The 116,483-nt window shown below is 40.5% G+C and overlaps 6 protein-coding genes across 20 annotated transcripts; 3 read left to right on the forward strand and 3 right to left on the reverse strand.

The window, feature by feature from the left end:
• The first annotated feature begins 8,043 nt into the window (after positions 1-8,043).
• On the forward strand, positions 8,044-44,989 carry mark1 (MAP/microtubule affinity-regulating kinase 1). Of its 4 annotated transcripts, none has more exons than XM_026189485.1 (19): positions 8,044-8,439; positions 10,961-11,161; positions 19,044-19,097; positions 29,268-29,316; positions 30,288-30,353; positions 30,618-30,688; positions 32,031-32,087; positions 32,194-32,430; positions 33,673-33,792; positions 35,729-35,828; positions 35,918-36,030; positions 36,116-36,323; positions 36,993-37,174; positions 37,321-37,412; positions 38,380-38,520; positions 39,965-40,216; positions 41,735-41,761; positions 42,407-42,451; positions 42,555-44,989. In XM_026189485.1, exons 1-19 carry the CDS (start codon positions 8,389-8,391, stop codon positions 42,898-42,900), a joined length of 2,412 nt encoding a protein of 803 aa, XP_026045270.1. In that variant the 5' UTR covers positions 8,044-8,388; the 3' UTR covers positions 42,901-44,989. The 4 variants fall into 4 exon arrangements, with proteins under 4 accessions (XP_026045270.1, XP_026045272.1, XP_026045271.1 ...); XM_026189487.1 differs by having other exon boundaries at positions 36,116-36,269; XM_026189486.1 differs by lacking the exon at positions 41,735-41,761 and having other exon boundaries at positions 42,555-44,988.
• Positions 44,990-45,100: 111 nt separating this feature from the next.
• Positions 45,101-50,560, reverse strand: LOC113034674 (leucine-rich glioma-inactivated protein 1-like). Its single transcript, XM_026189490.1, has 8 exons — positions 49,784-50,560; positions 49,501-49,572; positions 48,879-48,950; positions 48,678-48,749; positions 47,832-47,903; positions 47,227-47,396; positions 46,969-47,133; positions 45,101-46,837 (listed from the first exon to the last, which is right to left on the reverse strand). Exons 1-8 carry the CDS (start codon positions 49,978-49,980, stop codon positions 46,020-46,022), a joined length of 1,638 nt encoding a protein of 545 aa, XP_026045275.1. The 5' UTR covers positions 49,981-50,560; the 3' UTR covers positions 45,101-46,019.
• A 3,845-nt stretch (positions 50,561-54,405) lies between these two features.
• Positions 54,406-56,205, reverse strand: LOC113035389 (free fatty acid receptor 4). Its single transcript, XM_026190931.1, has 3 exons — positions 55,666-56,205; positions 55,461-55,592; positions 54,406-54,828 (listed from the first exon to the last, which is right to left on the reverse strand). The coding sequence occupies exons 1-3, from the start codon at positions 56,203-56,205 to the stop codon at positions 54,466-54,468; spliced, it is 1,035 nt and encodes a 344-aa protein (XP_026046716.1). The 3' UTR covers positions 54,406-54,465.
• Positions 56,206-56,857: 652 nt separating this feature from the next.
• Positions 56,858-63,071, reverse strand: LOC113034782 (centrosomal protein of 55 kDa-like). Of its 11 annotated transcripts, XM_026189792.1 has the most exons (11): positions 63,012-63,071; positions 62,744-62,809; positions 61,856-62,017; positions 61,527-61,754; positions 60,091-60,162; positions 59,722-59,872; positions 59,360-59,486; positions 58,770-58,956; positions 58,615-58,689; positions 58,225-58,347; positions 56,858-57,504 (listed from the first exon to the last, which is right to left on the reverse strand). In XM_026189792.1, exons 3-11 carry the CDS (start codon positions 62,006-62,008, stop codon positions 57,313-57,315), a joined length of 1,308 nt encoding a protein of 435 aa, XP_026045577.1. In that variant the 5' UTR covers positions 62,009-62,017; positions 62,744-62,809; positions 63,012-63,071; the 3' UTR covers positions 56,858-57,312. The 11 variants fall into 11 exon arrangements, with proteins under 11 accessions (XP_026045577.1, XP_026045582.1, XP_026045578.1 ...); XM_026189797.1 differs by lacking the exon at positions 62,744-62,809 and having other exon boundaries at positions 63,012-63,069; XM_026189793.1 differs by lacking the exon at positions 63,012-63,071 and having other exon boundaries at positions 62,725-62,937.
• A 104-nt stretch (positions 63,072-63,175) lies between these two features.
• myofl (myoferlin like) lies at positions 63,176-84,907 on the forward strand. Its single transcript, XM_026189790.1, has 54 exons — positions 63,176-63,335; positions 63,771-63,826; positions 63,941-64,032; positions 66,880-66,988; positions 67,110-67,206; positions 68,742-68,905; positions 69,223-69,351; positions 69,775-69,837; positions 69,977-70,027; positions 70,123-70,153; positions 70,251-70,366; positions 70,467-70,593; positions 70,683-70,786; positions 70,871-70,939; positions 71,027-71,070; positions 71,149-71,231; positions 71,332-71,367; positions 71,514-71,629; positions 71,722-71,835; positions 72,058-72,235; positions 72,476-72,600; positions 72,686-72,795; positions 72,953-73,145; positions 73,270-73,425; positions 73,517-73,648; positions 73,774-73,937; positions 75,585-75,699; positions 76,182-76,284; positions 77,131-77,270; positions 77,360-77,524; positions 77,707-77,794; positions 78,011-78,088; positions 78,211-78,392; positions 78,529-78,687; positions 78,776-78,877; positions 78,971-79,132; positions 79,231-79,396; positions 79,522-79,592; positions 79,684-79,698; positions 79,794-79,892; positions 80,147-80,275; positions 81,765-81,920; positions 82,044-82,135; positions 82,235-82,405; positions 82,541-82,689; positions 82,836-82,978; positions 83,065-83,153; positions 83,234-83,329; positions 83,432-83,573; positions 83,678-83,777; positions 83,888-84,063; positions 84,162-84,271; positions 84,364-84,511; positions 84,654-84,907. The coding sequence occupies exons 1-54, from the start codon at positions 63,248-63,250 to the stop codon at positions 84,690-84,692; spliced, it is 6,132 nt and encodes a 2,043-aa protein (XP_026045575.1). The 5' UTR covers positions 63,176-63,247; the 3' UTR covers positions 84,693-84,907.
• Positions 84,908-86,448: 1,541 nt separating this feature from the next.
• Positions 86,449-114,891, forward strand: parga (poly (ADP-ribose) glycohydrolase a). Of its 2 annotated transcripts, none has more exons than XM_026189990.1 (18): positions 86,449-86,605; positions 87,840-87,902; positions 88,042-88,713; positions 88,842-88,974; positions 91,255-91,377; positions 91,502-91,582; positions 91,953-92,027; positions 96,313-96,405; positions 97,637-97,791; positions 103,163-103,242; positions 103,338-103,398; positions 103,859-103,934; positions 107,009-107,156; positions 110,909-110,987; positions 111,080-111,188; positions 111,731-111,836; positions 112,935-113,063; positions 113,660-114,891. In XM_026189990.1, exons 2-18 carry the CDS (start codon positions 87,886-87,888, stop codon positions 113,839-113,841), a joined length of 2,319 nt encoding a protein of 772 aa, XP_026045775.1. In that variant the 5' UTR covers positions 86,449-86,605; positions 87,840-87,885; the 3' UTR covers positions 113,842-114,891. The 2 variants fall into 2 exon arrangements, with proteins under 2 accessions (XP_026045775.1, XP_026045776.1); XM_026189991.1 differs by having other exon boundaries at positions 88,045-88,713.
• Positions 114,892-116,483: the final 1,592 nt, after the last annotated feature.

Below are 116,483 nucleotides of genomic sequence, written 5' to 3' on the forward strand. Positions count from 1 at the left end.
TCTCAGCAGAGCGCACAACACGCTGCAGTCTCTGTTTGTCCCTGATAGTGGCTCCAGCGTACCACACGGTGATGGAGGAGGTGAGGATGGACTCGATGATTGCAGTGTAGAATTGCATCATCGTCCGTGTTGGCAGGTTGAATTTCTTCAGCTGCCTCAGGAAGTACATCCTCTGCTGGGCTTTCTTAATGACGGAGGTGATGGTGGGCTCCCACTTCAGGTCCTGGGTGATGGTGGTACCCAGGAAGCGGAATGAGTCCACAGAGGTGATGGGGGTGTCAGTCAGGATGATGGGGGGGAGTGGAGCTGTGTGCTTCCTGAAGTCCACAATAATCTCCACTGTCTTCTGGGCATTCAGCACCAGGTTGTTGTGGCTGCACCAGGACACCAAACGTTCAACCTCCCTCCTGTAGGCAGACTCATCCCCGTCCGAGATGAGTCCAATAATGGTGGTGTCATCTGCAAACTTGATTAGCTTGACAGACTGGTGGGTGGAGGTGCAGCAGTTAGTATACAGGGAGAAGAGCAGGGGAGAAAGAACACAGCCCTGAGGGGAGCCGGTGCTGATGGTCCGGGAGTCCGAGACATTCTTTCCCAGCCTCACATGCTGCTTCCTGTCCGTCAGGAAGTCAGTGATCCACCGGCAGATGGGATCAGGCACATTCATCTGGGAAAGCTTGCCTCGGAGATGGTCTGGAAGACTATAGACTTTATATAAAAAGTCATATAGACTTTATATAAAAGATGGATACAGCCACATGGTCACTGCCATCTTGATGTTTTTAAATCAGACTAAACTGGACCCCTCAGCAGTGTTTTGTGGGTGATGTTGTATAGTAACTAATATAGATATGTGTGGCATAAAGCTAGGGATGTGGCTGTTTTGAATGACAGGTGGGCTGACACTGGCTGCTGAAGTCAGTTTCTGTCAGTCTGCTAGAATTCACCTTTACTGATTCTAGCCACCTACTGGTGTTACTGAGCATAAATTAGCAGACATGTGTTGCATCGGTACAGTTTATGTTTCTGACCATGCTTGCTTTGGTAATTTAGTACCTAAATAAACTCACTTTTGGCTCCAAAAGGAATAAATAAACAAATATTTTTTAAAATGCCAAAACTGGGGCTTCAAAATATGAAGATTTCTTTTATACATACTCTATGGTTACAATACCAAATTTCATCCAAAAAATAATTACAGCGCTGTGCGCATTTTTTTTTTTTTTTAACATTTTAATGAACTGATGTTCATGTTAGTAGGCACTAATAATTATGCATCTATTTCTCAGTGTTGCATTCATACATCCACTTTCTCATTAAAATATAATTCCAAAAAGCAAAGACATCAATGGACAAACTGCTAAAATCAGTGCTTTAGAAAAGGACTTTACTTTGTGTGAATGCCACTTTTTCTATGTCCCTTAAAAGAAAAAGAAAAGAAAGTACAGCTTAGGCTGACTGTATCGTCTCTTGTTTTGCAGGTATTCTGTCGTTAACAAATATTTCAGTCCAAGTCACTGAAGCCATGGCACTAGTGAGGCCATAAAGAACCAAATACAACTAAACCCCTAACTGCACAAATGGTGTGTGTGAAGCAGCACTACACAAATTTTGGTATTCCCTAGCTTCACAACGGGAAAAAATGCAGTTGAACCTCAATAATTTATCGCATATTACTGGGAAATCACGCAAAGTCACTCCATATGGTGCTGTCACTTTATGTTCTCCCCGGCCTGTTTTGGGTGTCAGGGAGAGAGGTAAGAGGTGTTTTGATGGTGAAAGCGAGTGCATGAAGAGGTGAGAAATGAGTAGTTTATTGGATGGCTTTGAGATTGGAAACGCATAATAGGATGAGGTCAGTTGTTAACACTGGCAAAAGGTGCCACGGGAGAGTGGCACAACCACACAAGGGCATTCATATAATATAGACGCATGCCACTCAAGAAACCACTCATCCAACAAGAATGTACACACTCAAACTAATTAGCAGAACCGCCCATCCAATGTGTGCATATCTGTTTATGTAAATTGTGCTGGTGTGGTATGCTGCTTAGTGCCACTGCATGTGGCTGTTGAAAACGTGCCAGGCCATAAACACTCCTTGCCTGGTACCCAACCACAGATGTCGTTTCAATAAGCCTTCAGTCGGGCTGAAAAATAAATCCTGGAGGTCCATACCTGTGTGATTACATTCTCTAATTATAGTTTGGAGCAGTAACTCCGAGATGACTGAATGAAACGGGCCCTCGGGGTGTTGTGAATGTAATTATATCCTGACAATTAATAGGCCCAGTCCTCAGAGAAGAGTTTGTTATATGATGACGCACCTGACCGTTTTTAGCTCACCAGGGAAGCCTTTGAATTATGACATAATTACAAGGGAAAACATGATATGCAAGGATGATAATTATCCCCAAGTACAGTAACAGTGAATGGCACTACCTTTTAGAATACGAGTTCATAACAGGGGAAAAGTTTAGATTTCTCCTCGGCACAGTGTTTAACATTAGCTGTTGGGCCAAAAGAGGAAATATCTTGGACCTGGAATGCATCATTTGTGGCCACAGATAATTTCATGAAAATGTTTCTTTATCCGGAGGAGTTTTGATATGTTGCTAATGCTCTGAGTATACACGCACACTGGCCAAGCACACATATTTAAATTGCTGGCAGGAGAGAAAAAGCTAAAAAAGCTACCAGGTCATGCACGGAAATAGAAAGATTAAGAGACAAACATTTGAAAAATGACATGCTGCAATAAAATATATGACTTGTTATGTTTTCTGAGAATGTGCGGAGAAACTGAAGACGTTTTCTGGAGGAAGATGTACACTTTGTCATTCCGCAGCCCTTACCACACTGTGGAGAAGGAGTAGCTCCCCTGATGTTTGTTCTGTATAGTATAAATGCTCAAATAAACTCCCTGTTCTCCATCTACACCGGTGTTTTCACTTCCACTGCCTTAACAGACTTCTGCAGACTGTGTGGGCATGTGCAGACTATCCTTGATTGGCACGTCTTTCATTTTCCAGTAAGTGCTGTTGCAATCTTTAGGACAGCACATCATTTTACACCTATCTCTATCACAATAAACAGCACATTAACACCCACTTCATTAGGTATGCCTTGCTAGTACTGGGTTGGTCCCACTTTTTGTCTTCAGAACTGCCTTAATTCTTTGTGGTGCTGATTCAACAAAATGCTGGAAACATTCCTCAGAGATTTTGGTCCATACTGACATGATAGCATCACACAGTTGCTGCAGATTTGTAGGCTGCACATCCACATTTAAATACCCTGTTCCACCACATCCCAAAGGTGCTCTACTGCACTAACATCTGATGACTACCGAAGTCATTTAAGTACAGCAAACACACTGCCATGCTCAAGAAACCAGTTTGAGATGATTTGAGCTTTGTGACATAGCACATTATCATTCTCGAAGCAACCATCAGAAGATGTGATCATAAATGGATGGGCATGATCAGCAAAAATACTCAGGAAGGCTGTGGTGTTTAAATGATACTCTATTGGTACTAAGGAGCCCAAAGTGTTCCTAGAAAATATATATCACACAATTACAACAACACCAACAGTCTGAACTTTAGACAAAAAGCACGATGGATCCATGCTTTCATGTTGTTTATGCCTCGATTTCTTGTTCTTAGCAACCAGGAGTGGCACCCAGTTTGGTCTTCTGCTGCTGTGGCTCATCTGCTTACGGTTCAACATGTTGCTTTTCTGCATCACTTTCAGCTTTCCTATCAGCTCAAAACAGTCTGGCCATTTTCCTCTGACCACTGGAATCAACAAGGCACCCAGAAAAATTCTCTTTTTCTGAAAAAGTCAGACCAGCAACAACCAAAGTGACTTAAATCACCTTTCTTCCCCCTTTTGATGCTCACTTTGAACTTAACCAGGTTATCTGTCCATGTCTACGTGGTGAAATGCATGGAGCTGCTGCCATGTGATTGGCTGAATATTAGGTACACCTGTTCAACGTGGAGCAGTTGAACAGGTATACTTAATAAAGTGGCTAGTGATGTAGACTGGTGACCACATATTATTATTTACACTAACCTGAGCAGTGTAATTATCTAAAGTATAACTGTACGAATGAGCCTGTAAAACAGACCTGCAGGAAAATTTATAGAAAACTGCTCACCATGATTGTGAAAATTCACAACTTTGCATATTTGTCTTGAGCTTGCACTCACTTACACCCAATTTCATCCATCCTACTGTGTTGCTTGACATCTGCCCTGGATTTTCAACTGTTTTCATAATTTCTACTTCCCTGCCAGCCTTCCCAGGGCGTGAACACATGCTTGTGTGACAGCCACAAAGACAGGCAGGTGAGGGTAGGCCAAGGGTGGGCATGAGCTCTTGGTGTGCCAGTCAGTAATACTTTTCCTCAGGTCGAGGTGTACTCACCTGGAGGGTGTGTTACTGCTGGAAATCTCTGTAATGAACAGAAGGATGGATCCCTGCCTGATCAAATTCCACTGCAGCCCCATATCTTTGTTGCCTTCCAAAAATGTTCAGCATACCAGTGGGTTTTATTGACTTGTCAGAGCAGACAGCAGGAGTGCAAGCTCTGCCTTGTAAGGTGTGCAGTTAACAGGTTTTAAAGCAGGAATGTCTGCAGATCACTTTTTTTCATTTGTAATACGTTTGCGTGTTTTAGGTAAACGCAGTGATTAGAGCTACTGTAGAGCACACACTGGGAGAAAAGCAATTTAGAAGATAAAGTTATTATGTAAAGTTTTTACAGGACTCTATGCATTCCTGTGAAAAACTTACACCGCATGATTCAGTAGCTTGTAGAACCACCTTTAGCAAGAGTAACTTGAAGTAAACTGTTTTCTGTATGGCTTTCAAATAGATAAAGAGTGAGCCAAAATTCCTCCACAATGTGGAGGAATTTTGGCTCACTCTTCTTTACAACATTGCTTCAGTTCATTGAGGTTTGCAGGCATTTGTTATGCACGGCTCTTTTAAGCATTTCAGTTGAGCTGAGGACTTCGGGTCACCGCAGCACATTGATTCTAAACATTATCTTGTAGATTTGTTCTTATGCTTGAGATCATTGTCCTGTTGCCTCAGCCAGTTTTGGCCAAGCTGTTAGACAGATGGCCTCACACTTACAATACAGAGAAGTTCACAGTCGACTCAGTGACTGCAAGGTGGGCAGGTGCTTTATAACTCATATGCCATTTTCGGTTTTCACCAGCAGTGGCGTTGTGCATTATGGTCAAACATCTCCACTTTGGTCTCGTCTGTCCAAAGACATCTTATAGTTTGTTCAGATGCAAATTTGCAAATATAAGCTATGCTGCTATTTTCCTTTTAGAAAGAAGAGGCTTTCTCTTGACAGCTTTTCCAAACAACCCATACTTGTTCAGTATTTGTCGACTTGTTAACATTTAACATGCTAGCCGAGGTCTGTAGAGTCTAAAATGTAGCTCTTGGGTTTTTTGCAGTTGCTTGAATTGTTGCACACTCTGACCTTGAGGAGAATTTCCTGGGATGTCCATTCCTGGTAAGAATGTGGCATTGTGTTTACACACACTTGAATGCTCTGGACCAGCAAACTGCCAAAACTTTTGCTTTTGTGGACACAGTCACACTTGCTGATGATCAATTAATCAAGTGCATTTGGTGAGCAGGATATGACTCCTACTTATTCTCTTAATTCCTATAGAAGCAGTAATATATAACTGTGTTACACATGAAAATCTTGGGGAATAGAACTGCATATACTGAAGGAAAAAAAGTTTAAAACCTCTTGTTGTTGACACAGGACAAGACCTGACACAGGTTGAACCGTGTCAAGTCTACCAGTTTCAATAACCTAGATATTTGGAAGGCCTTTAAGGATTTAAAAAAAAATGCTGTTGATTTTTTTTTTACATCACATAATAGCAGTGCATGAGAGGCACATACTGGGGCGCATGCAAAACTTTATAAAACATCTTCTTTTTTGAAAAGCAGTTCCTGTTATTTCCCACACTTCTGCAGGATGTGTGGCAAACATTTTTACTGACTGGAGAGGCTGCATGGCTTGACTCTCACTGGTGAGACTGAGTCAGGGAAAAGGAGATATGGTAAACTGCCAGTGATGACAGATGCTATTCCACTATCGCTCTTATAATGAGTTTAGCCTCTCTCCCCCTCTTTCTCTGTCTTCCTACTCTTTCCTCTCACCCCCTGTCCTGCAAATACAGTTAGCTGCATGACCATCCGCGATGAATGGCTGTTAACAGCTGCCTCTTTTTTGATAGTTGCCTGTGAGAGCATGTAATTGCATTTGGCCTTGGGTGTACATGCACTCATTAAACCGGTGTCAGTGCCCATTACATTCCTCAGGAGTGCAACTCAGGTAGAATGCAAATCCCAGGCAGGAACGGAGCGTGCTCCCAGGATGTTTCAGCGCAGAGAAGAAAAACACTTTGGAGCTCAGATCAAAAAGAAAACCATGAATTATTATCGGTTTGGGTGTTTTCCTGTTTAAACTCTCCAGGGGAACTGTTCAGTCATTCTGATGAACATAAATACAAATTGAATTCAACACAAATAAAATTCAATAATTGTATCTAAAATAGATCCCAGAATAACCCTGCCAAAAATCTCACTATCAGTAGTAAGAGGATGTGTTCGGCTGAAATAATTGAGCTGGTCCAAGTTGTTAAGGCTCAGAGGGGATAAGATCTGCTATGCTGGGATTGGATCCATGCTGGGATAAGATGCAGAATTCCAAAAATGCCCATCTACATGCCAAGATTCTGTGTTAGACCCATTTGGTTACACTGAACCGCCTTATCTCTTTGCATATTATTTGGATACTGCTAACAAAACACATACATAAATATATTAAAGGCAAAGCATGTTTCAGTGACATTTATCTGAACATTCTAATGTGACTACAGAGGAAGGCGTTTTGAACTGTTATGGAAGTGGCAAACACTAAAACTAACAACCTACAGATTCCTCAAAACCTCCAAAACAGGCTTAATGTTCTCGACGGCTTTCATGTTCTGTATCTATCAGTTATTGTGACACACTGTGTGAGACAAATCATCAATCGTGTAACATCCAGTGAGATGCGATTGTCTGCCTGAATTCCACAATATTACTGCAGAGACAAAGAAGCCACGACATCTCATACAAGAGACTCATTAATGGACTTTAACGCCTGCCGCCCTGCTTATTCCCCAATCACATTATGACATGTTAATGTACTCGGAGGATGAAAGCAAATCAACGAGCAACGGCATGGCGTTTGTTTGGGGTTGCACGAAGGAAATATGAAGGATACTGCAGGCGTATAATGACCCCTAGTGGAAGAACTCCGCACGCACATCTGCGTGCGCACTGTCACAACCACACCCCTAAAAAACAAACAAAAAAAAGGTAAAAGCATGAAAAATTCAAAATATGTCTCTAGGAATCTAAAGGTTGTTCATATATTTGCTCTCTGATCACTCAAAAAAAAAAAATTAAAATAAAAAATAGCTGTTGCAATTTTAGGATTAAGTAGAACAATGACGGGTGCAGTGCTGTAACTCTCCGACAGATGGCAAAGTCTGCCCAGTTCATACCGTGACACGGGCGTTATCCTTAAACTAGGCCTCTCCAACTCATTGTCTTCTTCAAACCCATCATGGAGTAAGCACTAAATTAAAACCCATAGCATAAAATAACAGAAATAAGCCATTTAATTTATATTGTTCCAGCCACATTTGAGCCACTTATTTAGTGAGTCTACCTCAACATCTCTACGATACTGCGTGATAAAATACGTCTGTACAGCCACTGTCAGGTTTTAGGGCATTGTTCAGTAGCAGTGTAGACCTGTTTGGCAGGCAGCACACTCCCTGTAGCTGGATTTGGTCTAAATCTGCCGGTGACTGTTCCAACTGTGCCCTTAACTGCTTTCTGGTGACTTGAATGATGAGCTCTGGAGCAGACAAAGAGAGTGTATGTGCACGAGAGAGAGAGAGAGAGAGAGGGCGAGAGATCCCATCATCCTTCCTGGTGGGAGGTTTGAGATGAGCTGCGCAGACCCGTCCGCTACCGACGCATCTTCCTGGCCTGCCCCCCTCTCTCTCTCTCCCTCCCGCTCGCTCCCTCTCCCAGTCTCTCTCTTTCCTCCTTTTCTGTCTGCCACTAGCCTACCTGAAGGGAAGTGTACAAAGCCGATAAGAAAATCTGGCGTGCCGGCGGGGCCCTGTGTGCGCTATGCTGCGGTAAAAGGGCCGCTATTTGCGGTGTTCACAGGGGATGTAGAGAAGAACAGAGGCGCCGCTCTCCCTCACGGACCGCGCCGTGTCTGCTTTTGCTCTACCCAGCCCGCCGCATCGCTGAGCGGCCTATGAAGCACACAAGATGTCGACCAGAACGCCATTGCCCACAGTGAACGAGCGTGACACCGAGAACGTAAGTGCAGCTGTCCGGAGACACCTGAGCGATACCGGGCGTGGGGACGGAGTGGTAACGACCCGGGGATGTGGTTATTTTGCGCACTGGCCGGTGCAGGTTAATGGCAGCTCTTCGTGAGGCTACAGTGTTGCAGAGTGACTCGACCAATGAGCACAGCAGCTTTTTTTCACCCCCCCTCCCTTCTGATGGGAATGAAAGCATGGAGCGTAGAAATAGCTTAGAATAAAAGTGCGGCCCGGCTGTGACTGCCTCGCTCTCTCTACACAACAAGGCTACCCTGAACAACGCACTGCGTCAGTATTATGCCGCTTTTAATGGCACAAGCGAGGCTTGAATGTTAACACTGAGAATGAGGTGTCTGTGTGGCCTGTGAGAAAATGGTGTTGCTCCACTCGTGCAGCTGGGGGGGGTATTTTCTAGTCCACGACGTCAATATATAGGGTGTGTGTGAGAGGGGGGGATGTTGCCCTACTTTTCAATTGCAAGGCTCGGTAGCATCGCAATGTAACATCCATAACCTATCGGGCCCTGCTGTAGGAGCACGCTCGGTGCTGCTGAGGAGGAGGCAGCGTGTTGTTGTTCAGCGAACCAACACGCAGACAACAGGGCGAAGAACGACTTGAATTAATCACAGGAGATTTCTCATGCGCCGTGTGGAGGAATGTTTATGAACGACCACCCACTCCCAATTATGGCGCGCACATCCACAATAATGTAGCTCTTCAGAGATCAGAAAAGATGAGGGCTGCTCCTCTGTGTGTGTGTCTGTGTGTGAGTGTGCTGACAGGCTGTGACATATCTGGGTTCGTCTGATTTTTTTCTTTCTTTCCTGGAAACAGAAGCCTCCTTTAAGGCTGCAGGCAGTCTTTTTTGTTTTTTTTAATGGTTGACCTATTCATAGACTTACAGAGAGGGCTTTTATTTTGCCTCTATATTTCTGAGCACGTGTTTGCCCGGGTTGTCATGTTGAGGTGGTTAAAATTCAAGTGAAAAAAGGCATTTCCTCTTCAGCAAAGTTGCATAACTTAACAAACCCTATTGTTAACTTTTACATGAAGACATCGGTCCTCTCTTGCTCTCATTGTCCGATACATTACTGAACAATGATCTGCCAGTGTTCAGTAATGCATCAGCTCATAGGAGTGCTAATGTAACTGTCTGTCTAATGCTGCACTCTCAGACACAGACACAGACTTCTGGGTGGCTATTAAAGCACTGCCTCAGCATCACTGGCAGTAGCCAGCCAGCCCAGGCTCCCTCTGTTCGACTCCAGCACGCAGCCCCAGGGCCCACTTGCAGCTGAACTGCATTGCATAACAGCTTATTACTCAGAAAGACAAGTGGCTTTAAGTGCAGCAAAACAGAAGTAGCTCTCTTCTGGCTTTCTTCTTCATCTTTTTTTATTAATGTGTGTGTGTATGTGCACAGGTGTGTTATGCCTCATGTTTGCCCCCCTGAAGACATCATCTCAGTGTCTGGGATCAATGGATGGACAAGTGAAACAAATTTTGTGCATTAATCAATCACAAGAGCCCAGAGTCATTTGCCTGTCCAAATATTCCACTGCTGATTTAGAGAACCTAAGCCAAGTGTGTGTGTGTGTGTGTGTGTGTGTGTGTGTACACAGTTGTGTGGCTGAAGGTCAAACTGGCCTCATTACAGGTGCGATCTAAAATTGACTTGAAAGGCACTAGTGTGGCATTTACCCGCTGCAAAAACAACACATGCACATTTCTCTGATCTAAAAGAGGCATTACAAACAAAACCATCTGACTTTGTCGGGATTTAATATAAATTTATGCTGTGAAATGTACACATGCATCATAGCACTCCCTCAGTGAGGCTAGCTGAGGTGTTGCGCACACAGCAGGGTGTAGCGTTTCCCCAGTGAAATGGGAGCAGGGGAGCCCGGGTAACCAGACCAAGGCTTTATTCTCTGGCTGGGTGTGGTGCTCAGGAGCAGAGGATCATGGGATCTCTGACCTGGACTGACATTAGCAGCTGTTGTAGAGGAGAGGACCAGAGGAGACTGCATATAGCCTGTGCCAGCATAGTACTTATAGCAAGCTGTTCCTAATTCACCTTCACATGCTGTATCACAGAGACGCTTGTTATTGGTTTTGACTGTGGAACCAGCAACATTGTTATCACAAAATGTGCCTGTGTGTTACACGTTTTTTGCTGGTTTTGTCAAAGACACACAGTCTGAAGTTCAGTTTCTTCTGATATTGACTCTTACACTGTGAATGATAGGGTCATTAGGTTTAAGGCGTTAAAGCACCGAGATTTTGATTCTCCCCCAAATACTTCTGTATAGATCCTCATTGTGAAACCAACTCTGGAATTGGGGCAAAGCTACTCTTTCAAAGTTCAGCTTTAACAGTACTGCATTGCTTCTGTATGTTTTGCCTGTATAGCAAAATGATCAGTTTGGAAATGTGCCACAAAACTACTTAAATAATATTGGTGTCTGTGTAAATCAAAGGATGTTGCTGATCTCCACTTTTTTTCCCTGCAGCACTCTTCGGTGGACGGCTTTGTTGAACCCCAAGCCCCCCCAACAAAGTCCGCGAGTCGTCACAGCCTGCCACGATGCCGCAACTCTTTCACCTCCACAGAGGAGCACCCTCACATTGGCAATTACCGCCTCCTCAAAACCATTGGGAAGGGGAATTTTGCCAAAGTGAAGCTGGCACGACATGTCCTGACTGGACGAGAGGTGCGACAAATTTTTAATCTTTGCTTTATAACGTTTATACTGTGCGTTTTATTTGTGTTATATAATATAGTGATGCACTGATCCAATATTTATATGGAATATTGATCAGCAGCAGTGCATTATTTGCTAAAAGGACAGCTAACAGCAAAGGATCAGCAGTTTAAGGTATTTTAAATCTGCTACACCAACAACTTCTCTGTTTTAAGTAGTTTGTGACTAAGCTGTGCTCACTAAGTTGACTGAAAAGCTCAGTCGGTGATTCTTTCTCTGCAAGACTCTGTGCAGTAGGTTTGTAGTTCATGAGTTGTCATCGACTCAGATTTTTGTTATCATGACCTCCACCTGCCTTTTTTCTGTTTTGTTGCGGTGCATGAACGGTAAAGGTGAGAACGGAAAAAGGACAAACTACCACAACAATAAACAGATGCTAAGCTGGAATAAAATGAGTAATAATATTATTAGTTATTTAACACAAATTGCTACTGCTGGGTCATTTGAGCTGCAGTCTAATCAGGGACACTCAGACTTCCCTCTCTCAGGCCACCTCCTCCAGCTGTTCTGGGGGGACACCAAGGTGTTCCCAAGTCAGCCAAAATGTGTAATCTCTCCAGCACGTCCTGAAACTGCACCAGGGAATCCTCCCAGTAAGATATGCCCATCCTGGTCAGAAGCCTGAAGCTTCAACCCGCTGCTTTTTTCTCAGAGCAACTGTACTTTGAGTTCCTTCCAAATGACCGAGCTCCTCACCCTGTCTCTAAGGTGAGCCCAGCCACCCTTCATGGAGGAGGCCCATTTCACTTCTATTCACAGTCTCATTTGTTCCATCACCACCCAGAGCTTGTTCCCACAGGTGAAGGCAGGAACGTAGATCAACGGCTCCACTTTCACATTCAGCTCTCTCTTCAACATGACACACCAGTATAGCGTGCACATCCAAGTGGGCACAGTACCAACACCTGTTAATCTCCCGCTCTGCTCACCCTTATTATTGAACAAGACCCCCCCAAGATACTTAAAATCCTCCACTTTTGGCCAGCAACTCATTCCCAATCTAGAGTGGGCACCCTTTTCTGACTGTGACTCATGGTCTTACACTTGAACTATAACTTGGAACCCAGGGCAAGCTGGAGGTCGTTGTATGACGAACCCAACCTATCTGCAAAATGCAGAAACATGATCTAGAAGCCACCAAACTCGACCCCCTCTAACACTTTTAAAGTTTGTGCATAAAAAATGTTGAACAAAATCAAAAGTTAGGATTAAGGAGTCAGCGTTAGCTCCTGGCACAAACTGTTTGTGCTGATATTAATGTCACAGGGGGTTTGAAGCTCTGCAGTCACCGAGTCAGCAAATCTTTGGTAACTTTTACACACCATGTGCATCAGCACTCGGCAACCACGCTCTGTAACTTTAAATGAGCGGTTCCTCAACCCCTTGCAATAGTACCACTCTGAGTTAAATGTTGAATATCTTGGAGGTAAGAAGGTTCATGAACTGACTTGTTCCAACAGTGGTATCCTATTACAATATTACGATCAAATTCAGTGAGCTCTTTGGAACAACCCATTCTTTCATAAATGCTTGTAAAGGCACCTGCGGCGATGGGAAAACACCTGAATTCAAAGATTAAGAAACTCTGTGGCCCTCTGTGGCCGACTCTTTCATTGCTCCATGTTAACAATTAAGACTGCAGTTTTCTTTCATTGTTGGCTGATTTAAGTTCAGATCCCTATTTAGGAGTGTTCTTGTTTTATTCGACCTATTTAAAACATGAATATATTTAATTCACCCTCACAGGAAACCAACAAAGCCATACTGTACTAAATACTCTGAGTGACTTTTTCATTTATAGTTTCAGTTCTGGTAACAATGCAAGAAGGCTCACTTAAAAGAAAAATATTTCAGCTTCACGGCTGAATTATTTGCATCTTTTTCAAGTTATGCCTCGCCGCATAGAAACCACAACGTGACAGAATGATGGTATCGCTATTTATTTATCAACTCAAAATGATTATACATGAATTAGTTGATAAGGCATTGATCTACTTGCAGTCAGACCCAGTTTTCGGCCGTGTTCTGGCTGTCAGATGAACGAATTATCTCCTGTCATGACAATGTTGTACTTGACCATGTTAGCTTTCCCAGTGAGGACAACCTCTCGCTCCCTTTCACCCACTCACAGTCATACACTGCTGCCTTGTCAGAGTGATAGATGCCCTGCTTTGATGTGTTGTAATTAAAGCTCCTGTTTCTCTAAGGAGAAAACGATGACCTGCGATCTGCTCACTGTCTTTCACTCAGTAGGACCCGCAGGGCTCACTGACAGCCCCGATCCACCTCGGAGGTCCTTCTCATGTCTGTCTTAGCCACTTGCATCTTTTAATCCTCTGAGTTTTAAAAAGCATCAGGTCATATCGGTATTGAGTGCCCAGGGAATAAATATTCTCTCAGGTCTAACCGGTAACAGTTTGATCTGTTCTGTGTCCTTTAATGCAAGTGTAAAACAGACACATTGAGTGTGCTACCCACTGTTTGCCGAGAAGGTCAGGCGCCACTTTGTGTGCCTGAGAGCCTTTGCTGGCTCATCAGAATGCAAAGACATGGATCAGAGTAAGGGAGAAAACAGGTGGAAAGAACATGACCCACTAAAACGAATGTTATCGTAGCAGGAACCTAGAAAGACACTTACTGACATAGATTTTCCAGATGTGATAAACAGAGGTTTAACTGTGTAGAAAAACAACAAAAGGTCCTGTGAACCAAAAAGGAGGTTGCACAGACTCACTTCCACGTGACAGAGTGTCCTCTGTCTGCCCAAACGAACACGCACGTCAATTCACACGCATGCTGAGCTATACTAATGGTAACATTTGCCTCTACCATACGCCCCTATGAACTTACTCAGCGGACAACATTATTTGTAAACTTAACTGAAATTAAGACGTAGTCCTATAATGTCATGACTTTTCTATATCAGGGGTATTTAATTAAAATTTAAGGAGGTCCAGTTAAAACTCCCTCAAACAAACATTACAGTCCAGTACGTTTTATTTTTAAGTAGCTTAAAAACGTTCAACATTATTTCAACAATGTTTATTATTCTTTTTTTTTTTTTTAATGAACTGGCGTGCAGTCTAATAATATAATAATGACAGAATGTCATTTTCTCGTTTCAAGTAAAATAACTTTTGAATTCAAATGTCTTTAAATAAAGTGCTCAATTTAAAATGTTAAAAAGTGTAGTTTGACTTTCTTCTTTGCTTTGTTTTCTTTAACCACATTTTACGTGTAAACCCATCTCAGCTTTAACCCTCCGTTTCTTTCTGTGTGTTTCCTGTGTGCATAAATTGACCATCACAAAGGAAAAGGCAGCACAGATGAAAAATACCTTTACTGTAAATACGAGAGAGTAAAATAGAAACTGTCCATCAAAATCCACAGTCCACCTATTGGTGACCTGGGATTGATATAATTTATTATTAGTGTGGTTTTATCATACATATAGTGGCAATATTGGGGGAAACCAGTCAGATATAGATTGTACATAAAATATACTTGCAGCCAGTGTTGAACCCTGTCTTTTATTGTCCAAGTTTGAAGCCTTGGGTTTGTCGCTTTCTCTGTTGCAGTCTTTGAAAACTGGATGAGAGAGCAGAACTCGTTAGCGAATGTTAGCATTAGCTAGCTTGGTTAACTCATTCTGATAATTGTATTGCACACTCACAAGGTAGACATGCCTATTTCACAGTAAACAGGACAGTAAGTTACAAAATGACCAAATTTTTCTGCAATGAAGAAGATTTGAAACTATCTGTTGAGGCTATAAACTGCTTGCCTGAGGCAAAAACTTAAGTGAGAAGCAGAATTGTTTTCTCAGACTCTTGTATACCATAGATGACTTTTTCTACCACGAAGAGTCACCATCTGGCCATTAGGACTGCTTCACAGACCTGGAGGCTACATCCATCAAGTTTACATATGAGCATGAATGTCATGGTAATTTAATGCTTTTAAGGCATTAGGTTTAGAGTAAATGGTCACTTTCCATTAATTCTGAATTATGTTTACAAATAGTTTTAACGTAAATAACAAATCAATCAAATTATCTGTTGATCTGTTTATCTTTTTCAGTCTATGTTGCAGCTTTCTTGCTGACACATGGAAGGAATTTGACCCTTGTTCTTAGAAGCTCTCAATATCCTCTTAGTCTCCGCAGAGAGCAAATTTACTTGGAGAGCTAAATATAGAAACGAGGAAAACAAAGCACTGAAAATATGGACATACTCATTAGCACTTATATGGCAAGGATGGTATAAACTGTGCTTCTTGTTTTAGAGTGCATAGAAGTGTGTAGAAGCAAATATGCATACAACATTCAGAGCACTTATTTGCATAGATGTGACGTGAAAATAACTTTTGTTGTCGTACATTTCATACATCAGCCCTGCTCCCTGTATTACAGTCATGCCTTTCTTTTCATCGCATATGACCTTATACAATGCTAAAATACTTCCCTTTAGCACACAGATATCATGATTCTGTGGTTTTGATAACAGAGCCTAAAGGGAAATCAGAGTGTAGAGGAAACGCGCAAAGCACTCGAGCACACGAGCGATGCAAAGTTTCCCCTTTGTGTCCTCGCTGTCTAAATATTCACACACGATCACAAGTCCTGCATACTGTGAAGAGCATATGGCCCCTGTGTTACGACTGGGCTGAATAATTAACACTGATGCACAGTGCCCTTCTGTCACTGTGAAACTGAATTATTTACCCTCAAATCCATTAGCGTGAACACACACGCACCCACATGCACACAGAGGCCTTGTGTATGATTTTTGTGCCGTCCACTCATTCATCAAATCTCTGTCTGCTAACAAAAATGAAAATATTTTCCCGGCATTGTGTCGAGGAAATTAAATGAATCTCACTGACTCATGCAAAGGGAATAGTGGAAGTTGATGCAGCAGAGTGACACATGAGGACCGTTCCAACACCTGTAGGCGTACTGTACATCAACAGACACGCAAATACGTGCCTAAACCTGAGCTTCGTCCGTGACAGGAGGAAGCAGAGAGGAAGGGAGTCTGTCTGTGCACCTGCCCACCTAAGAAGGGCTACAAATAGACACCACCTGCATACTGTGTTTTTCTACACATAGTAGGCCTTTCTGCAGTCTTTCACTTTGCTCCATCCTCTCCCTGTTAGACTGTTTCTTGGTGTTATTATCAAGTTTGGCTTCTGGGGTTGTATCAAATTAAATTACAAAACAATTTGTGCCATAGTTCTTAGGGAAAGTGGTTTTAGATGAATAACCTGTATTCTCATCACCATGACTCAGCATCTGCTTGCTGGTTTCCCCCCTTACCAGGCTTACCAACAGCCTGCATCCACTGAAGCATGCTTATTAAGCTCTTATAAGGCCAGAGGCACAGTAATGCTTTAGAAAAAATGTATGTTTTTGTGATATTATTCATCTTTAATGTTATCAGTGTGTCTTCTACAGAGGTTACAATCTTTGTGCTAGAATGTAATTCAGCAGATGAACATAGATGATGACAAAATCTCTTCAAGATCCGCTCCTATGATACTTCTAATGTTAGACATGGTTATGATTGGAGATCATGGTTAAGGCACAGCTCCCTGGGGGTAGAGTGTGGGGGGGGACACATCCTACAATAATGTTGTATAAATCACTTGATTTGAGATGAGTCGTGCAACTCCTATACCCAACAAAATGTTAAAACCTAGGGCTTTGTCACTGTGTGATACATTCACTATATTTCCAGAAGTTATTCACTTCCATAGCCACAGGTGAATAAAATCGCCTGTCTCATGTTTGCAGGCTGCTTCTGCAAACATTTGTGAAAGAATGAATTGCTCTCAGGAGCTCAGTAAATTCCAGCATGGTACCGTGATACGATGCCACCTGTGGAAGAAGTCCAGCCATAAGATGACCTTGCTATTAAAGATAAAGTAGTTTAAGAACTGCACATGGAGATTTTTGTATGAAGAGTTTCAATGGCCCAGCAGCTGCAGCCAAGCTTTCCATCAGAATGCAAAGTTTTGGTGTGGTGTAAAGCATGCCATCACTGGACTCTAGAGCATTGGAAACCTTTTCTCTAGAGTGACAAATCATGCTTGTTCATATGACAATCAAATGGATGAGTTTGTGTTTGGGGGTTCCCAGGAGAATGGTACTGTTCTGACTGCGTTGTGCCAAGTGTTAAGTTTTGGTGGAGATGGAATTATGATGTGGGGTTGTTTCTCGTCCAACATCAGTGTTTGATCTCACAAATGCACTTCTGGAAGAATGATCAAATATTCCCAGAAACACTCCTAAACCTTGTGGAAAATCTTCCCAGAAGAGTTGAAGTTTTTATTGCTGCTAAGGGTGGGCTGAAATCACATTAAACCCTATAAGAATGGCAGACGAGCAAATACGTTTATGCATCTTTAAATTCTCCTGTATTGTTACTTAGTGTAAATCCAAGATACAGATTCTTTTGGTTAAGTCCAAACTGCAGCCATGGACAGCATTCACAGTTATAGCTGGACTCATGCTCTGTCCCCATACGTGTGATATGCTAACTTTGTGCAATGTAATAAAAAGTACGTACATTTACATGCGCCATTTGGTGCAATAAAGTTGGGCAAACAACACAGCGTTCTGTAACCTACTGGTTTATTCGATCAGGAAAGTGGAACTTTGACAGACTAAGTTAATTTTTAACTGCACAGATGTTAATTCGATATTTTTCTGTTTGCTTTATTAATGCATTTTATGAATATATTATCTTAGCACCAAAGCCAACAGCAGCTTCTCCTTTCCAGTTCTGAATTGAGACAACAGCATCCATTCAGTACAAAGTACAGTGCAAAAAGAAGGAACAAACGCATCTTTAAGAGCTTTGATACTGTCAGTTGGTTGAAGAGTCTCAAGAGACATATGGAGGCTGTAAAACGCGTGAAGGATTTCAAATATCAAGTCAGCAAACAGCTACTAGTTTGATCCTTAGACCCCTTTGCTCTCTGTAGTCAGGCTAAGAAAAGATTTTATGGTAATTACCTGTGGTTAGGCTATAAAAACTGTCATTCTAATTTATTTACGCATATAAAAAAAGCTTAGCATAGCACTTTTTTCACACATGCAGCTGTGAACTTTTCTAGACTTGTGTGTGAGCAATCAGCTCAGACATTAAATGGTGTTTAACCTGAGAATTTAGTAGTACAGGATGACTTTATGTGTGCTACAAGGGAGCTAAGGGGTGGGGGGCAACATATCAGTGTATGAAAAACTAAAACTTCTCAAGATAATATAGTGGCTCGCTTTTGACTCTGCAGTATGGCACAGATAGTCAGTGAAAGCTGCTGAGCTCTCAAAGTGAGGAGACTATGTCAGTTTCCTCAAGCACTTTGGGGTGATTATTGAGATGGATGCAAATGACTGCTGACATGGTTGCCAATTGAGAATATTTACCCAAACTTTTCTTGCTCCCTGCTTTAAGTTGCCTTTCTCAGTGTGTAAAGGCTCTTGATTCACAGTATAGTCATAGTCAAGAGGGAATTTGTATTTCTGCTTTGATCTCTGCAAATCAATGCTTCACGTCTTAATGAATTACTGAATAGAGAAGCTTTTAGGTGTGTTCAGGCTGAATGGATGATTCAGCTGTGACATGTTTTGACAAAGTCACCTCACCGCACAATAGTGAAATAATAAGAATTCATTTCAATGAAAGTTTTAACTGCACAAATACAAAACTGGAATTAGCTTTGACATCTTGGTTATCTTTTATTTTTTTCCTGTCTGCATCCCGCTCTCTCTCCCCCCTTCCCTCCCTTTCTTTTACTTCCCCTGTCTTCCTGTCTTTTCTCTCTCTAGGTGGCGGTGAAGATAATAGACAAAACCCAGCTGAATCCAACCAGCCTACAGAAGGTGAGTTTATGTTTTATGACCACATGGTAACATTGATGTCTTGGTTACAGTGTTCGTGGGCTTTTCCGATAGTCTTTCCCGAGTTCTCCCCACTCTGTTCTTTGCTCTTTGAACTCAGGATGTGCTATTTTACATAATGTAATCAGATGTACTCAGGAGAGACCACAGGGCTTGTTTAATCTCCAGCCACAACCTCCTTCACTCCTGACTCTGTTGTTTGTGGTTACGGGCAGCTAAAAATACACTTGCTGTCTGGTTTGTCACTTCCCTTGTCTAGCAGTCATAACCAATTAGAAAAAAGGCTGTGGGACTGTTTCCTGATTACTGACTCCCATTAAACACACGTGGTTATCTTTGTGCTCTTTGTCCATATATTGCATTATTAGCTCTCAAACCAGGCTAATCCAGGTTCATCTTCAAATAGGTCTTTGAATATATGTGAAAAGGGAAGGAGTGCTCAAAAGCTCCTCACTTTCCCTAAATTTCGTCACTCCAGTGGTTTTAAACTTAAGCCAGTCCTCACAAAGAAAGCTATCCAAGTAAATGCACAGACCGGTACACATACAGTCATCATCGCAGATTAGAACATGTGGAAGGAAAGCAAGAGCTGCCAACATCACCTACTGCGAGTCTAAAAATAAATCAGGTGTGCAGCTGACTGACTGGAATTCTTTTCATGAACATGACATTATCGTAGCGCGGCTCACCAGCGCTGCTGCTCTTTTACTTTCCGGTTTTTGTAAAAGATGAAAAAATTACCTAGCAACTGACTGACTCATTTTGATAATGGACAATTATAACAACCACACCTACATAAATGACACTTGATGGTGTCTTTGTAGGCCACCAGGGTGGGAAAATGTTGCCCCCTACAAGCTTCTTAATGACAAAATAATTGCGATTAGCTTCTAAATAGTGCTTCCACCTTATGTTGGTCTGAATGGAGATGAGATGAGTGAACTCGGTGAGTGAGTGAAGGCTGGCCTAATCAAGCAGAGTGTAATCATAAAGGGCTATTGTGAGACCAAATCTGGTTCACTGCCGAAGTCCTTCTTTGGCATCTGTAAAACACGGTGGTTTTTCGCCTATCAGGGCATTTCTAACACGATTATATTCCTGCAATTGTCTTGGATCTTAATGGGATCCGACGGCAATTCTTTAGCCAATCAGTGTGTAGTTGCTGTGAGAGTTTCAAGCTCTCAGTTCCACGCTCATCTAATCTGACCGAGATAATTCTCGTTGTTTGAGCTCTTTTGTGTCGCAGCCTATTGTGTGGTTTCTAATCTGTGCACAAAGTGAGGGTAATGAACATTTTGTTTTGTGCGTATGTGGTGGATTAATATTCTGCATAGAAACTGACTGGGACACTGCCAGATTGGGTCATGAGGAGTTTCATACCGGATGGGTTGGGTTGTCCGCTGTGTAGTGTTGAATGTAGCAGGACAGATGTATCACGTGACCGTGCAGCCCAGTTGATCAATTATTCAGTGGGCTTTCATATGTGAGCTGCAGCACTTATACAGCTTTTTTTAATATATAGGGGATAAAGTGTTTTTAATATTACATCATACAGTACATTGGCGTTTGCATTCACATTAGCAGATGATGTCAAATGTTCTGTATTTGTATCAACTGTAGAGTCTTGTTATGTATCCTTATTTGGAGCATATACACAGTTATATATTTTCACGCCCTCTGCTCCATACTGTAGATTCCCGTAATAGTATACAGATATGCCATCTGCAATGCAGAAGCTCGTCTTGTAATGCAGCAGCCGTCTCCTGGACTGAATCGATCGTCTCATTGACCCAGAGTGTCCTATGCTACCCTTGTAAAAGCTCCATCACGAATACATTAAAGGGAACATGTGCTTTTTATATACAGTTTTCTGCTTGGGCACTCTTTCGACCTTGGACTGATCAAATAATGCCTTGGAAAAACCAAAGAGAAGCAACATTGCAGTCATTTGCTCTGTTTCCTGTTTTTTTGGAGGTTTGTATTGCTGCTGATTATCAATTGAAAGGCTGGAAAAATAATAACAAGTGGGCATCGAGAGTGCAAAAATGAGAAATCACCACTGTGCTATAATATGTAGTGTGGATAATTTAATCTCGCATTTTATCAGAGCTTTTCATAGATCTAATTTTATTTTCAGCCATGGTTTTTGCTTTTAACGATGATGAAAACAAGATTATGGAGATTCTTTTTTTCTATGATGCGTTTGTATTGTGTCGTCTAATAAATCTAGCATTTCCCTTTATGTTTCTGTTCTATTCTCCATTAAAATCCCCCAAGTCACACCCTGGCAGGCTGACGCATTTTCAGTTAGGTTCACATTTGTTTGTTTATTTATTTTTCAGTCCAGTTATAATTAAAATTCAAGAAAACACAGTTAAGGTTTTTTTTTTTAAAAAAGAACCAAAAAAGAAAACCTTTACAATATTTAAGATTAAAATAAAACAAAACAAACCATGATCTTACCAAAGTCAGTCATGATATTTAGATTTTTCATTCACTCTTAAATGTTTCCTGGGTGTACAAAATATTCATCCTGGTCACTTTGTTGGGTACACGTTACTAGCGCTTGGCTGGACCCTCTTTTGTCTTCAGAACCATTAATTCTGCTGCTGGAAACATTCCTCAGAGATTTTAGTCTGTATTGACATGATAGCACACATCCAGGATCCATGAATCTCCTGTTCCACCACATCCCAAAGGTGCTCTATTGGATTGAGATCTGGTGACTGTGGAGACCTTTTGAGTACAGTGAACTCACGGTCATGTTCAAGAAATCTGAGCTTTGTGACATGGTGCGTTATCCCACTGGAAACGACTATCAGACCATGGCTACACTGTGGTCATAAAGGGATTGACATTGTCAGCAACAATACTCAGCTATGCTGTGGTGTTTAAATGATGCTCATTTGGTATTAAAGACCCCAAAGTGTGCCAACGAAATATCCCCCACACCATTACACCACCACTGATATGTGGCATTTGTTCATGCTAAATTTGAACTCTAGGTTCTGAACACTGCAGCAGATATCGAGATTCATCAGACCAGGAAACATTTTTCCAATCTTCTAATTGGTGAGCCTGTATAAATTGTACCCTCAGGTTCCTGCTCTTAGCTGACAGGAGTGGAACCTGCTGTGGTCTTCTGCTGTAGCCAGTTCCTTCAAGGTCTGACATGTGCGTTCAGAGATGCTCTTCTGCACAACTTGGTTGTAACGAGTGATTATTTGAATTACTGTTACATTCAGCTCAAGACAGAATGTCGCTTTTCGCCTGTCTTCTGGCCATTTAAAGTCATTTAAATCACCTTTCTTCTTCATTCTTATACTGGGTTTGAATGTCCTAAATGCTCAGAGTTGCTGCCAGTTGATTTAATGATGTCATATTTGCATTAGCGAGCAATGGAATTTGTGTCTACCTAATAAAGTGAGTATATTAAAATAAGCGATTTTGTTGAAGGCACTCTTCAAATTACAAGTCTAGACCTAATTTCACTGTAATGCTTGAGGCTGTTTGGGCTGCTCTATGACCCTTCACCAATGAGTAGATGCAAAATTTAAGCAGCTATACACAAATTCCCCCCTTTCGACATCGGTATCTTAGTAGTTTTTGTATTTTTACTACACAGCTGTCTGGACAGCAAATTGATTATCGTGTGATGTAGATTTTCATGGTTAAAATGCTGGTCTGCATAGCTAAGTAAACTATATCTGGAGGCAACACTAAATACGTGGATCGAGAAGGATTGTCCAGTGCATTTAAAAAAAAAAAAAAAAACTAATCTGGACTTGATTAGACCTTTTGTACGCAGGGCAAACATGGAGAACATTTGAGCCATTCATGCTGACTCTGTTTCAGTGTGGGTTTGAGATGCCTGATTGGGGCACATTATTCCTACACTCCCTGCCACTCTTTCATGTTAGCCTGTCAAAATGCCACTAATATTTCTTTTTATGGTCTCAGAGGAGCCAGGCTGTGGGCTCACCATCTGGCACTGTAGGCACAACCATCGCCCTGTCAGATCTTTTACTACCACACGCATGCACATACACACAAACCTGTATGACACACAGAGACATAAGCAGAAGATATTTGGTTTATGCAGAAGGCTCTAGCTGGCAGAATCTCTGGGGATTTTTTTTGTCATTTTTGGCAACATTATGCACACATTTATGCATTAGTGTAGCTAGCATCCTCTCTGATTAGAATTAGCTTTATTTCACATCAAACAGCACTTTAACACTTATTTTCTTAAGCATATCTGTGTGAGCCCACAGTGTCCCGATCACTTGATTTTAAAGAGGGGTTAGCAGAGGCCAAAATGAGTCATGAGGTTACAGCGAACCTCCCCTCTTTTTCTTTATGGCCCATTGGCCCTGATGTGACTTTGAGGTGGTTTCAGCCCCAACAGGAAATGAGGTCAGCTTAGCATCCAAAGCACCTCCTGAGATTCGCCACAGGAAATGCATCACATGTCATCTGTGGTCAGGGTTGTTGACGTTGTCATGGTTTTAGGCATTTTAGCCCTAAAATAGGCCTCTCCGCTAATCCCCTCCGAGCAAACGCTGCGCTCATCCCATCATCCCAGCGCTTTCTCTTTGTAATCTGTAAATAAGAGTTGTTTTCTTTTTCATCGCTTAAAAGACGCCAGTGAAATATGGAAGGTTGCATGATTGGCATGTGGTTCTCTTCTGTTACACATGACATGTAAAAGACTGAAGAGCATGAAGAGGGTAAATTAAACCCCAGAAACACTGGCAGCTTCTCTAGTTATTATTTTTAACATGGCTCAAAGCTGCAGTACCAACCTTTACCCTCACTCTTATATCCGAGTGTGACTGTGTGAGAAACTGCTCCGAACAATACACGGCGACTCTGTTTGTGTATTCTACAAAAAGCTCACTATGGGGTCAAGCTCTTGTAAATGGGTGTTGTTGATGTCTGTCTTGTGCCTGCCATTCTGCATTAGCCAATGAAACGCTGTTGAGCCTATGGGCTAGCGAAGCTTTGGTCTTGTTCAGATGAGCGGAAGGTGATTGGACGGGCAGCACTTGTGTTTGAGGTGAATCATAACACAACTGAAACGCTGGCTAAGATATGCACAGATTTACATGTTTGTGAATATTTTCTGTTCCATAAGACATATTATACAAGCGTTAAAATGAGTTTTGGTGTAAGTAAAGTGTGTTTTGGTTTTGTGGATTATGAATAACGAGTGGCTCATAGTTGCAGAGTGATTGAAAAAGATGTGTGCCTTTTCTTGTTGGGTTTTAGCACCTTGGGAGTCGAGGATGGGATTGTTTCCTGAATATCAGTGATGCCTGTCTGTTTGTCTTTGTCTCTCACTGTCTTTCTTGGAAAAACAGAAAGCTATGGTTATTTACTGATATGTGGTTTTTTATGTAATATTTGAGCACTTTAAACATGCACGCACGTACCCATTAGAGGGATGAGGGCTTCCAGACTACTCATCCTATCAATAATCTCCATGTTGAATGAGCAGCTGTGCTGCTGTGACTGAAATAGTCCAGCCAGTTCTTGTAAGTGTTCCCAGTCTGATATCTGCTCCTTCTGTATGGGGACTGCTGTAATTAAGGCTAGTTTGGGAGACTGGGTGCCTCTGGGTGGCTGGAAGTAGGTCACTGGCACAGACTACTGAGATTCAACCGCATTGCAAATGATGTGTGCGATGCAAATTTGTTGTTTTTGTAGCTCTTTCTGTAATCCTTGTCTACCTGAAAATCTGCTTTATGCCAGGCTGTGACCCCCCCCCCCCCCCCCCCCCTTCCTGCATCTGTAGATATTATTGATATTAATAGTAGATTGGATCAAAGACCGCTAACTCATTATCTCCTGTCAGCCTGCATGGTGGCTACATCCTTATTGAGCTTATATCGACAGACACAGTGTTTGTTGTTGTCGTTTTCCACTGCCCTTCTCAGATTTGTTCTAATTTTTGTTTCCAAGTGGCTGCACGCGTGCTTCCCATGTGAGGGGCTTTAGGGCAATGACGCAAACGAGAGAGAGAGAAAGAGAGGCGGAACAAGGCAGAGACGGGAAGAGATAAGAGACTGAGATAAAGCACTGCCTCTATAATTCATCACTCATCCAGAATATTACAGATTTTCTGTCTTGACCAATGCATCAGATATTAAAGCACGTGCATGGATGGATGTGTATCGGAGGTTCTAACTTTTTTTGGGGGGGGGTTGTTTTTTATTCTTGTGTAGTGCGGTAGATCTTCTGGTTATTGTGTCAGTGTGTTTCCACTCTAATTGACTTTGTTACCACGGGGGAACCTCTCAGGCCAACATGGCAGTTGATGAGTATGGAGCAAGGTTTGCCATGCAGAAGCCTGCTATTCTGAGGCACTTGGATCAGGAAGATTTTTGTCCCATAACAAATTCAGGCTATAAAATCTGCATGCACACATTCCTTTAAAATGTCAATCTCAAAATAGTTGCATTAATGTATAAACGTGAGTGTATATATCGTACATGTACATCGTACAAGTGAACACCATACACTCAGTCTGTAGGAACTCTATATTTGTGCCTGTTAATATGCTGTAAACTGTTTTCATATTAGTACAGAAATAGATCACACAGATTAGGTACAAAGCCATGAGAGGGATGCTAAAAGTTTTTGCACAGTGAATTTGAAATCAGTCAACATGTGATGGAAGTGCAGACTTTCAGCTTTAATGCAAAGATGTTTAACAAAAATTTCCTATTAACCATTTAATTTTCATACATAGTTGCTCACAAGTATTTGGACAAACTAACATAATTTTAAATATAAGGACTGTTTTTGATAGTTTGATGAAAATCCTTTGCAGTCAGTCACTAAAGATCACCAAACGCTGTTTCCTCCCATGAGATCCTCTGTGAGGGCCCGTCACTGCAGCCACATTCAGATGCTGCTTGTTTGTGGGTTGATCTGCATTCAGTTTCGCCTTCAGTACCTGAAAACCATGCTCTGTTGAGTTGAGATCACGCGACTGACTTGGGCATTGAAGAATATCCAATTTCTTTGCCTTGAGAAACTCTTAGGTTGTGTGCTGTTAATTCAGTTTTGCAGCATTTGGCGAAATGAGCAGAAATGAGCACACAGAGTATCGCCTTGTGCACTTGTTCAGAATTCATCCTGCTACTTCTATCAGCTGTCACATCATCAGTAAACACCGGCGACCCAACAGTGACCTCCTTCCACTAGCAGCAATACATGTTCACGGCATAACACCGCCTCCACTAGAGGTGGGAACCATACATCCCACGATACGATATTATCACAATACTTAACGCACGATACGATATTATTGCAAGTTTTTTTTAAATATTTTGCGATATTCAGATTCTGTACATAAAGGTAAACTTTATCAATATTCATTTTATCTAATATCAAAGTCTCGCACTCAGTCTTTCTCTCATTTCAGTCAGTTTTATTGTTGACAAACTGAACGGTTTGTATTACAGTCTAGCCCAGCTTAACTGAATGCAACCATCTGGTACAATTATAGCTATTTTGAACTATGAAATTTATGAAAACTATGCAGCCCATTCAGCAACTGAAGAATTTGAAAGTAAATTAAAACAAAATATCATTTTACATTAAATAAAAAAGTTTTAAACCTATCCCCACTAGTGGGGATAGGTTAATTGGATAACCCAAATTGTCACTAGGTGTGAATGTGCGAATGAAAGTGAGTGCGAATGGTTGTCTGTCCCTGTATGTTGGCCCTGCGACAGACTGGCGACCTGTCCAGGGTGTACCCCGCCTCTCGCCCTATGACAGCTGGGATAGGCTCCAGCGCCCCCCGCGACCCTGAAAAAAAAAAAAGGATAAGCGGAAGCGAATGGATGGATGGAAAAAAGTTTTAAACTTAATTAAAATAAAACATGTCTTAAATTAAAATAAGTAAACTGTCATGTTTATTGCTGCCAAAGAAAAAGTTAAACACATTTGGACAGTGAAGGAATGTCAGGATTCTTGCTCAGAAAAAGGATCAACATGCTCTGAAGTCAGAGCACAAAAACCTTTTTTGTAACAAAATATCGATTTCTGCTGTCCCTGTATCGATACATTATTAGCAAACAAAATATCACGATACTACACAGTATCAATTTTTTCCCCCCACCCCTAGCCTCCACCATGTTAGACAGGTCATGTGGTATGACCTGCCTAAGTCTAACCTGACCTTCTTGTTCTTGAGTGTAGCCAGTGGTTTGCACCTTGTAGATCCTCTACATTTGCATTCATGAAGGCGTCTCTTCATTGTAGACTTTGACAGTTATACATCTGCCTTCTCAGGAGTGTTCTTGATTTGGTTAATTGCTGAGAAGTTGTTCTTCTTAATAATGGAAATCATTCTTTTAGCATCCGGTTTAGTTGTCTTCTGTGGTCTTTCGGGCCTTTTGGTGCTGCTCAGCTGGCCAGTGCATCTCTTTTGGGCCTGATAATTAAAACGGTGAAAAGCTATAAAATGAAATTCAGATATGTCTGTATTACTGTGATCTGTCATGAAACGCCAAAGAAGCTCACTTACTTAATAGGGATGAAATATAATTACATTTTTTTGCTATTGTCAATAAATGTCATTAACATGACGATGAAAAGGACATTTTTGAAACTTTATGATGAAGATTTATTTACAAAAAAAATGTCTTGGACTGCTTATTTTGTACTGTTGAGAACATTTAGAGCAGTGGGAGGAGTGTGGGCTTGCCTCTGAATAAACTACAGTGCCCATCTACATTGTAAAGAGGGAAAATGCCACCGAGTGTGCCTTACTGATGTGGTTTTAATATTTTCCGGACAACAACGGAGCTCTGTGGCACTGGGAAACAATCTATGCTAGTCTTCAAACCACACTTGTTTGGGGGAAAAAGTGTTGTTTAGGTTTAAGAAAACTTGAGACTTTTTCTTGCATTATTCGTGTGTGGGCGTGGGTGTGTTTTTTGGATGTTATGAGAGGAAGAAAAGAAAAAGTGAGGCAGGTGAGCAAGTAGAGACAGGGACCCAAAGAAAGAATTAGAGTGAGAGTGAGTACCTGCATGTTGTTGAACCAGACTGTGGCTCAGAGGTCCCACAGAGTCAGGCCTGCTCACACTGGTGTAATAGCTGTGTTTGATGACCTAGAAACATAGACTATCCCGGCACTTATGTAAGACCTAAAAGGCCACTGAAAGAAGTCGAACAAACACGCTCATATAGACACACACACCACAATACAGTATCCATTCTCTTCGTTTAATTTGACACATTCGATAACGACATATTTTTCCTCGTTTTTAGAAAAGACCGTGGATCAAAGCGTCGCTCAGTTTTCACTGAGTCGAAGCCAGCAAATGGCAAAAATCTGTGTTCTGCCTCAGGTGTGAAATCCCAGTCGTGTTGGCGTTGAAATTTAACACTCAAACACAACCTCAGCAGAGCTCTGCTGAGAATCAGCAGAATGTAGACGATTCAACAGCACCTCTAAGTGGCTGCAGAAGCTCGTCTGACATAAACAGCCGTGCCAAGACTGAGTTTTAAATGATTCTGCTTTCTGACTCATCACTCAGATGTTGCACAGGGAGGCTCAGAGAAATTAGATTTTCCTTTAGCCTCCTGTGGCTGGGTAGAAACTTTCTCCCTCTGCAGTAGAGGAACCTTCTTCTACATTTTGTTTTCTACAGTTATGTGACTAAGGCATCAGCATCATTTCTGCATCTTTTTTGCATGCTAAGATGATTACATTAGGCAGCAGATGTCTGACTGGCTCTGAGCCTGTGTACTGCCTCTCTGCAGTGGCTGGCTGTGCGTGCGATGCTGCTGACTGGCTGTTTGGACAACCGATTGGCCGGCTTGCTGGACTGCAGCGTGTCGGTGGAGATGTAATTCTCTACCCTGTCTGTGTAGGGCAGGGTTTAGCACAATGTTGTCGCTGCGCCATGTTGCTTCACACAGTCCAGTTGTCCTGTCATCCTCAGGTTCTCTTATGGTTTCGAAGATCCGTGTAATTTATTGTGGCTGAGTTCCCTTCACTTAACTCCTCTAATCAGTGCTTAATAAGTGCTTTCCCAGCAGAGCCCGAGCTGACACTAAGTGCTCATTGATTGTAATTTCATTTGACATGTTTGTGGGTGCATTAAATGTTCCTGTCTGTCTCTACAGCTCTTCAGGGAAGTCAGAATAATGAAGATTTTGAATCATCCAAATATAGGTAAGCCCAAACAGCAACCTACAAGACCCTCAGTGAGTTTGGATTAGTATTTCCCTGTGAAAGCACACTGTGTAACAAGCGATCCCCATTAAGTTACTGCCTTATCCATGAAAACATCTCACACTTTGATAAGATTGTACTTTCCTTCTGCAAATTATTCTTTTACTTAGAATACTGTCCAAAACTCATGATCCACACCTCATTTTTTTCTTTTCTTCTTAGCTCGTCTTGAACAATAGTTCTCTAGGCTTTCTTAAGGTCTTTTAAAGTTTTTCTTGGAACATTGGCTGCAGGGAAATCTCCTCCATGCCATGCAATATCACCTGGAAAGTGTCTGATTGAAGCAAAGGTTTTCATTCGTCAGCGTGACAGTGATCCCCAAAACACTGCCAAATACAGTAAAAGCATACCTGGAATAGAAAAACACACAAAGGAACACTATCAGTCATGTTGGCCTCCCCAGAGTCTGGGTGAAAAAGCAGAGTGGGATCAACTTGAGAGTAAACAGAATAAGAGGCCGCCAACATCCAAAGAAGAGCTTTAAATGTCCATCAAGATGTCTTGAGAACTATTCCTGACAACTACTTAAACTACAGTTCAGGCTGTGTTAAAGAATGAAGGTAGTCATACCAAATATTGACTTTTAGGCTCCTTAGAGTTGCAGAAACTCTGTTTTGTCTTATCTACTGTGTGTTTGAACTTGTTTAAATAAATTGCAGAACCTGCTTCCCATTTTCCTAGAAAAATATAAAGAAATGATCACATCTTGATCTGACTGTACAAAAGTACAAGCATAGTTAGCAAATGGTTTAATGCCACTTTGTACCATGCTGGCACCATTCAGACTCTGTTAAGAGTTTTATTGCATTAGGATAGACCAGACCAGCAAGCTCAGCTTACACCAAATCACAACCTTCAATTAGCTTTTGATTTACTTCATCTCTGCCTCCTTTCCCCACTTTCTCCTGCAGTGAAATTGTTTGAGGTGATTGAAACAGAGAAGACTCTTTATTTGGTGATGGAGTATGCCAGTGGTGGTAAGTGAAGCATTAATTCATGTCCACCAAACAGGTGACATTTTGTTAATTTTTCTGAGTGTCACTCTGTTGTGTTAGTTTAACTCTAAAATTCATTGCAAAAATGCTTATTTACAAATCTGTCACTCCAGCTAGTCACCATTTCAAATTAAATATTAAACATGTTATTTGTTGGGTTACCTCAAAGCAAGCATTAGTACATGGTTATTGATGTGATTTTTATCAATATACTTATTGATAATTATATATTTCTTCTTTCTACAGGTGAAGTGTTTGACTATCTAGTGGCTCACGGCAGAATGAAGGAGAAGGAGGCCAGAGCCAAGTTCAGACAGGTGAGTCATCAGTATCGCAGCGCTCACGCCTCTGTCGTCATTCCCTTACTGTTTTTTGAGAGAAGACTGCATGCACCAAGATCAAGCTTTATCACTGACTGCAGAGGAAAGAGGGAACAACTTCCTTTTAGATGCTGCTCTGACATCTAGTGGTGCTGCAGGAGCAATAAGGCATCTACAGTAGTTTGTGAATTTACTAGTTTCCTTTCATGCTTGGCCTGAAAGTGAACAGAATTCAATTTTATTTTTATTCTTTTTCCTTCGGTGTAACGTCGACAGGGTCAAAATCCAGATGTGTTCATTTATGTCTGAGTGCATGCAGGTTTGTGGCCTCTTTTAAATAATAGCTTGATTAAAGATCATGTGCAAATACTAATAAAATGTTTTGCTTGCATGAAAGCTCTCTTTGTTTGTTTGTCTCACGTTTTGAGATAAACAATGTCACTGCAAGAATCTTATACAATATCCAGCCTTCTATTTTTCTTAACTGCTAATTCAAATATTAATTTCACTGGAGGGTCTGAAGCCTTTTCCAGCTGGCATAGCATGAGAGGCGAGGTGCACCTGATCAGGTAGCTAGTCTTTTGCAGTTATATTCACATCTGTGGCTAATTTAAGGGGTTTCCACACCTGTGGAAATCGAACTCTGATTCTGGTTAATTTTCCCCTTTCGTGCAGTTAGTTTGTGCAGGTGTGATCAGACAAAACAACCGCACCGTGACAACTGGGGGGAGGTGGTCTGGAACGGTTCATTTATGGTGTGAACGTAATCCAACCCCGATCTGAACCAACTACCCTGGTGTATGTTACAAGTTTAAGTTAAAAAACAAAAATCCCGTAGAAACGTATTTTTGTTTTGTTTTTTATTCTAACTGCAGGAAGATACTATAGATGTGCAACGGTCTGCATGGGCTAGCAACTAACTGAAATGAATGTAAATTCAGTTTTCTCACCCAACACCTTCTTCCTGTATATACCTTTGTTGCTCCCGCCCCAGCCAATGAGTGCGCTGAATGTTCTCACGTGGTTTGTTGTGATGCGTTTTGGTTCACTTGGATTTCACTTGGATTTTTGTCTGTGTGAAACCAAACCAAACCCTGGGATGAAGCTGCTAGTTTACAAACTCATCAACTGATTCAGAGTAAACAAGCTATCGGTGTGAAAGCGCCCTTAGAATCACCAGCTAGTCCTACGAAAACAGTTTGTGAACAAACACCGGTTTGATTAATCAATAAAGAAAAGGCTGCAGTTTGTGTGCATTTCTATGTAATGTACATGATATTGTACATGTATTTAACTGTCATGATGCCTGTTTTGTTTTTTGTTTTTTTTAATATTTCAGATTGTGTCTGCAGTGCAGTATTGTCACCAGAGGAGGATAGTACACAGAGATCTAAAGGTGAAAGTTTGTGAGACAATTTCTCCTCACGATTATCCACATCAGTCACTTCCTGTCGGTGTTGACAGTCCACGGTGTGCTTTGCCTCTTTTTCTCTTCACTGCAGGCAGAGAACCTGTTGTTAGATGCAGATATGAACATCAAGATAGCTGATTTCGGCTTCAGCAATGAGTTCACTGTGGGCAGCAAACTGGATACTTTCTGTGGCTCTCCGCCATACGCTGCTCCCGAACTCTTCCAGGGGAAGAAGTACGATGGTCCAGAGGTGGATGTCTGGAGTCTAGGGGTTATCCTCTACACACTGGTCAGCGGCTCACTGCCCTTTGATGGACAGAACCTAAAGGTGGGCAGCTGTTTTGTTTGTTTGTTTGTTTGTTCTAAGTAGTTCATATTGACTCAGGAACTACTTGGAAATTTTAATGTTGCAACTGGTGATAAGCTTGGAAAAGTTTTTTCTCTGTGAGCACTTTCCACCTCTGGCTGTCCACATGTCGATAAAGTGCTCTGTGTTTTTCAGATAAAATGCTTATGTAATCATCTGATCTTAAGATCATATTGCACTTGGGTCTTGCAGATATTCTCAGTTGTGTGCATTCAGACAATAGAAAACACTGATACAGTGTACATAAAGGGAGGAGTTATTTTTCTACCAGGTTTCATCATGGTTAGTACAACTGTGGTGTTGCTCTTGAGTTGAGTTACAAATTCCTTTATTAATTGTCCACATCACAGTTGAGAGTGAGGAAAAGCTTTTTGAGAGACAAGTCGTATAGAAAGAAGAAAAAACAGAAACCAACAGTAAAACTACAAATGCAAATCTTTTCCTCTGAACTTCAGCGCATTTTATTAAAAAATATTTATTGTCCAAATAATTAAGATAAGAGAGATAAGAGATAAGATAACCTTTATTAGTCCCACACGTGGGAAATTTGTTTTGTCACAGCAGCATTATAGCTGAACACATTATAGCTGAACCGTAACAGTGTTAGTAATTCGATCTTTTATTCATCAGTTTGAATACTTCTGTTTGAGTATGAAATAGCTTGAACTCCAAAAGCCTGATTACCGTAAATGAAGTTGGGCCAAAAAAAAAAATCTGAGCCATTCTGACAGACTTGTGATGTTCACACGAGGTGGTTACTTCAACCATAAAAAATTAAAGGTGGAATTTACTGTGTATTGTGTGTAATGAGACATGCGCATGAATTCATGTTCCTTTAATAAAGCAACAGTTTGGACTAAATTTAGTCAGATTCACTAATGTTCACAGCAGGGCTGAATGACCTGCAGTGTTATAGGCGCATTGATCAATATCTTTACAGCCACAAGTACAGCATGTGAACACAGCCAGCCAAAACGGAGCCATAGGAGAATAAATATTTGACTGGCATTCACCACTTGACTCTAAATAGCTACTGAGTGCACACTTGATGAGTAAATAAGCAACATTATAGAGCGATTGTGTTGTTTACGCTGGGGTCTGCTCCTTTCAAATGGCTTACATGGGAAAAATGATGCTGTTCCTTTTATTGTTAAACTTTGTTGCTAAATTCTCCTCCTGTCTGTCTGCAACTTTGGTGTGCAGGAGCTGAGAGAGAGAGTCCTGCGAGGAAAGTACCGTATTCCCTTCTACATGTCCACAGACTGTGAAAACCTGCTAAAGAAACTGCTCGTGCTCAATCCCGTGAAACGAGGCAGTTTGGAGGTAATACCTGTGTTTGCATTGATGCAGCTTAACAGTTATTTCCTCTCCAGCAAGTAGTCAAAAAGACAGTCGTAACCATGTGGAGTGATATTGTTTTAATGTCATGGAAGCAGGTAATTGCCACTGTTGGTTGGTGGAAAACAAAAGAATGGTTTTAATTTTATAGCCTGTCAGAGGAATGATATTCTTCAAAGAGTGGACTTAAAATTTGATTTCACTACAGCCTTCATCAACAGAAAAACTAAATGGAATGGAAATAATCCTTAATTTTGTGTGCAAAATCCTTATACGATGTGCATTCATTATTATGAGCGTGTGTTGGGCAAGTTACTTTGAAAAAGTAATTAATTATAGTTACTAATTACTACTTCAAAAAAGTAACTGAGTTACAATATTCTAAAAGTAATTAATTAATTGAAAAGTAACTATTGCGTTACTTTAAAAAAGCGTTTAACCCTCTGGGGTCCAGGGTATAATTGGCCATTTTTAACTACTTTTGATTTTCCCTCCACATTTTACCTTTAAAAACTATTTACTTTGTCTTGTTTGGTATCATTCTTTTCAGCACAACCTCACCTGTCTGAATTTCATTTTGACATACTGTATTAACACAATTGATTTAAAATCAGACAAAAAACATAAAATCTGAGTAGAAAAAGTTATTTTTACTTTAACAACCACAAACATGTTTAATGAATCATATTTCATAACTTTAAATGCAAATATAAATTGTCAATTTTAAAATCCTATGCACAAGTTTTGCAAACAAAGTTATTTGCATCCATTTACCTTTTACCTTGATTTTTTTAAATAACCATTTCAAACTATTTACATAACAATCAGCTGTTCTGCATTCAATAAGATGCCACAAATTATTTGTGCCACTCCAAAACAATAATTTCTGTCCACTATAAAGGAAAACATCACAGCCTGATACCTGCAGGCCTGACAGCAGCAGGTGTATCACTCCTGTTTCTACCTGGAGACAGCAGTCGCCTCATTGTTCTGACACACAACACAAAACTATCCACAACACTACACACTAACTACACAAGACAACACATTAACTACACACTCCAAACACGCTAAACGTCACAAATCTCTCTCTCTCTCTCTCTCTCGCGCCGTCACTCCTAACTTCCCCTGTTTTTTTGGGGGGTTTTTTGCTCATAAGCAGAGAGTGCTTGCTGCGCTGTCCTTAGGCAGTAAACGCGACTAAGCTATTGAGGAAAAAACCAGAGTCATTTTTATCATGACTCTGGTTTTACGTAGCCTATCAACACAATTTATAAACTGGTATATTTCACCTTGTTTCTTTGTCTTTAAGTGGTCATGTGATTGGCTTACCACGACTACTTTATTCTTCCTCAGTCAAACAGCAGCTCTCATGCAATTGTTTTGCCCCCTGAGCTCCAGGTGTTGTCCTAGACAGTGATTGTGATTATCATCCGCGGGAGCGCGCGCAGCTGCTTAAAGCTGTAGCGCCCAGATTACTTACGTAAACAGCTACTTCCGTGCAACTGATATAAGATGCGGTAAGCTGAACACAGCTTCAACCTTCTGTTTGTTGGAAAATAGTAACGGACCACATTTCCTTGTTAGTAACTGTAACGGCGTTGTAACGATAGGAAAGTAATTAGTTAGATTACTCCTTACTGAAAAAAGTAATGCCATTACTTGTAACGGCGTTATTCCCATCACTGATTATGAGTTTTTCTCCTTTGCAAATAGTGTTTGGACACTCATTGTTTACAGGTCAATATCATCCCTGCATTCAGACCCAGGCTCAATAGTAAAGATTTCTCCAGTAATAATAACAATTGATCGCCATGTTGTCAGACTTTCGTCAAATTCCTGTTGCGTGTTGCATAACTGATTAATTACGAGCCGTTAAAGAAGATATGCATGATTTTTAATTGCCTTCTTTCTTTGTCAGCAAATCATGAAAGACCACTGGATGAATGTAGGTCACGAGGAGGAGGAGCTTAAACCTTACATCGAGCCTGAGGCGGACTTCAGTGATTCATCTAGAATAGGTGTGTGTTTGTGTTTGTGTTGATCTCATTCTTTGTCATTTAAAATTCTGGGATTCTCGCCGCTAATGTTAACTGACTCCATCACTCAGAGCTCATGGTGACGATGGGCTTCCCTAAAGATGAGATCACCGATTCCCTGCAGAATCAAAAATATGACGAAGTCATGGCCACTTACCTGCTCCTGGGAAGAAAAGCCCCGGAGGTGAGTTTGTTTGACTTGCGACTCATTGATCGCCTACATCACCTCTGCAGTGAGTCATGTGACCACATCCGCCTTCACGTTGCAGTTCGAAGGGAGCGAGCCTCTGGCTAACAGCATCCTGGGTCAGCGACAGCGGCCGACCAGTGACATCAACAACAGCTCCAGCATTTCTCCCGCCCATCCCAAGGTCACGCGCAGCATCTCGACCAATCAGAAGCAGCGCCGCTACAGTGATCATGGTGGGGATGATGATGATGGTGGTGGTGGTGGTGGTGGTGTCGTAGAGAAGCCAAGTAAAGTAACCTCATCCTTCCCGGCTCAGAGAGTGCTGCGTGTTGTGTAGAGGGAAGTTACTCTCAGTCACTGATGATTGGCCGAATGAGTGTACACTGCTGAATAGACCTCAATAAGCTTTACAACAGAAACATTTTCCCACCGTTGACACTAATTTAGGAACTTTCCATTCCTTGTGCTCTCAGATTTATTTATGGTGGGGGAAAAAAGTCTTTAAAACCTCGACAGACTAACTTGTTTGCTTAATGTGGTCTAATTTTCCTAAACAGTGAACCAACGCTTAAATTTCAAAATCAGTGACTCAGCCTGCACACTGCACTGGTTGTGTAGCAGCTTCCTCCTAAGTCTTGTGGGGCCATTGTGTTTGGCGCCATCTTCTGGCTTGCTGCTTTCCTGCAGCTCCCTCAGGAGCAGCACCTCAAAGCATGTGGAGGGAACAGCTCTGCTTGATATGTGCTCACCTTGGCTTCTGTATCTGTATAACTCGATGCTGCCTCTGAAAGATTCGATGATGTATAAATCCTGGCTTGGATTGGCTTTGCTTGATACTGTCCTCGTCTGTTCTTTTTCTCCTGAAAGCTTAAATGTTGGAGGTGTAGAAATAACGACGCGCTTGGTTAAACATAAGTAAGTCCAATCCCGTTTGTTTGTGTGTGCGTCTCTCCTAGTGGGTCCGTCTGTGCCGCCGGCGGTATCGTATACAAAGCGTGGCCAGGCTTTGAGCGTGGAAAGTGACCACAGGGAGGAGTGGGACGGAGCGCGCCGGCTAGAGCTCAGCACTTCAAAAGGAGACGTTCCTGCCTCACCCCTGGGGGTGCAGGAGAGGAAGAAAACCACAAGTGCTGTGGGGGTGAGGAAGTGGGCACTGTACACTGCGTACTCCTGAATAAACAACTTTTGACACAGCCGTGTTTAATACTCAAGAAAACGTTTTGTCCTTTTTATATGATTCACAGTAATTTTAAGTAAATTTTTGTTGTCTCTCTGCACAAGCAGACCAACGGGTCTATGACTCGCAGGAACACATACGTGTGTGAGCGATCCTCCACTGACCGCTATTCAGCTATTCCCAATGGCAAAGACAGCAGGTACGTGCTAACATTTAGATCAATCTACAGATCAGTTTTCACACCTGTAGTACTTTGCTCTGTTTTGTGTTGGTTTCTTCACATACACTTAAAGATACAAGTGAACTAAAATGCATCACTAGAAACCACATGAGAACGCTGAGTTTGCTTATTGGTTGGAAGTGCCTGGGGCACAGCAACAAAACTAATAACAGGATGGAAGAGTTGTGATCTGGGCTGGCAAGCAGTGGGTTCATTTTATGCTTAGTTGCTACATTTTGTGCACTCTGCTGCTTCCCAGAATGCAAGGCTTACCTGGCTACAGGAAGGCATGTAGCCCAAAGTTGCAGTGCACACCTGGTAGCTAGCTCAGCTTAAAGGTTTTCTTTCTCTCTTTATCCATCCATCTGACACACACTGAACAGCACCTCCTGTGGGTCTACAACAGGGGTGGGCAACTCCAGGCCTCGAGGGCCGGTGTCCCTGCAGGTTTTAGATGTGTCCTTGAACCAACACAGCTGATTTAAATGGCTAAATTAGCTTCTGAACATGTCCTGAAGTTCTCCAGAGGCCTGGTAACCAACTAGTTATCAGGTGTGTTGACCCAAGGTGAGATCTAAAACCTGCAGGACACCAGCCCTCGAGGCATGGAATTGCCCACCCCTGGTCTACAAGAAGGCACGCCAATGTCTTCTCTTTGGGTGTCACCTGACTGGGCTCCATGGGCTAGGGCTAAGGCTCGGCCACCAGCCGCCCTCCCTCGACAAGGAGCAAAACAAACCAGAGTTTGATTTCAAGCGGGGCAGGTGTGAAAACACCGTGCATGCATGTTTTTCCATGCTTATGAGCATCACTATTCCTGTTTTTATTTTATTTTTTTTATGAAAGCCACAAATGAGAAACTTGTGGTTTCACATTTGTGAATATGCTGTTTAAATAATATGAATTGAACATTTTATCTTTATCTGTACTCTGCTTCGGTCTCCAGTTTAACCGAGGTGTCAGGGAGTACCCCGTCGACTGCAATGAGCTCCACACGACCTCGTCACACCAAGTCTATGTCATCATCAGGGCATCCTTCAAAGAGCACACTGCCCCCCATCGATGACAACACAGAGCTTAAAGCCAGGTGAGCAGCCGAGTAGGTGATGGAGATTACAATGGTGTATTTTTTTTTAAGTTAAATGTCAACATGATGATTTAAAATCTCAGATTTATTTTCAAACTTTACAATTAAAAAGGAAGAAAATAAATCTCCATAGTAGGGCTGCAAAGATTCAAGTAACTTAAATAACTCAATTTTAAAAGAAACTTTCAGTGCTTTGTTTAATCCATGACTGTATGGCGCTCAGTCGTCACCATCTAACCAGTTTAACATGGGGCCGGAATCAGTCTGCACACACAGCTGTTATCGTGTTATGGTGAGCTCAGGTGGAGTGAAATAAAACGTTTTTCTAGCATCCAAAACCCGCTCGTTCTTATAATCAACTTTAAAACCTTTACTGGGAAGAAGCTGATAGCACTCGTTAACCAAACTATGTGTTCATCAAGCGCCATTGTGAAGAAAAGAGAACTTTGCTCCCATCCACCACCGTTTCTTTTACACAGCATGAATTCTACAGAGGTTAAAATAAAAGCACGTGTGTAGAAAGTGAGATGAACAGATGAACTTTTAAAGTCTGGCGCGATGTTTAACTTAGCCAGCTTGCTGTAGGATGACGGCAGTTGTCCTACTTTTCATTGGAGTGATACCTGTGACTCTGAAGGGGGCAAAGACCATATTTAGTTTAAGGCTTTAGGAACATAATTTTCTGGGTTACTTAATATAGAATATAACACTCACAGATACACATGGACATCGTGAACACACACCAGATCTACCTCATTCAGGAGATTTGGTACTATCACCCCCCCCCCCCCCCCCCTTTTTTTTTTTTTTTGACTCGCATTTGACATAATGTTCTTTTAAAAATTGTATTTAATATGGCACATAAATGATTATTTTTTCTTAAACACATGCAAAACGTTGCAATTTCTAATCAATGGAATAACTGATAGAGTACTTGATTACTGAAATAATAATCAATAGCTGTACGTATGTCCAAACAATGGTAAGAATTGGTATATGCCTTGATAGCTGTGGCTCAAAAATAATCATGAAACAAAAATAATCATTATGTTTATTTTCACAGATCATCATGCAGGTGCTCTTCAACATTTAACAATGAGAATCACAATGTTGAGCAAATGTCCTTGGGTCATCACTTCAGAAACAAATTACAAACATCTGTTGGAACAGATCATGTGATTGCACCTTAGTTAATTTTTTTTTTATATTCATTGCTTTGATTTCACTCAGCAAATGGAACAATTAAATGTACGGTCTGTGTCTTTAAAAGCAGTCTGATGGTCACAAACTGCTGTTTTACCCTGCACGCTCACACAGTCATTCAGATTCAGCAGTGGCGTTAAAAATGTACTTTTCATCGAGAAATACCATAACTTCATTCTAAAATACAAACAGAAATGTGCCAGATGTTCATCTCCTCCAACGCGTTTTTCTTATTCTGCAGCTCGTCTCCACGCGGCCCCTCCACCTCTCCGTCTGCACACAGTATTAGCACCCCAGAGAAGAACCGTTTCCCCCGTGGTACCACCAGTCGCAGCACTTTTCACGGAGCCCAGCTCAGAGACCGCCGCAGCGCCACCTACAACGGACCTCCAGCTTCACCCACATTGTCTCATGATACGGGGGCTCTCGCTCAACAACGCAGGGGCACCTCTACAGGGATCATTAGCAAGATCACCTCCAAGTTTGTCCGCAGGTCAGTGCTTTGTACCTTAGAGTCGTTGCACCCAGCAGTTATTGTACCACCGTGGTCTCAAACTCAGAGCTACATGTTAAACAAATATTTGACTGAGAACAGCTCAACGCTTTCAAAACTGCAGGATGTAAAGCCATACTTTACTAATTTATACTTCCTTTGTGCTAAGGTGCTTTTATTATTGAAGGGAAATGCAGGTTCTACAGGGAGAAACATTCATGTGCTCCTGGTGTAGTCCCATTTCCAGATCAGGAAGTCGTTCTTCCTGCTTTGTTTTGTTCAAACTTACAGTACTGTGCAAAAGTCATGAGCCACCGCTCGTTTCTTCTTATTTTGCTTGGATAATGGAAGACAAGTGCAGTGATTTACTTAAATGTGCAAACATACATGGAAATAACATCTGGTTTGACCACTTTTATTTTTTCAACACAACCTCTGTCTTGTAATTTCTTTAAGTAGTCTTGAGGAATATTTCTCCAGGCTTCCTAAAGGACATTCAGAGCTCTTCTTTGGGTGTTAGCTGCTTTTTTTTTCCTGCCATGTAGAAATAATGTTTGGTTTGATGCTCTGAGGTGGCAAATCCACGACTGAATCTGTGTTTTGTTTTCTATTCAAGTAGTATTCTTTAGCTGTGTGTTTGGGATCATTGTACCACTGAAAAATGAAGTCCCTGCCAACCAGACATTTTTCAGATGCTGTTGCATGCAAATTATTCTATTTTTGACAGGATCCCAAACCCCACTGGCTGAAATGCAGCCCTAAACCACAACAGGAGACTCCAGCATGTTTTACAGACGACTGTAGACACTCTCTCCTGCCATCCTTTATACTTATTGATGGCAATTTATACCAAAACGCTCCTTGAAAACAAATTCTAAAGAAATGAGCAGTAACTCAAGATTTTTGCACAGTACTGTACATTAATTATCTAAATCAGAAAGTCACTTTTCTTTCTAGTCTGACACCAAATTAATATACAGTTATTTTTTAAATAGATTACAAGGCAGTTCAGAAAAGGACTTGAGTTTCCTTCCATGCTAGCAGCTCTGTAAGGCTATACTTGGTAAAAACATGCTAACAGGCTCACATTAACAATACCAGGTGTTAGCTTTATCATGGTCACTGTGTAAGTTTAACAAAATAAAAAGTACAGCTGAGGTGAGGTGAATTATGTTGCAGGTATCAGTCATTGGACAAATTATTAGATGCATTCAAATCTCGATACACAACAAAAATCATCCCTGGACATACTGTGTGTCTCTGTGTAAAAGTTACTGAAGTGATTAAAGGAGTTGCGACGTTTGTTCGGATTCCTTTATGCGAACTTTCCAGGTATAAAAATGAAGGAAGCGTCACGCTCTCTGCCTGTTTACTATAAATGCTGCATAGTTTCCCCAGTCCTCTGTGAATATCACACATCCACACTGCCACCCCTCGTCATCCATACAGCAGTTAGCACCTTCACGCTGGTCCATCTGGTGGAGGCTCACAGCTTTCTCTCCTTTTCTCCCCGCCTAGAGCTCTGTCTTTCAGGTCGACCCAGAGGTAGGAGAACATAACGCTTGCTGCACTTGTCACCCCCGTCCGAAATAAACCAAACCTCTTTGTGCCCACTATGACCTTGGCCCGTGTTTCCTTAACCCCTTGCGTACTTGCCCACTACACCACGTCCTTGCCTACTGACACCCTTTGTTATGCAGTATTTCCCTCCCTTGTGTCCACTGCCTCTTAAACAAACCTCACGGCTCACCAGCTTCTTCTGTACTAAGCCACCAGATATCTGCTTCTCAAGTTGCTAGCTTTCCTCTCCTTATTCTCCCCCATCCTTTGGCTGAGCTTAACAGAAAAGACCAGGCAAAAATCCAGAGGCCGAATGGACTGTCTAGAAACGCTTTTCCGCTCTTTGCAGATCAGTGGGGATTAAGGAAAGGTAGCGTATTGTAGATGGGATGATGCATTTGGTTAATGTGAGCTATAATAGAATGACCCTCAAAACAAAGACCGTCACAGTCACCTCATTGTGTGCTGAACCCTGATACCCAGGAGTGTGGATTCTTTCCTGGCATGATGCCTGACACCCCCTCTGTGTCCAGTCATGATGGGGGTGGTGTTTAGTAGTGAGTCGGGGCGGGGCTGCATGTGTTGATATGATCCCAAGGGAATAACGAGTCTGTTCCTGGTTTATTTCAGGGTACCTAGTGAGGGAGAGGCCAGTGCCAGGACAGAAACACCAAGGTAAGAATTTGTGAGATGTCAAGTTCACAGAGAACGTGAAACCCACCTCTGCCTACTTCCCCTGTCCCCGCTCTCACTCTCTCCCTGATGGTTTCTTGCTCAGGAGTGCGTCTGGTGACACTAAGGAGGACGGCAGTCGGGATTCAAAGCCTCGCTCCCTGCGTTTCACCTGGAGCATGAAGACCACCTCCTCCATGGAGCCCTCGGAGATGATGAGGGAGATCAGAAAAGTCCTGGACGCCAACAGCTGCGACTACGAGCAGCGCGAGCGCTTCCTGCTTTTCTGTGTCCACGGCGACGCTCGCCAGGACAATCTGGTCCAGTGGGAGATGGAGGTGTGCAAGCTGCCCCGCCTTTCGCTCAACGGCGTGCGCTTCAAGAGGATATCGGGCACGTCCATCGCCTTTAAGAACATCGCCTGCAAAATTGCCAACGAGCTCAAACTGTGACAGCAGATGGAGCCCCAGTCAGTCTTTTCTCTGGTCGCAGTCTCATCTCATCACTGGATTAGTGTCGACTCGCAGGACAAAATTCAGCACTGACGGTCCTCGCCATGCAGTATCAGGGTGGACTCGGCTGGTAAACGTGCAATACTGGCCACGAATGTACTGTACAGGGTAGTGGATCAGAGAGATATTGCAAAGTTTAACGTCTGTGACGGAGAGATAGCAAAAAAGAAAACATTAAAAAAAAAAAAAACAGCTAACCCAGCTTTTTTTTTTCTCCTTCCGTCCGGCCCTCTGTCTCTCTCTTTCTCGCTCTCATCGGCCCGCTGCTCCACGTCAGAAGACGCATTTATGTAACACATGCAGTATGCAACTGAAGATGACCATCCTGCAATAATGTTTTCAGTCTTCTTTTTCTAAACGCCTACTACAAGATCTACTCTCCTCGTTGAATAACCATTAAACCTACCGTATGCTAAACTAGCCGCTTTTCCACCTGTGTTAAGTCAGTATATAGATCAGGCTGGAGCCCATATGTAAAAAGAGAATTGTACTGTATGCATAACATCTGCAGGTACTGTATTGTACTGTATATTAATTTAGCGTTCTGTACAGACTTTTATTGTTAATACTGTCTTTTTTTTTTCATGGGATTTGAGTTCTTTCCTAATATAATTGATGTCTCTTGGAGCATTAATCTTTCACTCTGTTTTTTTTTCTCTTCTCTTTTTTTTCTTTTTTTTTAAGAGCCACCATATGGAAATAGTGTTTTCAATTTTATTTAAAAAGCACTAAATTATTTTGTGGAAAATTGAGGGATTTGTTCCCTTGCCTTTTATGTTATATTTTTTTGCCTATGGAAAAAAACACTAAGTTGCACCACATAGACTTGAGTAGTAAGTTCAGTTAAAACTGAAATTGTGTTCACTTTATTTTCTCTCGGCAGTAGGTTGGTGATTTGGGGATCCTGCTGCAATTGCACAACTTTTCCAGGGTGATGTGTATGAACATGAGAGTATGCACCTGTATTTCTTTGATGTTAGTTTGGTAGTCCTCAATTGCGAAGAAAAAAAAACAGCAGGGTTTAAATTGGTTTACTTTAGAAAGCGCCTGACAGGATGATACATGACGTGTTGATCGCCACGACGAGGCATTTTATTTTTTCTTTGATGGAGCCTTTCTAAAGAGCCTGATTTAGTCCTGCCACCAGTGTGATTGTGCAGGTACTTGTGTATCTCCTTGCTTGTGTGTTAATTTTCTTTCTTTCATTTTTTTTTTTTTTTTTTTTTTAATTTCAGCGGATTTTATTGTATTTATTCCATTACATTGTAATGTGCTGCTTTGTAGATTTGAGGCGTGCACTTTGTTGGAGAAAATAAAAAGGATTTTATTTGTTTGTATTTATTTTACTCCTATTTTTTTCATATCTGACATAATTACACACCCAGGGTTCAGGACAGTTTGCCTCATTTAGCTTAAGGAAGTACAGTGCTGTGCAACAGTCTCGAGTCACCACTGATTTCTTTACATCCAAGGAGCCAGATGTTCTTCAAATTTTTTTAAGTAGTCTTGAGCAGTAGTTCTCCTGGCTTTCTGAAGGTCCCTCGCCATCCTTATTTGGACACTGAAACCACAGAGCCTATGAACGATGTCAAAGATCACAGTTTGACAGGCATAAAATAGTATTTGTGTACAAATAAGATGTTTCCCAAACAGTTATTGCTTGAAAAATGACTTTCAAAAGGCCTTGAAAAATTCTAAGACATGTGGAGGACAAAAGAAATGGAAGGCATACATTTTTTTAACCAATTAACAGTATCTGAGTGTGATGTCATTAAGCAACAGAAAAAGAAATCCAGCAAAGACCCGACACAGGAACAAAGAGATTCAAATGGCCCTTCAGTTGATCCATTTGCTCTTAACTGAAGCTTGATCAGAGGTCTCAGAATGGCTGTGAGAAAGCCATTCTTAGGGAAGGGTGAAGTGTGCCAAATTACAGAAGAACTGGACTGAAAATCTGAACCACTTTTGATGTATAATCAGTTCCATGTATGTTTGAATAAATTGCCCTTTCCTATCAAAATATAAAGAAATGAGGATTGGCTCAAGACTTTTGCACAGTACTTTAGATATGCTGTTGTGTTTTTGGCTTTAAGTATGTCACACTGAAGACATATCATGCTACACAGCACTAGCAGGGAACTCCGATGAAATGTTAAGCTTTATTGACTCTAAATTGCATGATATCAATCCTAATTATGACACAGTCAGTCACATTAGTCAAAGGTAAAGCATTATGACAAATGTCCTCCTTCATTTCAGTGCCCAAAAATGGTTGAAAATACCTTCAATAGTTCCCAGTTGTGAACAGCTGTATTTTCAATACTTTAAACATTATGCAAACTATTACAATAAAAGCATAAGCTGCAAGGATATACAAGTAGACTCTAACCTTTGATATTTTCCAAATCAAAGGCATCATTTCAAATCATTCTCCAACAATTATCTAATAATAATCTGTCGCGGTCGTTGGTAAACTCTTAAAAACTCTTAAAAGCTTCATTTACAAATGGAAAGACAGGAAAAATGTAAACATTTCATTTTGGCAGATTTCTTCAGTTAAACATGTTAATAGGTTAAAAAGTACAATTTCATTTGTTTCTGTAGATAAATATATGACATTAGAAATGTATAAACATTGAGTGACACAAAAGGCTGAACACACATTAAAAATTAAAAAGTTACTGGCCAGTGTTAGATGTATTAGTGAACATAGATCTGCATTTATTGGGATGGGACGGCCCGTGTAAGGCCCTGGTCATGCATTAATGACTTGACAACATATGCGATCTAATCCTAACTTGAGGTGCATGCACTGGACTCAAAATGCATCTCGGTCATATGCTTGGTTGAGATGCATACATTTATCCTTTAATCTACTGTGCACTAATTTAACTAGAAGAGTTTGAAAATCAGTAGGAGTAATGGCTGCTGTTCTCAAGTTAGGATCAACGCTTTCTGAGTTGTTCAGCACTGCATCTGCTGCAACAGCCTGCTGTCTAGACAAAAAAAAAATCACAAAATTCACCCACCAACCAATCTGCAACAGAAGAAAAATTAGCTCAGTTGCTCAGATCGATGATCCGGTGCTCATAGATCTGAGTTTTCCCTTTGAAACTGGAGGCCAGCAGGAATTGACGGTTGTCTATGGAAACTGGAGAGAAGGCCCTCGGTGCCTGTATGTTCAGCTCCTGAAATCGAACAAATTCGCCCTTCTTGGCATCCCAGCGGTAAACCTGGGTGAAAGAGTAATCGCTGCCAAGGATGGCGTATTGCCAGTTTCCCACAGCGAAGGGCTGGAATACCATGGAGCCACGAGAAGGCATGGTCTGCAATTCCCTAAAGAGGGCCCCGTCCCAGCGCATCACTTTGGAGTCACCAATGAAGCGCGTCAGGCAGATATACAGGTCGTTTTTGACCTGGAAATGTTTCACAGCGTAAACATCCTCCATCTCTGGGATGTCGGTGCGCCTGTCAAACATCTTGGTGCCTTTGTTCCACTGGTAGATGACGGGCCTCTGGGAGCTGCTGGACAGGATCAGGTGAGGCTTGGAGGAGATCTCCATGTACTCCACATCGGTGTCCCGATACCACTGGTGGAGGGACTGATGCCAGTAGAAGCCATTGCCGTTCCACTTGTAAATGGTGGTGGACCCGGCCTTGGAGCTGTCCGCTATGACGAAGAAGAATTCGCCATCGATGCGGAACGTCTCAACGTCGTTTGGTTTGCGGATTCGCAGGATGTCGATGCCTTGGAGCTTGATGAATTTGTTAGCGGACGTGTCACGCTTGTAGATGTGCGAGCCACCAAACAGCTGAGCCACAATGATAAAAAGCTGGTTGTCAATGACCAGGGGTTTGCAGACCACCGTGGATGTACCTGGTGAAGCAGAAGACAGGATAAAAAGTAAATATCTTCACCTCCAATAATTATCGCCATTGAGAGGTTTGAATCACCCCTCCTTTCAAACTTGCACAGCCCTTTCCCAAAAAAATGCGTCTTTCACTTACTCTCAATAAAATCAAAGTTTCTGAAGACCATCTCCACGTGATCCCACTCTAGAAAGCTGCACTTCCCACTGAAGGGCTGAGCGAACACAACGTACTGGTCATTCCCAAAAGAAAATGCTTCCACTGATATGGAGTTAAAATCCATGGACTGGTAGGATTCAAACTCTGCAAGTGAAACAAAAAACACCCACTTGAAATAACTTTTTTTTTAATCCAGTGAAACTTTGAGAGAAAACAACTGTATTTATTGTACTCCACCTGTGGTGATGCAGTCGAATGACTGTGGCAGGAGGTCGTTGATCTTTTTGTCGAGCTGCGAGGCCGGGCCTTTACAGTAAATCTGATCCACGGTGGCATTGGTGCTGTATATCCACTCCACCAGCCATTTGAGCTTGCAGTCACAGGTGAACTGGTTCCCCCTCAAGTCTCTAAAGGGAAAACACCACCAAACTAAACTCCGCATGCTGTATTAAATGCATTCAGAAAGGCCTCTGCTTTATGAATGCATTTAATTCCCAAAAGCTGGAGTTACTGAAGTGTGACTACTGTTAGCTTTGCTCTGTGGCCCTCACAGCTTCAATCTTTGCCCTCATTATCATCAAGGGGGACTATAAAGGAGAACCGGACATCTTCAGTGGGTGATAGATTGCAAACTTATCTCTTTCCTCACTGCTGCATGCAATTTTAATAGTGTTAAAAGCACCAGCTGCCCACACATTTTTCGAGCCTCGGCTGAAGTGGAATAATGATACAGTGTTCTATATATAGAAGGCTGCACAGAAAACTCATTTATCTCAGTGGCACGCATGTAAATTGAAACGCAATGAATCTCTTTGTTAGGCAAAGGTAAAATTCATACTTACACTTTTGTCAAGGCCTCGAGACCCTTGAACAAATCTTTGGGCAGCGTCTCAAGATTATTGTAGGCCAGACTCCTGAAAATAGATTAAAAAAAATTGTGCTTAGTTTCTGGTTTCCACATTGATTATATGTGCATGCATTCCCCCCCCCCATAGCCACACCATCTCAAACTATTAAATAATAATCTGTTTATGCAGTATTTCTGTATGTACACAGATATCTGTTAAGAAGCTTGGGGCACATATTGCCACCCTGGAGAGTACAGCAGGAACATTGCTTATTGTGGGTTTGAGGAAACATTAAGCTATTTTTAGCACTGCCTCCTCAGCCATTTTATGGCTTTCTCTGCTACAATGAAGACGGTGGAAAAAAGGCTTTTTCCTGTTGAGAAGACTTGGGTAGTATTTTATAAGTTTCTTTAGAGCCTTATCTTAAATATTATTGCATCAATAAAAGAAAATCTCAGAGCGTTTTTAACTTATAATGTACTTTCACAAATCTGTAATGAAAGAATATTATACTTTCATTTACAGTGGACATTGACGGTGGCGGGATTTGCTTCGTAATCATATTCATAACAGCTGCACAATGTTGGGAGAAGTGTCTATGTGGCAATACAAGTTGCGCAATAAAAACTGTCAGCGTTTTACTGGAACAGTGCTTGTCTGCACCTGCACATAGATTACAATGTCTGATGCAAATGAGAGAAAGCTTCTCTTGTTCTCCCTCTTAAAGCAGGTCACCAGTGATTAGATTTTTAAATTAAATAGGTCACAAAATTAAATCCCCGTGCAACTGTAGTGTTTGCTTCTTTAATACCTCTAGTAAAAAAAAGAAAAAGTACTTACAGGTGTACTAAGGTTTTCAGTCCACGAAAAGCATGCGCTGATATCGAATTGATTTGGTTGTTTTCAATGAATCTGAAAAGTTGTTGGATAAAATGCAGGAGACGGGAGATAATGTCAGGCAAATGCAACAAAACAATCACAAAATCAAAAACAAAAAAACAAAAAACCAACTTGAAGGATAATTTTGTACCAACTACTCACAGATATTCTAGGTGAGGAAGACCAATGAATGCATCCTCATTTATAGATTCCAGGTTGTTGGCTGTGAAGAGGCTGCATGGAGAAATCTCAAGTTAATATTTTTACTATTCAGGGTCAGCGAGTGGATAATAAAAATACATCTTGCCTAATAGAAAACCATTGTTGCTAACTGTAAACCACATACTTTTAAGACACGGATCTGTGCTCTCTGAGGATTCCTGCAGGCCTGCATGTCTGTTTTTAGACACACAGTGTCTCTGTCAGTACTCCACCCAATGAGGAAATGAATTCCCTCATCAAAAGAAGGAATTACCCGTAAATTACTGGATTCACATTATTATACACAGAGACATTTTAATGCAAGGCTTGGAAGAAAGCCTAGCAGAGAGATTTAAAATCACCATGCCATGAAAAGGGATGCAGGAAAACCACGTTTTCAGCAAATGATTTTTTGGGTTTAAGGCTTCTCCAACCTAATCAATAGCCACAGCAACACCCGTTCTATCATAATGTGTAGCATCATTGAAGGGGGAAATGTCTTGAACATTAAACATGGCGTTGATCAGCTCACAGAGTGCAAGAAAAGCAAGAAAAAAGTAAAAACTCCTAAGAGATTTCTCACAGGAGATGCAGAGCAGGCGTGAGGATGAAGCTCTCTTTCGGAATTTCAGTGAATTCAGACTTGACAAATGATCTGTGGGGGGGAAAACACGACACACACACGCATACTGTTTAGGCTTACAGCACAGACTGACGATCACTTATTGCAGTCTGTTCCTTGGATATGCAATTATTATGCAGCATTGGCGGAAAAATCCACGTCTTAACCAGCAGGTAGAGCTAAGCATGTTGCGTTCATCGCTGCAGTGGGTTTTTATTTCAAAACGATATTAAATAGAACTTACAAAGATGTGATTTCTCGGGGAAAGCTGCGAGGGATGAGTCCTGCGCTTTCGCACAGCGCGTTATCTTTGGAACATGTACACACTAAGGGACAGCGAGGCGGCTTGGGTCTCCTGCTGTCCACTAGAAGTATAACTGACGCCACCACAAGTAAGCCGAGCCAGAGCGATCTGCTGGGTATCTTGTGTGTATGTTCCATCCTTGAGATCCGCAGCGGGCACAACTTGCGCGTCGAACAGCCCTACACATGAACCAGGGTCTCCGCTGTGGTTCCTCTCCCACCGCTGCTGCAGCCGCTTCTGCCTGGAGGCCACGCGAATGTCCGCTCTTGTTTATCTCCGTGCGCCACCGCCGCTCTGGAGGTGATAAAACCGGGCGACCCGTGCGCCCACAGCGCCGTAATTACACCGAACCTCCAGACGAAAAGAAATCTAAACCCTCCGAGACAAAAGCAATAATAATAAATATATAATGTGACGCTTGCTGTGGAGTCTTGAAGCTCAGGAATATTCCAGCTGGCTCGGTGACAAACGCGGTGTGAGGGCAGGTGGGGATCCCAACGGGAGCAGACGGAGCATCTTCATCCAAAACCACGCCTATGATTTCAGCAAACGCCACTCTCTTCGTGTCAGGGTCTTGGAGGATTCCGCCCAATGGGCAACGGAATTGTGCAATTTTTTTCGTGAATCAGCGGGAGAAGAAGAAGCTCTGACATGAGCCAGCGGACTGTCGTCTGTGGCGCAGACGCACACGAGCGTTCTATGCGGGAAGCGGATGGGAAACCCGCTGACAATTAATTGTGATTATGGAAATGTAGCTGCAACATTTGGCTCAAAACCAGATGTTGACTGTCAAAACGCTGCCGTTACAAATCACGGGTTCTTTGGTGCCGATAAAGTCACCGAAACTTTGTGCTTTCTTAAATATTCCCATATTTGTAAAATGTTGTGGGTATATTTCCTGGTTTGCACTCGGTTTCCATGACGACTGGAGGATGCAAAGTATTTCTGACCTGTGGTGGAGGGGTGTGGGGAAACCCTCCTGTCACTCTGACATCTGTTCTGCCTCAGTACCATCCCCCTCATCCTCTTAAACAAAGGGCAGGTTAAACGGTCTCTAAAATACACTCGTCTCTTTTCATGCTTTAATACTGCTGCAAGCCACCACCTTCACAGTTTTATTGCAGTTTTTTCTTAATCTTCTATGCCAGACACTTGCTTGTTCAAGAGGGTGCTCTTGGAGCCCTATAAGGCTGTCATCATCTCATTTCTTACTTCTGATTAATATGTTTACTCACTGTGGCTGTCAGGCCTGCATGCTTCTGACCCATCTTGGTACAAATATGCACAGGCCTTTTGAAAAGTGCACAAATACTCACATGATTACAATACTTGATATCCTGCGCATGTTTACAGTGATATTACTAATGCAAGAGAATTAGAGGAGCGTGATCCTCCTCTGGGAGGTTTGAAAAATGAAGCTGGGAAGAATGAAGCTATTAGGCTGCTTCTAAGAAGTATCAGCAGCTGCTGGACCAGGGAGAGAACAGTGGATATTATTGTGTGTGCTGCAAGATGTTGTGTAGTGTCTGTGCTTCATAAATGTCACCATTCATCACCAGAGTAGGACACAGACTTTCCAGTAACAATATGACCACAGTCAGTCAAGTGTTTCTCACTTTTTAATATGTATTTGGAGTTTCCTGTAATAAACACTGATCACTGACTACATTAGACTACTGTGTAATATTTTGTAGATTTCCCCTTTTTCACCCAAATAGCCCCTCTCCTAAGTCAGGGCGTTGACACAGGACCTCTGTGGGTGTTGTGTGGTTTAGGGGTGGAGTCTCAGTGGATCAGCCCTGTTCTGGCACATCCCCCAGATGCTCTTGCATTGAGATCTGAGGAGTTTGGAAGCTGGGGTGGCTTTTGTTGTGTTATTTGAGCCATGCCATAACAGTTATAGCAGTGTGACATCATCCTGATGGGAGATGCTGTTTTTTTGTGCACTGGTATGAAGGGCTGGAACAATGTTTACATGGGTGGTAAGTGTCACTGTAGCATGATGAATCCAAGGACTCAAGCAGAATAATGCCCGTGTAACAAATTATTCAGTGTTACTAACTTCACCTTTCAGTGCTTTTTAAAATATTGTTATTGATCATTGTTTGGGCCTGTATTAGCTTGTGACCTGACTTATCTGCCCCTTTACCTAAAGATGCATGAATAAAATTATATTATTTGTGGATATGTTCAATCTTCACCCAATGGCTGTGGGTAAAATAGAGCCATTCTGTCTGGCAGTCTACACAAATGAGCTGAACTCCCCACCAGAGGGAAATGCTGAGCAAGGTAGATATGTTTAGTTGTCAGGTGGACTCACTAGCTTCATAAAATTCTTTCTCTAAGATTTACACCTTAAGGGGAAGAGAGCATCATCCACAGGGAGCTTTTCTACATGACTATCAAGATTTTAAATTGCTAGAGGCTCTCCCGCTCTGATCTTGAGCAAACTGAGTGAATGCACTTGTTTTGCAGGTCTGCCATCTTGTCAGCCCACAGAGTAGGCATACCTACTATATGAAAATATAGCATAAAACCTCAATTATATGAAAAATGTAAACAAATAAAGCTCAAAATTATGTTTTGATGAACGATGAAATTACATCTTAGGATCCTTTCCTGTCCATCAGTGATTAAATGATGAAGAAGTAGAAGATGCTAATTATTGATGATATGATTATGAAAGTGTACACTGTGCCAAAAACACCCCGTAAAGCTTTTACAAGCAGCTGCTGCTCAAGAACTGCCCATCCAAGGCCTCCCTGCTGTTAAACTTACGCTGCCACCATAAGAGCGCGAAAAGACAATTAAAATCACGATTTACGAGATCTGCAAAAATATTTATATTCAGTAAACAAAAGCAGAGGAATAAATAACATTTGATTCCCTAGAAAAAAGCTAGATAAATATAACTGTTTATTTCTTTTAGACAGAACAGTCAGACCATAGCTGTCTGCAGCAGTTTGCTCAGCCTTGGATGCAGAAACCAAACAAATGTTTTGTGGACAAATCACAGCTGACATGAAGCTTGACATCCTGATCTGTTTCAGTCTGGCTTTAACAACATCATCTATGTGGTGCATCAGCTTACCAGAACAGTTTGCATGTCATTTGATTTGGACTCTGTCTGGCACATGAGCATTTCCTTAACAAACATCTTTCCTCCACCCTATACTATTCAGTTTGGGTTTTTTTACTATTTAGAGTGAATAGATAAAGAATGGTGTCCGAGCCTGTTGTAAGAGAGAAAGACAAAAACAATCTCTTCCATCCATTAAGTTTCTCCATAAGATATTGTGTAAAATGACAAATACAGTATATTAATTATGTATTTTTTGAATTATAAATTTGTGCAGTTAATAAAAATTCCACTACTTGAAATATGTGTGTAATGGTTTAAAAGAAAGATTCCTCAGTTTAATCCTGGGAAGGAGGCACAAATTCTTTTGTGGTTGCATCAGGATGGGCATGTGGTGTAAAAGATGGTCATTAGAGTTTACAAGAATTGATTTCATACTGTGCAGTTCAAAGAAAGGTTCCAGTCTTTCATATAGAACAAGTGAATCAGTCATTTGGGAAACAGCTAAAGGGTTATGATGCTGTTACAACCTTTGAGACAACAGCATAAAAAAGTCAGAAATGCAGTGAAACACCAGGTGGACAACTCAGGAGGATAAGAAATAAGTTGGTCAAACAATATGCAAAACCTTTTGGCAGTATTTGAGCCAAAAGCACAACAGACAGACAGACAGATAGATAGATAGATAGATAGATAGATAGATAGATAGATAGATAGATAGATAGATAGATAGATAGATAGATAGATAGATAGATAGATAGATAGATAGATAGATAGATAGATAGATAGATAGATAGATAGATAGATAGATAGATAGCTAGCCCTCAATAACCTTTTGGAAACACTGCTTTTGACACTAATGCAGAATCCTGTAAGTGTTGCATTCACACTCTTTGTCTTATATACGGTATGTTGTACATCAAAAGCCACCAGACATACATGCTTTGCACTATTTCAGGAATGTCAAACTTAATGTCCGGTGTCCAAATTTGGCCTGGCAAAGACTCTAATCTGGCCCACTGGAAGGCTTTAAAAATGTTGTAAAATTTTGTAAAAATAATCAAGCTTTATAGCCTAATGAAAAAGACCTCCACCACAGCCATTCATACTACAGTAAAGTAATGAACAAATATATGAACAATTAAGGAACTGACAAAATCCCTGTTTTTTCACTACTATAGAAAAAAAACATGTTCTGTTTTATATTTACTAGACAATCTGAACAACAAGCTACTAGAACGTTTTCTGTAATTTTGTACATTTATTTCTTCTAATTTCTTACCATGTCATGCTGACAGATTCATTTAATACAGCAGCATTTCTTAGTCATGTAGGAAAATAAGACATATGGTTGAAATTGCACTTCTTTTTCTTATATTAAGATATCTCAAATGTGTATTTAGACTTCTTTACACAGAGAGAAAGAAGAGTTTCACTGGTGTGGCCCACTAAAGGTGAAAGTGGGCTGTATGTGGCCCCGCAATGTAACATGAGTTTGACATCCCTGCTCTATTTGACATGATTATGGATGTATTCCCAGTGTTCACCCACTGGTGGGTCTTTTTCTCACTGGAAACACAACTGAGCCACAGCAGCGTTTGCGCCAGCTGTTCTTGAACTGGCAGACCGAGTAGAGGATGGGATTGAGCGCTGAATTTGCCAGAGTGAACGTCACCACCCAGAAGAACATGGTGGAAGAGACATATATGTGACCCTGTATGTTGTGGGCCAGTATGACGAAGAAGATAATGAAAATAGGGCTCCACATGACTAAGAAGGAAAGCATCAAGACCAGCATAGTACGGAACAGCTTCATATCCTGGCAGGAGATGTAGTAGTGAGGAGAGTCTCCATTGGGTTGCTGACGGTCTCTGGGTCGGAGCCTTAACCTGCAATTTTTAGCAATCTGGAACAGAAATACAATATTTGATACAATGCAAACACCTGTGGTTACAGAGACATGATGAAACCATTTACACACCCTGATTGAGCTGTATATGGATTTACACATGAAGCATGGAAACAGTTTTATTTGTCTCATCCATAAAGTCTACTGAGCGCTAAAATCAATTTGCAGCTGGTCACCATGTTCTTCTGTTCTCTGTGTCACACTCATGGATACATTGGCATAACTGGTTGCCCAGTTTAGTGTTAACAGTTGATAGCGGAGAGCACTGAACGTACACACAAAGGTAATAATTAGTAAGCGCACATTTCCCCCCCCCCACGGGGACAGAGAAATGTCTAAGAAATCAGGATATCCATGCATTAATTCAAGGAAGAATGCTTATTTAATTAATAATATAAGTATAATGACAGCTGGAAAAAGAAACTGAAGTGGCCAAAAACATTTTTCGTTTAAAAATTAAGTTAACTCATGTATATTTCTGTCTTCATGTAAGAAACTTGTAAATTGAGAAAACGGTAAATTCAGAGCTGGATTTTTATAATTTGTGTTAGAAGCATAAAAACAGACAACAGCTGATCTGTCCTTCTCCTCGCTGCCTGCCATCTTTAGCAAAGACAGCATTAACCCACCTGCAATATTTTGCTGTAACTAACCAGAATGATGAGTCCTGGGAGAAGGAAGCTCAGGGCAGTGAAGACTACGTTCCACACAATCTCCCCTGCTGGGTCAGGCCACTTGAGAGTACAGATGTGACCGTGTTCCTGCGGAGATAATAACAAACATAGGCATAGCTCTATTGTAGAAATATTTCCTCTTTTTTAAATTCATCCATACCAGCTTTGGGAAATCCACTTCCATCACAGTGAAGAACAGACTGAGGGGGAGGGAGGTGAGTGCAGAGAAAGCCCAGATGAAGACGAGGGTCACAGTCACCATCCTGGGAGCCAGACTTGGCACAGTCTGCAGCCAGAGAATAGCCTGGACTCTCTCCACACTGATCGTGGCCAAGGTTGTGATGGTGACACAGCCACTCATACAGATGACATAGAGCAATGTGTGGCAGGCTGCATACCCCAGCTCCCAGGACACGGTCCAACGCACTGTCACAATCAGCGGGATCATGCTGACGAACAGCAGATCAGCCACGAACAAGTTGAGCGTCAGGATGGTCTTATTGGCAAGCAGCCTGCGTCCACAGGTTACCAGGACTGCAGCTCCTGCATTTGCAGCTACCGAGACCAGAAAGACTGCACTGATAGCTGCGGTTTCCATTATAGTGGTAGCAACCTGATTTGAGTGGTGCAGCTCAGAGAAGAAAGAAAAAAAAGTCAAGTTTCTCAAGTGAAGGGAATGAATGTGAAGGTCTGTATCCATGCAGGCTGAAAAGGTACTAAATGTGAAATGCACACACTGCTCACTCCTGCAGACAAACAGAAAAATGAATGTTGACAGATGCTGATAAGAAGTAAAAGGGAGGAGAAAGGGTGGAGACTAGACTTTCTGATGCTGTTTGCTCTGCAATGCTTAAAAGGAAGTCTTTGCATTTTCACTTTAAGTGATGACGTGATGATGTGCTTACTCACATTTGGACATAAAAACATGAATTTGGTTTGTTGTTTACCTAATAAATAACATATCGTTTTTAGCTTTAAACTATTTTTTGATAAATTTCTAAAATATGTGTTTTCTTGTTTTTAATGACAAGTAGTCTGAGAAATTTGTTAAGTGCTGCACTTTGGAAATATTTCTAAATTGATTTTATTTTGCTCTTTTCATTGCCTTCTGTTTTAAGCACATAGTTTACATGTAATAAAATGTGCTATAGAAATAAACCTACCACTGCCGTTTGCTAAAACACTTCCTGCTAAAAAGCAACAACACTCAAAACATCAAATAGTTGCTTGTATATTTGTATATATCAGTTGAAACCAAAAATAATTTGAGTGCATCAAAAAAAGACCAATATCAGTAGATTTATTACATGGAGCACAGTCTCGACAGAGTATTTAAACCAAACTTCAAACAATTTTCCAACTAATAGTGTTTATTTTGTACACAAACATGCAAGGTGTTATTCCTCTGCAATCCCTCCGCATCCAGCACAGCTGGTGTGCTAGTCCAGTCCAGATAATACAAGGCCAGTTTAGAGAGACAATCTGTAAATACTATAGAATGAAGACAAGATGTAGCCCTTTACATAGTGCATTTATTGCTAATTACAGATTTCAAGCAGCTGCAACAGTATGCTGCCAAGAGCTGTAAGCAGCTGCAGCTGCCTGGCTGTGCTGGATGAAGCAGAGATTGCTCCAAACTCAGTTACATTTCTGGGGAAATCTTTGCTGTTATGTTTAATCAAAGCTTTGAGGATTCGTTTCAAACACAGCTTAAGCAACTTGTCACATTAATTTATCAAAATAACTTTAATTTAACAACCAATCCATCTTAAAGAAGATCCATCATTAAAGAGCTTCCAGGCTCAGCTCAGTTTAGACAGATTTCTAGATGGTTCATCAGTTCTCGGTGGTGACTGACTGGATACTCGGCCTGGCAGACGGGACACTCCAGGAAGCTTTCATTCATCAAGTTGCTGTGAGGCGAGGACGTCAGGCTGGGTCTGGAGAACTGGGACAGGGGAGGGTTCGTTTCCCCTGAGCTCTGATCCGGCTTCTCTCGCTAACATAAACAACAACATCCATCAGTTACACTTTAGTCCTGGGATTAAAAAAAACTAACAAAAAAAAAAAGAAAACTGCTAAATTTATTCCAAAGTAAATCTTAAAGCTACACTATTTTTTACAATAACAGAGTAGGGTGAGTATGAAAGGTGCTGCTTTTTACTTGATTTTACAACTTGAATTCGTTTTGAATGTTTGCTTTAACTGTGGTTCGTGCAGAAAATTATCAATGGAAGAAATTACAGCAGCAGACACGCAAAGTGAGGAAACATCTGGTGTGCTCAGGTGAACAAAAGGCAGTAAGTACTGAATATTCAGTGACCAGGCAAATAAAAACACAGCTCCAAATGAAAATTAATGTTGCCTGCAACACTGAATTTGTTAAAAAAGGAAAACAAAATACTGGCAGCTGCTAGAGCTACCCCTCAGCCTCCTAGTAGACAAACCTATGGTATCAATTTGAAACTCCTAGGTCATTTCCTTCTTAAGTTATTACAAGATTTTAAGAAAACTTGACCTCTGATCTTGAGGTCGAGACTACAAAATCCTGTGTTGCCTTGTTCATGAGTTATCATGTTCAGAAACGTTGACGTCCACACCATGATGGGGTGGGCACTCTTTATCCTTTAAAGGCTGAGGGGTAAAAACTCTATTAATGCAGCTTTAAGTTTGATCACAGATCAATCTTATCATCCTCTGATTAGATACTGACGCCAACCTTTAACTGCTTTGCCACATGGCCTTTTCCTTTTTGCAATGCCTTCAGAACTTTGACCATTTGCTTCTTTAAATAAGAGCAATTCTGCCTCTCATCCTCAAGGTCTTGTGAAGAAATCTGGATCTAAAATGTAAAAAATTGTCACTGCGATGAACTGAATGAATAACACTATAATAAAAGAGATAATGTGTGGCTGTAGAAGGCAGGCACAGACAAAACAGAGCACACTGTGTTTGCATACTGCAACCTTTTTATCTCCAAAAGACTTATTAAAAAACACAAACTGGCCATCCTCTGTGCATTGTCATTAATCTGCGCCATCATTAACAATGGGTAAATCAGCAACACGAAACTGCGAAAACTAACAGAAAGTAAATGTGCCTGTCATACCTGTCGCTCTAGGTCTGCAATCTTTTCCTGGTCTGCATGGTGACGATTTAACATAAACCTCTGAAAGAGATTCGCCTGATTGGAGAGTAATTTTTCTGTGATTTCATTGGCTCTTTCTTCCCTCATGTGAGCACATTAAGATTTTTACTTTTTACCTGCAGCTCAGAGTTTCCCGACCTTCTTCTCTCATCATCCAGCACGCCCTGGAGGACTTCTCTCACATCTCTCTGTTGTTGCTCTTCATCCTCAGGGCAATTCTGCACTTCCTGTGTGCTTCTGCTCAACCTTTCAGCTTGCAGCTGCTGTTTGAGCTCCTCCACTTCCCTTTCTCTTTCCTTGCACCTACAGATCATTTTTGCCTGTCAAATAGCTAACCACCAACTTAAATGGAAACATATAATCATTACAGCCATTCTCAAACTTCAGACTGCTAACCATTTTAAAGTATAAAGATAACCTGTCTGCTTTTGTTTTTGGTATCAAAAAAAGGCAGAAAAGAAAATTAAGAATTCCGTTTTAAATCACGTAGTTCTTAAAGTTAATCCATTTTTAATGGATTATTTAATTGGAATTATAAAATAAGCAAAACTACTGGCAATTATAAAATATATTTTCAAATATATTTCAATGTAAAAAGTAACTCCTGGTAGCCCACCTGCAATACAGGTACAGTCCACCAGAGGGCTGCAGTCCACACTTTGTCTATTACTGATCTATTTTTTATGCCTTGATTTTTCAAACATACCAATTTTGGGTGATCATCAGATTTTGGTGGGTCACTTCAACTCGTTCCCTCAGTACCTCCAGTTCATCCTTGGCTTTCTGGAGGAGTCTTTCATAATGCTCCTGCATCTGGCTTATTTTCTCTTTCTCTACAATAAGAAAAAGAAATCAAAAATTAAAAGCAGAAGTGGGAAACAAAAGCATGTCTACTCAGATGTGTGCCATGTGGCATTAAAAAAAGATAAATGAAGCACATGAGGACACATTCTGTTACAGTGGGCTACTATTGGACAATCTTGATATTTTAAAAACTTGTTGTGACAGACTGCTGCCCCTTGTCGCCCCAGTGGTGAGTGTCCACTGCCCACTATCCTCTTGGCTCACCGTCTGAATGGTCCTCATTGTGCTGCTGTGAACGGGCCTGATTGGCTTCATTCAGCTGCTTCTCCAGCCATAACATTCTGGCCAGAATCGCCCTCACATAGGCCTCTCTCTGCTGGTCATACTCCAGCCACTGCTTGTTTTTTTCCAAGGCCTCAGGGCATTGAATGAAATAATGAGAAGCACATAAAAGAAAAGACAGAAACAGATCTTTGCCAGAAAGATGTCTCCAAACCACAAACACTTAGTACGACATGTATACTGTAGCCTGACTTGTAAGTAAAAACGGACTAAAAGAAGATTAAGGGGAAGGATAGGAGTGGATAGAAAAACACAGGGGGCATTTCCCAGCTGTGCCAAGAAAACACTTACATCTCTGAGATGAATTTGGACCTCTGCCACAGCTTCATTACTCGTGGAAACCTGTTCATCAGCTGTGGAGTCCTACCAGAGAGACCAGAAAGACACAAAACAATACTGCACATTTGAAAATGAGCAATTCATATTAACAGTCTCTTAGTTGCTACGATAAAAAACAAAAGCTAGCTGGCAGGCAGAACAGTTCAAAAAAGATCCATAACATCTCTATGATGACTATCATGGCTCTCAGTATCCTAATGGTAGTGAGACTGAAAAATACCTGCTGCTATCTAGTGGTATAACTGGGGCAAGAGGGGCTTAATTAGCTAAACAGATGCTGGAAAGTCTAAGAGTAATGTGAGCAGTGTGAAGGAAATAATCACATTCACATGACTGCATCTGAAGCAGGACAGCTGCAAATTTAACAAGCAATTAAAAATGCTCCACACAACATCGAGACCTTTTCTTGTTTGCTAGATTATAACAGAGAGACTGACAAACATTCATGCTAGAATCGCCAATCAAGGCCCAGCTACTGGATTCAAATCCAGGACCTTCTTAGTCTAAGGTGATGGTACTAACCATTCTGCTTCCACTATTTTCAGACAGCTTTCTTCCACCAGTAAACCAGTGCAGAAAAATGTTGCTCCCATTGCACCTACAGTGGACACGTCTGTCCACAACAGTCACCAGCTAGTGGCATGCAGTGGAACTATCTCAATGACACACTGGTCTATAAACAACACTCCACTGAGCCAGAATTCCTACTCGAAGGACTCTCTATAGGAAGCTGGCCAGTATGACCCACTAAGCTTCATCCTGTTGACCAGTTGGGCAAACATTGGGCAAAACTGTTTTAGGCCCCCTGGATGATACCAAGGTGCTTAGAAGATGATTTGATGTTGTTGGCGAGAGGGACAATTTAGTGACAGACATCCAAACACAAGATACTCAGTTTTGTCAGGATAAAGGAGGAGGACATTTGAAGATTTATTTATTAATGGTAGTAAAGCATTCATAGAGGTAGGAGAAGCTGTTGAGCATCCAGACTGCTAAACTAAAGGTCTGAGATAAAACTTACTCAGCTAATACAACTTCCCAAATACAAAGCTTCAGAGAAAGAGACAGACACTGATGCCTGCCTTTCCAAATGAATACAAAAGTCATGACTGACATTTAAGGGGAGCTGTGTTGGAAAACCCAGCAGTGACCCCTTGTGGGAAAGGAATTATTTGCATTGACATCACTGGCTGTCCCCTGTAGTAGCAGGGCAAAAAACCTGGCAAGCAATTAAGCATGCCTAACATGCTCCAGACCTTTTTCTGTGCTTTAACCAGACAATGCTATATGGTCTATAGATTTGAAGAGAAAGATGTACTGGGTTAAACAGAACTGTTTGTTTTTACTGCTTCGGACATTATAATCTCTAATTTGAAAATCTGCTATACCTGCTTCCCTGTAACTTTTTTCTCGACATACTGACACCTTGTTGAGATGACCTCAAGCTTCTCCTCGATTTCCTCAATCTCTCTGGAGTAACGGGATATGCTACTCACTGCATCCACTGGTCTCTTTTCTTTTTCACACAGCTGCTCAGAGGGTGAAGCAGTTTTCTCATGTTTCATCCTAAATTCCTGGGTACACTCGAGCCTGATGGCTTCAAGAGAGAGGAATCTCTGCATGGAGACACAACAAAACATCTTTTAAATATTGGCAGGATGTATTGATACAAAAAAATTGTAAAAATAATTAGACTTAGCAGTGTGAGCATGATTACCTCTACAAGCTTATTATGCTGCGACTGCTGATGGGTCAGTTCAGCCAGGGTCCTTTTCAGGTAGGCATTCTCTTTCCTGAGGCTGCTGACAACCATGGCAAGCTCTGAGTTGAGCTTTTTCTTGAGAGAGCGCTTGTATTTAGATGCTGCCATCCCTGTTACCTGCTCACAAGTATCACAGGAGCAATGCATCTTAGAACATAACATATGAAACATCAACAATACGAGCAGGATTACATTACCTAATATTCACGAGCAAAGACAACTTCACCAAAGTTTGATTTCTGAGCAGTAATTTTATAATTAGTTTGTAATGTATTGCATTGCAGCTAGTTGCTTTTGACTTTGAAACCTAGTGTATTTTTAAATATATATACATATATTTTTTTTCTTATTCTTTATTTTATTTAAAGGTGTCTCTAAATTTATTAGCAACGCACCTACATCCCACTACATGTAAGACAAATTGAATTAAATAAATCTGGCATCAGCAAAGTGCTACCCCCCCCCCCCCCCACACACACACACACACGTTAAAATATATTTTTGTGTCTATCGCTAGTTAACAAGCTAACAGTTAACATGCTAACAAAATCGCTCATACTTAAGAGTTAAACTGGATACCGAATATTGGTCTCTCATATCTATAAAATAACATTAATGATGTAAAAAACCGCTTATAACCGCCATAATCTATAAGGTTTTTGCTAGACAGAATTAAAGCTACTTTAGCTAGCTAGCCAACGTTAAATAGCTAGTGTTACCATTTAGCTAACGTTATTATAACAGTATTGAAATATGACTGCTCATTTTAAAATAAATCTTACTTTCTTAAGGTATTGTTTTACCAAATCTGCTGCAACACCTACTGGGTTTATATTTTGTTACCTAAAGATGGTGTTGACTGTCAAATTGTGAAGTTGGATGATTATGGCAACCTTTCTTCATCGCCCACTAGCGTGAAAACGGAGAAGAGGAGGAGCTCAGCGGATAAAACTGGTGTTAAATAATAACAATATTGCCTTTCTATATGAATGTTTTTGCAGCTTATTAACTTTTAGATTTAACATAAAAGTGTGTGGCTTTACTTGATAGAAGAAACGTTACTTTAAGCAAGTATTTTAAAAAAATTGACTGCAGGGGAAGATGGCAGTACTTAGGCATCACCACAGAGTGGCGCTGCAGCACAGGATGAGGGTCTCTTTTTGGTGCTCCGTACAGTAAAGCCGCTTCAGGCTGCTGGTGGCTGCTGTGACTCATAAGGTGATTGGTATCCGCCCCTCTCCTCCTCTGCTTTAAACTTTGTCTCAGTTCCTCCTATGATGGCACCTTCTCTCTCAGAGGAATATAAAGCTTTTCTTTGAGTGTTTTTTTTTTTGGACTTCTATCAACATGCTGCGGGTCATAGTTGAATCCGCCAGCGGGATACCCAAAAAGAAACTTGGCAACCCAGATCCAATAGCTTCGGTGATCTTTAGAGGTGAGAAAATTCTTCAGGATAACTATTACCTTAACTCTTCCTGCTGTATGCTGTGCCACTTCTTTTCTAGGAGAAACTGAGCATCCATACAGTGTTTCACTTTCTGTCAGGTTAACATCTTTTGGTTGTAATCACTTAAACGTTTATTGCAGCTGAATATTTTGGCTGTGACTCAAAAAAACAAAGATGCATCCTTATAAGGTCAGAATAACCCACGGCTCCCAAAGGAGAAGGCTTGCATTGTTATTGTAATAAAAACTCCCTCAGGATTGTAAAATTGTTTGTGCAGCAATTATTTTTAGTTGAAAAATAAGTTTGGCGTTGGTTTGAGACTTTTATGTGTCGCTCCTATTCACTGTTAAACTTCAAAATGCTTGGGAGGAAGATATTTTAAAAAAGGAATATAAATCATTGCTTTGTCATTTTTTCTTACAGGTGAAAAGAAGAAAACCAAAGCAGTTGATAATGAGCTCAATCCAGTTTGGAATGAAGTAAGTGTAAACTGAAAGTTAACTTTAATGTTTGGGTGTGATGTTGATGTGTATGTTGTCAACATGACTCCCTGCTGGTGGTTGATTCCAAATGCCCCTTATTTGTAATTACAGGTGTTTGAATTTAATTTGAAAGGCAGCCCTCTGGATGCATCTTCATTCATCAACGTGGTTGTAAAAGACTACGAAACAATCGGAAAAGACAAGTATGTGCACGGAGGGCAATGGGTGGAAAAATGATCACATTTGCATGTTGATTTAGTCATGAATGTGTGTCTGTTTTAAAGTGATGGCAGCCTTAGTTGTCTTAAACCAGACTGGTGTGTGGCACTGAATCAGTACTTAACCCATCATAACAAAGTCTCTGAGTCAGCAAGTTCATTTGAGTGCAGCTAGTCATTACAGATATACATGTGTTTTATGGCTCTGGTAATAACTTAAAGGGAAAACCTCATCCCAACTCAGTGGTTTTTCCTTTTGACATGTAATTATAATCAGTGTAGCAGAGTTTCATGGTAGCTGTGCACCGATGACCAACATTATAACTCCCAGCGTGTGGCTGAAAACAGTTATTATGATCTTTTCCCGAGGAGCAAAGCAGCATGTTGAAACTTCACTGGTATGTTTAACTCCAGGACTGACTCGTCCATGTTAAGACTTGCTATGGTGAACAATGGTGATCCAGCATTTAAAAAAATATTACCTTAAAAGGGAAAAAAATTGTTCCTTTTCACTATTCTTTCTTGAAACTCAAACTGTTGCTTATTAGTCACTTTAATAATCCTCATTAATGTGTTTGACAGATATGCACAAAACACAGAGAGTCTGGGTTCTTTTGTTTTTAAAAAGTGGAGACAAGAAAGGAGACCAAGTAATAACATTTCCATTGAGTCACTGCAGTGACTGATTGTACACAGTATAAATTCCCCTGAGGCAGGCAAAAGGGGTGTGGGGGTGGGTGGGGGTAGTGGGTGAAGACTGTCTGCCTTAGCTACACAAGCACTTTATGCTTTTCCAAAGCTGCATGAGAGGGGAAGCTTGTGCTGGCTTGTCATCGGCACGTTTGTCATTATTAACAGACAGTAAAGCCAAAAATCAGGAAACTTGTTTTTTTTTTTTTTTTTTTAACCAACCGTTACCCCCATCTAAAATCCATAATAGGAAAGAGAAGGAGTGTGATTCAGGGAACCGAAGAGGGATGTCTAATCTGTACTGCAGTTAAAAGAAGGCAAATCCAGCTGCTCAACTTGCAGTTTTGAGACCTAGTTTCCTTTGGGACATTTTATTTTGGTATTTCCTCAGCTGTCTTTAAAAGCCATACATTAGTAGTGGAAAATACCTGTGTATACCAAAAAATGGTTAGACATTTTAAAGTAAAAATCCTCTCTTTAGTAGAGCAGCTACAAATATTTGACACTAGAATTTAAAGTTTTCTTTCGCAGTAGAAGTTATGTATACTCATTATCCTTATACTGTGTTTTCCTTGCACAGTGTGCCAGGGGCAGTAATTTACCATCCCAGATTCTTTCCACAGATGACACTTTCTGCCAAGAACAAGTTTTCTAAGCTCTGTGGAGTCTCAACTAATCCCACATCTGTTGAGAACCACAGAGAAAATTGTGAAAGCAACTCATGAAAGCGACCATTCTCATGTTCTTTACTTACTATAAGACTGTTCTCCCACCTCTTTGGCTCTGCATTTGTTCATTGTTAAACTGGGCATAGAGCACATGCCTGTGGTACATGTTAATGGTTTCCATCTTTATGGGTTTTCCTCATAAACTAGTTCCACTGCTGTATGCAAATCTCCCTTTTAACAAAATGAGTAAAGTGACATCAGAGGAAAACTTGCTCTGGAATTAATCTTTGAGTTCAACTTGAGTTACAGTCATTTGGTAAATGAACCTAAATAGTGGTTTCTACTCTAACTTAGCATTCAGCTCTTTGTACTATAAAGCCACATTCGCCCTGTTATAGTCCTTAAATTTATGGCTCAAAGGAACCCAGCATATCAGATGCAACAACACTGCTGCCATTCAACAAGCTACTAATAACGGAAATATAGTTACTCCCAAAGGACAAACAGAAACAAAAAGACACAGAATTCCCAACTAGAAACAAACAAAAGAGGAAGAAGACCATGAGCCAACCACATCAGTCACACAGCGGGGCATTGGATTCAGGCTTCTCCCCTAAACTAGGTCTGGAAAACTAGACTAACATAAACCAAAGCTAAAAACACTGAGAACTCCCAACTTTAACTATACTTAATAATCAAAGCTAAGAAAACAATAGAAAGATAAAGCTAGTGAAAAGGTCAAAGACACCAGTTGCCAACCATCATGCTGTACTTATGGTACTGTATTTTGTTACCCTGTATTTATACACGTGTAATGATAACAAAGTTCAATCCTAATCCCACCTTCTCTGGGTTTATATTTGTGCAGGAAGCCGTCAACAACCAATCAGCATTAGGAATAGATCAGATAAGTGAGAGAACAGGTTAATGGGGTTGACAAGATAAACACAACACCCTGATGTCACAAGCGCAGATATGCTCACTCTCCAATGGACCAGCTGAGGGCATCTCAGTCTTGCCCAAGATTGCTTTGACATGCAAACTACAGGGATTGAACTACAAACCTTTCCACTGGTAGACAAACCGCTCAACCTTCTGAGCCACAGCTGCGCCCATGCGCCCATGCTATGATTTATAAAAATGCCCGGTGTGTTGCAAGCTATTGTCATTATTACATATATTACATAATTTCCTTTTAATAAAGTAACAATGTCGGTGTTGTTGCTTGATTTGTTATATTTATATGAAGAAGTGAAACTGAGAAGTGGAAACTTTTAGGTATCCACAGCAACGAGCAATTACAGTCACAAACAGTGAGTCCAGTTCCTGCCTGTGGTAATTCTTCAGCACAAATTGTGGAAGCAAAGCATCCCTAGCATCCTTAGTTTTATCGATTGGAAAGAGGTTGATGGTTTCCTTGATTGCCGTATGACTTGAGTGAATGTGAATGGAAATGAATGTGATTGCTTTTCAGATTTATTGGTTCTGCAAGAATCTCACTGAAAGACTTGGCCAGTGGTCATGCGAAATCCCTCCCATCCAAGAACATACCACTTGTCAATGAGAAGCAGCAGTCTTTTGGGGTGAATACCTTTAATTAATAGCGTGATCCTACTTATTGTGCAGTTGTTTTTGTGAAATGCAATACAGCTGGACAGATTTACATCGTGATGGGTGGTAATTAAGAATGTATTCTTTTTTTAGGCAGTCATTAATTTGCTCATTGGGTATGAGTCACCTATCAATGCCACTTCAAACCTAAATGATCAAACTGATGGAGACATATCTCATTTGGATGCTGGTAAGAAGACTAAAATCTATCTATCTATCTATCTATCTATCTATCTATCTATCTATCTATCTATCTATCTATCTATCTATCTATCTATCTATCTATCTATCTATCTATCTATCTATCTATCTATCTATCTATCTATCTATCTATCTATCTATCTATCTATCTATCTATCATATGCAAAGTTACATTCCATGAATAGTTGCATTCATTGTACACCAAGATGTTATACTGAGGATGGGAAAGCTGGATCCTTGAGTCTTCTCCAGACAATCCCAGAGATTCTAAATGGGGCTAAGGTCTGGACTCTGTGGTAGCTAAAACCAAGTGTGAAAATAATGTCTCGTGCTTCCTAGGTATGGTGCGTGAATGGCTTCACCTTCACTACCCATCACTTTGGAAAATGCTAAATCTGGATTCATCATACCACATGACTGTTTATCATTGCAACAAAGTTCATGTTCACTAGGAAACTGAAGAACATCCCACTCCGACTAGCCTTGATGATGCATGTCTGTGTAGGTTCTCAGTCATCAAGGTTATGGTAGTCAAAGGAGCTTGAAAAGTTTTAGGCCATGGTTGACCAGGTCAACTAACACACAGAGAGGGTGGCTTATGACACCGAAGATTACCCACCAACATTGTAGTCTTGAGATCCCTTTCCTGGTGCCTCAACTCCCACTGACATCTTGCATTCGATGACATCAGTAGGTCACATAATACGGTGAGGCAAGGGTACGCAATGGCGTCACCCAAAACCGCTGGTGATAATGACGCAACATTTTTCTTCATACCTTGGCTCATGAGATGATTAATAGTGGGTCAGCAACCCTCTTAAGGGACAACTCCCACTAGGGTTTAAATAACCTGAACTCTCCACCGTGTGGTTTTAGAACTGAAGAAACTTCTCAGATAAGAGGTGAAACGTCTTTAAAAACTTTTTAAAAATCCAGTCGCCTTCTTTTCAGGCTCCTTAGACCTCACTGATGCATGGTTTTCTTAAAGCTGCACAGAAGTTTAGTCCCAATCCCTTGTGTTCTCGTTGCATTGAATGCGTGAAAATGCTCCAGAAATCACTGTTAAAAACAACCGTGCGTTCTACTGATGATTTTTCACACTCTGATATCACTAAACATTTAAGTGATCTATGGTCACAATCATTCAAGATTTATTTCTGACCACATTTCTTCCTCAAAAATGATAATTCACCATGATCCTTGTAGGTTTTAATGACATGTTGGACAGTGTGTAACACAGTTTTAGTTGTTTCAGCAATCTCCTTAGTTCTTTTATCTACTTGATGCCATTAGGTCAAATGACCTATCTGAAAATGAGCAACATCTTTTCCACAGTTATGGGATATGTCTTAAAACATGGTTGTTTAAGAAAAAAAGGAGCTGTTCACTGCATCGGGTTAAATAACCAGTTGCACGCCGAGACATATTAGTCACCACAGGACTGAAGCTTAGCATGAGTAGAATAATAATGAATATGAATGACTATGAATTTCATGTTTTTCTTTCTGATTTTGCACCAAAAAGGGAGTGATGAGGGTGATGAGGGAGAAGCAGACACAGATGGGGGAGGTCAGGGTGGAGGCTCAGGAGCTCCCACTTTACCAGGCCACCCTGGGAAATCCAGACAATCTATCCGTCTGAGGCGTAAGAGGCACAGAGCCCTGGCCAATAAGCCTCAGGACTTCCAGGTATTGTTTGACTTGCAATTATTTTTAATCTACGCCTAGATAATGACAAATATCACTCTAAGAAGGAAATGTTATTGTTAATCACATAAATGACAGAAAGTTTCACCAGTACTGCTTAACACGTAAGCCAGTGCCAGGGAATAGACAAACAGGAAACAGACATGCCAACAACTTTTCTGGTTCTGCTTCAGTTTCTCTGGGACAATATTGTTGATCCACAGTTTTCCAATATTTAATTGAGCTGGATTGTACTTTAAAAGTTGGCAGAAAAAGTAAAGTAGCCCAAATAAATAAAAAAATGTTACCTTTTCAAACAGATCCGTGTTCGGGTTGTCGAGGGTAGACAGCTGCCTGGCAACAACATCAAGCCTGTGGTTAAAGTGAGTGTATGTGGACAGACCCACAGGACGAGAATTAGGAGAGGGAACAGCCCGTTCTTTGATGAGGTAATGAATCTATGGCCACGCAAAGATACTCAACTCGTCCAGAAATGACTCTTGAGAAGTTTGTTACTGATTGCATACTTTTGCTTTTGACCTTGCTTGTCTATTTTTAACCTCCCTTTGTCTACTTTCCTTGCCACTTCTGTGAGCTTTAATAACCTCCTGTGATATTTCTCTCTTTATCAGCAGCTTTAGAGTCGCCTTCTGTAGATACTGAAGGAGTCCTTTCAGCTTTCTCTTGCAGTATAACTAATCCCTCTCATTTGCATTTGCATTTACCTCATCTCAGCTTTTGCCAGAATGTACAGTTAGAATCTCAGCTAAAAGCAAATGTAAGTTGTGTGATTTGCCACAAAAAGTTATATTAGCGTGCTTCTGGCATAGAAATATACTGTGCACACACAGTTGTCTCTCTCTCTTCTCCAGATGTTTTTCTACAATCTTAACATGCTACCGTCAGAACTGTTTGATGAGAGCATCAACATTCGGGTATGCAGATAAGTTATATTAAAATGTAATACTGTTTTTTGTTTGTTGTTTTGTTTTTACAGAAAATTAGTATATTGTACCATCTGTTATGCGATTTTACAATCAAATCATTTCTCCATCTCATATCTTTTCTCCATAGGTCTATGACTCCTTCTCCCTCAGATCTGACAGTCTAATTGGAGAGTTCAAGGTGTGTCAAAAATGCTTTTAAATACTAAACTTTGCATTCGTCGTTTCACAGTTCAAGGATGAATTAGTAGTCTGACATTTTTCTTTCCTATCCAGCTTGATGTTGGCTACATCTACGACGAACCTAGTGAGTATTTTGGTATTGTATGCACGTCTTGGGAAAGTTCCCTTTCTATACACTGCAGGTAGATGTTTGAACATGTTGAATATGACACCATATCCAGGTCACGCCATAATGAGGAAATGGCTCCTCCTCAGTGATCTTGATGATTCGAGCTTGGGGCCTAGAGGCTACCTGAAAGTCAGCATAATTGTTGTGGCTACTGGAGATGAACCATCGGTAAGAGTAGCTTCTTCCTCAAAATCAAAACACCTTTCTCTTAATGCAGTGTTAATAACATAAAGATCTCTTCTGCTCTGCTCTTGCTTCTTGCGTACAGACTGAGAAGAGAGAGTCAAATGAGGAGCAAGATGACATAGAGAACAATCTTTTGGTGCCAGCTGGAGTCACGATGCGATCAGCCACGCTGAACCTTAAAGTCTATCGTGCTGAGGATATGCCACAGAGTAAGTGGTGTACCGGGTATTAAATTTCTGCAGCTCTCATGGGCTGATGCATTGAAATCCGTTTAAGAAGCTTCTGTTTTATGTTGCAGTGGATGATGCCTTTGTTCAGACAGTAAAACAGGTATTTGGAGGGGATGGAGACAGGAAAAACTTGGTGGATCCATATTTGGAAGTCAGCTTTGCTGGGAAGAAGGTATTTCATGTTAGATTAAAGTTTTTAAAAAATTTCCCTCAATGTAATTATAGTTCATTTAACATTATTATTTTGTCTTTTTAGGCTTCTACCAAAATAATTGAGAAAAATGCGAATCCAGAGTTTAACCAATTCATCAGTCTTCAAGTAAAGGTAATAAAGATGCATATTAAAAAGAAGCTTTGATTCAAAATTGAATGAGACTTTAATCTCCATCATAAATAACCTCTGCCTCTGTAGTTTCCCTCCATGTGCGAATGCATCAAGTTGACTATGTATGACTGGTAAGCACTGACATTCATTCACAGACATGGGTAACAATAACACGACCACTATCTGACATGTATATATATTCTTTGCAGGGATCGTCTAACCAAGGATGATGCCATAGGAACAGCATTTTTGAATCTAAGCAAGATATCTTCCTCTGGCGGAGAGATTGAAGGTAATCATACAGTATTGTTTATATTTTGTCACTCACTGGTTTATGTCCATGTTGTGATATGAAATGTAATACCGCTTTTTTTTTTATTCATTCAAAACAGAAACACAGGCTGAAAATTCCAACACAGTCACCGAATGTATGTACTAAATGATTTATCTTCTTTTATGTAAAAAAAGACTCTAAGTTTCTAAGAGCTTAACTCACTCCTTCTCTTTATGTATCTAACCTTACCTGTAAATCCTGGTGGATTTTTGTTTTTTCTGTGTGTTACCGTGAGCACAGCTGCATCAGAAGTTGGTTTTCTCCCAGCCTTTGGGCCTTGCTACGTCAACCTGTATGGCAGCCCGAGAGAGTACTCAGGTCTGCCTGACCCATACGATGAACTCAACCATGGAAAGGTAGCACCAACCAGAACTTCTGCATGATATTTCACTCTCATTGGTATTCATTTTATTTCATATTCATGTTTTTGCATTTTCAACTCTTTCAGGGAGAAGGGGTCGCATACAGGGGGAGGGTCCTTGTTCAACTGTCCACTCAGCTGGATGGAAAGACTGATAAAAATGTGGATGACATCTCAAGTGATGACATCTTGGTCGCACAGGTACTCACGCCGCTCACCGTAACCCTGTCATGCTGTATTTACTCCAGTAAACTGCAAGGTGCCTTTAAACTGATGGTGTGAACATCCCTAAGCAGAAACAAAAACCAGCAGTTTGTTTTCATTTACGTAATCTAAATGTGGTCCTGAACAGGGATAGAATACCTCTAACCAACAGTGTGGAATTAAATTATAACACTCCCACATCTTTTTAATTGGTTGCAGAAATACCAGCGGAGGAGGAAGTATTCCCTGTGCGCAGTTTTCCACAGTGCATGCATGCTCCAAGAGCCTGGTGAACCAATCCAGTTTGAGGTCAGCATCGGTAATTATGGGAACAAGCTGGATTCCACCTGCAAGCCGCTGGCGTCCACCACCCAGTACAGCTTTGCTGTTTTTGATGGTACTTAGTTGTTTTTTAAGCTTGTTTATGGACTATGACGTAGTTTTGATATTTTCGTGACATTAAGGGAATTTAGGTAGGCATGTGTTTTTTTTTTTAATTGTTATTTAAGTCAAATATATATGACTAAATTACTTAAACTGTCAACCTCACTGTAAGTGTTTGGAATACTGAGTCATAAACTCCTAATGTGTGTGTAAAATAAATAATAAAACAGCACATTTACTGTGTATGGTGCAGGTAATCACTACTATTACCTACCCTGGGCTAACACTAAGCCTGTTGTGATTCTCACTTCGTACTGGGAGGACATCAGCTACCGCCTGTACTCTGTTAATATTCTCCTCTTCATTGCTGAGAGGCTGGTGAGAATAGCACACAGACATAATATTTCATAATATTTCTGCTGCTCATTAATCTCTCCCCTTTACGCTTTGTGATTTGTTTTAGGAGTCTCACCTTATTTCTTTTAAAACAGCCATCTTAACCAAAATTCCTGAGACACACCTTGCTGAAATTTGGCTTAAACTCATCAACTGCCTGATTGAGGACCTTAGCAAGTAAGACGAGACCAGGCAGATCCTACACTAGTCCTTTCAGTTGCATGAAGTAGTGGTTTGATGTAGATTATTGTTAGACAGCTGTGTTTTTTTCTGTTAGGACAGATACATTTGTAGGTGGCTGTTAAAGCTAAATAATCTGATGTGCGTGTGACAGTTTGCAGCTTCCAGTTCTGGAGGAACAGCAAAACATTACAGAACTGGATCTCCAAATAAAAAGCCTGCGTGATGCCGCTGTGGAAAGTATCAGGCAGATGGCCACTCGGGTGAGAGAAGAAGCCACAGACGTCAAGGCGACTGTTGGTGAAATTGAAAACTGGTTGGACAGACTCAAGCAGCTGGCAGAGGAGGTGAGAAAATGTTTCCTCTGCTAAAGAATGTCCAGGGCGTCATTGTTATCAAAAGTACAATGTAGTGCAGCTCTAAAACAGGATCGAAACTTTGTGTAATTGAAATGTTTCATGTCTCCTTCAGCCTCAGAACAGCATGCCAGATGTGATCATATGGATGTTGAGAGGAGAGAAGCGTGTGGCTTATGCCCGAGTCCCAGCCAACCAGATCCTGTACTCTAACTTCAGTGACGAGGCCTGTGGCAAACATTGTGGAAAGACTCGGACCGTCTTCATGCAGGTAATGCAAAAGTCATAAATGTTTCTTTAACAACTTGCAATAATTCAGGTTTTACAGTATATTTTGTATGCCATTTAATTCTTGTATTCAGTATCCCATGGACAAAGAAAAAGGTCTGAAGATCCCAGTTCAGCTGAGGATCAACATGTGGCTCGGTCTCTCTGCACAAGAGAAAAAATTCAATACTTTCTCAGAGGGAAACTTCAGTGTGTACGCTGAAATGGTACAGTATCTATGCAAAACATTTGTTTCTGAAGAAATAAATACAAACATTTGTGACTGCTTACTTTAGAGGGCATTGTATAAACTATGGCTTGAATACACTGTTGCTTTTTTCCCCCTCTGTAGTATGAGAACCAGGCTCAGGTGTTTGGCAAATGGGGTACCACTGGCTTGGTTGGACGTCATAAGTTCTCCGATGTAACTGGAAAGGTGAAGCTCAAGCAGGAACGCTTTCTGCCGCCACGTGGATGGGAATGGGAGGGAGACTGGTTTGTTGATCCTGAGCGATGGTGAGTAATCATACAAGTACACGCACACTCGCAGCCCTTTCAATCAACTGCGTACATCCTGTTGCAGTGCACTTGGACATACTATCCTACTATCCTGTTTATACTTCAGTATCTTTTATGGAAAGGTTAAAACTCAGCAAGCTGTGTGTTCTTGTGTGTGTTCTGTAAGGGATGTAAGAATGTCATCGAGGCTAAGAACCACACATTATTATCCTGTCTATAACAAAAACAAAATGCATATAAGTAAAAAAAAAAAAGGAATTTCCAGCTACTCCCTTATTTTTTACACTAGTTGCCGTTTCTGAAGCAACCCCAAAAGGGATTAGTTTCACCTCCTAGGATCAAAACTAGGGAGCTTTCACTTGATAGTTGAATGGTTGAGCCAGTACACTATGGAGCTAAAACTGCATGTAATCAAAGTGAAAACATCACTTGTTTGTTTGATCTTAATTTCCTGTTTCAATCAGAAAGCAGATAAGTTTGGGGCCTGGACTGGACTCATTTTGGCAGTTGTGGCTAAAAGTGGGTCGCATGGTGCTCAAAATGTCACGCTCCACTTGATGTTATAAATCAACACTTGCAGTCACGCCCAGATGTGAACTTCAGATTTATGTTTTTCTGTCTACAGATATGTCTGTCTACTTTTAACTTGCTGTTCAGTTGTCTTAACCAAAACCCAAAACCACTTTCTAACAAAGTCTTCTAAGTACTCACGTGTCATACCGCTGGTAGTTTCAGTCCGCTTTTAGACCTCTGCATTCAAATGTCCCCAGCAGGTTCCTGAGGTCATGTGATCAGGGCCTGATGACTGTCTGTCATACAAGCTACAGAGCTTTTGTACCTGAGCTCTGTGGACTCAGTGGTCTCTTTAAAACGAAGAAAAAAAACATCATCTATTAAACTTTAATGTTCTTGCACTTTTTGTTGTGAAGCTCTTTGTGATATCGATCTTAAGAGGTGCTATATAAATAAAATTTTACTTACTTACTTAATTAACAGAGAAAGAATTTCCAAGAATTGCTCTCAGTCTTTGCACAGCAGAAAATAGTGATATGAGACAAATTATTAGAAACAATCTCTGCCCAGTGTTTTTTTTAATAGGTTAAATACCACATTTTCACTTACATATACAAACTCTCTCTTTCTCTCTGTTTCTTTATTAACTATTTTTTTTATATATAATTCTTTGTTTTCCATCTGGCCTTCTCTCCTGCTTTTCCTCAGAATCCGATTACCAGGTTTTTTGCATGGCTAATGTTATTTTTGCACAGTTTCCTCTGAGAAGCTGTTTATTCCTGCTTTTGATTGTTGTTGTCGGTGGGTCAAATTGTCAGGTACAATCCCTTGTGTGCGCTCAAATGACTGAGGGTACCAGCCAACGCTAGGAACCAAATTATCATCACAATTACAGGAAATGAACAGGAATTTGGCATCAGCCAACATTTTGGTTTCTTCTCCTTCCCTCCCTTTGTGCCTTCTGACTCTAAAGTGCTTACAGCCTCATACTGAAGTTTGAGTAAATAGCCTTAGCTATCTGAAGCCTGCTTTCCTGATCTCTTCTGATCTGTTTATTGTGGACCTACATAACTTTTGCCTGAGTCAGACAGCCTCTTATTAACCTTAGTGCTATGGTGGTGTTTTCTAAAGTCTGTTGACAGAAGCAGATGCAGGCCACACAGAGTTCACAGATGAGGTTTTTGAGAATGAAACACGGTTTCCTGGTGGTGAGTGGAAACCTGCTGCAGAGCCCTACACAGACGTGGTATGCTATACTGGTCTTACCCACAGACATATAAAACACACGTTTAGCTTTTAAAGCCCTATCTGAAATATGTGGGTGAAGATAGCACGACAAAGCCTGTTTATGCATACTTGTTTCCAATGTTATCAGTTTCTACTTTACTACTGTGTACTTGTGACAGGTTGATTTCTTTGTGGTTGCATTGGCGTGATTTTTGCTGTCTTTCTGGCACCATTTGTAGTTTTTAGTAGGCCTGCTAGTAATGATAATGACACCACATTGAGTATTTGGGCTGCATAAGAGCCCAAAAACCTCAAAGCTGCTGCAGACGTCTATCACCCAAGTCTGAGTTTTTGAGTAGTTCCCATGAGTATCCGAACACATAGCTGTTAAAAACTTTACAGAATTAGAGACCGACTGGTATAGAATATGAAGCATTAATAAAATCAATTGGGCTTTTTAAGTTTCTGTATCATTTAATAAAAACTTTTTATTTTGTGTAGAATGGTGAAAAGGTTCAGAGCCCAGGGGACTTTGAGTGTCCACCTGGATGGACCTGGGAGGATGACTGGAGCTTCGATAGCAACAGAGCTGTCGATGAGAGAGGTAACATGAACATTAAAACTGAAACACAACCCATCAGTAAACAGAAAATAAATAAATAAGTATATAAATAAAATAAACCTATAGAAGAGACATCAAAAACAATAGGAGTGGACAGAAACGCACCGGCCAGCACAGACCACCGAAGACAAATGAAGTGTTGGAACTCTTTCCATGGTTAAGAAAAGCAATAATCTCTAAGTCCTAAGCGTTTCACCTTTTCTTTTAACCATGGTGGAGCCATGTTATGACATGGGTATGTATGGCCGCCTGGTGGAACTGGGTCCCTGGTGTTTATTGATGATGTACCAAGAGTTTCGCAAGGCAAAGAAATGTGATATTCTTCAATGACCAAGTCAATCACCTGATCTCATCCCAGCAGAGCACTCCTTTCAGGTATTAAACACAAAACTGAAGGCAGAGAGAGACCCACAAACAAGCAGCAGCTGCTGGTAGCTGCAGTAAAGGCCTGACAAAGCATCTCAAAGAGGAAACGTCATTTGGTGATGTTTATGGATTCTAGATTTCAGACAATCAATCAGAAACAATCCTTATATTTAAAATGATGTTAGTTTGTGCAATCACTTTCAGCCTGTAAATACGGGGGACTGTTTGAAAATGTCTATAATTCCTAAAACGTTAATACTACTTTATTTAATCTCTTAAAGCCTGCACTTTAATTACATATTGACTGTTTTTCTAAACTCTTCTGTGGTATATATGGGCAAAATGTCATAATTTGTCTTTGTTTAACAAGTTATGGGCCTAACAATGTACATCCTCTCTTCCTACTACTGTCATCTTGCAAATAAGGAAGAGTCTAACTATATATGTATTTTTTGACACTAGGTTGGGAATATGGGGTCACCATTCCCCCTGATGATAAACCAAAGTCCTGGGCTCCAGCAGAGAAGATGTACCATGTCCACCGCAGGAAGAGACTCATGAGAAAAAGAAGGAAGATATCTGAGAAAACTGCTATTGCTGAGGTGAGGAAGACACAGATTAGGAAAAGACTAGATTCAGCACACAGGTATAATCTCATTGCGGGATTTTTTGGCTTTTGTTCCTTCTTTAGAGACGAGGATCGGGGGAAGGTTGGGAATACTCTTCCCTGATTGGCTGGAAGTTCCACAGGAAAGAGCGCTCCTCTGACACGTTCCGCCGCCGACGTTGGAGGAGAAAGATGGTCCCATCAGACTGCATTGGGGCCTCTGCCATCTTCAGACTGGAAGGAGCTTTAGTAGGTCTAGTTTAAGCACCCTGAGTAAAACTGCTTAATATAAATCTCTATTCTATACCCATTTCTGTCAGATGTAAAATCGATTTTATTTGGGTTGTTGTGCTGTGTTGCTTTAAATTTTCTTAAAGTTTGCTCCAATATTTAGAAAAGTCTCCTGTTAAGCTCCTTTGTTTTGTTAACAGGGGGTCGATGTTGATGAGAAGGCCGGTAAAACGGGTGCAGCCAAAGTTTTTGGTGCCAACACACCCACTGTTTCCTGCCACTTTAACCGTAAGTAGCTGAATCAGATAAAATAAATTCCTGTTTGTTGCTGATTAAAGGCAGAGGTTTTCTTTGAACTACATCCCGACTGACTGCTCTTAGTGTGACACTACACTGATATCCCAAATCCAAATACATATAACTGCCTGGATAAACTGGAGTTATCCAGTTTTACTAAAAATAATTTCCCCCCCCCCCCCCCCCCCCCCCCCCCCCCCCCCCCAGGATCTTACATCTACCACCTGAGAGTCTATGTCTATCAGGCAAGAAATCTCTGTGCCATGGACAAAGACAGCTTCTCGGGTAAGAGCAAAATCTTGTGATAGGCACACAAAGTGTAAATCCATTAAGGAGCAATAAATAAAATCAACTCCTGAGGTACAATTTTGGAAAGTATGGTAATAAGAGTATTCTGGATTCTCTAGATCCCTATGCTCATGTGTCATTTCTGCATGTGAGCAAGACCACAGAAGTCATAAAGACCACGCTGAATCCCACATGGGATCAGACTCTCATTTTTGATGACATTGAAATCTACGGAGACCCACAGACCATCGCCTGCAACCCTCCCGATGTAGTCTTGGAGCTGTATGACAAAGATCAAGTGGTAGGTTCAGTGTTTAATCTGCTTAACTTCTGATCAAACTACATAATCGTACACACACAACTGTGTCCTAGAAAAGCACATTTTGGGCTCTAATCGACATAATATGGGTTTATTAAGTCTGTACTATATTCATTAGGGTAAAGATGAGGCCATGGGCCGCTGCACATGCCCCCCTGTGGTTAAACTGAACCCCAGTGGGGCTGTCAGTCCTAAACTGCTGTGGTTCCCAGTCACCAAAAAAGGTCGCAGTGCTGGAGAGGCATTGCTAGCTGCTGAGCTCATATTGAAGGACAAGGTACAGAAAGCACCAAAATTAAGTGATTCAATTGTAATTTAACATTAGGAAGTTTTATAAATGAGGTCCCTCTGTTCTTGTCTTCCAGGTTAATGATGGAGATTTTCCATTGGTGCCTCCTCGGCGGGGGGAGAATCTCTACATGGTTCCTCAGGGAATCAGGCCAGTTGTGCAGCTCACTGCAATTGAGGTATATCTTTAAATTTTTCAAGCCCTCTTGTGTGATGCTCTCCTTATCTGCCCTGCTAGGTTTTGCAATATGAATATTTGTTTTTGCTTGTAGGTCTTGACTTGGGGGTTGAGGAACATGAAGACATATCAGTTGGCCACAGTATCCTCCCCAAGTTTGATAGTTGAATGTGGTGGTGAGACCGTTCAAACTGCTGTGATTAAGAACTTCAAAAAGAACCCCAACTTTCCTGGATCAGTGCTGCTACTCAAAGTGGTAATAACCCCAAGTCTTCCTTGAAGGAATAACACACCTTCAGATATATAAACTTTAGATATTTCCTTATTTGGCCTGTCTTCTCACTGTTCACTTAGCTTCTTCCCAAAGATGAGATGTACGCCCCTCCCATCGTGCTCAAGGTGATCGACCACAGACCTTTTGGTAGGAAGCCTGTCGTGGGACAGTGCACAATTGACTGTCTGGAGGAGTTCCGCTGTGACCCGTATCGTCTTAACAATGAAACCTGCATGTCTGCTAGAGGTATCCACAGACACAGAAGTCTCACATGCATATTTAGCTTCATAAGATAAGTGTCTGTTATATATATATATATATATATATATATATATATATATATATATTTTTTTTTTGCATTACCTTTGCAGTGGCAATGATAGCTGCTGCCCAAGGAGATGTTGTCATAGACGTGGAGGGGAGACCCATCATAAAAACAGAGGTAAATAAAATGTCACATAAACAAAACAACAGAAAAATCTAAAAAATAATATTTTTTTAATGAAAAGTATTCTTTGCTCCCATCTTTATAGCTTCAAGAAGAAAAGGTCAGAATTCTCTTGTCACACGTTGTCGACCAATGGATATCATCATCTATTTTAAAAATGCCAAATGTATTGATATTTGTTTTTGCGTTGTGTAGGAGGAGGAGGCAGTAGACTGGTGGAGTAAGTTTTATGCCTCCACTGGGGAGCAGGAAAAGTGTGGACCTTACCTGAAAAAGGGATATGACAAATTGCAGGTGATGTGTTTTACACTCGGTGGAAAAAAGAAAAGATCTAATCTGATCTAATTTGTGATGGGTTTACAACCTGCATCTAAATTACTGTGACAGACAGGCTTGTGATCTGAAAGCACTTAAGATTTTGCAGTCATTTTCTGTTAAATAAAACCAGCATGAGTGTTCTGTGAAGCCCCACAGCTAAGTGATAGACCAGTTTTTAATCCACTCGCTGTAACAAACAGTGAATTGTAATGCTTTTTGTGTTTTTGTAGGTATACAATTGTGAATTAGAAGAGGTTAAAGAGTTCCACAGGCTGACTGATTTCTGCAGCACTTTCAAACTTCAGAGAGGAAAGAGTGAAGATGAAGAAGATGATCCCTCAGTGGTGGGAGAGTTCAAGGTAAAGAAGTGTGAAATTTTGTAAAATTAGTACACAGTAGGGGTGGGTTTTGATTATCGCTTTATCGATTAAAATCGATTCTGGCTTGGATAACGTGATATCGATTCATTAAAATCCTGAATTGATTTTTAAATAGAAATTTATTTTGCCCGAAACGCCAGAATTTCTACAACCACCAAACAGCTAAAACAGTAAATGAGAGCAGGTACACGGATTCTGCACAAAGATGTAAACACAAAACGCGGACCCAACGCATCCGAATCAGTGAAATGTCGCCTTTCTCACCCGACTGCACGTTCGTGGACACGCCGTCGGGGCTTAAAGCCGACAGCTCGCTGATTTTGAAGCGTCGGCGGGCGCTTTGTGTTTACGTCCTCTTTGTGCTAGATTCTGAAGCTGCAGGTTTTATCTCTCTCCAAACAATATTGACTGAACCAGCAGCCAAAGACGATCCAAACTACGCTTCACATTTCGCTTCACATAAACATCGTCAGGAATTTCCTCTGACTTTTGCTGTTTTGCTTCCACCACGATAAAATCACACTTCATGTACAGCTCTCTCTCTCTCTCTCTCTCTCTCTCTCATTTCTGCTGTTCAATACTGAACAAATTGAAACTTTTTAAAATTATTCAAAATTGCAAAATGCTTAGCTGTGTCTCTAATCAAACCTCTGTAACTTTGCTCTGCTTCACTTCGTTTTTGACTGCACAATATTTTTAAGGTCATCTGCTATAAAATCCCAGGCTAGGAAAATCTTCATGTTTTTCTGTGTTTTATCCTGAGTTACTTTGACACAAAGGCATCTGCTGTGATGCTTACACCTTTAAAAAGACTCACAAGTGTCAGCTTTCTTTTTATAGGTATAAAAATATAGATATGTACTGATAAGTGGTCAGAATTATAATATTTCTGACTGTCTGAGGCAAAATTTCCCCGATTCAAAACTAATCGAATCGTGGATCGAATCAGTATGGGACCTTGTGAATCAGAATCAAACTGATTCTAGAAATCAGTGACGATACCCAGCCCTAGTACACAGCCATTTTCAATACTCCTTTTGTAACATCTAGTGGACAATTTAGGAATTGCAGTTAAACTAAAACAATAATTTAAGGTGGAACCGATGGTGGCTCCACTAAGATTAACAGGTTTGCCTGAAACAATAAGTGATCCCTGGCCAAAGAAGCCTAAAGAGGCTATAACTATACTAGTGAGGAAATAAGTAAGTCCATAAGTCCCAGCCTGATTCTTCTTCAGTGGTGCCTCGGTAGCTAAGATAGAATTGGAAGGGTTTATCCTTTAAAGCTGTAGAAAAGTAAAAATTAAACAGAAATTATTTTTTTTTTAAATGCTTTTGATCTGCTAAAAATGTGTGAATTGAGCTTCCCTAAATCATTTCTTCAACAACCCTGATATCTTTGTGATGCCATTGGAGAAACCTGCAATTTTAATTTAACTAACAATGCTTTTCTCTTTGGTGGTGTACAGGGCTCATTCAAGATTTACCCACTGCCTGATGACCCAGGCGTGCCAGCGCCACCTCGCCAGTTCAGAGAGCTTCCTGAGAGTGGACCACAGGAGTGCCTGATCAGAATATATGTGGTGTCCTGTACTGACCTGCAGCCTAAGGATACAAACGGCATGGTGCGTCTCATACATGAAGCTGCAGCTGATAAGTCATGTTGCTTTAATCCTGTGCACAGCTTATCACAATTGTGAAAAAGATGAATACTTTCAACATTATTTATTTATCCATTCTCCGTTCAGTGCGACCCGTACATTAAGATTATGCTGGGGAGGAAAACAGTGGATGATAGAGATAACTACAAACCTAACACCCTCAATCCTGTGTTTGGAAGGTGAGATGCTGTTGAGATGTGTTGTTTTTAAAAAAATTTTTTTTTGATATTTAATTATTTTACAGTGAAAACTCAAGCATTTCAAATACTTTTCTCCAGGATGTTTGAGCTATCCTGCTTCCTGCCTCAAGACAAGGATCTGAAGATTTCTGTGTATGACTATGACCTCCTGAGCAGAGATGAAAAAGTGGGTGAGACAGTCATCGATTTGGAAAACAGGCTTCTCTCTCGTTTCAGGCCTAGCTGTGGCCTGCCACAGACTTACTGTGTGTAAGTATGTACTTTAAGTGCACTTCAGTTGTTTATTTTCTTAAGTCTACAATTTTGTAGCTCTGCTTTGTTTGTATCTAGTCATTTTGATCAAAAGAGATGTTACACATCAACATCGATTCGAATGTCTTGCAGATCTGGGATCAATCAGTGGAGAGATCAGCTGAAGCCTTCTCAGATACTCCAAAATCTGGCTAAAGTGCGGGGCGTCCCTAATCCACGCTTTGAGGGTGATGGAAGCTCATTGTCTTTCGCAGGAAGAGAATACCACCTGCAGGAATTTGGTATAGCCATTCTTGAAAGTCCTGTTATCATAGCACATATTGAGTGTGCTGTCTCTATTGTTGTTTTAATTGTGTCCTGTTTGTTTTTTGCCTTGCTACTTTGGAGGCTTTCTCAGTGATATTAACACTGACTGCATTCTTTGCAGAGGGCAACACTGTACAACAACACCAGCACTTGGGCCCGGCCAGAGAAAGGCTGGCGCTGCATGTCCTCAGAGACCAGGGATTGGTACAAGAGCATGTAGAGACCAGGACCCTATTCAGCTCCCACCAACCAAATCTATCACAGGTTAACACTCATGCACTCAATGCATTGTGATTTGAGCAACTTAGTTATGTGCTGTGCTTTGTTTAACCCTTTTCTCAAAAATCTAGGGACGAATTCAGATGTGGGTAGACATTTTCCCCAAGAGGCTCGGTTTGCCCGGGCCTCCGTGTGAAATCACTCCACGCAAAGCTAAGAAGTAAGAAACTCTTTACAAAATAATCATATATCTTAACGTAATGCACCAAGGGGTGAAATATAATTGCATACTTGAAACAGGTACTTCTTGCGAGCTGTCATTTGGAACACAAGTGATGTCACTCTGGATGAACGAAGCATCACTGGAGAAAACATGAGCGACATCTACGTTAAAGGGTATATTAAATGTCCCGTCTCTCACTTTAATCCTTTATTTGTACTCTGCACTTGTACTGTGATCAACAAGAAGGCGACATATTGCTTTTGTTTGTTCTTTAGATGGATGCCAGGAATGGAGGACAACAAGCAGAAGACTGATGTCCACTACAGATCTCTGGATGGAGATGGAAATTTCAACTGGAGGTTCATCTTTGGCTTTGACTACCTACCTGCAGAGCAGCTGTGTGTTGTCTCTAGAAAGGTGTGCAAAGTCATGGATGAGCAACAAAACCCCAATTTATTTCTTGCTAATAATGTAACCAGTTATAATTTGAATAAATGAAATAATTTTTTATCTTTATACAGGAGCATTTTTGGAATTTGGACAAAACTGAATTTAGGATTCCTCCTAAATTGATCATCCAGATATGGGATAATGACAAATTCTCCCTGGATGACTACTTAGGTGAAACAGTATTCCAAATTTTGAAGGAAATGCCTTAAAAAGAGCCAAATGCTATAACATATGCTCTGCAGCTTTGTCACAGAAAGACTTGTACATATTTTATGTTGCAGGGTCAATTGAGCTGGACTTACTGAATCTCATCCCTCCTGCAAAGACCCCAGAAAAGTGCAGCCTGAAGATGCTGCAAGGAATGATGGCATCACAGCCCACCTCACTCTTCTCCCAGAAGTCTGTGCGAGGCTGGTGGCCATGTGCAATTGAGCAGGGTGGAAAACCTGTACTTGGTGTATGTTCATGTCTCCAGCACACTTATTTGTCATATTTTTTAAATGTGTGTTTTTTTGTGGGATCCTGTTTAAGGCCTTGTTTTTAAAAAATTTGCAGGGAAAAGTTGAGATGACACTGGAAATAGTGGACGAGAAGGAGATGGAGGAAAGGCCAGCCGGGAAAGGCAGAGAAGAGCCCAACATAAATCCCAGACTGGAACCACCCAAGTAAAAATATGTCTCTCCAAAGAAAAATTAATAACTGTTTTACATTAATATACTTCATTTAAAAATAATTGTGTATCTCTATTCTCTAACAGCCGCCCTGACACTTCGTTCTTCTGGTTTACAAATCCTTGCAAGACCATGAAGTTCATAGTGTGGCGCAGATTCAAGTGGATTTTCATTTTAGGAGTTCTTCTCCTGCTTGTACTCTTGTTCCTTGGGATCCTTTTCTACTCCCTCCCCGTAAGTTCACTCATTTTGTTGATAATGAAGTCAAGTTTGTTGTGTCCATCAGAACCCTTAAAGTATTTTGTCTAAAACACTTTGGATATTTGGATACTGAATTTAATTCAGCATTTAAAAAGACCATTTTTTCTCTCTGCAGAATTATATCTCCATGAAGATTGTCAAGCCTTTCTCTTAAGAAGCACTGTAGAGAAGCTCTGTACCTACCTGCAGCACAACCTACAGACCTGCTTGCTGTTACCATCCCATGGAAATAAGCAATAACTGTCTCTGCTGATGCCTTAGAAATCTGACACTAAGCATTTCCCTGTCACAGTGACTGCTATTAATTTTGTATTTTTTCACTCTCAGTATTATTTTGTACCTCATGTATATTAAATCAAATTTGTTTCACTGACTGTTAAATGAAAAAAAAGCAACAGAAATGACATTTCAATAAATCATAGGGATCTATCTATCTATCGATCTATCGATCTATCGATCGATCGATCTATCTATCTATCTATCTATCGATCTATCGATCTATCGATCGATCGATCGATCGATCGATCGATCGATCGATAGATCGATAGATACATAGCCAGATATCCATATCTTCATACATAGTTTGTATGAAAATCATGATAACATCAAGTATTCTGTGTAAACATGTTTGAACGTCAGTCAGTAAAATGTCATTATGAATTCAATTTTGGTTCATAATTTTCACACAACACCTGAGTGTTTACATTTTAAGTGAGATGCCTAAATAAATATATAATTTTTTTCTATTAATAAAATAATATTTTGTTTGCAGCAGTAAAATTCATAAATACAGTATGTAGGTTTTCAAGGTTTTTTATATTTTTGATTTTATAATTTCCCATGAGCCCCCACAGGCTGGTTGTTGGAGCTATAAAAAACAAACAAACAAAAAGCTGGAATCACCCTGAGAGTACTTTGCTGTGGTCTGTTGGTTGAGCAAGAGAGCTGTTGGCACCAGCCGTCCGAATAATCTGATCAGAGAGGCTGGCTCTGAGTGTAATGGTCCAAGCAATGGGGAATTTTCCTTTTTTTCTGTCTCTCCTCTCAGGTCGAGTTGTAGACTGGATGTTCGTGATAGGCCTCCCTGCTGATAGAGTCTCAGTTTTCCTGGTCTTCAGCCGTTGCACAAATTTTTATTTCCTCATCACTGTGGCAGTTATAACCAGCTTGTGCACACAAAATTTGTGTGACAGAGAACCATTTGACAGCCTTAATAACATTTGCTCTGATAAAATGATGAAAAAATGTACTTCATCAAACTTCCAGCTCCAAAACTTTAAGTTTTAGCTTGAAGAAACAGCATTGTGCATGCTTCTTTTCAGTTAGGAAAAGGTCTGCAGCTTCTGCATTGCTCTCTGACTTTTTACTCATGTTTGGGTTCAAATATCACAATGACAGCACAAATCATGTTCTTTGAAATCACAAACTGACAAATGGATAAACAGCCAACTTTTTATTCTTGGTCAAAACAGAGTTACTACTACTTCAATACTAATCTGAAGTAAGGGTTTAAAACCCTTAGGGTCCAGGGTCAAGAATCACCCCAGTAAAGACTCCATTTGGACCCATTAGACTTTGGAAAATGTGAAGCAGGGCATAAATTTGAGCATAGTTGGCACATATTTTATTATATTTTTTGTATATGTTTCAGCTTTTCCAACTGATAAAGACTTCGTCTGTGGCCATTTATGCAACATCTTTTTTTTCTGCTATATCTACTATAGAAATAAAGATGAAAAAAATCTGCAAATTAACAAATATTATTTTATATTGTTTAATTGTACGTTTAATTGTTTTATAATACAGGAAGGCCTGTGCAATGTAATTTTACACATTTATTTCTTATAGTTAAATCCTCACATTGTAACATTGACATATTTCTTTCATTTACCATCTTAGCATTACGTGTATTTACACCGGTCCAGCAGGTGGCGGCAATGCACTTGTAAGTTGGTGTGCTATCCGCCCTTAAAAGCCACAAGAAGAAGAAGAAGCATCTCGAAGTGAAAGTGAATAATGTGGAGAAAAATAGTTTATATTTAAAAGCCTCGAACAAGGAACAAGCTTGTAAGTTACGCTTCTTTATTTGAATGACGACCGCACTGTTAGCTTATATAGGTTAATCCGAGCTACAGTAATCGAGGCTAACCTTCAGCATTTATAGCCAATCAAAGCTAAGTTAGCTAAAGATGCTGTGTTTTTGCAGTGCGCTCAGGGTAGTAAGATAAAGAAAAATCTGTCGTTTTAGCGTGAAAGTGACGTGTCAAATGAAGAAAATATGCTTGGCCAGCTCGTCGTAGCTTTGTTGGAGCTGTCAGCTGTGCGTTTTTTTTCGCGGTGTGCCGTCTTTGTCTGTAATTAATGCACATATATACAGGTAAAATGAACTGAATCTGTAACTTACTGTGAACATCTACCTACGACCATCTTCGCTGAAGTCTCAGAATGTAATAAGTGGACCAAAACACCTATTTAGGTCTTACTGTAGCTTCCAAACGGCACTAGGAATAAACAAAGTTTGTATTTCACTGTATTAGAAGTCCAGTTATACATACCAAGACCCGTGTATTTCTATTGTTTCTATGTTGTTGCTTACGAAGGCTGAATGTCATGTTTATTTCTGGTTTGTAAGGATTTCTTTGAACAGTTCTTTTAACTACTGTACAACATAAATCTGTAATCGCTTTAAAATACAAGAATTGGGTGCAAAAAATGAAGTGAATTTGGTTTTTTTCTAATCCACACCTGATCAAAAGTATATATACAAACTCAAATATATAAACACCCTTATTATTTTTTGGTTAGCTATTGATTTGAGATGAAGTTGAAGTATATGGAGATACTCCTCCAGTCCATGACGATGTCAATGTGGACGTTGTCAATGTGGACGTTGTCAATGTGGACGTTGTCAATGTGGACGTTGTCAATGTGGACGTTGTCAATGTGGACGTTGTCAATGTGGACGTTGTCAATGTGGACGTTGATGCTGGCGTTCGAGTAGTCGACACTTCACGGGAGGCTTAGCCTTTGTAGTTCCAGGGTTATCACTGAACAACATCCTTACCAATTCCTCTCTAAAACTTTGGGTATATTTCCAGACGCTGGAAAACACACAGCCGCATAACTTGTACTTATGTACAGTTGTTTGAAGTAATTATGTTGCTGCACAATCATGCCACCCGGGAAAACTTCAAAGAAACCATTAAAAGCCTCAAATTACCCTGACATGCCAATGATGAGTGTATATAAACTGCCTTTTCTTACTGTGCCAGCATATTTACTTTCTTTCTCTCTAATACAGCTGGTTCTGATTAGTCTTGTATGACGTGTTAAACGTGGATGAAGTTATGGATTCTCAAACGAGGTAAAGTATCCAAGTTAACAGTTTGCTTGGTCTTGCATGATTAATTTCCAATGTACTGCTAATTAAAGAAGATATTGATGGAAAATGTGTGATTATGATAAAAGTATATTTTATGTTTTATTTTCTTTCTTTTTTGCAGCAGTTTAAATGCTGAGGTTAATCAAGAAGATGTAAAGAATGATGCTCCAAAAACTAACCTCACAGATGAAAGTGATGAACTCTGTTTTGAACCACAAACGTCTGACGCTACAGGATACAGTGCACAAACAGAGAACACGCATGATGATGTGTCTTCCCAGAATTTGATGGACTGTAGGTCTGCAGGTGACACGGATGAAGCTGTGCTCACGTGCAGCAAAAGTAACACAGCTCCAACACAGTGTTCTAATGGGCAGAAATCTAAGAGGCCCAGTTCACCAGGTCCTCACCCCTCTAAGACAACCTGTGTTGCTGCACACACTACCAATACAAAACTCCATCCCTGTCTTAGTTTTAGTTCCAAAAACCCAGTGTGTACCCCCATTGATGTGGAGATGCTCAGTCCTGATAGTCCAGTCTGTAAAACCATGTTCAACAACTCTGCAGACCAGGATTGTGATGGAGGTTTTTGTGTAGAGCGCTCTGCCTTTGCAAAGGCTCAGGTAATGGAATCTCAGCAGACTATCAAAGACTCTGATCCAGGAAGTTCAACCAAAGAAAGAGAACATCTTCCTGCAATCGGATCCGAGGATGCTGAAATAGCAGACCACAGTGGGTCATCTAATATGAGCCAGGACTTAATTGAAAGCCAGCCAGATGCAATTTTGCAAAGGTCCTTGGAAAGATTTTCACTACAACTTTTTTTTTTTTTTTTTTTTTTGTGCCCTAATGCTATTATATTCATAATGTCCTTTAGTTAATCTGCTGTCTGCTTACCTGTTCTGCCTTTTTTCTGTATAGTGTTTCATGGCCATCACATAACATTGAGACAAAATGGCAGGGGACGCCCATAGATGAGCTGAACAGACTACCCCAGTGTGCCCCTCCTCTGTCCCACCTGAAATCAGCACCTCATCACACTGTCACAGTCAGGGTGAGTCAACAGCCACTTCTTCTTTTGTGGATCTTTGTATTTGCTAATACAGATATGTTCATGATGACCTGCTGAAGTTCAAACTAAGCATCAGAATGGGAAGAAAGGTTATTTAAGTGAATTTGAACGTGTCATGAATGTTGATGGCTGCTCTGTGTATTTCAGGCTATGGGGAATTAAAAAAAATGTTTTCCATCCAACATGCTTGAATATTTGTAATTCAAAAGTATTACTTTGGAAAAAAAATGACTCCTAAAGAAATAAAGCAATTTATTTAAATCACATTGCTGACTACCGAGCCTTGTTAACCTATGAGGCAGATTTTGTTTAACTCACCATAATTATCTGTTCAAATGTTATTCTAATAAAGGATGATGCAGAAGCTGATAGTAAACTAAGATTGTTATTGCAAAAGGAATCTGCATTTCTTTGTTTGGCTGTAAGCCTATTAGTGTGTGTCATCCCCTCACCGATACCTGGGAGTCTCTCGAGAGCAGGTTTAGGACAGATGTGCACAGAGCATAGCAGCACCAGCTGTTTCAGGTGAACCAGGGGAATGTCTTCCTTTGTTACTGTCTCACTCTTTCAGTCTTTTAATACTTATGCTTATCTATTGGGATTTTCCTACACAGGCATCTCTGGGTTTTACAGAGAATAATGTGAAAAAGAGAAAATATTCAGTGAATGGCGGTTCTCTGGCTAATAAGGGCATGTCAGAGTTAAATGCCCAGAGATCTTCAGTCTCATAGGAAGCCAACAGTAACTCACATAACCGGTTGTTACAGGCAAAGTATGCAGAAGAGCAGCTCTGAATGCACAACATGTTGAACCATGAAGCAGACGGGTTACGGCAGCAACAGACCACACTAAGTGCAACTCCTGTCAGCTAAGAACAAGAAACTGAGGCTACAGTTAACATGGGCTCACTAAAATGATCCAATAGAAGATTGGAAAGACTTTGCCTGGTCTGATGAGTGTTGATTTGTACTGTGACATTCTGATGGTAGATTCAGAAGTTGAATTAAACTGCATAAAAACCTGGCTCCATCCTTCCTTGCATTAACTGTCCAGGCTGGTGGTGGTTGTAATAGTCTATGGGATATTTTCTAGGCACACTTTGGTACCAACTGAGGATTGTTTCAACATGACAGCCTACCTGAGTGTTGTTGCTGACTGAGTTTATCTATCTCTGAATGATCCCAGTGCACAGGCTATCATCTTTCTGTTTCCAGCAGGATAATGCATCATGCATCAATGTGTCATAAAGCTCAGATAATCTCAAACTGATTTCTTGAACATCACAATGAGTTCATTGTACTCAAATGACCTCCACAGTCACCAGATCTCAGTTCAACAGAGCACCTTTGGGACGTGGTGGAACAGGAGATTTGGATCGTGGCTGTACAGCCGACAAATCCGCAGCAACTGTGTGATGCTATTATATCAACATGGACCACAATGTTTGAGGAATATTTCCAGCACCTTGTTGAATCAATGCTACAGTAATTAAAGCAACTCAGAAGGCAAAAGGAGGTCCAACTCAGTACTAGCAAGGTGTACCTAATAAAGTGTCTGGTGAGTGTGTATCATCGCTTGATGAAATGTGTTTATATAAGAGAAAAGAAGACTGGGAGGATTGGCAAAGATGATGTAAAGAATGGCTCTTGAGATGCAGACAGGGTGAATGAGAATGAGAGAGACAGTGCTGGGCCGAGTGAAGCCGTCCTCCATGATCCCCTGAGGGGCACTTGTCAGTAGCAGTCCTATCAGACTATCCTCCACTGCTCGTCCCACAGGGACATAGTCAGTGCTGCTTTACTGCTACAACTTGCTCTTACCATCACCAAACACTGCCACAAAAACTAGATGCTGCCAATCACTAAATTCCAAGAATGAAAATGTATTTGTAATTAATTTTTTAATTAGATCTAATGTGTACACTGAAAACTGGTTGTCTTTTAGTTCATTACGCATCAAAGAAATGTATGACTTGAAAATATGTAATGCTTGTATTATTATTTTCTATGCGTTTACCTTTAGTGTGAGGCAATTAAAATGCCTTATACAAGATAAGCTTTTATATAAATTTTAGTTTATTCTTTAATTTTTTACACTATCTACCAAGCCGTGCTCTAACTTTCAGGGGCTTTTAAAATAAACCAAAAGGCATTCTTTTAATGAGCAAAGGGAAAACGGTTAATTTCATCATAATTTCTCTAAAAACAACAGTAACCTGTAAAGAACATGTTTTCCTCTTGCATTTTTATTTCCCTGTTACAGACAGATCTCCTCAGGGAGGGAGAAGTCCCTGTCCCATACCCTACCAAGTTCAAGGATGCATGGGATGATTTGTCAGTGAAGATGCCCTGCTCTGAGAAGAATCTGTTTCCTATGGAGACCGAGGTATAATAGTTGTATAGCATCCCTCCATCTAGACATGCCATTTCAGTACAATAAAGTTAGTTACTGCAAGAACATTGATGTAAGAAAAGTTTGTATTTATTTATTTATTTTTTATGTTGTGTAGGATGGAAATGGCGTCCAAAGTCGATGGGACCTGATCCGCACTGCTTTGCAGAGGGGGTTCAAAAGTTGTCTGGATGTGAGGGTAAGAGATCAGAGACACTGGTTAGTCAAACCTAAAATATGGAAACCAAGCAGTTGAAACCCTGAAACACTTACACTCCTGTAAACTGTTTCAAAAAGCAGAAAAAATTTGTGTTGCCAGAGTTGCCAAACAAATGACCACAGTAGGCTTTTAAGTGTTTTACATAATATTGAAGAATTTCTGAGCATATTTGTTTCCAATTATATTGTGAAAGCAATGGCAAAGATACAAATCGTATTCCATAAGCAACCACATGGTGGCAGAGTTTGCATCAGTTGTATTTTACACCATTTATAAAACCAGATTTGTACTTTTGTGCGCAAATGTTACATTTTCAGTCTGACTTCTAACTTCTCATTCTTCTCTTCAGGATGCAATCCTTAGGTATAACACAGCCCATGCAAAGAAATGGGACTTCACTGCCCTGAACCTTCTTTGTACAGAGGTACGATGTTCAGTATACGACTGTTACCTGATGTTTATGGGCCTGTCTTGTACAAAAGAAAAGGCATAATATTAGCACAACTTCCTAATGGACTACTGAAAATGTTTTAATTCCAACAACTTGTCCTGTACAGACATGTTTGCTGAATATAGCAGAAATAAGAATCCTTTTATAAGATCTTTACCATGAAAAAAAAACTCATAAAGATTTATTTGAATCTGATTGAGCCTTGTTGACTTGTAAGTCCCAGCAAAATTTAAGTCACCGTGATTATCTGGTTAAATGTTAGTCTAATGAAGAATGAATCTAAAGCTGATAGTAAAGTAAAGTTGTTATCGCAAAGGGAATCTGCTTGTCTTTGTTTGACTGTAAGCCCATTAGTGTGTGTCATCCCCTCACGGTACCTGTGAGTCTCCCGGGAGCACATTTAGGACAGATGAGCACAGAGCATAGCAGCACCAGATGTTTCAGGTGAACCAGGGGAATGTCTTCTTTTTTATTGTCTTCCTCTTTATCCTTTTAAACACTTCTTATCCTCTTTCCAGACAGTTAGGGGCTATAATTGCACTCGTGTTATGAGGATAACATTTTTAGATATGGGACAATGATTTCTTGTCATTCAATTTTACAAGATAACTTTTTAAAGTGTCAGCCCTTTTACAGAGTTTCTCTCCTTAGAGATTGTAGATAAAGTATGATCTTTATTACTTATTATGTCTACTGCACAGGCTGAAACTTTATATTTTAACTACACCAGCACCCAAAAGAGCCTAAAGATAGATGGCAAAGCAAATTCAATTTGAAGCCTAATTTTATAGCTACTTTTAGCATTTAGAAGCATTTGTTTTATTCCTAAATTCTTCCTGGGTATATCAATTAGGAACAGAATCGTTATAACAATGCAGTGTTCAGAATTAAGTGAGTGCTTGTGATATCTGGCACAGTCCAGCCAAATTGTTATTTAAACCTAATGCTTGTTCCCTCTCATCGTGGATTACTCAGCTAAATTTAGCCCATTCAGAATTGTTTTTTTCCTTCTCTCTGAGATATTTTCTTAGTAAGTCAGAAAGCTTGGCAGATCAATAGCTGTCTAAGCCTTTTTATAGCTTAATCCAATTTAATTAAAAGCCCCCATTAAGTCTGTAAGGATGCTAAGTAAGGCCAGGCAGTAAGTTGGTCTTCCCGGAAGCAATTTCATCAGCAACTCCAACTGCCTGCTCGCTGTCGTGACCACAGCAATTCCCCCACTTTTGTCATTTTTATGTTCCAAAGACATTTTATAAAGGCAAGCGGCGCTCACTAGAGAAGGACAAACCAGTGTTTAAATGACACAGTAGAAACCAGAATTTGATTACATAAGCCAGAGGTCCCCAACCCTTTTTGCGCCACGGACCGGTTTATCTCTGACAGTATTTTCACAGACCGGCCTTTAAGGTGTCGTGGATAAATACAACAAAATAAAACCAGTGCTGGTACCCAAAACAAGGAGGATTTATTCATAAGACACGGGAAAAGACCCAGGGAAACAGAGTTAACGATAAAAACGTTTAAAGAATAATAAAAACCCTGAAAACCATAAATTTCACACCCGAGCCTCAACTCTCGTAGCCCGGTACCAAATGACTCACGGACTGGTTCCAGCCCGATACCAAACGACTCGGGTACGTGGCCTGGTTGTTGGGGACCGCTGACATAAGCAACAGTTAGCCAAGTGATGAATCCACCCACTAAATATTCTTGAATAGAAAGACGTAGGCACAGCACACCTGCTGGCTGTGACTGGTATCAAGCATTCAGACCTTCATGACAACACTTAAGCAGAAATGATTAACAGCTGTCTTTCTACGGCAGACCTGTTTCATGCAAAGCGATTTATTTGTTATGCACACTCTAATGTCGTGAAGAAACAAACGGTCAGCCATTCTATAACAGTGGCCAAACCAGCTGATTGATATAACAGTTTTCAGTGTCATATTTGTTTTTTGTGGTCATTACGAATGCTAACCACTGAACTTCTAAGCCAATACAACCTAATTAAATGTGGTGCAACATCTTGTATCACTGAGGTAAAATAGTGAAGGGATACGTGGCCCCTGGGCCTGTGACTGACAGTCCGCTCAGCATGTAATAGCCATTAGGTAAAAAAAAAAAAAAAAAAAAGAGGTTTCCAAATTAGGGCTTGTCTGTAAATTGTCTTAGTGTTTCTCCTCTGCCGAATGAAACTGTCACTGTGTCATTTTCTGACGAATGTCTGAGGGCTAAGCACAAACCCAGTCCGGGAGTACAGTACAGCTGATGTTTCAGTACACAAACATATATATAGCAGCAAGACAACAAGGCTGTTCCTCTCATTTTTGTGCGCTGTTGCTTGCTTGTTTGCTTCCGTCTCTCTCACTGTTAACAATGTCTTGAAATGTAGGGTTTGACACTAAATGTATTGGGGAAACACCCTTAGAAGAACTGTAAATTAAATAGTCAAATCAAGAGTTGTGAAGGTTGAGCTGCCAGAAAATTAAAATGACTTGTAAAGACTAGAATGTATGGAAGATCAATGTCTAATCGATCACTATGCTATGAAGCACTAAATCCTGACTGCCCTGATGAAACTTGGTCTGTCATATTTATGGATGTGAAATGTATAGTTTGTGTGTCCACCCTAACCTTGTGGTGAGCTGCTCTAGCTGTGGAAAAGGGGGGGGGGGTTGTCTTTCTGCCCTCATCCTGCCGCATCACCAGCTACCATCTATTAGTCCCACAGGAGCGCTTTATGATGTCTGCCAGCTCATTACTCCTGACAGCATTTAGTCAGACCTGCTCTGCAGCCATATAAATGCCCCTGGCCAAATCAACCACCAAAGACTTCCTGTGGAAAATCAAGCCACCCTGCCACTCTCTCCACAATTGGTCATTTGCATTTGCTCCCAGAAGATCCATTTAATCAGCACAAGCTCCCCTGCTTACCTTGATAGAATAAGGCATGTGATTGATGACAGTGACATTCGAAGCCAAAACACTCATAAATGATTGCGTTGTAAATCTGGGGCGTATGATGGAATAACTGGGTGTTTATTTTAGGGGGAATTGCAGATGGATGCTGAGGTAAGCTTCAAGCTGAAGTATGGATGCCTCAGCTGTGGCGAGCTCATTCCTAGATTGATGGTAGTTTCTTTGGAAAAGGGTTCTGTGTAGTGAACGCCTCTGCAGCATTTCTGTTTCTGTGGTTTTTTTTCACTGTTGAAGTTTAAGTATTATTGATATCTGAGTAGTGGGAGTTCATCCTATAACAACAATAAACTGAAACTTGAGTTTTTATTGTTGGATATGAGAGAAAATTGCGTAGATATTGCTTACTGTTGTACGTTTATGACCTCTGACTTGCTGTAAAGCTGTTTTTAGACCATGTCAAGTTAATCAAACAGTTGGCTCATCCTCAAATTTTCAGTTACATCCTGGGTCCTGGGCTTAAGAAAACAATACTAAACCTTAAAAAATGGCACGTTTAAAATTGAGGGAAAATGAACAACAAATGCACAAAACAAGGAATAATTTATGGCTCTTTTTTAATTGCATGAAACCCGTGCATCATTTCTTTTGTTAATATTCAATGAGGAAAGCAATGCGTGGAAAATTTATTTTATTTTATTTATAAAATTTAACACACATCAACAATGTGTGACATATGTGGGTTTAGGTTAATTTGAGCCTTAATTAGCCCTATGCATGAATTCGCATGTGTATGGTTGTCTGTCCTTGTTAGCTCTGTGACAGACTGGCGACCGGGCTACGATGTATCCTGTGTCTCACACTTGGGCAGTTGTGATAAGCTCCAGCCCCTTGGACACTGAACTAGATAAGGGGAAGAAAATGGATGGATTGATGTTAAAACTCATATTTATTACATGAATGAGTTGTTCCAGTATATTTGTTGAAAGTGCAACAAATGAAGACGTAGCTTCTTAGCTTGTACTTATACATAAAAAAGACAGATTTTGTTTTTTGTTTGGACAAAAACAAGTCAAAATCATGCTCAAGTCAATGAGCAGAAAATGTAAAGCACAAAAACAAGCACTGGTTTGATTCTTAAATAAATAACAAAAAGTTAGGTTTTTTTTCTCCATTTGTTAAGAGAAATCTGTGGTGTGACAAAACAATATGTCAACTTACATATAATCAGTCACTCTGACTGCTGGCTCCGAGTAACTGACTGCCTAAGTAGGCAGTCAGCTCGACACATATCTCATTTAACAATACTTAAGCTTACATGTATTTTTTTTTGTCTTTTCAGTGTCTTGAACATTGTGAGGTACAGCAACTGTTTGATACCGTACTACCTGCTATGGTTGATCTTGCACTTAAAGCTCCTCGGCTGTGCACAATGGTAGGTTTTGATTGTTGTCTGTATTTATACCAAATTATTTATTTTAAGGGCTTTGGAAATGTGTAAAGGTCAGGCATTACTAATGAAAGTAGCAGTGTTTAAGGTATGCAGGAAGACGAATAAAAGTGTGGTAAGTTAGCAGGACGGGTTAGATGGTGCATCAACTTATGAGTTACAACTCGCAGCTAATGAATCCAACTCTTTGGTCCATATCAGGAACTGCTTCATTAGAAAAGAGGACTGGGAGAGGAGAGGTCCATGTTCTGCCATCCATTTCATGTGCTATGCTTTTGCACTTAGGAAACTCCACTTACTTTTTGTGAATTCGGTGAACTAAGTTGGGACTTCTGAATTTTAAAATGCAGTCTATCGCTTTAGATTTCCACAAGTATTCCTGTTCCAAGCAAGACACATTGGTAGTGTGGGTTTGAAATCGGCCGCTTTGAACCCCAGAAGGCCTTTTTGCAGTTCACATTACATGGAGATCCATGTCAGAGTTCTTTTAAATGTCATGTCCATTTGTCCTTGTTTCCCTCTTCTGTCATCAATTTTAGCTATCTGAGAATTACAGGATTGGTATTTTTGTAATCACGTTATCTATTTCAGTCTTCAGTATAATTTAATAAAGAGAATTCAGCTCCCACTGCGGGATAGGGGAATCCCTCTAGTTCCTGTTTACGTTGAGAGCCAGGGGCAGAGGTTTAAGTATTATCCACTTTAACTAGAGGATGGAGTTTCTGTTACAAATTCCATTTTAAAGGGCATTATTTGCAGATATTGAATAATGAAGCTTTCTGACTCTCTCAGCTGTGTTTGGCAGTATTAAGCGTCAAGCCTAATATTTATATGTGCGTTATTAGAGCTGGTATTGATCTGCTAACTGGGCAGCCTTGGGAGGCTCTTTAGCCTTAATCAGTGAAGATGGATGGGCCCTGTGTGCCTGACTGAACAAACCTGGGGGAGAGCAAGAGAACTGGGACCTTAATTGCTACCACCCATTTAGCTAATGGAACTCTCAGTGTTTGCTAGATTGCTAAACTAATTATCTATCCTCATTAGCTCTTTAGCCTACACCACTAAACCCATATTACTTTGTCTGTTTTTTTCTGCATCTGTCTTTGTTACTGTAATCCCTTCTCTTACTTTTTGCTTTGTCACTGTAGCATTGGCATTGTATCATCAAATCACTGATTGGATTTTTTGATTTTTCTGTTTTTTTCTCTATTTACAGCCAATTCCTTTACTTAAGTCAAGGATGAATCAGTCTCTGACCCTTTCTCAGGAGCAAATAGCCTGTCTTTTGGCCAACGCCTTCTTCTGCACATTCCCTCGACGCAACTCCCGCAAGTCCGAGTATGGCAATTATCCTGAGATCAACTTCTACAGGTGAAAGCACACAAAACAAAAGAAATCACCAGCAGCCTGCTGTTATTAGTATTTTATACAAAAAAAGGTTTTCCCCTTTAGTGCCCACAATGTTGCTTTGTAAGCCTTTATTTAGAGCAGGACAGAGGACGTCTAAGGTGATTGAACCCTGTTGCTGTTCTACCCTATAACTGAGGATCAAATCCGTCCCTCAGTATCTATAATACATATCAGTAATAGGTTTTTTCTTATAAATTTCAGCTATCTGCCTCAGTGTGATTGTTTTGAGCGACTCTGTTTTTAATGATCCTACCATTCAAATTAAACTAACATCCATCAGGGGGCACTACTGCCTTGAAAACCCTTAATAGATGAATTGTTTTGTTTTTACTTACTTTCTGTTCATATTGTTTCTTGCACATTCAGTGTCGAAATTTACCTTGGCTGCAGTGGTTGGAAAAACAATGAACTGATTTCTGTATGAATGGAGCCACGGTTTGTCATTTGTTTTTAGTTGTTATATTGCAGTTTGTGGTGTAACTGCAAATATCATGTTATCGATTTGAGGATGGGGCTGTGGGCTGAGGATCTTTCTCCATGTTATACCCCATGCGTGGGAGGGAGATCCCAGTAGGAGTGTTAAATTGGAGTTCTTTCTTACAACCTACTCAAAACCAGTGGTGTGTTAAGAAAGCATGGGTTAGCTAATGGAAACAAATTGTTATAATAGACTGTTTTAAAGTGAACACTTGTCTGCTTGTCTGTGTGTCACTGGCTTCTCATAACTTGAAGTGTCACTTTATTTGTTCTAAAAAAAAAAAGGAAGTCATGCAACTTTATAGCCTAAACGTATAACAATGATGTGCTGTTGTGCTTTTGCTCCGAACATAACAGGTGTGAAGTGTAGGTGACAGCTGACATTGTAAAGATATAGCAGGTTAAAGTAAACTGCCAGTCTAAATATCTTACTTTCTTACTTACTTTCTTTTTAAGATCTACCTAAATGGAGAGAACGTAATTTTCCACCTTAAAAGAATAAAAACTATTTTTTAAAACGAATTCGGCTTAATGACCGATGATTTTATGTCACAGTGAAGCATCCCTCATCCATAATTCACATGATTCTCTATTCCTTCCTATTGCACTCAATGATCGCCTAATAGGCTTTCAACCAAATTTTGTTTCTCATTTTATGAGCAGTAACCTGTGAATTGTGATGGATCTCTACCTGGATGAGCTACTACGCCATTGATCTGGTTTATCCTATTACAGATGTGGTTACATTTATCTAAGTCACGTCTTCTGTTTATAGTGGCTGTTGTTTTTCCGGAAGTGTATTTAGAAGTTTATCTGAATTGAAAATGATTTTTACTGTTGTGTTTTCCTGCCCAATGTTTTGTTTTGAGTATTGGTAACAAGAAAGAAGAATTTATGTGAAACAGGACAAGAACTGTGGATGACATATGAATTATGACACAAAGCAAAGTTTTGTGTATAACAGAACATAAGAAACTATTACAAAAAGCAAAACTTGTCTGAGTGTGAAAAGTTATGACATGATGACTATGAACAGGTAGCTAATTGAATCGGATAGGCATTTTTTCCAAGTATTTTTCCCCCATTTGATAGTGGCTAGAAAGTTGACATATTGTTTATAGGTGAGAATGGCTGGTAACAGAGTTATAATTAGATTTTATTACATGCTTTGCAACTTCATGTTTGGACAGTAAGTGCCTCTGTATATCCTGAACACTGTCCAGACAATACCTCAACTCAATTTTCCCCTATTTCCATGAGGCCCTTCTCCTCATTAGTGACATTTGCAATACCTTAGGGTTGTTGCCTGACACACTGAAGGCGTTGGTTCGGTAATACCTTATAATGAGTTCCCATATTCTTTGCAGAACATGAACATTTAGTGCTATGAATTTTGACATTCTCTGCTATCTACATGGGCTCTAATTGCTGGTCATTTTCAGATGGAACAAATAAATTTTTCAGTTTATTGTATACGCTGCCTCTTGCTTTATTGATATACTGCTGCCAAATATCAACATTTGTATTCATTTTAGGCGTTTAATGGATTCCCGCTCCAGTTTGACTCACCAGAGTGACTAGTTCATCGCTCGTCATGGTGGTGTTTGTCAAAATAAATTGGAAAATAAATGAACTTGCTGTGGAGAAAAAGAAATTCAAAGGTGGAAAATGGATATTATTAAAATGGAATAATCTTAGCATAACACACAAAATCTGCCCACAAACAACTCTTTCATGTTCAGGAGTTGAACAATCAAAATGGGCACACAGGTACATCTTTGACCCCTGATGGTTCTTATCTGTATCTGATACCATGATGCCATGACATTGCCTAGCAACTAGCTGCTAACAGGTTAAAATGACCCATTGGTAACATTTATGTGTAGACTGTGAAACAATGTAGAAGTGCCTTAAAGCCTCCATTCTATCTGAAAGCCACCAGATGGCGATAGCTGTAGTTGAGAAAAAAAAAAGACTTCTGGTCCTGTAGAAGTCTACGAAAGAGCGGCTTTCTGATCTGACCTTTGTAAACACTGTTGATCTGAGTTTATGGCCTCAGTCACTCATTTTTTGATCATATTGAATAAAAATTCATTTGAATTTGTAAATCTTCATTATATTATGTTTTAAAACTGGAGGCTTATCTGTGCTATGAAAACACATGTTTACTGGCTAATAGACTGTTAATCACAAGTCATTATCCAATGAGTGTGCGTTTTCACAGTCAGACGCAAGGCAATAGCAGAAACACTCAATTTCATCTTTCAGTCGAATTCCATTTGGTTTTTTTTATATAAGGCTAAATTACCACAACAGTCACCTGAAGGTGCTTTATATTGCCAGGTAAACCCCCATAATAATACAGGGAAAACTGCAAACAGTCAGACCATTCCCTATGAGCAAGCACTTGGCGACAGTGGGGGGAGAAAAACAGCCATCTGGTTCGACCAGTTGAGGGTGAATGAAGAGAAAATGTGGAAGAGAGCCAGAGATCTTCAAAACAGGACTTCAGCAACCATGGGCTGAATCCACCTTTTATACTGTCTATATATTTATTCCCTTTATCACCTTATAAAAGCACAATATGATTTGAATTCAGGCAATAACATCTCATTCATATCAATATAACTTGATTTATGCATCTTAGACTATATAGACAAAGTACTGGTCACCTACACATCACATCTACAGGAGCTGCTTGACAGTGGAAACTTATGCCATGAAGCTTCTGCCGCACAGTTTTTGTACTAATGTCAGTGCCAGCGGAGGTTTGCACTGTAGTTACTGAGTCAGCAGAGTGTTGGGAACCACTTTGCGCCCCAGCACTTGGTGATCCCACTCTGTAGCTTTACATAGTCTCCTGCTATCTGCATGAATTCCTAAATATTTCTTGTTGTTATAGTATTATACAGCAAATAACTCCCTCCTCTAGTTCAGAGTATTATGCATCTGCTCTGTCTTTAAGGTTCGATAGAATTATTTTACAAATCCTGTCATCCTACTAATTATCTTTGATTTGGTCCATATAACCTTCAGCTGCCTTATTTTATCTAAACCATAATTGCACTTTCAGTGTCATCTGTGTGTCATCTGTTTGAGGGCACGATATCTGTGTCTGTAATGATGTAAGTATTGATTTTAGTTGCAGCGTTGGCTGTTTCAGACCACTTGGGTCTGCCTTCACTGTCAGTATTTCTGCCTAGAGCAAAATACAGGAAAGGCCAAGAGAGGGGGAAAAAAGTCTTTGTGTTTCTGAGGAAACGAGACGAGACAACCGCTGCAGTCTAAAATGGGTCCTGGATCGTTACACGCCCTCCCCTTCTCGCAGTAATTGAGGGAGTGTCCGTCACTTAGCTTATCGGTTACACTAACGCTCTGTCTTGGGCAAACAGAGCAGCAAGCAATCTGCTGATTGCTGTTTTGGCAGAACTGTCGAGATTTGTCCTCTGTTAAGTGATGGATAGATTCAAGGAAGAGGATAGAAAGCAGAAGACTTGTCATTTTATGGCTTGTCTTTTCCTGGGTTTGAGAAGAAAATGACATAGGGAATTCCAATAACAGTTTGGTCAACAATGAAGGCTCATTAGTAAGAAATAAATACCCGTTTTTGTTTTTAAGTCATTGTGAGATGGTCTACCTTGTTTGCAAGAAAATAGCTGAACAGGTTATGGCAAAACTGTCAGAAATATTGTCTCCATATGCACTTTATGCAGTAGGTACGGTTATAGACGACAAGAACCAACTAATTACTGTCCTTAAATGAAAATTGCTGCAGTATATTTTGTAACAAAATCCTTCATAATTAGTAGTCCTTCTTTCTCAAGTGCGGTATAATTTGTGGCTATACTGTAAATCCCACTGTAATTTACTTGTTTCACTTACACTTTCTCATAGTAATGTTGTCCTCCAGGATACATTATGCCAAATTAACACTGACTAAAGGAACTGATGGGGTGAAGGGGTTCACAGAGGATGAGTAAGGTGCTGTGTAAGAAAATAGTGTAGAGAAAACCAAAACTGACATGAAAAAATTATCTTAAATAAATAGCTTTTTTTTCTTTACTCACAGTAAGGCTTTTAGCAAATTACCTTTTCATTTAATTTGTTCCCTCTGTTTTTATTTCTTTACCGGTCTGAGCAGAAAGTGGTGGGAGGGAGAGATGCTGAACTATGGTTAGTCATCAGCTTAGGTCGCTTTTAATGGAGGGAGTGTACTAGAATGGGGGTGATTTAAGCTTTCCATCCAATGCTCTCTCCATCCCTCCACCCTAGTTTAATAGTAACTGAAAAACTGAAACGGGGCCTCAGGCAGTGCCGTTGTATGAAGGATGAGGGTAGATGGGAGAGACATCATGCCAGTTTGAAAGCGTGACTTCACTCATGTTCCTGTTGTGCAGTGAGCTTTAGATAATAAATGAGTGAAACATTAATGCCTCTCATCTTCTAAAATGTAACACATTATTTAATGTCAAAAATACAGGTGCTATTATAAAGTTTTGGAACTTGCCCCATAAAAATCTAAAATTAGACCTGAATTAGATTTGGCTTCATGTTCCATCGTAGATATTCTGGAAAGGTTATGCTTTCAGCATTGCTGTGGAAGTGTTGCTGTGATGACTTGCACTTCTACATCCCCTCCCGTTGGTCTACTGGATAGTTGGATGGATAGCACAATGCCAAGTGTCACCATTCAATTTGTTTGACTGTTTATATGCCTGAACGGCATACAGACACTACTTTGAAGGGGAGATACTGTACATTTTACTCTTTTTTTCAGAAGTTGTATAAACCTTTTCATGTAGTGTTTTAAATTAAGTGTTTTTTAACTCAGACATGCATTTTCTTTTGGTTTCAGGTTGTTTGAAGGTCCTTCACCAAGAAAAATTGAGAAATTGAAAACTCTGCTGTGTTACTTCAGGAGAGTTACACAGACTAGTAAGCAATGAAAATAACTAACATAATGTTGTAGAAGTTGTTGCGCTTCCCTGTGTCTTTCAGTTGAATAACCTTTTGTCTGCTTTATTTTTAAGCACCCAAGGGTCTTGTTACATTTACAAGACAAACACTAAACAATCCACCAGACTGGGAAAGGTAATAATTACTTCTCTGGTTCCTTATGAACATAATAAACTAATGAAGTGCATTTAAAATAAATTATTTTGCTATTCATGGCATACTCTGTCCAAAACAAATAGTATATTCTGCATTCTGTGAAGGCATATAATTGTTGTAGGGGAGTAATTGTTATTTTAACAGGAAGTAAAACCCTGAAATTCTATCAAAGTTTCACTAAATCTTTCCTGAATAACTCTGAAGTGTGTTGATTTTGTCTGAGTGGGATAGTGACCATCAACTCCTCATAGCTTCTTTGGTGCTCATGTGCACAGATAATTGCCATTATATAAATTCCTACAATGAAAGTAGTAGTAGGACAGTGTTTTTAAAGGGTGGATTTGAAAGAGTAAAGGGCCCCAATGTGGATGAGAAGTCCACATGAATGTTGAAGTGTTTGTAATCGTTGGGTTTTTTTTCTCCCCTTTTTTTTGTCCAGCTCTCAGACTCAGCTGACACGCCTGCATATCACTTGTGAAGGGACAATTGAGGAACATGGATATGGAATGCTCCAGGTAGGAATGTTTTACCACACACTAAGCACACAGTTTTACCTCTGACTTCAGTAATTAAATACTTTCATGTCATCCATGTCTTGTTAAAAATATCCAAAGCACTTCTTAACAGCATCTTTTCTCTTTTAATGTGAGAATTTTAATTTTAAATACAAATAGTATTCTGCAGTTTTTTACTGTGGTTACACCTAATGAGTATGATTCTGTCAATCAGTCTATTTTTCTTGCTTAAAAAGTAAAAATATGACCTTCAGCTTTAAACCAGTTGTATGATTTTTGTGCATATCAATGCAAGTTATTGAATCTCTGTCTGCAGTGACTCACCCCATCTTCTTACCCCCCTTGTTGTTTCTGTGTAGCTGCCGCATTAATTTTACTCTAGTTGACAGCTGATGTATACACATGAGTAGCTCCGAGTGGCAAGGGTGGAGGAGAGGACCCTGGAGTGGGGGATGAGGGAGAAGGAGGCACACAGAGACAAAGATGACGTCGGGGATCCATCTCACTGGGGTGACCCAGTGAGCTTGGAGTCCTGTAGGCGGATTGATGGCTACCTCAGCAGGCTGGATATTGGTTGTGTGTTGAGTTTTGATAGGGCAGAGCGAGCTGTCATCCTGTCGGGAGGTGAGATTGAAGGGTGGGGGGTGAGGTTAGGGGTAAACCAGTGAAGGTGAGGAGTTGAGTGGCTGGTTAGAAAACATACACAAACCCACTGTCACACAGATTGACGTAGCTGTGGGCCACTGAGCAGAACCTTCACCCCTGACAAGCTGTTTAAATATCCGCATTGTGATTTGAATGGGATGTTCTCTTATGCGTGCCACAAAAACAAGATCTGGTCTTTCAAGGCATGAAGCTCAAGCACCACACTGAAAATACTTCCCCAAAGAAGCATGAGTCCTAGAAATAAGCACAAACATATCGGTTATTGGTATGGATTTATCTTATTTCAACAAATCCCTGGGCTGTTTTTTAAAATTTTATTTCTTGGACTCTATTCAGTGTAGAGCTTGAACTTTGTGGGTAACAGAGAGGATTTTGAAATGTGGAAAATGTCATTAATATCAGTCCAGACTAGGGATGGGTATAGTTTAGTTTTTATCCGATACCGGTGCCAAATCGGTACTTTTGAAACGGTGCCGGTGCTCAAACGGTGCTCAAACCGGTGCTTAAAGAATGGAAAAAACACAAACTTTGTCCTAAACCTCTCATGTTTAACTGTTTTCCACTTTTTCTTTGGTCATTTTAGCCCTTTTAGCCAGGGTGAAGGGAGTATCTGCCATCAAACAAGAGGACAGCCGCATGTAGCTATGATGATGTTTGCTAGTTCACCTTACGTGCATTAATGTAATAACGTGGTTAGCCTACTCAATGTAAATTAGCTACTCACGCAGAGAAGAACGGCTGCTGCTGCCACCATCATCCGTCATCATTTCTGCTACACTGGCAGGGCTAGGGGCCAGGACTCTCCTCTTCGTGTTTTTGGGGGATGTTGCATAACAGGTAACCCACCCGCAGTACATGTGCTCGGTGTGAGGTCTCGCAGCAAGCTATCAAATACGGCGCATTTCTGGGCTTTTAAAAAAAACGCTATGCGTCACCAGGTGTTTCATCGGATTTCAGGTGTTACCTCCTTTGACAGTATCACAGTATCAGCTTAAAGCACTTGTTGCTGCTGAGTTTGCATATTTTGCTGTGAAGTACAGCCAGACTTTTGACCGCTTCGCCTTGGACATTTTTAATCTGTAGCTCTGCTCTAACAGAACGTACGTACCTGGGCCCGCCTACTATCCTCAGAAACGTAAAATGATTGGCTAGAATCTAAAGTGTATCACAGCTCAGGAAAAAAAAAGCACCGAAATAAAGCACCGAAATGTGCGCTGCTTTTCGGTCTGGTTACTACCGTTTATGTCAGAACCGGTACCCATCCCTAGTCCAGACTGTTATTTTGGTCATTTCATATCATTATATATGTATTTTTTTTAGCTGGATTGGGTTGAAGTTTTTTAAGACTGAAAAACATGGTCATGTGACTGCAAAAGAAGCCTGACTCATCACCACTCCACCACCGTGCTTGACATGGTTTGAGGTGTTTCTGCTGAGAAGCTGTGTTGGTTTCATCAAACATCTCCAAAGGACATTGTTCAAGAAGTCTTGGTGTTTGTTCAGATCCAACTTGGCAAACCTACACTGTGCTGCCATGTTCTTTGCAGAGAGAGAGAAGAGGGTTTCCCTTGGCAACCCTTCCATACTATTGTCTTTTTCTAATTGTATTGTCATGAACTTTCATTTTTAACATGGTAGCTGAGGCCTGTAGAATCAGAGCTGTAGCACTTTTCTTTTCTTTACCTGACTGTATATTGATTCTCAGGGTTTGTGACTTTAGATTGTGACACTAGGAGTTGGTGTCAAATTGGTTTGGTTGTAGTTTTTGACATAACTCAAATATGTTGTTCAGTCTTAAAAATTTCAGATGGACAAGTCCTTTACTTTTAGTAAGTTATAAAAGATGCAACTGGATAAAACGCAGATAAAGTTGGCAGACTGCTGAACAGCAATGACCTTTTATTGGCCGGTTCCTTTTTCTCTTTGTTGAATAAACACTGAATAGATAATGAATAGTGAGGCCTCTTAGAAAATGCAAAACTCAGACATGTGGGAAATCTGCACACATTCATGCACTGTAGATTTGAAGTACATCTTTAGACTTCATGGGTTGTGTTCTGTTACAATTTCCTGATTGGATTATTTCCATGCAGGAAGGATCATTGCAATGATCTTTATAGATTTATCTGATATAAATGGCCACAGTGGACAAAAGGATAGATAATGAGACACTAATTGAAGTATTTGTTTAAATAACAGGAGTGACAGTGACAGAATTTCACAAATTCTCTCATTTATACTGATAGGTCAAAGGGCAGTATGTCATACCGTACATGTCATGTCATGCAACAAACCAAATAGAAATCTGTATTTTTTTAAATAAATGTTAATTTCAAGTTTGAGGCCAAACAAATGTCCTTCTTTTTTTCTTTTCTTTTTCTTTTTTTTTTTTTTTTGTATTTCACTAGGTGGACTTTGCCAACAGGTTTGTAGGTGGTGGAGTCACAGGACATGGACTGGTCCAAGAAGAAATCAGGTTCCTTATCAACCCTGAACTCATTATCTCTCGCCTCTTTACTGAAGCTCTTGAATACAATGAATGCCTCATCATCACAGGTGTGTAGTTTCTTTCTTTTTCTCACACAAACATATGTATTTTTAAGTCTTGAGGCTTTGATTTGTATGACATTTTTACTGGGAACTTGATCACTGCAATCTATTTTTTTTTTTTTTTTTTAGTTAAAGAAAAAGTGATTTCATGTTTTGGGGTTGTTTTCAGATGGATAAGAAGGTTGTCTCCCTGCTCTTTCTGCCTGGGGAATGGGTCCTGACTTTTGTTTGTGCTTACAGTATGTGCTGAAAAGTTTTCTTGGAGTCACTGAGCAGGACGCTGTAAGAGTCACCATGTGGGGACTTTGTTGTCCTCCAGGGGATCTCCATGCTCACCTGGGCAACAACAATGAGAGCCTGATGAGCATGATCCTCCGGAGAGTCCATTTATTAGTTAGAACCTCTGATTCAGAAGGAACAGTGTGGTTTCAACCTGGTTGTCAAACACTGGAAAAGGTCTTGATCATCTCAAGGGAGTTTGACTAACGGTTTTCCCTGGGATGTCCTGTGGGATGTTTTTCAGGAGTATTGTGTATTTGGCCTCTTGTTTTGGGCTATAGCTAAGTGAAAGCATGCTATGCATTGCTGCCACTTAGTTGGGCTTGTTTGTGGTGGGGTTTGGGCTCTGCCAGGTCTGCCCTTTGTCACTGGTTGTCTTCATAACTTTCATGGGTAGAATTTTGAGGCATAGCCAAATAGCGGCTTGTCTCTAGCTTGAGGGCCTCAGAATCACCTCTTTGCTTTTTGTGAATGAGGTGTTTTTTTTAATTCAATGACTAATGGCCTCCTGGTCATACTGGACTGGTTTGCAACTGAATGTGATATGGTGGGAATGAAATTGGCAAGTCAATTTTGAGATAGTAGTTGTTGGCTGGAAATGGGTGGAGGGCTCACTCAGTGCTCACTCCACTTGCTGTCTCGAGTAGAGGAGCTGTGCAGCGTTCGGTACAGTGTGATCTGTGGTGGTGGTGAAGAGACGGCAAAGCTATCAATTTACTGGTTGATCTACATCCCTACTCTAATAAGTCAGTAGCTTTAGCTAGTGACTGAAAGAGTAATTTTGTGGACATAAGTGGGGGAAGTGAGCTTCTTCCGAAAGGGCTCTCCTATAAAGATAGGATGAGGAGTCATTTAGGAGGGGCTCAGTATTGAGCTGCTATAGTACCTTTACATATCAAAGGACATGGTCGAGGTGGTTTAGACATCTGACTAAGATACTTACAGGCACCTTCTACAGGTATCGCCTACCAGGAGAGGATGTGGCGGAGTCAGGACGTGCTTGAGAACTTACATCTGTTGGTTGGCTGTTGGTGTCCCCCTTCTATACCGCCTTTCAGAGCTTGAGGAGGTGGTTAGGGAGAGGAAAATCTAGAGTACTGATCCTGCAACATAGAAATATTGTCATAAAATGGATGGATAGATGGATAGATAGATTTATTGATTGTGTAATAATACTTGAGTATCAATGCAAGCTGTCCCCTTATGTAATGTACATGTACTGGATTATTTCAAGTAGAAAGTAAACACTATTACAAAACATATAGAACCACTAGACACTGATATATGGTGTAACCAGACTATAAATACTCTACATTTAATTTATCTTCATGCCATGGGGTATATAGGCTATTATTTGGCAATTATTCCTTGGTATTGTGTTGGCTTTCCTCTTTCTCCAATAGAAACTAGACACATCTATGTATCTCCCCATGCCTTTCTAGTATTACATTTTGGTTCAAACCGGTGTTTCGTCCATCACTGAGTTATTTTCTCCTGTTCATTGAGCTCTTTGTGTTTATTGGGCTCCATTTATTTTTGCCCTCATACTTCCTTCCAGTCCGAAGGTAAATCCATTGCATTGATTCAGATGGGACTGCTTGGTTATCCTTCATTTCTCCCAAGCAGAATTGCTCTATTTTTCAACCTCCAACTCAGTGTTTCGGTTATTCTTTCCTCTCATTTGCCTCCCTCTTGCAATTCTGGTCATCCTACCTTTTCTTTTTTTCTTTTCCATGCCTCACATCTCGACAGTGTCAACAGAAAGAAGTATGTGCAGATTAAGATATGCAGACGTGTGGAAAAAATATAAACACTTACTTTGTTTTACTGTTTTGATGCTTTTATTTCATAAAATGATCATTTTGAGACATTATGCTGTTTGATAAATTCATCTTTTTGGCATGAGAATATATCTTTTTGACTTAAATCGCTCAAAAATGCCTGCTATTGATTGATTCTGTTTTTTTGTAACGTGACACAAATCTGAAAAAAATTAAAATACATTTGCATTGTCGGATGTCCCTCGGCATACTTTATATGCTTGTTATTTTGGTCGGTTGAAAAGTAGAAAAAACAAATAGGATGACGTTCATGCTGCTGGACCACTTTACCAAAGAAACACACACAATGGAAAAAAAAAAACGAACTCTGTCAGCAAGCCAATCGTTGTCTGTTTTTATGTGGCGCCATGTTGTCTTCCTTGAAATTCCTATCTCTCCCCAGTGACCTTCAGGTGGTTAGTCACTGTCCCCCTCTTTCCCTCCCCTTATAGTGCTTCCCTCCCTCTTCCATCCTCCTCCTCTCCACTTAACTTTATTACATTTGGACAGAAAAGAATTTATAGCCCAACTAAGGTCATTGCTGCACTAATGGAATGGGCCAGTTATGCCATAGATTCATTAAAATCTTCAGTATTCCTTGCACGAATGCTGTGTTTCCTCTTAAACTCCCATTTCTCTTGCTAGACTCTTTTCTCTTTTGTCGAGTTGATCATATTTCTTCATCTTTAGCGATGCCCTAGCACAAGTCTTCAAGTGCATCTGGAACTTTAATGTCAGAGTACTTGTAAAACAAAACTCAAGTCTAAGTTTGAATGCCCACTGGCGTTTTACACCGGAAGACAAGGTCTGCGATGCAATCTCCTGATGGACGTCAGCATAGCGGGATGCCATTATGGGCGGTTGCCAGACTGAAGTGGCTCAAGGTGAATAGAGAGGAGGAAGAATTTTGGTGGACACAGTGATATGGGCAGCCTGTTCTTTGACGTTAGGAGTCGCTGGTGTTGTGGAAAGCACTTTAATTGCAGTGCTGGACCTGCAGTGGCACAGTATCCTTTAAAGCAACTGCTCCTTTTGTTTGCACAGCCAGTGCCTTACTAGAAAACGCAATTTCTGTGGAAACCAAAAAAGTTTTATATGTAATGCAGAAAAAAATGTACATTAAAATTTTTTTATTAAATATTTGCAAAATTATCCATAATTGCTGGTTTTTGTTCTAGTGGCTTCTGCCCATTAACTTAAGAAACACTTTCTCATACTCTGCTCATACAACTTTAGTTCACATGTTTAACTTCTACTCTTCAACAAAGTGTAATATAACCACATCATTCCTAATGTATGGAGCCTTTAAGGGGCAGCCTTTTCAGAAAGAAGCATAGGTGTATTATTCTAACCCTTAGGACATAACCCTAGGTGTTACAAAGGACTCAATCTCTTAAAAACACGGGTGTGTCAGTAATTAATTTTTGCTTGTTCTGTTCTTACATTTTCTCCCAGTTGTAGCTCAAAGCTTTTCATTTAAAACCCCATAGCAGATTACTTATTAAATCAGTGGGCTTTATTCGTGACAATTCAATATAAGCTGATACTCTGTATGCTCATGTGGAGCATAGAAAGCGCTAAATTTGATTTTAGAACCTGCTGTGTGCTTTGACTGCTGAGCAATGAGTAATATTGTATTTCCCTTGTCTTATACTGCAGGAGCTGAACAATACAGTAAATACTCTGGCTATGCTGAGAGTTACAAATGGGTGGGTATCCACAAAGACGAGACACCCAGGTAATTTTTTCTCTCCCCTCCATAGGATTATTTTTGTGTTTGTTGGTACTTGTGCTGATATTTTAAATGTAAAATCTTTCTTTCATTCCCAGGGATGACTGGCAGAGAAGATGTACAGAGATTGTGGCCATTGATGCTCTTAAATACAGGCACTTCCTGGAACAGTTTCTGCCCGAGAAGATGACCAGAGAACTCAACAAGGTGAGGGAAGATTTAGTTCAGCGGTTCTTTTTCCAAACATGTTTGTGAAAGGTGGCAAGAAACCTATAAAGTGCTGCTCTAATTTGTAGTACCTTTTTAAAGGTGTCAGTGCGATGGTGCCGAACACGGCCGATGTTATATTGTTTTTGATAAAATGTTCACTACCATGAGCTTTGACATTTTGTCTGGTACAGCTGCTAAAATCTAAGTGATATGTAAAACCGCTTAACTGCTAAATACTACATATCTCTCAATAGTATTACTCCCAATTTACTGCAGTTTTTTTCTTCACATGACTAAGAAAAATATATATTATGCACTTTTTTAACGGACTTTTTTCTCTTCTCAGTCGAGTAAATGCTTTATTGCATATTTTTATATTTGCTTATGGTTCAGCCTGAGGGTTAACACTTGCCCCCACATTATACATTAATGTGATTTTAATTAATTTTAATAGACTCTGAGAGATCATAGAAAAGACTGTACTGTTTGTTTGTCTTCCCCACTCTTACATCCTTCTCCCTCTTTTGTTTTCGTTCCAGGCATACTGCGGATTCCATCGAAATAATGCCAACAGGAAGCACCTCTCTGCAGTGGCCACAGGCAACTGGGGCTGCGGAGCTTTTGGCGGAGACACACGGCTCAAAGGTATAATTGGATGATTTATGGCAACAAAATCTATAAACTAGGCTAGCATCTGTGTCACATTTCTTACGTTAAAAATTTAAGGCTGGATTCCCAAGACTGCAGTGAATATCAGTAGCTCAAACTTGATCACGGCATCTCCCAGTCAGTAGAGCCCCTGCTGAAGGACTTTCAGCATTTATGTAGCTAATGGTGTACGACAATTTCCAAGATGCTGTTTCTCTCAAGCCTCTCTAGTCAATTAGAAGCTCTCCCAGGGTGTCACTCTCCTGTCCCTTTTCAGTCTTTTATAGATCATCTGACACATTTATGTTTTCCATTAAATGGGCGATTGATTACAGAGAAAGACGACCATAAATCCAGCTGATGCTGGTCTCAGTTTGCTTACACAACATCAGTCTTCATAAGCAGGGAGACCCTTACTGTTGTTTTTTGGCCAATTGTGTGTTGGATGTGCAGAGTTTTCTGTATGCCTAAATTCATGGCGCATGTACCCTGTTTTTGCTGTGCACATCAGTGCTTTAAGGCTGTGCTTCTGGACTGTTGGATTTAAAACTGAAGCTGCTAATTTCCTCTGCAGCATGCTATGAATAGATCCCCTGGACTTCACATAGTCCCCGAGGATGATATTAGCTTCCGGGGGGCCCCGCCCATTAGCTCCAGTGTTAGCATAGTTGGTATTTTTGGAAGCTAATAACTGTATTTTACATGAAAGTCCAGGAGCTGACTTGAGATGTGGTATTTACATAACACTAGTCGGGTATTTTGAAGTAAAGATTACAGAGCTTTTGCAAATGATGTCATTAATCTGAACTGTATAACCATTCTGTTAAATATTTAAAAATCATGAAACCTAATTTGCAGGAGCTCAGAGACTGAATGCTGTTTACGAGGCTATTCTACCAACACTGGATTATTTACTCCACTAATACAAATTGCCACTCATGTTCTTTTATGCCACAGGCTGTACGTTATCTGGCTTATTGACCAATTATTTAGTCTGTCATGCTTTTCAGCGCTCAATTACACCTTTATAGTTTTATATTCTGGAATGTTGTCGCCTGAATTTTCGTCTTGAAATTCGCCTTCTCTCTTTTTCAGCGCTGATTCAATTCATGGCAGCAGCAGAGGCTGGGCGAGATGTGGCGTATTTCACATTTGGAGATGCTCAGCTGATGAAAGATGTTCATGAAATGCACGCTTTCCTCACCGAGAGTCGGGTCACCGTTGGTAAGATTCACACAAAAGACGTTTGTGGCTAAGCTGTGGTCACTCAGTAGAATTATTAGAAACAGGAACTTTTTGCTTTTGTACCTCAAGGGAGGTTTTCCTTCTTGGTGTCATTACAGGACTGTGTGTATAAATAACAGCACACACTCCATGGGTATGTTAAGGTACTCTACCATATGGGCCATCTCCCCGCTCCTCAGCCCATCCATTCAGCCTGAGCCGCAGAGTGGATTACTGCCTAAACTGGCCCCGGCCTCTTCCCTCTCCCTCTCTTCATTTTTCTTCTGTTGACATTTATTGAAGCCTTTCAGAGAAATTCCCCTCTAGCCATCCATTTCCTAAAGTGGAGCTACAGGGGGGGGGGGTTGCAGTATGCGAGTGCGTATGTGCGCTTGATTTATAAATGAGCCCGAGTACACCTTCATTTTTTTTTTCTTACCTGCTTGAGTGTCTGTTTCTCTCGTTCACGATTCGTTTGTGCTTTTGGTCCTATTCTCTTAAATCCCGTCTTCCTTACATGTTTCTTGACCGCGTCCCTTTTGTCTCTCCTCCACCTCTCTTCCCCTCTCTCCACCACCCTTTTTTTACCCTCACAGGGCAGCTGTACGACCTTTTAAACCAGTACTTCAACGAGGTGTGCAAGAATTGTCACACGACACGACCTGACGTCAGCCTCTACAGATTCATCTATGAGACAGTCTCTTCCCCAGCAGCCTCCGACACCTTGAACACTGCTAAGGATTCTGGGATGTCTCCTGTGACTTCAGACTCTCATTAACAGGAAAACAACTGTAACCTAATCTTACCTCCCTTCTCCTTTCACACTTTGTAAAAGAGGCAGTGTGCCCTTAGTATTGTGGTTACGGTCACTTGTTTTCCCTCCCTCTCTCTCTCACACACACACACACACACACACACACACACACACACACACACACACACACACACACACACACACTTTAAGTTTGTGATCCCAACATGCAAGCTATCAAAACACATTTCTGCCTTTCTCACTGGTGGTATTATAGGAATCTCATAGTACGGCACCAAATGTGGTGACTTTTTTCAGAGACTTATAGCAATAGTAAATCCTGGTTGCTGTTCTTTCTTTAGTCCAGATGTAATGTGGAGGGTTTGGTTTTTTTGTTTTTATTTTACACACTAAATACAAATATGCCCAAATATTCATCATATGCATGGTTGTGAACAAATTTCACCATTGATAATCCAGGACATGATAATCCTCCGTGGTTATCGTGTCTTGTATTGTGTTTGCTACACTTTCTGGATGAGTTGTGTTCTCTACTTACTGTACCCGGGCTATGGTGAGGTGCCTGAATGAGATGCCATTCTGTAGTCTATGCATGGGTAACATTTATTTATCAAATATTCTACAAATATATGCTGCTCTTTTATATCCTGTCTGATACCGAAGTGTAACATACATATTGTCCTTAAGGCATATTTTACTATGGATCACAACAATCAAAATGATCACTAGTAATGTAAATCATCTCAAATTAAACATACAGGAAATTTAAGCTCACAGTCTAGACGTTTCATTTTACTCTGAACAACTTCATTTGCTACATACAGGGGGATTGAATAAAGTTAAAATGGCACGAACAATATTTTTGTTATATGTTTTTACACAACATTTATTTTGGGGATCACGTTTTCTATTATTTACTGTGTTTTCTGATTGGCAGTGTGGATTCTATTTAATGGGTTTGGTTACATTAAAGCCTGTGAGTATTGCATAGAACTGTAATTTAGGCTTTTAGGTTGTACGTTTTATTATAATTTCTTAATAAAAGTATGACATGTATTTCTCTGCTCTGCGTTGCGTTTCCCTGCTCAAATAAACACGGTTCACTGAATAAAGTGATCGCCACAATGTGAAATTTAGGCGCAATGATTGAACCGAAAATTCTTTAAAGAGGTCGTTCTGTAGTGTAACATTATGTAGTTTCTATACATCAGGGTAATGTAATTATCCATCAAAAATAACAGATTTTGCTGCAATCTCGGGGCTTCGTCCAGTTTGGAACAGTGTCTTGGCACTGCACTTCACTGTCACTTAATTTCATGAAATCATACATTATTTAATCATCTGATTGATTTTTGTGATAGCACGTGTACCTAGGGCTTTCAGAAAAATTAAATTCCGCCTTCAAACATGCTGTATTAGATGAATTAGGGCTCCTAAATAACCTCATGACGTGGACTTCCATAAATGGTGTGTAGGCTTGGCTGGGGTAAGTGGATTACACATTATCTGCTTCTTCTGCTCTTTGTACTGAGGCCTGCATTGACCAAACAAGCTGCGGACTCACGCATAAAGTTAATTTGGTTAAGCAGATCTAACTGTCGATGTGAGCGTGGGTTACCTGGATGCGAACATTATTCAGGTTGCTGGTGCCTGCTGGATTTAATCAAACAACACTAAACATTGACTGAATTTGGCAGGCTGATCCTGCAAATGAATAACCTTAGTCAACAGAAATGATGATATAGTAAGACTGTTTTGTTTTCTTCTCTTTTCCCTTTTTTAATTCATCTTTATATATCACTAGAAATGGGTGTTTATGGAATATTCACTCCTTTCTGATTTTCACCACTGCAGACACAGACAGCCGCTCCGGTTTTGCCCAGTGTAGTGATGTAATCATTCTAAACGGGAAGTTATTTAACATCGAGCTTGTAATGTTACCCAGCGGCACAGGTCGTTTCATCAATGAACATTAATAATAACGTGCCAAAAAGCAACTGGTCTTCACTCCATCTCCGTCAGGCGGCAAAGTCACTGCAACAAAATGGCATTTCAGTTCATAATTGCCTGACCCTGCAAAGTCCGGGTCACCTGCAGAGCAGCAGCAAACTCAAATGTTAAGCAAATGCAAATAATAGAAAAAAGGAAAAAACTCTCAGGAGACACTGAGCCTTATTGCTGGCTGAGAATTATTGATACATTGTTATATGAAGTGTGTTAAGAAACAGACATTTTCGTGTCATTAAAAGGAGCTTAAAACAAGAAAACGGGGATGCTGTGATTAGCGATGCTCTGATATTTAGACCTACCCTGTTCTGTCTGCTTGATCCTCTTGCGACTAGTGCTCACTCCATTATCCCCCTTTCAGTGGTGTGTTTGTCATGATTGATAATACTGTTCCTTCTGTGGCAGCAAGTATGAAAGATGAAAATCCAGATGAGGACGAGAGCGGGGTTAGAAATGGGGAAGGAAAGAGGGTGGAGGGAGGGCCAATTATTTTATTGTTTAACCCACTCAAGGTAGAAGCCCATCAATCTGAAAGCCCTTGATCAAATGACTCGTGTTCAGCCTTTATAAAAGTTTAATTGGTTTATGTAATTAACACTGACATATGTGTGATGCATCTTAGAAAGAAAAATTACTTGGGT

The sequence above is a fragment of the Astatotilapia calliptera genome, chromosome 13 (assembly GCF_900246225.1).
Source record: "Astatotilapia calliptera chromosome 13, fAstCal1.2, whole genome shotgun sequence".
Taxonomy (NCBI): Eukaryota; Metazoa; Chordata; class Actinopteri; order Cichliformes; family Cichlidae; genus Astatotilapia; species Astatotilapia calliptera.

What these genes read in the sequence shown, in the direction of transcription:
- parga (XM_026189990.1), top strand. An exon ending in CCAGATGCAATTTTGCAAAG is followed by an intron (nt 88,714 to 88,841) that starts GTCCTTGGAAAG and finishes TTTTCTGTATAG; the next exon opens with TGTTTCATGGCCATCACATA. An exon ending in TGTTTCCTATGGAGACCGAG is followed by an intron (nt 91,378 to 91,501) that starts GTATAATAGTTG and finishes TATGTTGTGTAG; the next exon opens with GATGGAAATGGCGTCCAAAG.
- mark1 (XM_026189485.1), top strand. Translation starts at nt 8,389, where the DNA reads ATGTCGACCAGAACGCCATTGCCCACAGTGAACGAGCGTGACACCGAG. An exon ending in TTTGAATCATCCAAATATAG is followed by an intron (nt 29,317 to 30,287) that starts GTAAGCCCAAAC and finishes TTTCTCCTGCAG; the next exon opens with TGAAATTGTTTGAGGTGATT. An exon ending in CCAGAGCCAAGTTCAGACAG is followed by an intron (nt 30,689 to 32,030) that starts GTGAGTCATCAG and finishes TTAATATTTCAG; the next exon opens with ATTGTGTCTGCAGTGCAGTA.
- myofl (XM_026189790.1), top strand. Translation starts at nt 63,248, where the DNA reads ATGCTGCGGGTCATAGTTGAATCCGCCAGCGGGATACCCAAAAAGAAA. An exon ending in TCAAGCAGCTGGCAGAGGAG is followed by an intron (nt 73,146 to 73,269) that starts GTGAGAAAATGT and finishes TGTCTCCTTCAG; the next exon opens with CCTCAGAACAGCATGCCAGA. An exon ending in GGACAAAGACAGCTTCTCGG is followed by an intron (nt 78,089 to 78,210) that starts GTAAGAGCAAAA and finishes TGGATTCTCTAG; the next exon opens with ATCCCTATGCTCATGTGTCA.
- LOC113034782 (XM_026189792.1), bottom strand. Translation starts at nt 62,008, where the DNA reads ATGGCAGCATCTAAATACAAGCGCTCTCTCAAGAAAAAGCTCAACTCA. An exon ending in AAAAAGTTACAGGGAAGCAG is followed by an intron (nt 60,163 to 61,526) that starts GTATAGCAGATT and finishes TCTCTCTGGTAG; the next exon opens with GACTCCACAGCTGATGAACA. An exon ending in ATGTGGCAAAGCAGTTAAAG is followed by an intron (nt 57,505 to 58,224) that starts GTTGGCGTCAGT and finishes TGTTTATGTTAG; the next exon opens with CGAGAGAAGCCGGATCAGAG.
- LOC113035389 (XM_026190931.1), bottom strand. Translation starts at nt 56,205, where the DNA reads ATGGATACAGACCTTCACATTCATTCCCTTCACTTGAGAAACTTGACT. An exon ending in AAGTGGATTTCCCAAAGCTG is followed by an intron (nt 55,593 to 55,665) that starts GTATGGATGAAT and finishes TTATCTCCGCAG; the next exon opens with GAACACGGTCACATCTGTAC. An exon ending in GTTACAGCAAAATATTGCAG is followed by an intron (nt 54,829 to 55,460) that starts GTGGGTTAATGC and finishes TTTCTGTTCCAG; the next exon opens with ATTGCTAAAAATTGCAGGTT.
- LOC113034674 (XM_026189490.1), bottom strand. Translation starts at nt 49,980, where the DNA reads ATGGAACATACACACAAGATACCCAGCAGATCGCTCTGGCTCGGCTTA. An exon ending in ACGCCTGCTCTGCATCTCCT is followed by an intron (nt 48,951 to 49,500) that starts GTGAGAAATCTC and finishes TTCTCCATGCAG; the next exon opens with CCTCTTCACAGCCAACAACC. An exon ending in CTCGAGGCCTTGACAAAAGT is followed by an intron (nt 47,397 to 47,831) that starts GTAAGTATGAAT and finishes TTTTCCCTTTAG; the next exon opens with AGACTTGAGGGGGAACCAGT.